This window comes from Chenopodium album, chromosome 19, assembly GCF_948465745.1.
Source record: "Chenopodium album chromosome 19, dcCheAlbu1.1, whole genome shotgun sequence".
NCBI lineage: Eukaryota > Viridiplantae > Streptophyta > Magnoliopsida > Caryophyllales > Amaranthaceae > Chenopodium > Chenopodium album.
The window spans coordinates 20677341-20807722 of record NC_137852.1 but is presented as its reverse complement, the minus strand read 5'-3'; the positions used below and the strand labels follow the sequence as shown (position 1 = coordinate 20807722).

General features: G+C 36.5%; 5 protein-coding genes and 2 pseudogenes across 9 annotated transcripts; 5 read left to right on the top strand and 2 right to left on the bottom strand.

The window, feature by feature from the left end:
* Nucleotides 1-17303: 17303 nt before the first annotated feature.
* Nucleotides 17304-17402, bottom strand: LOC145596229 (small nucleolar RNA R71; annotated as a pseudogene).
* A 45558-nt stretch (nucleotides 17403-62960) lies between these two features.
* On the bottom strand, nucleotides 62961-78265 carry LOC145593527 (uncharacterized). Of its 3 annotated transcripts, none has more exons than XM_081649780.1 (11): nucleotides 78055-78265; nucleotides 76202-76295; nucleotides 73817-74521; nucleotides 73625-73722; nucleotides 72953-73144; nucleotides 71918-72854; nucleotides 69632-70120; nucleotides 69155-69462; nucleotides 66705-66803; nucleotides 66464-66631; nucleotides 62961-65032 (listed from the first exon to the last, which is right to left on the bottom strand). In XM_081649780.1, the coding sequence occupies exons 1-11, from the start codon at nucleotides 78184-78186 to the stop codon at nucleotides 63266-63268; spliced, it is 4989 nt and encodes a 1662-aa protein (XP_081505906.1). In that variant the 5' UTR covers nucleotides 78187-78265; the 3' UTR covers nucleotides 62961-63265. The 3 variants fall into 3 exon arrangements, with proteins under 3 accessions (XP_081505906.1, XP_081505907.1, XP_081505908.1); XM_081649781.1 differs by having other exon boundaries at nucleotides 66464-66616; XM_081649782.1 differs by having other exon boundaries at nucleotides 78094-78265.
* Nucleotides 78266-91707: 13442 nt separating this feature from the next.
* On the top strand, nucleotides 91708-106188 carry LOC145595013 (cyclin-D3-1-like). Of its 2 annotated transcripts, XM_081651364.1 has the most exons (10): nucleotides 91708-92030; nucleotides 94566-94631; nucleotides 96283-96429; nucleotides 96529-96609; nucleotides 96696-96791; nucleotides 96872-96934; nucleotides 101369-101501; nucleotides 101780-101889; nucleotides 101968-101983; nucleotides 105786-106188. In XM_081651364.1, the coding sequence occupies exons 3-10, from the start codon at nucleotides 96295-96297 to the stop codon at nucleotides 105815-105817; spliced, it is 666 nt and encodes a 221-aa protein (XP_081507490.1). In that variant the 5' UTR covers nucleotides 91708-92030; nucleotides 94566-94631; nucleotides 96283-96294; the 3' UTR covers nucleotides 105818-106188. The 2 variants fall into 2 exon arrangements, with proteins under 2 accessions (XP_081507490.1, XP_081507491.1); XM_081651365.1 differs by lacking the exon at nucleotides 105786-106188 and having other exon boundaries at nucleotides 91711-92030; nucleotides 101968-102082.
* Nucleotides 102286-104382, top strand: LOC145596026 (zinc finger BED domain-containing protein RICESLEEPER 2-like). Its single transcript, XM_081652459.1, has 4 exons — nucleotides 102286-102436; nucleotides 102935-103679; nucleotides 103810-104282; nucleotides 104375-104382. Exons 2-4 carry the CDS (start codon nucleotides 102940-102942, stop codon nucleotides 104380-104382), a joined length of 1221 nt encoding a protein of 406 aa, XP_081508585.1. The 5' UTR covers nucleotides 102286-102436; nucleotides 102935-102939.
* On the top strand, nucleotides 104323-105516 carry LOC145595012 (zinc finger BED domain-containing protein DAYSLEEPER-like). Its single transcript, XM_081651362.1, has 3 exons — nucleotides 104323-104996; nucleotides 105096-105196; nucleotides 105298-105516. The coding sequence occupies exons 1-3, from the start codon at nucleotides 104387-104389 to the stop codon at nucleotides 105322-105324; spliced, it is 738 nt and encodes a 245-aa protein (XP_081507488.1). The 5' UTR covers nucleotides 104323-104386; the 3' UTR covers nucleotides 105325-105516.
* Nucleotides 106189-110975: 4787 nt separating the features above from the next.
* Nucleotides 110976-116009, top strand: LOC145593525 (bifunctional phosphatase IMPL2, chloroplastic-like; annotated as a pseudogene). The gene is made up of 10 exons (XR_014102758.1): nucleotides 110976-111073; nucleotides 111510-111708; nucleotides 111794-111887; nucleotides 111980-112074; nucleotides 112158-112207; nucleotides 112355-112479; nucleotides 115042-115108; nucleotides 115376-115465; nucleotides 115569-115674; nucleotides 115780-116009. The product of XR_014102758.1 is annotated as a bifunctional phosphatase IMPL2, chloroplastic-like (transcript).
* A 124-nt stretch (nucleotides 116010-116133) lies between these two features.
* LOC145593526 (uncharacterized) lies at nucleotides 116134-122300 on the top strand. The gene is made up of 4 exons (XM_081649779.1): nucleotides 116134-116745; nucleotides 118091-118855; nucleotides 121036-121390; nucleotides 121480-122300. Exons 3-4 carry the CDS (start codon nucleotides 121037-121039, stop codon nucleotides 121648-121650), a joined length of 525 nt encoding a protein of 174 aa, XP_081505905.1. The 5' UTR covers nucleotides 116134-116745; nucleotides 118091-118855; nucleotide 121036; the 3' UTR covers nucleotides 121651-122300.
* The last annotated feature ends 8082 nt before the right edge of the window (nucleotides 122301-130382 follow it).

The window sequence follows — 130382 nt, the reverse complement described above, 5'->3', positions numbered from 1 at the left end:
TTTACTTGATTTTAATATTCTCTTTATAGTAAGCAGTTTGTAGCCGATTCGTTTATAAGCGATCCGGTTCATAAACGATTCGGTTAGCAAGCGGTTTGGTTTATAAACGGTTCGGTTTATATACGGTTTGGTGCAAACAGGTTGCGGGTTGTTAACGGTTCGGTATAAACGGTTTTTATCCCGCTTCAAACGGTTTCGGGTTAGAAACAGTTCGGTTCTTTTTTGGTTCGGTTTGATTTCAGTTCGGTTTAGAACTGGTTCGGTTCATTAACGGGTTTGGTTCTTATACGGTGTAACGTTATTCGGATCGATTCGATTTTAGGTTTATTCACATACGGTTTGGGTCGGTTTTCGGTTTCAAAAAACGGTTTTTAATCGGTTCGGTTCTCATTTGGGTTGGTTCGTTTCAGACAGTTAAACGGTTTTGGTTTGAAATTTGACAGCACTAGATATGCCAAATTAAAGCTCCACCGCTCCCTCAAGCCCACTCGACACTACTTCTAACTCGACATGTCTAAGTTGGGGATTGATGAGGATGTGAGGGAGTTGTTTACCAACCTTCGGATTGGTTCATTCATCAACCGTAGCTTCCACACATATGTTGAGCCAACTCTTGAGTTCTTTGCTACGGTTGAGCTAGTTCTCGTTGAGGGTCTCTATCGGGTTCGATTTCAAATTTTCAACAACTTCTTCGACTATTCTTTGGAGCAATTCAATGCGGCTCTAGACTTGATCCACATGGTGACATTTTGGATCTTGAGAACTATCTCTTTGATGAGTATGATGAGAGTTTTGATATCTCCGGTTGTGGTGAATTTATCACCAAGATGGCCAAGATTAGCTTCGTGTTCCAACCTTGTCTTTGAGTTATTCATCGACTATTGGGGTACTCGGTTTTCCCCAAACAAGAGTTAGGCAAGATGAGCAAGTTGGAGCTCAAAATCTTATGGTTGTCCACTCGAGGAGAGTATCGTGGAAGGTTGAACTTGGGGTATATCTTTGCCTCTCATTGTGTGGCATTGCAAGATCGGGACACCGGGGAGATTCCTTGTAGTGGGATGGTCACTGGGCTCTTGACCAACCTCAACCTTGATCATCATTTGCCCTTTTTTTACACCAAAAAAAAATCATTTGCCCTTTTGCACACCAGTGGGGGATTCCAACACCTTCTACCTTAATCTAAAGCAACTTGGGCAAATCCAATTCATCTCAAAGCACTATGAGGAGGGGGCATATGATTGGCTCTGAAATAATGAGCATTGGTGCTACCTTCCCAACCCATCCTTGACTTCTCTCCACTGGGTGGATACCCCCAATGTGTGGCATGTTTCTAAGAGCAACCGCCGCCCCTACTTCGACTCCAATGAAGAAAAAGAAGAGGAAGAAGAGCCACAACAACAATTTCAACAACATCAACAACAACAACATCGACAACAACAACAACAACATGGACAAGAGCAACACCGTCAATTTGCTAGCTCCGACTTGGAGGCCCTAAGCAACCAAATGAATGGGTTGTAAGTGCGCTTGGAGGGCATGTATGATCAAGACTTTGAGGCCCTCTACACACAAATGCGAGGTATTTCGAAGATGCAACAAGGTATGTTTCTCCAATAACAACAGCTTTATGATGCGGAAGTTAACCAAGGGAACATCACTCCTCCGGTTAACTATCCTTATTTTCCTCCCCAGCATGGTCCTATACCTTCTTATGGGCATCCTTATTGGCAAGGACCATCGGAGTCCGGTACCGAGCCGCGCTCATTCCCGGATGACCATGGTAACTACGATTACCGTGCTCCTGGAGGATGTGATTATAGGGGTGACCCTAATTACCCCTATGTGCACCTCGACCATCCACTACCGCTTGCTTTGCCCGAGCAATTCACACCTCTTGCCCCTTGGCAACAAGATAACTTTAGGGGGCATTATGGTTGGCCCGAGGGTTTCACCAGAGGTTGGGCTCCTTACTCACCCCCAACCTTCGATGACCATGTCGGCCACATTGATCCTAATGAGGCCGGGCCAAGTGGTGGTGGTGGTGATGAGTCTTAGTTCCCTCACTTTTGTGCTTTTTGCCTCCATCCCTTATGTTATGTGTGCTTTCTTTGTATTGATGGGATGTTGTGATGTATTCATGTTTAGCTTGGGGGAACTTCATTTTTCTAGGGGTTTAGCTCGGTCGCCAATATTTGTTGTTGAAGCTTACCTTGTTTCTTATTTGCCTCTTGCATGATGGTTCTCATTTCTTGATCTCTAGTCTTGATGATGTATATTGCTTGTCCTATGAGTTTCTTTTGCCGTTGTTGTTGTGATGTCTTTTCTATGATGATGTTGATTGATTCTTGCTCCCATTTATCCAAATCCCATATATCCAAAGCCCTTGAATCCAAATCCCCTTGAATCCAAATTTTGTAGTCTAGTGTCTTTTAGTTTGCTAGTTGTTTAACTTGGTTACTTAGTTTTTCTTTTCTTTCTTTTTACTCTTTCTTAGCTTAGTTTAGTGTTACTTTGTAGTTTCCTTTTCTTTTGTTTTGAAGTTACTAACCATTTTCTTTGTATAAAGCTTCTTTTTACTTTTCTTGTTCTCACATGGCTTTTTGATGATGCTTATGATTTTGGAGCGCAACAAAGGTGGTTCATTTCTATCGCCTTTCTTGATTAACTAAGCATGGATAGCCCGATGAGACCTATCTAATTTTTCTTTTTGATTCTTTAGATGCATAGATTAGGTTTAGTTTAGGGGAAGTTGAACGGTTTGAGGATGATTGCTTGTTAACACTTAATGTGTTTGGGATCGATGACGATGTTGTCATTCGATCACTTGTATGTCAATTGGGATTTGTGTGTTTAACTTGCTTTCCAGTTCCTTTCTCCCTTTTCCTATTCTTCCTTTGCCTATGGCTTTCCTTTTCTTTTCTTTTCCTTTTATTTTTCTTTTCTCTTATTTTTCCTTTGTGCTTGTCTTGGTATGTGGTATGCTTTTGAGGCTTTATTTTTCACCCTTTTTGCTTTTCTTATGAATTGGACTTAATGCATTGGACTTTATCTTTTGAATGAATTTCTTCCTAGGTAGTAAAGGTATGCACGGTTTGAGAGTATTCTTGGTTGACTCTAGGATAGGTTTAGCTAAGGTAGTTAGTTTGAACTAGGAGGATTACGAAGCCGGATTCTACTTGTTTGTGGCATGCTTGGTAGTTGCTCCCTATTGTTGATTTGACACCACTAGTGAGTTTTTGCTACATCCATGTGAGGTTCATTGTTTTTCAAGCCTTCAACCTATTTTGTATGAGCGGCGTGGATCCTTGACTATTGCGGACCTAATCTAGAAAGCTTGATTTATGATTCTTAAACCCGAGATCGAGCTATCTAGGGAGGACAAATGCATCTTTTCGGGGTGGTAATTTTTCATTTTTAAAATAGTTTGTTTCATCTTTATTTTTGGGCTTACATTTGCCTTCTTGCAACCGTTTGAGCCTTATACCTTCTTTTCCAACCACATCTTTAGATCTTTGGCCTTTTGTTTCATTTTCTTTCTTTTCTTGTTTTTGTGAAGCAATTGATCATTCTTGATGGAGTTTGTGGTGGAGAAGTTGGGATATTTGGTTCCTTTGAAGCAAGTTTGTGTTATGTTTTCTTTGTGAATAATGGCAAATGAGTTTGAGTAAAAGCCGTCCTAAGTTATAAAAGGCAAGGACAAATAAGTGCAAAATTGAAAAAGCCGTCCAAAGTTAAAAGAGGCGAGGACAAAGCACTATTATTCAAGAAAAAAACAAAAAAATTAAAAAAGAGAAAAATTCAAAAATATTTTGATGTGAATTCATCTCCCTTTCCAAGCATTGAGGATAATGCTTCATTTAAGCTTGGGGGAGAAGCGTTTACGCTTTATGTACATATTCTTGTGAGTATAGCTTTGAATAAGTTAGGGGGTGTTGTTGTTTTTGTTTGGTGATTTCTTGATCGTGATGTTGAGGATTGATCACCCTTTGGCTTCACTATTTAGGAAAACTGCCAAATTATAAATTTTAGCCTACTTTCACCCTTTACGCCTTACGTTACAACCTTTGGGAAAGCCCTTTTGACCTAGAAGTTGAGTCACTATTCGGGGGAGGAAATCATGGGTCATTGCCTAAGGAAAGGGGATACATAGTCAAGATGTCGAGTAGCCTAAAATAATTTCTTTTCCGGTTCCTTCGCGGAACTTTTGAGATGCTCACTAAGGGGAGATTTGAGACTACTAGGGAGAACGCGGTAAGATTGATTGGGATGAAAGTGGATTGTGATGTCTAGTTCCAATGCTTAGCATACCCTATGTTTCAATCAACCTTGGATATCTTGGAACGTGCATACCTTGATTGCTTGAGAAGGATGTTCATTCACCTGTAATGTAGTCTCTTTTTAAGTCCAATTCGCATGGCTTTGTTTTTCCTTTTCCCTTTTCTTTTCTTTAATTTTATGGTTTTGCCTCTCGGATGTTGGGGGAGAGTTATGGGTAAACTCTTAGGATACCCTTACGAGAGCATCACTCGTCCTCTAGGGCGATCTATGGGTTTAAATGGCTTGTTGTAGCTAAAAACAATCGTGCTTCCTACGACAGTGAGTCTTAGTGTATATTCCCATCTTGTGTCTTTCTTTTTCTTTTTGAATAAGTCTTTCATCCTTATTCTTTCTTGCTTTGTTTTGCTCGAGGACGAGCAAAAGTTTAGCTTGGGGGAATTTGATGAGTGTCATTTATGGCACTAATTGGCTTCTTTTAGGATGAATTTCATGCTATTTTATAGCTCTTTTCTTTAGTTTTCCTTAGTTTTGTTCTTTATTTCTTTAGTTTGTGCTTTTCTTAGTTAGTTTTCCTTCTTTGTGCTTTTCTTAGTTTATTTGGTCTTTTTCCCTTTTATTTACTTGTTTTTGTGTATTTTCAGGTTATGATCGTGTCCCGAGGATTCCCGAGCCTTCCTCTCATATTTCTCATCATTTTGGATGCCTCTTGCTTGCCATTTGGAGCTCAAGTTTGAAGGAATGCAAGGAGCAAGTTCATGAGTTGGTGCATGCATGCGGTGGGGGCATCATTTTTGGTGTTGAACCCACCATGGAAGCCATTTCAAGACTGCCTACCTTAGTGTTCATCATCATCACCAAGTGGAGCGCACGAGGATGAGCTAGATCGAAGAAGAGAGAAAGTCCCCTGTTACCAGGTGCGGGCGCGCACGATGTTGGTGCAGGCGCGCACGATGTTGGTGCGGACGCGCACCATGGTGGCGCAGGCGCGCCTGCTTGGGTCTCTGTTCCGTACCCATTTTCTTGCGGCCGCGCCTTTCTTGATGCGACCGCACTTTCCCGGGTTTCTCATGGACGATCTAACTAACTCTTCATTTGTAATATATATAGTTTTTCTTTCTATTTTTAGAGAGAGAATGGTTTTTAGAAGATTATTAGAGATTAATTAGAGAGATTTTTAGAGAGAGAAACTCAAGGTTTTTAGTGAGTTAATTTCATGGTGGATTGTTGATGATTGAAGATTTCTACATTTCCTTTGATTTTTGATCAAGTTTGTAAGGATTCCTTTGCTTTAATTCAATCTTTAGTTTGATTTCATTTGTTTTGTTGATTGTTCTAATTTGATCGAAGTTTGATTGATTTTAGCTTGTTTAATATGATCATGATGAATTTGTTGCTTAGTTTTGCTTTGATCTTGTTTTCAATGGCTAGTGAGTAGTTTACTTGCTAGGGTAATGGTGAAGCATGTATGAGTAATTGGTTAATGCTAATTAGGGAAAATTGATGGAGTTGCTGATGTGATTAAATTGGTTTATGATCATGTGCATGTGTGTGATTAATTAAAGAGTAGCTAACTTTGATTGTTGCACTAGATTGCATTGTAAGCTCACATTGATACAGACAATTGATTTGTGGCTTGCATTTGTCGATTGAGGTGTCTTGTGTCGTTCCTAGCTAGAGTTTCTCGTAGTTGACGCTAGTTAGACCTCTAGGAAAATAGCTTTATATGCTCTTTTGATTGCATGATTGGTTTTCCCTCGCATCATTCGACTTAGTCACTTTGACCTCCCAATTAGTTGAATCCGTTACGATTATATGTGGATCCTAGCCCTAGTGTTTTATATACTTGATTTCAACTTGTTTGCTTTAGTTGTCCTTGTCCTAGCATACACACCTTACCTTACTATTTCGGAATAGCTTGACTTAGACAATTGATAATCGCCCTCCATTCCTTAGTGGTTCGACCCTCAACTTACTATTATACTTGTGTAAGGGTGTGTTGAGAGACTATAAATTTTGTTTGACCTAGGGTAGAGTTAGTTTCAATGACCTAGTTCCGCCCCTTGGCGCACTTCTTTCATAAGATTACTCTGCTACTTGTTTTTGAAACGTTTCGAGCTTGAATTCTTGATTTGTTGGGTAATGTGAATCCTCCATTGTTGAATGAACTTGACCTTGATCACGTCTTATACTCAAAATCGAACGGCCGAAATTAGCAACGGACTTCCAGAACCTTGGTAATTTGTTGCGGGCATTTCTCAGAGAAAATACCCACTATTTTTTTTTTGATTTGGGCATCAATTAAATTCAATCAATAACGATTTTTTTTTATTTGGGTGTCAGAAAAATTCATCAAAAATCTAATCTTTGCTGACATTTCACAAATTTTTTGATTTGGGTGTTGGAAAAATTGCAAAAAGATGACTAAAAATGGTGAAATTTGTGAAAATTGGAGAAATTAAGAAATACCCAGAAAAGAAAAAATGAAGAAAATTGAAAAGAGAGGTTCAAAAATGAAAAAAAGATTGAAGATTGCAGAAAATTTAGGAGAGAGAAATGGGGGTGGGGTGGAAGGTGGCTGGAACCGTGGAAGGTGGCTGAATGGTGGAGTGAACCCCACTATTGGAAATAGTAACAGAATAAGGTATGTGGTAGTTATTTTTAACAAACTTTGATTTAGGTGGTAGTAAAGTAAAAAAAAAAATTTAATCAGGTAGTAAATGTGAAACATAGTGTTTTAAGTGGTAGTAAATGTCAAAATTTCCTATTTTTTAATATTTTTATTTTTTTAAAAAAACAACGGATAATAATTTAGTATTTAAATTATTCAAAAAATTAAAAAAAAAATTCACACTAAAGATTTTATCCTAATATGTAACCGATAAAATATCATATTTACAAAAAAAAAAAAAAAAAAAAAAAATTCCGAAAAATATCATATTTACAATTTATTCATATTTTTAAATTCAGTTGTCATATAATTAACAACCATAAATAAAATACAAAACAACAATAAATAAAGTCGCATTATGAATTACATTAAAAAAAATATACTTTTGTAACAGGCAATAACACTTTATTTAAAATATAATGTTTTTTTTGTCTGAAATTATTAAATAGTAAATAAATAAATCAAATAATTTAAAAAAAACTTAGAATCTATACGGAAATATATTTTCTTGAGATTTATATATGAAAAAACAATTATATTAAAGTTTGACACCTACCATTATTATAAGATAAATTTTGATAGTATTTATGATAGGAAATAAAAATTATCCGTTAATTATAATTAAATCAAAATTTGTGATACCTACCATTATAAATTGACACATCATACGACACAAACAAAATTTCGTATTAGTACTGACAGGCTAAAGTCGTATTACCTAATAATAAATAATTCTTAAGTCCACTAACTATGCAGATAGGGAAGAAGGTAGGGGTGTCCGTTCATTTTCGGTTTGGATTTAGTCCAAATCCGATCCAATCCGAAATATAATTCGGTTTTCAATTTTTCAATCCGATCCGATCCGAATTTCTCTCTTGATCCAATCCGATCCAATCTGAATTAAAATTCAGTTATTTGGATCCGATCCGAAAATCTGAATTATAATACAATTTTTTTAAGCTCCTAATACAATTATAAAAATAAAGCTTTAATACAAATAAAAGTCTTTAAAATAATGCGTAAAATAAATAGTTCAACGTCAAGTCATTAATTAATTAATACTAAATCTCCCTAATTTATTTTTTGTAGTAGTAAGTATTTGACCTAAACTTCAAAAAATAAAGAAATCCATATTTATACAAGCTTAATTTTACAATTCGGTTTTCGGTTTGGATTGGATCCAATTAGGGTAAATCCGATCCAATCCAAAAATCCGAATTTCCAAAAAATCTCAATTCGATCCAATCCGATTTAAAGTTCGGATCCGATACGAATTGATAATTCAATTTGGATTGGATTGGATTTCGGTTTTTATCCGAATTATGGACACCCCTAGAAGAAGGGTCGAACCATAGGGAAACAAGTCAATTTATTCCTAATTAATTAAAGTTATCTAAATTATTAGGTAACCAAAATTGTTGTTAATTAAAGGAACTATACTACTATGAATAAAAGTAGGGAGAAATAAAAGTAGGAGGAAATCCATGAAAAAAAGGTCTAGTGTAATCCTTTCCTTTAAAAATACTTATTTTACTCTTTAAAATACGATTTAGGAATATCTAAGACATTACCGCCACCGTGAGAACGGTTAAGGCAATTATCAAAGACACACAGTGGAAGACTTAATTCAAAATCATTCAAAACGAGTCAACTCAAAAGTCAACCAAACGAAAGTAAGTTAAAACCAAAGTCAAACGAAGTAAAAAAAAAATCAACCTACAACTTGGAACCATTATAGGCCCTTATTAAAAACCAAACCAAATCCAAATCTTTGCATTAGTCTACATATAAATAATACCATAAATAATCAAAGAATAAAAACACATCATAAACTAATGGAAACTAGCATGATTCGCTCTTCACTCATGCCCCATCATGAATATGCTTCAATACCTCAAAAACTTATCTCTACTTGTTTCCACTAGTCTCCATTAAAAATGGGTCATCATAGGGCCAAGGTAAAGACAAGGCCAATAAACACACAAAAACATAATCAACAAAGCTAAGTACATAAGCGTAATTAACATACTAACATGCTTTCACCTAACAACACAAACTTACCTCAATGCACCTGTTTACAAGCACACAACATACAACAAAATTTCATTCTCAACTAGATAACTAAATACTTTATTTAGCATTGATTACGCATCGAACGAGTTTTCTAGTACTCTACCTCCCCCAAATAATTGAGGTTACTGACACGGAAGCTAACCGTGCCAGCATCAAAACCACACATACGTGGCGGAATTCCTATGTATAATAATAAATAAAAGGAATGTACAACGTCCTATACTCCAGTAGAAGTTAAATTATGATCAAATATAAAGTCACATAAATCCCCCCATATGTTCATACTCAAGGTATATACGTTCCAAGAGTTTTGGTGCGTAATCTCTCTTACTTTACGTTATTTACAGATTATTAGACTTGGTGATTGTTTAGGGTAAAAATAACCCATACACGTGGTCCAATCCCGTAGAGACACGTGGCCCAGTAATAAGGTGACACGTGTCCCTATGGGAAGGTGACACGCTTCTACTGCTCAAAAGAGCACTTGAAATCAACATAAAAGGCATTGTTACATCATGGCCCAAATCCCGAGAAGTGTTCTTGAACGCCGCAAAACGGCGCCCCATGTGACACGTGGCATTCCCTGATTACGCAGCCAATCAGGTTACGGAATTTTAGGGCACAATCCCTAAAGGGCACAAACTCCCACCCCTATAAATACCCCAATCATTTATGATGGAAGGGGTGGATTGTGACATTACAAGAAAAAGAGCATTAAAAAGCTCCAACTTCTCTCTATTTTCTCTCTTTAGCCTTTCCGTTTCAGATCTCTAACTTGATCGTCGGAGGCGAATATTCTGATAACGAAATATTCGTTATTTTGCAGGTGTTCGAGTCTCATTACCAGAAGAGCGTGACCAGTTTCCGAGGAAATCCAAAAATACCCCGAAACATTTGGCACCGTCTATGGGGATACTCGTCCGTTATGGGAATAGATGGTCAGACACCTAATGCCGACCCTCGTCCAAGCGAGGACGGCTATGTAGAGGACATAGTCACTACAATACACTCCAGTGTTCCTCTGACCGCCTCATTTCACGAGGCCGAGGACCCTCTAGTTACTGCAGCTACTTTACTGGCCGAATTTAACAAACTTCGCAAGGAGTTTGAGACCAACCGCACCTTTATCTCTAAGCGCCGCCCAGGAAAGAGGGAGAGGGTGCTCCAAAGAAAACACAGAACAAAACCAACGCAACAGATGCTGGGAACACCCCATTCCGCCGGCCGCATGGAAGGTCTCTTAGGGTGCCACGAACAAACTTGTCCAATCTGTTGGCGAAAACCCAGTCGGTTGGGGGGAGGGGAAGTCAACTTCAAAGAGAAGAGCCTGATTCGTCTCGACGCTGGAGGGACGCAAGGGATTACATTCGGCACAAACAACGGAAGCGTGTTGCTTACTCAGCCACGACCTCTACCCCAACCATGTCGGATGAGTTCTCTAACCACTCTCTCTTCCAGCATACCAACGCGGCCATCTCCAGCAGGAGTATAGCTGTTCGCACTCCTACCCACATTCCAATTCAACCGCTTCAATATCAGCCCCCTCAAGTTCTCAATGGCATTGTGTAGCCGAGTCCCCAGGTCTTCGGACAATATGCGCCATACGGCCAGGTGTTCAATGAGGCTCCCTATCTGGCTGGACCGTCCGCGCAACCCCAGCCAATTGATTAGCAGATGAGCTTGCTGACTCTTGGAGATAAGCCGCCTCCGTTTTTGCAAGATATTTTAAGCTCTCCTCAACCAGCAAAAGTAAAGAGCGTACTCGTGGGTGCTTATGATGGCACGGGCAACCCCGAGGAGCATATTACTTCGTACAAGAATTTGATGTACTTGCAAATCGTAGATGACGCTACTTGGTGCAAATACTTCCCAGCCACTTTAAAAGGTGTGGCGCACGATTGGTTCAATAGCCTTCCGGCCGGGTGCATTAAGTGCTTTACTACACTTAGTTTGTTGTTCGTAGGAAATTTCTCTTACAACATTCCGCCTTGAAAAACAAGTCTCAACCTGGCAACAATTGCGCAAGGAAAAAATGAAGGACTACGCTCGTACGTCCAAAGGTTTAACCAAGAAAAGCCCAAATTCATAATCTCCTGGACGAAATGGCTTAATCTGAATTTCTCCGAGGATTAAGGCATAATGGTTTTAAGTTTGATTTGATGAGGAAAAAGATTTGGACGTACGCAGGTATTCTGCAGGAAGCCGAAGACTACATTGAGGCCGCAGACTTTTGTTCGCTTACAAAATCAAAAGCGCCGGCCAAGGGGGCTGAGAAGAAAAAAACCTCTCAGCAAGACTCGACCGGTCGAAAGGCGAGCAGGCTAAGTCAAAGAAAGTGAAGACGTACGAGCCCCAGTATGAGTTCAACAAAGATTGCTATTCTATTCTGATGGAGATCAAGGATAAATTTGAGTTTGAAAAGCCTCAACCTTTGAGGGGTTCGGCCCAGTACAAGAACAAGTACAAGTATTGTCACTACCATAAAGATGTGGGTCATGACACGAACGATTGCATCAACCTGAAGAGGCTGTTGGACAAGCTGGTCAAGAAGGGCTTGTTGAACTCTTATGTGATAAAGTCCAAGTACACATACACACGGACAAACAATACGTCCGAGAAAAAAAAGAAGAACGACAAGGAAGATGATGGGAATAGCACTGATTCGGGATTTGTGGCCATGATATGAGGGGGTTTCGCTTCAGGCGGCCCCACCATGAAAGGAATCAAGCAGGACGCCTAGAACTTGGGAAAGGTTATGCAAACGGATGTAGTAAAAGCCGAACCCTTTCCCGAAGTAACCGTCAGCGAGGCCGACCGAGGGGAGGTCAAAGCCCTGCACAACGACCCTATGGTATTCATCATGAAGATAGCCAACTTGAAAGTTGGACGAATATTGATTGAAACAGGCAGCTCGGCCAATATCATCAGCTTGGCCGCCTTGAAGAATTTAAGCTTTCCAGAGGATGCTCTAAAAGACATCAATCACCCCTTGGTAGGATTTAGGGGAAATGTCATCCATCCTGTTGGGAGGATAGATCTGCCCGTCAGCTTTGGGCAAAAAGGGGAAGGAAGGGACTTGGTTATCCGCTTCTTGGTGGTCAAAGAACTGACTGGCTATATTGTCATACTCGGCCGCCCTACACTTAATGCACCTAAGGCAATCATTGTCCCTCTTCTAATGCTGTTGAAGTTTGAAAGGACGGACGGAAAAATTGGGTCAATCCAAGGGAGTCAAAAAATGGCTAAGGAATGTAACCAGTTGGCTGTCAAGCCAACCGCACGCGGACCAAAATTGTCTGAGCCAAAAGAGGAAGGAACCTCACTCCCAGCATACCAGGTCGGCCAAAAGCGTAAGGCGGCCATAATAGAGTAAGCATATCAGTTAATGACTGTCGGCCGGCAATCACTAAGATATAGTGCTTGATCCCGATCAACCAGGTCGGACGGTCAGTGTAGGAACTATAGCCTTGGATATGTTCGGGGATGAGTTAGTCCAGCTGTTGAAGGAATTCAAAGATGTGTTTGCATTTGAAATAGTGAGATGCCAAGAATAAGTCCTGACCTGGTTGTGCATAAGCTGGCCATAAACCCAATGATAAAGCCTGTCCGCCAGAAGAAAAGGAATCATGGAGAGGAGAGGAATCAGGCGGCTGCGGCCGAGGTGAAAAAGCTACTGGACGCCAATTTCATTCGGCAATGTTATTACCTTGACTAGGTGGCTAACGTAGTTCTTGTGAAGAAGCCGAATGGAACTTGGAGGATGTGTGTGGACTGCACAGATTTGAACAAGGCATGCCCTAAGGATAGTTTCCCCTTGCCCAAAATCGACCGCCTGGTTAATTCGACGGCCGGGCATGCCCTAATGAGCTTCATGGACGCATACTCCGGATTCCATCATATTCCCCTATGGGAAGAAGATCAAGAGAAAACAGCGCTCGTGACTGAGCGGGGTTGTACTGTTACAAGGTTATGCCATTCGGCCTCAAGAATGCCCCTACTACTTTTCAGTGACTAGTTAATACAGTCTTTAGAGATCAGCTCGGCCGGAATATGGAGGCGTACATTGATGACATGATTGTAAAGTCAACATAGCCGGCCGACCATTTGAAGGATCTACAAGAAACTTTCACCGAACTTAGGCGGCATAAGATGATGTTAAACACGAAAGGCGACATTTTGAGAGTTTGGCCCGTCCATATAGGCGGCTTAAAATGCTAATTTTGTAACACCCCAATAATTCTCTCTTAAAAACCTGTGAGAAACCTGTATATAACCTGAACAAATTCAAGAGAATTACTGGTGTGCTACCGCCACGTGTTCAAACGTTAAGGCTATCTCAGAAATTAGCAGCGAAAAACCAAAACAGTTTTAAATAAACCTCAAAACAAAGTATTTAAATCAAAATAAGTATTACAAGTTGGAACCATTAAGGCCCTTATTCAAAACCCAAAAGAAATACTAAGTGATTAAATTCAGTGTTTAAACAAACTTAAACCAAGAGAAATAGTGTCAAATAAAATCGAGTTAAGATAAAATCAAACTTGCAAAAGAAAATGAAATGTAAGCAACCAACTCTCTACTCAAGATCCCACAACCCTGATGAATGCTGCATGTGAGAGAACCTGCGGTTATTCTGCTCCCCAATATTACAAGTGTAAAAATTGGATCGTCACAGGGTCATTGAAAGGCGAAGGCCATGACCAAAGAAGGACACACACACAAAAGCACGCAATCAGCAAAGCTGAGTACATACAAGCTGCAAAGTAAAATAAGGAAATACTTAACATGCTACTAATAATCAATCATACGCATCATTAAATAACAAACTCAACACACGACTCGATTATCCAATTTATTAAGACTCCACTAATTAATAGTAGCTAACTCATTTCAATTTATTCATTGGATTTAGCAATAGACAAGGTTGTCCAACCCATGTCCCATTTGGAACATCAATAAAGAAAAACCCCATACCTCCTTTCGGAAACATCAATAAACATCCAACAACCACGGGCACGACTCCGTGACCGTAGTTAGTATGAGATCTCACCTAACTCCTAGTTTTGAAAAATATTTGAAATAAGAGACTCGTAGATCAGACGGCCTCGAGAAAAGTACACGGCTTATCATTACTCTAGAAGTGCACCAATCCAGAGTTTTATTGCTCATCCATCTTGCACTTTACGTGATTTACAAGTTTAGACTTGGTGATGACTCATATGCATAACAATTCAATCAATCCAATATCAATTCAATCAAGTAAAACAACTTTTCAATTTCAATTCTTGATTTATTAGTGGCAAGCAACATTTATTATTTATTCCTTTACTACCTCGGTGTATAAACACCTTGAGTGCATAAGGCACCCCAAACTCTTAACCTTGTCTTATAAGACATGAACCATTCATTTACTCATCCTATTTCATTAAATCATGAATGAGTATTAATTAAGTCATTTCACCAATCACATACCTTTGCCTCTAAGCGCACCTTGCATAATTAGTACATAACCAATAATTGCAATAAGGAATAGTGCACATCAAATGAAATTCACAATGTATAACCAAACAATTTAACCCAGTCATCCCTAGACATGATACTAAGTTCTCGATCCATCCTTAAACATGCACCTAAAAGCAAGGTTTTGTAACTTGTACGTACCTTGAATAAACAATTCGATTGGCCACTTTAGAAACTAGAAATCACCTTCTACAAAGTCCTCTCCTAAATCAAATAATAAGGAATAAATCAATACCAAAGCAATTAAAATTACAGCAATACTAAAGCATTTAAAAACCTCTCAAACCATTAAAATAAAGCCCTTAAATTAATCCCATTAGCCAAAACTAGTAGTACAACATCCCAACTACAAGTTTATGTGTTAAAATCATGAAAATATAGTGTTTTATACCAAATTACAGCAACTTTAAAGTGGCTAAATAAATCTGAAACTTTGGTTTAAGCATATAAAATAATCCCATAAGCATAATTATTTGAAATAGTCATTATATAGCAATTGATGAGTGACATTTTTGGCACTCATTTGGTTCCTTTTTGGATGATTTTTATTTCATTTTATCTCTCTTTTCTTTAGTTTTCCTTAGTTTTATTCTTGTTTTCTTCATTTTATGCTTTTTGTAGTTAGTTTCTCTTTTTCGTGCTTTTTCTTGTTTACTTGCTATTTTTTCCCTTTTACTTGCTTTTTATCCTTTGATTGTAGGTTGTGATTGATTTTCCAAGGATTCCCGGGCTTCCTTTCTATAGTTTTCCATTGATTTTCATGCCTAAAGCTTGTGCAAGAAGTTTCAAGTCAATGAGAGGTTCAAGGAGCATGCTTCAAAGTCTTGTTTATGTCTTCCTCATGGCTCATTTTCTTCAAGAAATTCAAGGAAGTTGCTGCCCACCTTGTCCTCCATCATCATCATCTAGGATGCGTGCACCTCGTGAGCAAGGGCAAAGAAGAAAGGAGGAAGCTGCAGCTATGTGCGGGCGCACTTGAGGAGTGTGCGGGCGCACATTCCTGGGTACACTCCTTCGAGCGCCCGCACTTACGAGGGTCTATTTTTGGGCGTCATTACCGACCTCCTCCTTGTATATATAGTTATTTCTACCTATTTTTGGGGAGAGTTTTAGAAGAAGTTTTTAGTTTAGATTGAATTTTGATAGTTAGTTTTTGGGAGAATTTTAGAGAGAGAAACTCAAGAACTAGAGAGAGAAACTCATGATTTTTGGTGATTGCTCAAGGATTCCTCATTGTATTTGATCTTTGGATCAAAGTTTTGTAAGGATTTTCTTCTTGATTTCAATACAAGTTTGATTTTAGTTGATTTCATTAGTTTTTCATATTGTTGATGATTGATTTGGTTATTGATTGAATTTTGATTGATTTTGATTGATTGTTGGTTTAATCTTTGATTTCAAGTATGTTGATGATGAATTTGATGAATGTTGTAGTTTTGATCTTAATTCCTATGGCTAGTGAGTAGTTTCCTAGCTAGGGAGATGGTGAAGCATGTATGAATGATGGAATAGTGTAATTTGGGGATAATTGATGGAGTTGATGATATGATTAAATTTGGTTGATGTTTCATGTGCATGTGTGTGATTAATTGAGGTTTGGCCATCTTTGATTAATACACTAGATTGCATTGTAAGCTTGCTATGATACGGACCATTGATTAGTGAACTTGCAATTTCACGATTGAGGTGCTTTGTGACGTTTCCTAGCTAGTGTTTAGCGTAGTTGACGCTAGTTAGACCTCTAGGTGAACCACCTTAGTATGCTCTTCTGGATACATGATGATTTTCCTTCATATCACTTGACTTAGTCGGTTTGACCTCCCAAATTACCGATTCCATTATGATTGCATGTGGATCCATTGCCCTAGTGTCTTAGATTGATTTTATACAAGTTTGCATTACCTAGTTTAGCCTTAGTTCTACCTCAAACCCCTTCTTGATTCCGAAATAGCTTGATTTAGACATCGTGCACTTGATATCCATTCCCTTGGGTTCGACCTTGACTTGCCACTACGCTAAATAGGGGTTAGTTAAGTTACAAATTTTGTTTGATAGGGTGGGGTGGTAGCCCAACGACCTACCGTTCTCATCCCCATCAAAATGGCACCGTTGCCGGGGAATGGTGCTTGAGTGTATGTTGTTTTTGAGTCTATTTCATTTTGATAAAATACAAAAAGATTTTGTTTCTCTAGGCTACATTTGTAGCCGTGCTACTAACATTTTTGTGTGAGTTTTGCATGCATAGAACCCGTGATCGTCCCCTTGTTCCCCTTGATCCGGAAATTGAGAGAACTCTTTTAAGAAGAAGAGTGGATAATAGATCCTTGGCTTATAGCTCTTCAAGTGAAGAAGAAGTTCGAGAAGAACAAGGAATGGGTGAAAATCCTAGAATAGCCTTGAAGGAGCTTGGAGTGCCCGGGGCATATAGGTTTGAGAGTGGAATAGCTCCACCTACTACCCCGGCAAATGACTTCGAAATCCGGCCGGCAATGATCACCTTGATTGAGAGAAGGCAATATAGTGGGGCTAAGAATGAGAGCCTATTAAACCATTTGAAAGAATTTGAAAAATATTGCAACACTATCAAAGTCAATGGGGTCTCTCAAGAATTCATCCGCCTCAAGTTGTTCCCTTTCTCTCTAATAGGAAGATCTTTGGAGTGGCTAGACAAGGAAGTGAAGCCCAACTCCTTGAGAACTTGGGACGATGTTACAAAGGCTTTCTTGTCCCGTTTCTATCCCCAAAAGAAGACGGCGGAGGCAAGAGCCTTGATTCAAGGGTTCAAGCAAAGGCCGAGTGAAAGCCTTTATGAAGCATGGGAGAGATTCAAAGAGTATCAAAGGGAGTGCCCTCACCACGGAATCCCCACATACCAAGTGATCCAAATCTTCTATGGCGGTTTAAGTCCCCAAGGCAAGTCATGTCTTGATGGAGGGGCCGGGGGCCCTATCATGAACAAAACCGAAGAAGAAGTTGAGGACATCATTGAGGACGTGGTGACATATTATAGGGATTGGCAAGATGGGGAGAGAGACTCTTCAAGCAAGCAATCTTCATTGTATTCGGGGACCATCTCAATGCAATCAACAACCTTTCCTCCCAAATGACAAACTTAGGAAAGGAGGTCACCGCAATCAAAGCTAAGTTGGAGAGCACTTCTTCCTCTTCTCAAGCTTCTAATCTTCCCTCCCAATTTAAGGGGAGAGGTACTCCTTCTAACTCTCAACCCCCTCCCTCTTCACATAATATGCCTTTAGGTTGCTTGTTTTGTGATGCATGTGGATCGTATGATCATGACTCTAGTGTTTGTCCTAATGAATGTGTTGATGAATTTGACAACAATGAGTGTGAACATGTTAATTTTGTGTCAAACAACAATGTTCAAAGGTTTGATAATCAAAAAGGCCAATGGAATAGGAATTACCAAAACCAAGGCAATTTTGACAACTATAATCATAATGGTGGTTATAGGAACCAAGGGAACCAAGGTTCTCGTGGTAACCATAACCAAGGTTATAGTAGCCAAAATCAAAGCCAAAACTATGGTAATCAAAATCATAATTATGGTAATCAAAACCAAGGTTATGTAAATCATAACCAAGGTAATGGAAACCATAATCATGGTGGTGGTAACCATAATCAAGGTTATGGTTCAAATCAAAATAGGAGTAATTGGAACAATCAAGGAAAGGGAAATTTTCAAAACAATGCTCAAAGAGGTCCCCCACCCGTTTTGTTCCAAAGACTCAAAATGAAAATTCCTATTCACAACCTTCATCTCCTAAGACAACCTTGGAAGAGTTGATTGATAATCAAACCAAGATCATTAACACCTATATGGCGGTTAGTGATAAGAAATTCAATGAGATGATGACCCACAATAAGATGCTTGAGACTCAAATTACTCAATTAGCAAGCACTATTAAGGATTTTGCTAGTCCTTCATCTTTGCCTTCCCAAGGTGTTGAACCAAAGAAACCTGTGTACTCTATTGCCACAAGTGGTGGAAATGATTTTGATGAGGGAGTTTCTTGTTCAAAAGAGGGAAGAGATGAGAGTGGTGCTAAGGAGAATGAAGTGGAAAGGGTTGAGTCTAAGGAAATCTATTGTGAGGTTGACAAAAGAGAAGAGTATGTTGGTGAAAAGATGAGTGAGATAGAGAAATTTCCCGATCTACCATATCCCCAAAAATATTTGAGATTCAAAATGGATGAGCAATTTGGGAAGTTCCTTGAAGCTTTTAAGGATGTTCATGATTCTACACCCTCTACCGAACCAATTCCCGACATGCCTAAGTACTCCAAGTTTGTTAAGGAGATCTTAAAAGAGAGAGAGGATTTTGATGAGGGTAGTTCGGTAGAAGGAGGGAAGTGCTTTAGTGCTCTTATCCATGGTGAACTCCCAAGGAAGATGGAGGATCCGGGGAATTTTTCAATCCCTCGTCAAATTAAGGAAATGGTTTTAGAAAATGCTTTGTGTGACCTTGGTGCTAGTGTTAGCATTATGCCTTTCTCGGTTTTCAAGCGGCTTGATCTTGGTGAGCTTCAACCATCCAAGATAACACTTCAATTGGCCGACCGTTCTATTAAGTTTCCTAAGGGAAGAATTGATGATGTCCCCTTAAGGATTGGAGAGTTTGTTTTTCCGGTGGATTTTGTTGTTCTAGAGATTGAGGAGGATGAACATATTCCAATCATCTTAGGGAGGCCTTTCTTAGCTACCTCGGGAGCTTTAATAGATGTCAAAGGAGGTCAAATTACTTTGAGGTGTGGGAAATTAGAAGAGAGTTTTAAGTTAAAACCAATGCATGAGTCTTTATCTTGTGTCCAAGATATTGCATGTGCTAGTCTTTCTCGTTCCATTGATGGTATGTGCATGATTGATTCTTCTACTAACAATGTTTTTGAGATTGTTGATGATGTTTGTGCAAGTATTAATGATGTTAGTGAAGAAGAATTTGTGATTCAAAAGCCAAAGGATGAGAAAGACATTGGTTTTCCAAATTGGTTCAAGCTTAATTCTCATGAGGAAGAGAAAGCTTCCATGACTAAGGATATTGAAGTCAAGCCGAAGAAAAAGGCCCGTGACTCAAAGAAGGCAAGAAAAAGGAAGAAGTTGAGAAGTGAAAAAGAAGAATTTGAAAAGAATTTTGTGAGAGTTTCATCAAGCAACAATGAGAAGTTGCCAAAGGTTGAAGAAGAATTTGCTCTATCAACCACCTTGAAGAAGGTGGTGTTCTTTGATCCTCCATGATTAGGAGGAAGGGTCGAGCTTAGGACCTTAAGCAAGCGCTTCCCGGGAGGCAACCCGGAGTTTCTAACTTTTCTCTTTGATTTTTGAATTTTCTCATTTTTGTTTCTTTTATTACTTTGTCTTTTCTTTTACTTTTCCCCTTATTTGGATCTTTAGGATGTCCATTCGCGGGATTGGAATTCAACAAATATGCATGATGGATGGAAGGTGTTCATGGCGCAAATCATATTTTGTTCGATTCTAGTCGAAATTTGAGGTAAAAGGGTAAGAATTTTTAGAGAGGTGAGATAAGAAATTCATATTTTGAATAATGGAGGAAATTGATACTTAGTGAATTTTTGTGGTGTGTACATGAATTTTCAACTTTGAGGACTTTGAAAATGATTTTAGCTACTGCCTATGTTGTTCCTCATCACCATCATGATTCATGTGCGCACCCAAATAGGCAGTAAGTATCAAAATTTTGAGAAAAAAAAGAAGGAAGGAGCACGCACAGGTATGTGCGGCCGCACACGAGGCATGTGCGGGCGCACAGCCTGCGTGTGCGGGCGCACATCACCTCTGTGCGGCCGCACATGAGCTGAACGTGCCATTTAACCTTCTTCTTCCTCCTTTTTCCCTTCACTCCTTCATTCATCATCTCCTAACTCACGAGCATCACCCTTCAAACCCTCTTCTTGTGTGCACTCCTCCACCCTCATTCATCATCCAAAATCACTCAAATTCTCACCAAAATCACTCCATTCTCACTCAAAATCACTCACAAAACTTTCTACACTACAAATTCCTCACAATTTGACCCAAATTTCACTCACTCTCTCTCCTACTCTTGGTGGCCGAAAATTGGGGGTTTTGTGTGGAGTTGGAATTGCTTGCTCAAAATTGGTTTATCTTGCTTCTTTTATGGTATAATCACTAATCCTTGCTTTAATTTTGCCAATTATATCATAAATTTGCATGAATTACAAATTTGTATGAGCATGAATAGTGTAGTATTGATTTTGTGATTTTTGATGCTTGTTCTTGATTTTGGTTGTGATTTGGTGATATTTGTTGATTGATTTTGCATGACATTGTGTTGTTTGTTGATTTTGTAGCGATTTTCATCAATTTTGGTTGAATTCTTGTGAGTTGAAATTTTGGAAAGTTGGTAGTATGTGGTGATTTCGGTATTGGCTTTGTGTTTGCTCTTGGATTGATTGAAAAGGAATTTTTCTTGGTGCATTGATATTGTTGATTGGTTTGGAATTGGTTTGATTGAAGGGAATTGTGAAATTGGAGTTTGGTGATATTGGTAGTAAGTGGTGAATTTGGGTGTGGTGCTCTTGGTTCTTTGGTTTGTTACTTGATTGGTTGTTGGTGATCTTCTATACCTCTCACAATGTCTAAATACCTCAAGAAACTCACCAAAAAGCGAAAAACCGATGTTAGCATCGAGGAACCTCCCTGCCCAAGTACCTCCACTAGGCCTAGTACATCTTCTAGGCCTAGTACTTCCAACCCATCTTCCTCTCAAACACGACCTCCAACCTCTCTTCCAAAAAAGAAAAATTTCACCGATAAACAAAAAGCCTTTTACCAAAATCTGAAAGATGAAAGAACCCTCAAACAAACCCGCCATTACTTTCAATCCGATATGCTGAAGTTGGGGATTGATAATGATGTGCAGTCATTGCTTTTGAATTTGAGATTGGGGACTTTCATCGCCGATGCCTACCGCACCTACAAGGAGCCTACCTTGGAGTTCTTGGCTACCTTGGAGCTTGTACCCATTGGAGGGGTATATAGGGTGCGGTTCCAATTGTTCAACAACATCTTTGACCAATCTTTAGAAGAGTTCAACGCCGCTTTGGATTTTGATCCCCATGGGGATATTATTAACGTTGAACACTTCATCTTCCCGGATTATGATCAAGATTCTTGGTGGGAAGACATCTCCGGTGGTAGTGAGTTCATCGCTAACAAGGCCAAGATCTCGGACGTGTACCAACCTTGTCTTAGGGTTGTACACCGTCTATTGGGCTATGTCTTGTTCCCCAAGCAAGAGATGGGGAAATTGAGTAAATTGGAGCTCAAAGTCCTTTGGCTATCTACTCGCCCGGAGTTTGTGGGCCGGTTGAACTTGGGCTACATCTTTGCCCAATATTGCTTGGACCTTCGCAAAAGGAGGACGGGAGAGATCCCATGTGGGGGTATGGTAACTAGGCTTTTGACTCACCTTCGCCTCGATGATTATCTCCCATTTTGTAAGGAGATCGGGGATGCAGATTCCATCTACCTTGATATGCAACAATTGGGTCAAATCCAATTTATCTCCAAGGGTTTTAGTGAAGGGAGATATGAGTGGCTAAGGGGCAACGAGCATTGGTGCTTCTTGCCTAACCCTAGCTTGACTTCTTTGGCTAGGATTGCCAACAATGTATGGCATGTTCCAAGGTCCTTCCGGCATCCCAACTTTGATTCCGAGGAGGATGAAGATGAAGAAGATGAGGAAGAACAACAAAATCAACAACAACAACAACATCAACAACAACAACATTTTTCTCCACAACAACAAGCTCCTCATGAGCAAGAACAAGAGCAAGGGCAACATGCTTTTGCCAATGAAGATTTGAGGGCTCTTAGTGAGTAAATGAGTGGATTGAAAGTCCACGTAAACGGCATGTACGATCAAGACTTTGGGGCCCTCTATGACCAAATAAGAGGTATTCAAGAGATGCAACAAGGTATGTTTATACAACAACAACAACTTTATGATGCGGAAGTTCACCGTGGGAACATTACTCCCCCGGTTAACTATCCGTATTTCCCACCCCAACAAGGTCCTCTACCTTCGTTTGGGCATCCTTATTGGTCGGGGCCTTCTAACCCCGACACCGAGCGTCACTATTACCCGGACGAGCATGGTAACTATGATTACAAGGCTCCGGGTGGTAGTGACTATAGGGGGGATCCTAACTACCCCCATGTCCATCCCAACCACCCCTTTGAACTCACTTTGCCCGATAGCTTCACCCCTCTTGCTCCTTGGCAACACGATCTTTTCAAGGGGCATTATGGGTGGCCCGAGGGGTACACCGGAGGATGGGAGCCTTACCCTCATCCCTTCGATGACCCCGAGCGCAACAGAGACCCCGATGGGGCCGGGCCAAGTGGGAGTGGTGGTGGTGATGGTAGTAGTTATTAGTTCCCTTTTAGCTTCTCATGCTTTTTACCTCCATCCCTTATATTTTTTATACTTGCTTTGTTTTGATTTGGGATGTTGAGATGTATTTTCTATCTAGCTTGGGGGAACTAGTAACTTGCTCGGTGACCTTGTTGTTGTTGTGTACATATCTTAGTTGCTTGCATGTTTATTTTCTTTCCTCTTTTTGGTTTCCTCATTTTCTTGATCTCTAGGCTACTTTCCTTGTAGCTAGCTTGTTTGCCCTATTTGCTTGGATGTTTGTTGTTTGTGGAGTTGTTTTGTTTGGCATGTTGTTGTTGATGATCCCTTATATCCAAATCCCTCAATCCAAATCCCTTAAATCCAAATCTTGTAGTTTAGAGTAGTTCTTTAGTTAGTCTAGATTTTATTTCTTTTATTCTTTATTTTCTTTGGTAGTTTAGCTTTTCTTTCCTTTAGTTGTATATACTTCTTGCTTTGTTTATTTTCTTTTATTTATTGTTTTCTTTTATTTGTTTTGAAGTTACTAACCATTTTCTTTGTTCATAGTTTCTTTTATTTCTTTTTCTAACTTGGTTCCTTGAAGAGCATATGGATATACGAGGTGGTTTCTTATTGCTTCGTTTATTTTTGCTATGCTTGGAATCCCGGTGAGACCTTTCTTATTTTTCTCTTTATTTTCCTTGGTTGCATAGGATAGGATTAGTTTAGGAGAAGTTGAATGGTTCGAGGATGGATGCTTGTTAACACGTAATGTGTTTGGGATCGGTGACTTTGTTGTCTATCGATCACTTGTTTGTCGATTGGGATTTTTATGTGTTTAACATGCTTTCTAGACCTTTGCATGCTTTTCTCCTATGTTTTCCTTTCCTATGTCTCCATCTCTTTTCTTTTCCTCTCTTTTATTTTACCTTTTTCTCTTACTTTCTTTTATCTTTCTTTTTATTTTTGATGTGATTTTGAGGCTTTGTTTTTCATTTCTTTTCTTTTGAGATGAACCTTGTACATTGGACTTGTCTTTTGCATGACTTTCTTCCTAGGTTGTAAAGGTATGCACGGTTTGAGATTATGTTCGGTTGACTCTAGGATAGTGTATGCTAGGGTAGTTGGTTTGAACTAGGAGGATCATGAAGCCGGATTCTACTTGTTTGTAGTATGTTGGAAGTTGCTTCCTATAGTTGATTTGACACCATTGGTGAGTTTTTGCCACAACCTTGTGAGGTTACTTGTTTTTCTAGCCTTCAACATTCCTTGTATGAGCGGCGTGGATCCTTCCCTATGCAAACCTAATCTAATAAAGCTTGATGTATGATTCTCAAACACGAGATCGAACTATCTAGGAAGGACAAAGGCGCATTTTTCGGGGTGGTATTTTTCTTTTTTACTATATTTTGTTATTTTCTTTTGTTTTGGGTTTACATTTGCCTTCTTGCAACCATTTGAGCCTTATCCCTTCTTTTCAAGCCACATCTTTAGTTATTTGACCTTTTGTTTCATTTTCTACCTTTCTTGATTTTTGTGAAGCAATATGATCATTTGAGATGAAGTTTGTGGTGGTTAAGTTTGAATTTTGGGTTTTTATGAAAGCGAGATTGTGTTATGATTTCTTTGTGAATAATGGCAAATGAGTATGAGTCGTCCTTTATTATAAAAGGCATGGACAAATAAGTGCAAAAGTTGTAAAAGCCGTCCAAAGTTAAAAAAGGCAAGGACTTTGCAATTACAATATAAAAACAAAAAAAAAAAAAAAATGAAAAGTGAAAAATTCAAAAATATTTTGATGTATTCTTTTCTCCTACTAAGCATTGAGGACAATGCTACATTTTAGCTTGGGGGAGAAGCGTGTACGCTTTTTGTATATATTTTTGTGAGTATAGCTTCAAGTAAGCTTGGGGGTGTTGTTTTTGTTTGGTAATTTCTTGATTGTGGTGTTAAGGATTGATCACCCTTTTGCTTCACTTTTTAGGAAAATCACCAAATTTTAAAATTTTTGCCTACCTTCACCCTTTATGCCTTACGTTACAACCTTGGGGAAAGACCTTTCGACCTAGATAGTTGAGTCACTATTCGGGGGAGGGCATCATGGGTCATTGCCTAAGGAAAGGGGATGCATAGTCAAGATTGTCGAGTAGCCTTAAAAAATTTCTTTTCCGGTTCCTTCGAGGAATCATTGGGACACCCACTAAGGGGAGATTTGAGACTAGTGGGAAGAACGCGGTAAGATTGTTTGGGATGAAAGTGAATTGTGATAACTAGTTCCTATGCCTAGCATATCCTATGTTTCAATCAACCTTGGATATCTTGAAACGTGCATACCTTAACTACTTGAGAAAGATTGTCATTCATTTGCTTTATAGTCCTTATGATGATTCATTTCGTAAAGGTTTGTTTTTCTTTCTTTTTCTTCTATGGTTTGCCTCATTGATGTTTGGTGGAGAGTTATGGGTCAAACTCTTAGGATACCCTTACGAGACCTCACTCGTCCTCATAGGCGACTTTGGGGTTTAAAGGGCTTGTTGTAGCTAAAAACAACCGTGATTCCTACGACAATGAGTTTTAGTGTATATTCTTATCTTGAGTCTTTCTTTTTCGTTTTCAATAAAATTTTCATCCTCTCTTTTTCTTGCTTTGTTTTGCTCGAGGACGAGCAAAAGTTTAGCTTGGGGGAATTTGATGAGTGACATTTTTGGCACTCATTTGGTTCCTTTTTGGATGATTTTTATTTCATTTTATCTCTCTTTTCTTTAGTTTTCCTTAGTTTTATTCTTGTTTTCTTCATTTTATGCTTTTTGTAGTTAGTTTCTCTTTTTCGTGCTTTTTCTTGTTTACTTGCTATTTTTTCCCTTTTACTTGCTTTTTATCCTTTGATTGTAGGTTGTGATTGATTGTCCAAGGATTCCCGGGCTTCCTTTCTATAGTTTTCCATTGATTTTCATGCCTAAAGCTTGTGCAAGAAGTTTCAAGTCAATGAGAGGTTCAAGGAGCATGCTTCAAAGTCTTGTTTATGCCTTCCTCATGGCTCATTTTCTTCAAGAAATTCAAGGAAGTTGCTGCCCACCTTGTCCTCCATCATCATCATCTAGGATGCGTGCACCTCGTGAGCAAGGGCAAAGAAGAAAGGAGGAAGCTGCAGCTATGTGCGGGCGCACTTGAGGAGTGTGCGGCCGCACATCTGTCGTGTGCGGCCGCACATCAGGAGTGTGCGGGCGCACATTCCTGGGTACACTCCTTCGAGCGCCCGCACTTACGAGGGTCTATTTTTGGGCGTCATTACCGACCTCCTCCTTGTATATATAGTTATTTCTACCTATTTTTGGGGAGAGTTTTAGAAGAAGTTTTTAGTTTAGATTGAATTTTGATAGTTAGTTTTTGGGAGAATTTTAGAGAGAGAAACTCAAGAACTAGAGAGAGAAACTCATGATTTTTGGTGATTGCTCAAGGATTCCTCATTGTATTTGATCTTTGGATCAAAGTTTTGTAAGGATTTTCTTCTTGATTTCAATACAAGTTTGATTTTAGTTGATTTCATTAGTTTTTCATATTGTTGATGATTGATTTGGTTATTGATTGAATTTTGATTGATTTTGATTGATTGTTGGTTTAATCTTTGATTTCAAGTATGTTGATGATGAATTTGATGAATGTTGTAGTTTTGATCTTAATTCCTATGGCTAGTGAGTAGTTTCCTAGCTAGGGAGATGGTGAAGCATGTATGAATGATGGAATAGTGTAATTTGGGGATAATTGATGGAGTTGATGATATGATTAAATTTGGTTGATGTTTCATGTGCATGTGTGTGATTAATTGAGGTTTGGCCATATTTGATTAATACACTAGATTGCATTGTAAGCTTGCTATGATACGGACCATTGATTAGTGAACTTGCAATTTCACGATTGAGGTGCTTTGTGACGTTTCCTAGCTAGTGTTTAGCGTAGTTGACGCTAGTTAGACCTCTAGGTGAACCACCTTAGTATGCTCTTCTGGATACATGATGATTTTCCTTCATATCACTTGACTTAGTCGGTTTGACCTCCCAAATTACCGATTCCATTATGATTGCATGTGGATCCATTGCCCTAGTGTCTTAGATTGATTTTATACAAGTTTGCATTACCTAGTTTAGCCTTAGTTCTACCTCAAACCCCTTCTTGATTCCGAAATAGCTTGATTTAGACATCGTGCACTTGATATCCATTCCCTTGGGTTCGACCTTGACTTGCCACTACGCTAAATAGGGGTTAGTTAAGTTACAAATTTTGTTTGATAGGGTGGGGTGGTAGCCCAACGACCTACCGTTCTCATCCCCATCAGCAATTTAGTGTGTTAAAAACCCAAAAATACATCAATTCAATGCAATTAGAGGCTTCAAAATAAAAGATATAAAATCTGAAAATTTTTATTAAGATTAGAATATAAGGTTCAAAGCTTTTTCAATCACAAAATACCCACAATAAATATTTTATAGGTTTAGAAGCATAAAAATATGAAATTAACACTACTAATCCATAAAAATTGAAACTTTATTAAATCTGAAAATTTATATACAATCAAAATAATCATATTTTGATATACTTTGAACATAGAATAATTGAGTAACTAGTTTAGTACATATTTAAGCCTTTAAACATGAAAAATCAACACTTTAATACCCTAAATTCATACATAATCAAATCTAAAAATTAATATACTAATTTAAACATACAAAACCCATAAATTTATAAGCTTTGTAATTTATACATACTATTAAAGCCTAATATCAATAATTTCATGATTGAAAACCAATAAAAAATTGAAGCTTTAATTAAAAAAATAACAAGAATAAGAGAAGGAGAAATAAGGGGAAAGAGAAGGGAGGAAGCGAACTGGTGGCAGCAGGGCAGCGCGGCGGCAGAGGGCGGTGGTCCGGCGGCAGGGACGGTGGCTGCTGGGCGGCAGCAACTGTAGCAGCAGGTTTTTTTTTTCTTCTCTTCGTGAAAGCAGTAGGAGAGGAAAAGAGTGAAAGCTTTTCTTTTTTTTTTTACGTGAGAGGGAGGAGGAAAGTGAGGGTTTTTGAGGGTTTAATTGGGCTTTGGGTTTCCTAATTAGATTAGGAGTAGTATTCCTAATTAGATTAGAATTATTTGTAAATTAATAAAAATACACTAGTTTATTTTAAATCCTTTCATAAAAATAATTTATAAATAATTTATTTAATGAAATTACCATAAATATAATTGTAAGAATAATATATAAATAAATTATAATTAAATTAAAATATGGAGGATTACAATCTACCCCTCTTAAAAGAAGTTTCGCCCTCGAAACTTAACCCAAAAACCATAATTTTCCAAAATCATTCAAACATTTTGTGTTTTGTATTGCTGTAAATTGCTTGCTTCTCAACAAACATACTTAACAAATCGGACTTTGTACTCAATGAACTCATATTTGGCTTAAGTTTACATACTTTTATTGTATGTAAACGCAATAATAACGCATAATGATAACCAAAAACATGCAAAAACGTGCAAAATCAAGCAATAAAGCGCGAAATTACATCGCATTCTTCCCCCCTCAAAAGAAAAGAGTTACGCCCTCGTAACTCACCTCGTCAAATAACTCGGGATACTTGTTCCTCATCTCTTCCTCGGCCTCCCAAGTAGCTTCTTCGTATTACTGATTAGACCAAAGGACCTTCACTATCTTCACATCCTTGTTTCTAGTACTACGCACTTTGTGATCTAGTATCTTTACTGGTCTTTCTTCATAGGTAGAGACTCATCTAATTGAATAGTCTCCGGTTGCAAAACATGGGTTTCACTCGGCACATACTTCTTTAGCTGGGAAATGTGGAACACATCATGCATTTTCTCAAACTCCATTGGCAAAGCCAATCTGTAAGCCACCTTTCCCACATGTTGGAGGATTTCATATGGCCCCACATACTTAGCACTAAGTTTCCCTTTCTTGCCAAATCGCATCACACCTTTTGTTGGAGAAACTTTTAGAAAGACCTTGTCCCCAACATTAAACTCATCATCTCTCCTCTTCAAGTCAGCATAACCACTAGTACAAAACTAACCTTAAGTAACACCCAAAAAATGTTACATAATGTGGTAAAAGTGTTATTATAGACAATAGGTAAAACTTTAGTGGGTGATACTTCCGCCCATGTTCCCTAAGGTCTTATGTAACACTTTGGGTAACGTATGGTAACACTTTTAAAAGTGTTACTTTAAACCCTCTTATGTAACACTTTTTTATATTATTAGTATCATTTTTAAAGTGTTACCTTTTATTTCTCAAGTAACACTTTCTCATCTTCAGTAACATTTTTCGATCATATAGGAACACTTTATCCAACATTACGTATCATTTTTTCGAACAAACGTATCACCTAATTGATTATTAGGTAACATTTTTCAATCATATTGTGACATATTATAGCACTTTATTCGACATTATGTATCACTTTTTGCAAACTACTGTAACACCTTAATAACTAATAGGTAACATTTATTATTATTATTATTATTATTATTATTATTATTATTATTATTATTATTATTATTATTATTATTATTATTATTACCAACATCAACGATATTGAAATTAACATATACGATAAACAATTATTTGAATTTATATAATTTCATAGTTTCTTCACAAAAATCTATAAACACCAATTTTTTGTTTGGCTAAGTAATGTATTAAAAAAAATTAATAAGTCAGCTTCGCCCTTGAAATTAGACCACCAAATTCTACCCACTTTTTTGTTTCCAAAAAAAAAAAAAAAAAAAAAAAAACAGCAATAGTAACATCAGCAGGAGCACAGCAGCAGATATCATAAGCAGCAGCACCATCAATTACAGCAGCACCAAAGCTGCAAAAGCGGTAGCAATAGACAGCGATAGTAGTAGTAGACAACGGGCAGAAAACAACAGTATGCATCAGCAACAACGGGCAGAAAACAGCAGCATGCATCAGCAACAACGGGCAGAAAACAGCAGCATGCATCAGCAACAACGAGCAGCAGAAAGCAGTAACAGCTAGCAAAAAATAGGCATCTTGACAGCATAAAGTGGTAACAGGCAGCGAGCAAAAATGGCAGAGAGCGGAAACATTTATGCAATCAGCAGCATGCATCTTGACTTGCTAGTCTAAGCCTTCATCTTCAACCATTTCATCCTATGTATTTGTAAAAGCAACATATATCACATAACCAGAACAAAAAATAATAATCACATTTAATGCTTTCTAAAAGTGAATATATTAACTGTTACCTCATTTTGTTGTCGTTCAGAGTCTAAATTTGGAACTTGATCTCTATGCTCTAGATTGGATGACACATTTTCAAGTGTTCGAGTCAAAGTATCCACCACTTTAGGATCAATTTGCTTGAGCGTCTTCATTAATTCTGCTACTGTTTCTTTCACAATTTCGTCTTTATAGGGCTTTAGGAACTCATCAGGAATTATTGGTTTGTTGCTCTTTGCCATTAGTGAACATATCCCTGGTTGCTTTTTTTCTAGGCCAAAGTTATTTGGCTTATTCATTACTTCAAAGTATGCAACATCTCCATCAATTTCACTTTGCATTTGGACTTCCTCCATATTGTCCTATAATTGGAAATATAACAATTAAATAACTAGCTAATTTCACACAAATAATCATATTCCAAAAAAAAAGTGGAGACAAGGAGACTTACAATGTTACTTTGGGTGGGCTCGTAAGAAGTTTTGTATTGTTTGTCTGCTTTCCTTTTACGACTTTCTTTGTACACGTGTGCTAAGGATGGTGGCTTCTTTTCAACATCTAGTTGTTGCTAGAATAAAAAATACATCAAAATAAGAATTCAATAAAGATTGTTAAATGATCATAGTGAGAACGATAAGAAAGAAATAACTGAATACAAATATACCAATTTATGTTGTTTCCTCGCGAAAGTCATAGGACCCATAGTGTGCCTATCTATTTGATCTTTACTTATTTCACTTTTCTTTTTGCTGTCTTCCTACATGCATGCATAGCACACAGTTCATAGCTTAAAATCTTTTATTGTTAGAGGGTAGTAAGCAATTGTAATATATATAACGGAAATAAACAATAAATTTTACCTGAACTTGTTCCAAATTCCAAAATTCTAGCAACTCTTTGAAATGCGCTTCTGGAATTGTAATAGGTGGATCCGCCAACCTATCACCATCATTGTCATATGGAGTAAAGTGTCTTGCCTTTACACTACATTTATATTTACGCCAGAGCCTTCCCACGGATGACAATACACTGCCCTTACCTTCTTCAGGGATAATGAATTTCTTCTGCATTATGCAAAATATTAGACAAGAAAATTAGGAAGTGCCAAAAGAAGCGCATCTTAACCAAGAACACTACATTATGCTTTTTATCATAATCTATTTCGAATTGTACTTGTATCAGAATGTATCAGAATTGTGTGGTTAAATATTTTTATATCAGAAATTTTTTGCTATGCATGGTGCTGGATGTGTGATAAAAAATTACAAGGGGGATCTAGTTAAGATAGCTACTTGGCAGAGGCCTACTTGTTTGTTTTTGTGAAGGTCAGGTCTTTTAATTTGCAAGTAGGTTAAATATGTGGCAGCTAGATAAAGTCAAGTGTATGTTGTATCTTCTCACAATAAAAAACATTAAGCACTTTGAAAATTACAGTAGCTATGTAACTCATACTCTTTATTAAAGACACAAAATACTAGCATTTGAATACATAATAAAAGGTACATACCTTCACATAATTCCAAATTTCATCCTTGTCTTTAACATGATCCCAATTAATCTTGTTCAACGGTGCTAGAGAAGCATTACGAGCTAATGTCCCTAAGAATCTTGTAAATGTATCTACGGTCTTATCGTCAGGACCAATAGGCTTTCCCATTTCATTAAGGACAATAAGCTTACGATCTTCTAATGTCCATTCATGAACATCCTTACACATAGTAGGTCCTCTGGTACGCTTCTTTTTTGGAAGTACTACATCAAAATTAACTGAACAAAGTCATTAAAATTAAAATCATGTATTGCTCTTAACATATCTATCTTAATATATTTAGAGCGGAATGATAGTGATCATTACCTATTTGTTCACTTTCGTGCTCATGATTCATTAATGGTTCAGCTTGCATTCCTAGCTCCTCGGGGGTAAGTGTACTAAAATCCTCACTATACTCATCTTCTTCATGTGAGTGTTGTTCCAAATTGTGTTCATTTGAACCCATATGATTCACGTAATCTTCCTGTAAGTCAGGTACAATTCTTTGTGGTTGTGAAAAACTGTGTGCTTGCGAACCCCTTAAAAGCACCTGTGAACTAGCCCTGTTAACAGGCTGCAGTTGTTGTAATAAATCAGTTTGTTTTGCTCTTTTCTCTTTTTCTATCGATTGTGTTTTCATTTGCCTGAAAGCACTGAGTGAACCAGGAGCAACCATTGCCTTACTCTGCGCTATCTTAGCTTGGACACCCTTACTAAGCTCAACCTCTTTCTCTAGCTGACTATGGGAAGATAGATTTTTCTGTGCATTAGACTTGCCTAATTGGATTTTTCTTTGCGTTGAATCTGTCCCTTGCAACCCTTGCCCTACTTGTTGTTTTTTGGTGTTTTGATCACGCATCTTAACAAGATTAGCCATTGGTACTAAAGAGACACTTGTCGTGTCTTTAATGTTTGTGGGAATCTTCCCTCTCAATGCCACAACCTGCGATAAAGTTTTCGAGAAAAACATTAAAAGTATTACATGACTTTTTATCAATTTTGATTCACATAATGAAGTTGTCAGGAAAAAAGAACAGAAACACCTTTTTCGAACGAGACCTCAAGTTTACACTGTTTTTCCTTATCTGATTTTCATCCTCTTCACTTGAGTGGTTCAATTCACCCTCTTCATCTGGTGTGTACTCGTCAGTATCTTTAGTCACCTTGCTTTTTTTCGTTTGTTTCGATCCCTTCACAGATTGTTTCAGCTGATAAGCCATGGACATAACCCCCAAATCCTTCATTCTGCTTTTATTTTGTTCTATCCTTGCTTGTCTAGCTTTCTCATAATCTGCCATCGCTTCCTACAGAAAAACTCATTCCAAAAACATCAGATTAGTCTTGCAGTGATTAGTCCTGGAAACATAAAGACGAGGGAATGGAAGAGTGTACTTGCAGTGATAAGTGATGGAAATATGTATGTATTGCTGGCATTCGGTTTGATACAAATAGCATTCAAAACTCTGCCATTCCAGATTAGTTTTATAGTTTCTCTATTCATTTCAATATTGACAATACTGAATTCAGATATGGATTCAGGCTTTTATGACACTAAGCCACTATGACATCCCTCGAGAACTCGACATTATTAGCTCTGAATTTTACACACGCACACAAAGACACAAGCATTCTGAATTTGAGCTCTGACTTCATATCTGATTTTTAGTTCTGAGCTTCTAATCTGAAATTCTGATCTGAATTCAGGTCTGAATTAAGTTCTGAAATTCAGGTCTGATTTCAGTTTTGAAATTTAGGTCTGATTTCAGTTTCTGAAATTCAGGTCTGATTTCAGTTTTGAATTTGTCAAAAGCGAGAGTGGGGAGGGAACAGGTTGCTTCTAGGGAATAATTATTATATAAGTTAGAGTTACTCCGGAGTAGTAAATAATGCAGTGGTGATTTAACTTTAACATTTAGGTGATTTAACTTTAACATTTAGGTGATTTAACTTTAACATTTAGGTGATTTAACTTGGCTGACCACTTGAAAGGGAATCCAAGATGGGAAATATATATATATCCAATCATAGAAAGGGGTTCATATTCACGAGGGAAAAAAAAATTGAAAAACTGGAAAGAGGTTCATAGTCAGAAATAAAGGCCACGCAAAACTGATTGATTATCAAGGAGATGGTTATACAACTTGCAAAGGTAATCTGCTTGTCCATTACAAATTTACAATGATATCAGTTTGACAGTTTATACTTCCAAAAAAATTGTCACAAACCATAATCTATTACTAGTATTAAACTACTAAATTTATGATAGTAACTGTAAATCATATTACAGAACTGTATAACACATTGAACAGGATACAATATTAAGCAATTAAAGTTTTCTTCTCTTCTAGTAAATTTTTTTTTTAAAAAAAAAAAAAAAGAATTATGGAAAAGAAGACTATAAATTGCACCAAAAGTCACACAATAATGACATCAATGCATATGAAATTCCAGTTTCATTTTTCACTTTTGAAATTAAAGATTATTTTAGCAAAATAGTTTAATATCACCAGGTCATTAAGGTTGATACAATTCTAAACAAAAGCTTTCACCAGCTTCTTGTTTTCTCAGGTTATTAAGGCTAAATAGTTTAATATAAACTTGTTATCAAGGTTAATAGTTTAGTACGTAGCATTGTTTAGTCAAGCAAAGTTTAATATCTGTATCTGTTTATTTAACCACGGGGTACATCATAATCTAAATCCTTCAGTTTGTGTCCTCTGTTGGTTTAGTCTTTTTTCTCATTATAATAACAAATGGCACCAATAGTGGCTCAACCTAAACAAAAACTTAAGGGCACTGCAAATACATTCCAGATTTCATTTTCATACTTCTCATCAAAAGAAATTGATTTTCAAACTTAATGGCAAGGAAGTCTGCACAACATACTGATTGATTTCATGCTTTCTATACAAAAGAAATTGCACACACAAGAAATAGGATTCAAAAGAAGGACACACAAGCCAACCACCCTAATAATCTAAGGCTCTAGTTTATTTTCCACACTGATTTCAATATAAGCCAAAAAAGAAAAAATAAGAGAAACAGGAACAAAGAAAGAGCACCTGAATGGAAGTTTGAGTACCTCAGCAAAGAATGAGCACCTCAGCACACCTAACTACACATAAAACAAAGTCTAGATTAATTTACATATTCTAAGTAGAAAGAATATTTCAACAGTTGGCTAAATGTAATTTGAGTCCTGGTGAAAATAAGAATGACCCTTTGAATATTCAACTGCCACTATAAAATCAAACCTCGAATCAAATCAACTAGCAACATAGAGGTGCTCTGTTGCACAACACTTTATTTAACCACTGACTTAAAAACAAAAAAATAACCTGGGAAGTTAAGATAGAAAAATAAAACACTACAATGATAGTTTGTGAAATCCACAAAATAGGTTTAAATCTATTATAATAATAATTCTAATTAAATTCTCCAGACATGTCACTTTGATGGTTCCATCCAATCCCAGTCTGTGTCATCTATATCGGAACTTTCTTCTCGATTATCATCCATAATTTCATTGTTCACAGGAACCTCAACTCTGTCATAAGCAGCTTCTCTGCACCAATTATGATGTTCAACATGACCTGTAGCAGAAATTACATCCTCCGCGGGTTCACAAACTTCACTCATAAAAGTTTGTTCAGATTGCCCCTCGACATAAAAAAAGTCTCTTGGCAAATTTCGGTTCACATAGTACCAATCTTCTTCAAGGCCGTCTTGAGTATAGAACACTTGATGCACTTGTGATGCCAAGACAAAAGGATCATCTTTAGAGCACAGTTTCTTGAAGTTAACACGAGTGAGTCCATAATCGTCTACTTCCATATGGAACCAATCACACTTGAATAACACAACACTGAAAGCACTCCAATAATCTATCTCTATTATAGACCTTATAATCCCATAGTATGTGACATCACCAAGAACGGGATTGTGATCCTTGCTACTCGCGAAGCTTGGAGTCAAAGCTGTCAAAGAGTCTCCACTATTTTGCGTTTTACACTTTTCATCATGTTCTCTCGTGTAGAACTTATATCCATTACAAAAATATCCGGTGTAGCTCCGTGCAACACTAGAAGGACCTTTAGATAGCCAATTGATATGATCTGGGACATTATTCACCTCGACCTTTCCTCTAAACCAAACCATGAATTCATTGCTATGCTCTTGTGCCTCTTTCCACCTTCTTTTTTGTCTATCTCTAGACTTCTTCTTTACAAACTCTTCATGTTCCCTTCATAGTATTAAACAACCATATAAGTAAGATAATAAAACAAAAGAAATTCAAACACAACGGAAAAAGATAATCGAAAAATTACTCACTTGATATAATTCTCAACTAGGTCATCTTCACAATTAAACAACACATAACGATGTGTTAAGAGTCATTGTGTTTGAATCAAGAGTGTATGACTTCCCTTTCTTCTTCCCTTTCTTTTTCCTCCCAAGAGGATAACCTGCCTTAGGGAACAAAGGTGATTCTTCATCAATTTCATTACTTTTCTCTTGACTTTTGTTAAACCACTTAGATCGCTTCTTTACACTTGCATTTAAATACCTAGAGCAGAATATCAAGCACTCTTCAGCCAAATAACCTTCATCTATAGAAGCCTCCGGGCGACATCGATTTTTAACATATGATTTTAACTTTCCAAGGTACCTTTCTATAGGGTACATCCACCAATCACAAACTGGTCCACCACGCTTTATTTCATCAATTAAATGAATCGGTAAGTGGACCATTATGTCAAAAAAAGATGGTGGAAATATTCTTTCTAGTTCACCTAGAGTCTCAACAATTTGTGCTTGAAGGCGATCCAAATCTTTTGGATTGATGACTCTCTTGCATATTTCTCTAAAAAAGCCACTCAATCTCATAAGAGGTAAAGCAACATGCTTTGGTAAAGTTTTTCTAATAGCTGACGGAAGCAAGTGTTGCATTATTATATGAGCATCATGACTCTTGTACCCCGATATTTTCCCCTCCTTCACTTGCACACACCTTGCAATATTTGATGCACAACCTTGGGGCAGCTTTACCTTCTTCAAAACACTACAAAATATGCTTTTCTCTTCCTTTGTCATTGAGAATGATGCTTTGGGCAGCAAAACATACCGCCCATCACCTGCATCTATAGGGTGTAGTTGTTCCCTTATACCCATTTCTTGTAGATCTAATCGAGCCTTATGATGATCTTTTGATTTTCCAGGTATGTCTAACAAAGTTTCTAGTACATTATCACATACGTTTTTTTCGATGTGCATGACATCCAAATGATGACGACACCCACAATCTTTCCAATAAGGCAAAGTGTGGAAGACGGAGGACTTTCTCCATGGACAATCTACATATTTCTTCTTTGGTTGTAACTTTCCAAACTTGTTTTCCCAATTTTCTAACAAGCTTAAAATTTGATCCCTGTTAAAGGATCTGGAGATGTCCTCTCTTCCTTTTCCCCGTTAAAAGACTCCATATCATACCACCAAGGATGATTTTCATCTAACCATCGACGATGAGCCCAATAGCAGGATTTGTTGCTATTATTCAAGTGAAGATGATCAGTCTCGTAGTGACAATAGGGGCATGCAAACTTCCCTTTGGTGCTCCAACCAGATAGCATAGCATAACCTGGAAAGTCGCTGGTCGTTGATTGTAAAGCTGCACGCATCTTAAATGTTTGACGCTTCTGCGCATCATATGTGTCCAACCCATACTCCCATAAATCTTTAAGTTCTTGAACCAATGGTTGAAGGTAGATATCAATGTCATTTCCAGGAGAGGTGGGCCCAGGAATAAGGAGAGATAACATTAAGAATTCTGGTTTCATACACAGCCATGGTGGTAAGTTGTAATTAATTATAACAACAGGCCATGTACTATGTTGTGTGCTCATAGTTCGAAATGGATTAAATCCGTCACTTGCAAGCCCCAAATGAACATTACGTGTTTCATTAGCAAAATCTGGGTACTTTTGGTCAAATTCTTTCCACGCCTCACCGTCAGCAGGATGCCTCAATAACTCATCTTTCTTTCTTTCTTCATCATGCCACCTCATTAGCCTTGCTGTTTCTGAACACATGTACAACCTTTGAAGCCTTGGTTTAAGAGGAAAATACCAAAGAACTTTTGCAGGGATTTGATGCACTTTCTTAGATGGCTGATTAGTAATATCTTCTTGGTTTTCAGTCTGTGTTTCTTTCCACCTTGGAGCATGACAAACATGACAAGACGTGGCAGCTTCGTGCTCCTTCCAATATAGCATACAATCATTACGATATGCATCAATCTTGTCATAATGAAGACCTAGATCTTTTATCAATTTCCTTGCCTCATTAAAAGAGTTAGGCAAATTGGATGCATCCGGTAACACTTCTCGAAAAAGCTCCAAAAAATCTGAAATTGCTATATTAGTTAACCCATGAGTACACTTCAAAAGGTAAAAACGAATAAGAAATGATAGCTTTGAAAACTTTTTGCACCCAAGATATAGCTCTTGTTTTCCATCTTCAACTAACTTATAAAACTTCTTAGCCTCATCATTTGGCTCATCTTCAACCCCTTCACACCTTTCTGCCACATCTCTATGAACATCATATATCAGACGTTCAATATCATCATGCATGTCTTCAACATCCCTTTCATTATTTGATGTTGATGACAAGCCCTTTTCATAACAATGCCATCCTTCAGTGCCAGGCACGATCCCGTTTGCAATCAAATGATTGAAAATTGTCTCTCTATGATGCCAAAAGCGATGATAGCACACCTTACACGGGCAAGAAATTTGATCTCGAATTGCTTGTGTTGAAAACGCTTTATCTAAATAATCCTCTACACCTTTCTCATACTCGTGACTAGATTGTAAGAAGTTGGTCCAACTACTCATTTTGTCTCCTTTATAAAAATTTATACATAATTAAATTTAAAGATTTAAAATATTGGCATATAATTTAACATGTTCAAAAGGAATGACATTATCCATAGAAACAAACGCCCATATATACAACCTCATATAATAATAATAGAAATGAAACAAGTAAAAAAAATATGCTTAAATTCCCAAGGTAAGTGGCTCAGGCTTTACAGAAAGTCTCCCTTGTTAAGTTGTGCAGCTATGGCACGTGGAATAACTCAGATGTTATGAGAGGAAATCTATCAGTGAAAGCATAACATTTTACCAATAATAAGGGTACATAACATCTTGGGCAAAGAACGAGAAAGTTGCAAAATAAACTAGGAATTTGTTAGCAACCACAGACCAACTAAATTAATACAGTAATAATTAGAAGGACATTGGGTTAGGGCCAAACAATTTGGACTTAGTACACATACACAGGCTATGCATGACTGCCTTAACCAGTATCTGAAATCCCCAATAACTAAGATAACAAATTCAAAATTTAAATCCCTAGAGCCAAACAAATACAAAGTATTAGACATTTTACCTATTTTTCCCCACACATGTATGAAGCTAATAAAAATCCAGTAATTGCACCAGCATTAATCTTGTTCCTTCAACATCAAAGGGCTCTGAAAATAGCCCGTCTATATAATAATCTATACTTCAGTACAGAAAGCACATAAGAATCCAACAGTCACTCAAATCGTTAATTTACTATCCAAATTTAGTGGCTGATTGTAAGCTCCGATGAATGCACTAAATACACAAATAGATCCAGGGAGATTGGTTGAGAGAAGTTTAAGGCCAAAAGAAAGGTTCCAGAAAGGTTTGACAAGTCCAATCCTCAAAAAGGATATTGGTTAAAAAAAGATTGGAAGAGAGATTTGAGTCCCAAAGGCTAATATGAAAAGAGATTAGGGAGACTTATTGGAAGAAAGAGTTGAACATGTAGGCTATATAGTCAATCCTTAAGTTACTCAAATTAATCTTTTGCCGAAAGTTCTCAACACCTGGCAAAAAATTATGCCAATATCTTTATTAGTAATTTTACATAGTCTAGTAGCTATCAACTAACTGCAATTTACCCATCCTATAATCCATCATGAAATTCTGATATTAATATTTCACATCAGCTCAGAGAGTAGCAAAGCAAGATATCTTCAACAACAATTAGTGACTAAATCGCCTTTAAAAAATAATTTTCAAAAAAATAAATAAATAAATAAAAAGTAACTTTTTTTAATTCAAACCAGCTAAGGGTACATATTGTATCATTGTAACTATGTTCTAATCCTCGTTTTCTTATTGGATACTTAAGCAAATCATCAAAAAATAATTTAAACAAATCATCTGAATTGAAGATTAATTGTTAGAGGAAAAAATAAAAGGATTATCCAAGCCTCTAAAATTGCAATGGAATTCACAAATACCTCAATAAGTAGAACCCAAACACAGAATAACACTCAAATAATCACATCTTCAGATTCAGTATATCAGTTCAAAGTGTCTTCAATCAAATACACTATTTAATAAGCTCTGCACAATTTGCATGTAATCTCTCTGAACCTATGTTAATGAATAAATGCTTAATTCCTACAATTATACTAATACAGAGTAAACGCTTAATTGATTCCTACCCGATTAAATTATTTCAGAGTTCAATTTTTTTAAAAAAAATAAACGCTTGATTTCTTAGATTCTTGAAATTAATGAATAAGCATTTTATAGATTCTTGAAATATGATGAATAAATAAACAAAAAAAAAATTAAAAACCACTTTCGTAAATCAAATAATACCTTAAATTGGAGCACGATTTTGATGATACCCACAGCTTCAAGGAAACGAATGATTTCCCTGATGAAATAGCGCTACACGATCAAGGATTCAATTGATTTATCTGATGAAAATGCGCTAATCAACAAAGGTTAGAGAATTTCGTTCCTCCTGTGAAGAGGATGAAATACAGCTTTTGATTTTGTTTGGCGGTTTCATAATCAATTTTTCCCCAATTTTTTTTTTTAATTTCCTTTGGCGCTAATAGTATTAACCTAGCTTTTTTTTTTAATTTGGAAAGATAGTATTAACCTAGCTAGATGAATGAAATTGTTTCCCTCAAAAATAAAAAAAAAATAAATAAAAAAAAAGATGAATGAAATTGTTAAACTTAGGAATTAACACTACCTTTTTTAATTGAAATTTTAATCTAAATTATTTTTTTCCCAAAAACACAAGGTAACACCTGTTAATGTTCACAAACTTTAAAAAAAAAATCGGGTGTACAATAATTATTGTACATCCACTATAAAGATAGACTAAATTGATCAAAAGTTACCCCTGGAATAAATAAAAGTTACCCTAATATGCATAAAAGTAATCCAATACAAATAAAAATTATTAGAAAATAAAGAATCACATTTTAATTAGCGAGAACAGGCCAGGGTAGGTAGTGGTGGAGGCCGAGAAAAGGAGGTGCAGTGGAAGCAAAGGAAAGGATAAATACGAGGGAGAAAGGGAGGAAGAAAGTTAGGTTAGTATTAGTCTTATGGAGGGTCAATTGAAAGAGGGTCGATTTTATTTTTGAAGCAGATAAACGGTTTTGATAAGAAAAAAGAAATAAAAAAAAAATCAAAGTGTTACAACCAAGTGATACATAATATCAAAGTGTTACAAGAAAGTGCTACGTAATTTTAAAGTGTTACAAAAAATGTTACCTAATACCACAATGTTATAAAAGTGTTACATAATAATCAAACAATCATGAATTTGTTAAAGTGTTACCAAAGGGTGTTACTTAAGGTTAGTTTTGTACTAGTGAACTTTTCTGTCTATCTTGTGCTGCCTTGATACGCGGATGGATTAGTCTCACCTTGCCCACCATATCCTCAATGAAATCTGTACCCAAAGTAACCCGTTCACTGTAATCATTCCAGCAAACTGGACTTCTGCACTTCCTTCCATACAATGCTTCAAAAAGTTCCATCTTGATGCTTGCATGGTAACTGTTATTGTAGGAGAATTCGATCAAAGGTAGGTGATCCTCCCAATTTCCTTGGAAATCTAAAGCACAAGCTCGCAACATATCCTCCATGGTTTGGTTTGTTCTCTCAGTCTGGCCATCTGTTGCAGGGTAAAAAGCAATACTCATCTTCAATGTTGTCCCAAGATTCTCTTGCACTTTTTGCCAAAACTTTGATAGAAACCTCGAGTCTCTATCTGACACTATGTCCTTTGGAACTCCATGCAACCGGACTACATTCTTCACATAGACACTTGCTAGCTGCTTCTTTTTCCAGGTCTCTTTGATAGGAATGAACATCGTTGACTTAGTAAGTCTGTCCACAATCACCCAAATCGTGTCATTCCCAGAACGAGTCTTGGGTAGGCCTGTCACAAAGTCCATGGATATAGAATCCCACTTCCATTCTGGTATCTCCAAGGGTTGTACTTTTCCCATGGGTCTCTTGTGATCTATCTTCACCTTCTGGCACGTCAGACACTTGGATACAAACTCAGCTACCTCTCTCTTCATATTGGGCCACCAATAGAACTCTTTCAAGTCCTTATACAACTTATCTCCCCCAGGGTGAACTGAATAAGGTGTATTATGGCACTCTTCCATGATTTTTATTTTAACATCCTCACACTTTTGTGGTATACACCATCTCTCTTTATATCTCAAGCTCCCATCTTCATGAATCTTGAATTCAGTCTCCGCACCACTAATCACACGATCCCTAATCTTCTGAAACGACTCATCCTCTAGTTGCCTTTCTCTAATCTCCTCAAATATTGTAGGTTGGATGGTTAAAGCACTCAGTAATCCCTCTAACTCTCCTTGATTGATAACCTCAAGGTTCAATCTCCTCATATCTTCACACAACTCATTAGCCACAATTAAAGCATTGACATTATGACTCGACTTTCTGCTAAGGGCATCAGCAACTACATTTTCCTTTCCCTCATGATACTGAATGTGGACATGGTAGTCTGTGAGGTACTCTAGCCATCTACATTGCCGCATATTCAAGTGATCTTGGGTGAAGATGTACTTTAGGCTCTTATGGTTTGTGAAGATCTTACAAGAAACACCGTAAAGGTAGTGCCTCCAAATCTTCAAAGCAAACACAACAGCTCGCTCTTTGAGGGTTTGAAAAGCTGACTCATAACTCTCATTCCACTCAAACTTGCTCTGCTTCTTCATAAGGGTGGTCATGGGTCTAGCTATCTTCGAAAAATCCTTAACAAACCTTCTATAATACCCAGCTAATCCCAAGAAACTACGAACATCAGTCACATTCTTAGGTGTGGGCCACTCACTTACTGCCTTAATCTTTGCAGGATCCACAGATACACCCTCCTTCGAAATTTAATGCCCCAAAAATGCAACTTTCTCCAACCAAAAATCACACTTAGAAAACTTAGCATACAACTTGTTCTTTCTAAGGGCTTCAAGGGTAGTTCTCAAGTGCTCAGCATGCTCTTCCTCATTCTTCGAATACACCAAAATGTCATCAATGAATACAACTACAAACTTATCCAAATACTCGTGAAACACTCGGTTCATCAAGTCCATAAATATGGCTGGTGCATTGGTTAACCCAAAAGGCATGACAGTAAACTCGTAATGCCCATATCGAGTTCTAAAGGCTGTTTTTGGAATGTCTTTATCTGCAACCTTCAACTGATGATACCCCGACCTCAAATCAATCTTCGAAAACACACTTGCCCCCTTTAGCTGGTCAAACAAGTCATCTATCCTAGGTAAAGGGTACTTATTCTTCACAGTCACATTATTCAGCTCTCTGTAATCAATACATAGCCTCAAACTTCCATCCTTCTTTTTCACAAATAACACAGGTGCTCCCCAAGGTGATGCACTAGGCCTAATGAACCCCTTGTCTAACAACTCCTGTAATTGAGCCTTTAGCTCACTCATCTCAGCTGGTGCCATTCTATAAGGTGCTTTTGAGATAGGTGCAGCTCCTGGGACTAAGTCAATGGTAAACTCAAGTTCCCTCTTAGGTGGCATTCTCGAAATCTCTTCTGGAAAAACATCTAAAAACTCATTCACAATGGGTACATCCTCCATTCGCCTACTCTCACTCATACTCAAATCTTGGACACAGCAAAAGTACAATGGACATCACTTACTCACTAGCTTCTTGACCTTCAAAGCAGAAATAATCCCAAAACCCTTAGGTTTCCCTAAACGTCTATATGACACCGTCTTACCCAAAGGATCTCTTAATTGCACCCTCTGCATCTCACAGTCTATCTTGGCCTTGTATGAACTCAGCCAATCCATCCCCAGAATTACATCCAAATCCCCTAGATTAAACTCAATAAGATTCGAAGGAAAGATAGCTTCTCCTATTTTCAAAGGCAAGCCTTTGAATATTCTATTACAATGGACAAGTTTGCCTGTAGGCAGACTGACCGACACATCAACATGACTGGATTCAGTTAAGTTTAATTTGCGCACAACAGAAGTAGAAATGAAAGAGTAAGCTGCTCCAGAGTCAAACAAAGTGTTGACAGAGACAGAATGAATAGAAAAAGTACCAGTAACTACATCTGAGGACCTCTCAGCTTCTCCCTTGCTCATCACAGTCAAGCGTCCAGGAGTGTTGTTTCTTTCCTGGTAACCATTGTTGTTGTTGTTGCTACCATTTCCAAACTTCCCATTCTGACCATTTCCAAACTTCCCATTCTGACCATTTCCCCTGTTCCCCTAGTTGTTGAAATTGTTAGGCCTCTGTTGGGTGTTCCCGCCATTCCCACCATTTCCCTGTTGTTTCTGTTTGGTGTAACACTCATATTCCCTGTGCCCCTTCTTATTACAGAACCGACAAGTCACTAAATTCCCATCACAGTCTCTCCTAGGGTGGTTTCTCCTACACCTCTTACAATGGTAGGTTCTCTATCCATTGTTAACATTAGAAGAGTTGCTAGCAGTTTGGTCACCTCTATCAAACGAGTTCCCATTCCTAGGCCTCTTATAGCTACTTTGGTGCTCCGGTCTCCCAAAGTCCTTTCTCTTCTCCCCGGCCTTGGCAGTCTCTCCTACACTCTTAGAATTTAGGTGGTACATGTGGGCAGCTCTCTCATATACCTTGTCTAGAGTTTTAAATACCTTCCCCGCTAGGTCTTTTAACAGTTGGTTAGTTAACCCTTGCTCAAATCTCTGAGCCTTCAGTTCCTCAGTGGGTACTACTTCAGGGGCAAACCTAGCAAGGGCCATAAACTTATTATAATACTCGGAGATTGTCATCTGCCCCATTTCCAGGTTTATGAACTCCTGAGCTTTTTGTTTCTTTAGGAAAGGAGGGTAGAATTTGTCTCTTAAAGCGGTTTTGAATACCTCCCACCCAAAGTTAGGCTTGGCTTTCACTAGCTCACAGTTATCTCTCCACCAAATGTCAGCTTCGTCCTTAAGATACATGGCTACCTGATCCACCTTCAGATTATCAGGGCAGTTCAGTGCCACGAACAATTTGTCAAACTCGCGTATCCAGTTCTCTAAGAAGGTGGGGTCAGCACCTCCTTTGAACACTGGGGGTCTTACTTGTGCTAGCTTCTTGAACATTTCTGCCTGGGGGTCAAGCTGATCCCCTCGGTTTTGGTTCAGATTTTCTGCCAACATTCGGATGGCCTCAGCAAGGGCGGCGTTATTGGCTATGGTAGTTTTACGCCTGAAAATATAGGGACATCATACTCCAGTTCAAATACCATACGCATATACTCACAGAATCATCATAATAAATATCACATATATTGGTTAAAAAGGGCACCTTGCTTTGCACCCCTTTGTCCCAAGTAGAATCATACAAATATAATCACAATTCACACCCAAATTCAAGTAAAGTTAAGAAAAATAATCCCCATACCACGTCACTCTTACTAGCTTAATCATAACCAAAGGAAATATCTTAAAATCTTTATTTCACAAACTTTAACTTTCCTTGGCTCACAAATGTTAGTAAAATGAAACTTCTAATATAAAATAATGACTTTATTATAACTTAAATAAAAGTATGAATCCCAAAGAATAATAACTCTATAGCTCTAGCTACTTATTTAAATCAATCATCTAAAGCATACTATAATAAAGTTCTAATAATCATCATTAATGGCAAATTGCCTTATTCATGCTAACTCTACCCTAAAAAAAAAAAAAAATCTCAAGGTATCACATTGTTGTTCCTATCTTTCTTTTCATCATAGTTATTAACATCAAAATCGGGATCCTTCTCATCATCTAAGTCTTCAATAGTTATATACTTGTGAAGCGGATTAGGATTCCTAGTATCTCTCTTTCCCGCATTTGGATCTTCCAGTGGTGGTTGTAGCCATTCAAGGTTATCCTCATCTGGAAATTCAATAAGGGTATAGTCATGGAACATTCTTGTATAAGTTTTAATCTTATGCTTCTTATTCTTTGCAGTCTTAAACTCGTGTATATACTGGTAGTCTTCTTCATCAGGATTATCTGGCGTTATAGTCTTTTCAAACCTCTCTAAGGTATCTTCACTTCGCGCATCATTCTCATCCTCAGGCACAACAACGAGGTTGTTCCTAATACCATTATTCGTGCTTCCAGACGTGCTTATCGAGTCACTCATCTCCTTTCTACGTCATCCCAACGCAACGAACATACAAAAGCATAACACAAGCACATCACAAACACATCAATTAAGACATTAATTACTACATGTTTAATAAATAAGAAAAATGACACTTCAAGTGACAATAAAATGTAAAGATATGTATGAAATATGCATGCATTCCCTTCTTAAGTCTACCCAAAGCTCACCAAGTAGACAAAATAAACTTCAAAATCATTTTAGATAAAACGTTTCAAACATACTAAGTATCGAAAAATCACTTTAGCCTTTGAACTTAAATCCTCAATGTTAGTTAGTTAGGCGCCTAAGACATATTAAGCTAATTGGCTTTAGTGGTAATTAAATCTAACCTAAGCTCCCAGATACCACTTTGTAACACCCCAATAATTCTCTCTTAAAAACCTGTGAGAAACCTGTATATAACCTAAACAAATTCAAGAGAATTACTGGTGTGCTACCGCCACGTGTTCAAACGTTAAGGCTATCTCAGAAATTAGCAGCGGAAAACCAAAACAGTTTTAAATAAACCTCAAAACAAAGTATTTAAATCAAAATAAGTATTACAAGTTGGAACCATTAAGGCCCTTATTCAAAACCCAAAAGAAATACTAAGTGATTAAATTCAGTGTTTAAACAAACTTAAACCAAGAGAAATAGTGTCAAATAAAATCGAGTTAAGATAAAATCAAACTTGCAAAAGAAAATGAAATGTAAGCAACCAACTCTCTACTCAAGATCCCACAACCCTGATGAATGTTGCATGTGAGAGAACCTGCGGTTATTCTGCTCCCCAATATTACAAGTGTAAAAATTGGATCGTCACAGGGTCATTGAAAGGCAAAGGCCATGACCAAAGAAGGACACTGACAGGCTAAAGTCGTATCACCTAATCAAAAGTATTACCTAAATCCTCTAACTAAAGTAGATAGGGAAGTAGGGTCGAATCCACAGGGAAACTGGTCTTTCTACTCCTAATTAATTAATATAATCTAAATTATTAAAGTAACCAATTTGTTGTTTGTAATGTGAAATTAAACTACGGAGATCAAGTTCAGGGAGAAAAACAATAATAAGAAGGCCTAGGGTCACAGGTTCACCAATAATTAATATTCCGGGATAAAACATAACAATCAATAATCAACATTGCACAAATAACATGATTAACAGGCTCTCGCAATTTATTAATCAACATAAATCTAACAGGCTCTCGCAATTTACTAGATCTAAGTTCCTATTGAAAATAGCCTTTAATATTAAATTAACATCTGCTCAATTCATCAATTCAATATTGCTAAACATTCACAATCAAATTACATCTGCTCGATTCATAATCTAATTGCAAAGAATTAAAACAATTCAATAAGAAATTATCATGCAATATCAATGATCAATAATAACAAATTATCCCTTCATATTAATTATGGATCCCCATAAACCCTAGAATTAAACTACTCACACATAATTAAATCTAAACTAAACGAAGCAATAAAAGTAGTCATGATAGAGTAAAGAAATAAAATAAATAACTGAGATTAAAAGAGAAGAAATCGTTACCAAAGTTAAAAGGAACAAGAGTTGTAGAGAGAGAAAATAATACTAAGAGTTTAAGAGAAGAGAGAAAGAAAAAAGTTAGAGAGAGAAAAGAGAGAGTAAGGGAAGGAAGAAAAGAATTCCCCCTAAATTCGCTTAACAAAAGCGTATTTATACTAAGCTAGAAAATCCTAAGTTAAAACAAATTAAACGACGCTTAAAACGTCCTCCAGAAACACGCGCCCGATCGGGCGAGGCACCGCCCGATCGGGCGCGCCTTTTTGATCGGACGAAGGGCTGCTGCGATATAAGTCTTCTTTGCCCGATCGGGCGCGCTATCGGGCGGATCATCAGGCGGACCATCGGGCGGATCATCGGGCGGACCATCGGGCGGACACCTTTGGGCCGCTTGGACTCCTCGTTTGGGCTCGTAACTTGGCCCAAACCAAATATCCTCTTTGGGGCTTAAATCATTCGGTCCAAATGTCTCGTCTTCACACAAGTCGAGCCCTTATTCACCGGCTTGATTACTCTAACCGATCTTGGGCTATGAAAGATGGTCGTGCTCCTCCAATGCTCGTAGTTGCTCCATAAAATCCCGGGAAAATGCTCCAAAGGTGTAATTCCCTACAAAACTCAACCAAAACTACGAAAACACTAGAAAACACATATTAGTAATAAAAGTGGCTCTAAAGAGCCAAAAACACTACTAATTATGACCAAGGGACGGGGGTAAAATACTATATAAAATAGACATATCAAACTCCCCCAAGCCAAACCTTTGCTTGTCCCTAAGCAAAGAGCTCATCAATGAACATATAAAACATGCCTCACCCCAATAATCAAATCAAGCACAAACGATTCAAGGAAAATCTAATGAACATGCTTCAATATCAATCAATCTCATTCATCCAATTACTCTTCCTCCCCAACAATTGTCAAGTAGAGCAAACCAAATGAGCATATAGAATTCAAGACTAGTGCTCACACACTCAACTCTCATTTATGTGGCGAGTAAAAGATGTACTCGATCGCTCTCCATCCCAACCCCTTTATGTGAACAATGCCCTCCCAAACTCACAACACTCGTGTGTTTAAAAAGACATACACTCAACCTAATAGTCGACTCGGAATATGTCAAGTCATAACTTGCATTGATAAACAACACTTTCACATTTACACAACTCTATGCACAAGGTCGGAAGGTCTTTAAAGTTTGTAATGTAAGGCTAGGGTAAAGGGTAGGATAAATTTGGGGATATGTGAGAGAAAAAGCTATGCATTAAGGGAGCCAAAACCTAATAAACCCATGATCAAAAATAATGATCATACACATCTCCAACATAACCAACTCCAATAACAATCCACCAAATATACTCCAAACAATATAAACAATCCCAACTCTTACAATATTTTCACTCATAAAAATATGATAATAATGAACTAGAGTGAAAAACAAACTTTGAACTCATAACTTGAAATATTTCATTGAAACTTATCTTTTTTTTTATTTCTTTTGACCAACCTTCACTTAGAACATTTGAACATTAAACATTTTTTTTCTTTTTTTGCTCTTTTTTTTTATTTTTTTCATTAGAAGTTCACTTTCTTTTTTTTTCAACAAAATTTCTCACTTTTTTTTTCCTTGAACTTCTCCCTTTTTTTTTCATCACACTTTTATTTTTTTCCAAGAATATACAACTTTTGAACTCATCAAAACAAAAATATGAACAAGAACAATTAACTTCTTAAAACCACCCAAATTGTGCAAATAATGTGCACACTACAAACTCCATCACCTCACTCACTAATAGCTCCCCCAAGCCAAGCTTGGGACTAGTAACCAATGGGGAAAATAAGGCTTGTAATATGGCTAATAAACAATAAAAAGTCAAGGCAACAACGTGGGTAGCAAGAAGGGAACAAATGTATCTAAAATCATCTGAAGGCTACCTAAAGAACAAATGCCTTCGTCCTCCACATGTGCATAATAATGAGTCATGAAACACTACTCATAGTTGCAAACCAATACTCAAATTCATTGACATACCAGGAACTAACACACATTCCTAACCAAATCAACTAGTCAAGCACTATATTCACAAGTAGTTGGACAAAATTGACGCATGTTTAGGAATCAAAGTAATTAAACTTCAAATCATGATCAACAAATCCACAATATTAATCATCAAATACCAAGAATTAAAACAAATTCGAAATATTTTAATCAAGGGGCACAGGGAAGCATGATTCATAATTCATTGGAATGAAACTAACTTAAGAAAACAATAAAATCTATACTAAGCACGTCAAAAGAAAAATAAATAAATAAAAAGAGAGAGGGTGAAAGATATACCATGCGTACACGAGAACCTCCCCCCAAGCTAAATTAGACAATGTCCTCATTGTCTTAAAGGGAAGCTAGTAGTCAAGGTGACTACTCATCATCATCACCACATCAATGTCACCAAAGCCTCGAAGATTTCAATGCATCTCTTTAGAACAAAATTGGGCAAGAATGAAACAAAGTGTTAGTGGGAAAAAGTCTAAATTTGAGTCAGTTGCACTATTCTGATCATAACTTTTGATCTATAAATCATAATGCAGTGGTTCCAATTTCATTGGAAAGTAGACTTGAAGAGCTTTCCAACGATAGGTCACACGCCAAAATCGAATAAGAAACGCAAAAGTTATGGCCTGTCGAATTTGACAAAGTTTGCTGACGCGTACGCGCGCCCGATCGGGCGAGCTCTGCCCGATCGGGCCCGTGCTGCTGATTTGACGGGGCAGCTTGCTGCTGCTAATTGCCCAAATATCTTTTGTACTAGTTTGCCGTCGTCTTTTTCGCTCTCTTGATCAAAACCTGCACAAAAAGGTACTCCCACAAGCATAAGATACACTCTCCTTACCTCTCTATAACAAAACAAAAAGAAAAAACACAAAAATAAAAGACTAAAAAAAAAACTAAATAAAAAGCAACAAAATATGGGTTGCCTCCCGCAAAGCGCTAGTTTATCAAGGTCCCGCTCAACCATACTCTTTCTCTCAATCGGAAGAATTCAACGCCTTGAGTAACTTATCAAACGCCCCTGCAAACATTTCATTAAGCACTACATAGGGCTTAATAGCAAGCACATTAATCCCTACAAAGAAAAGGTTAGGAGCACATAAAGAGAACTCAAGATAAAAAGAAAAATCAAAAGAGAGAGATGAAAATACACCACAACCTTCTACTTCCTCCTGTAAAAATTTAGAATTAGGAGAACGAACATGGAGGTAGTCATTGTCTTTATCATCCAATAATGATTTGAATATTTTACCCTCATGAATAACCTCATCATCAACAAAGGAATTTTCAACCACCATTTCTACAACTAATGATTTTTCAATCACTGATTCGTCTCCCAATGATTTTTCAACCACACATTCTATAACCAATGGTTCTTCAACCTCAATAACATTCGTATTATTATAGTGTCCATAGACTTTTTCATCAAGAGCCTTCCAATAACTGTCATTAGCAACTAATCGTTTCCGAATATGATCATATGTATATGGAAAGACTCTAAAATCATCAGGAGCACGCACGAAAAACTCACTATAAGGGCATTCAGGATTTTCATGACAAAGACGATATTGACAACAACAGTATTCAGGTGCTGCATAAAAATCATATAATTCTTGTAGTGACGTAAGCATGGGTATTTTCAACTCAAAAAAAAAATAAAAATAAAATAAAAGATAAAAAAAATAATCTAGACTTTAATAACAACTAGAAATAAAAATAAAACCGTTTCCCCGGCAACGGCGCCAAATTTTGACAGGCTAATGTCGTATCACCTAATCAAAAGTATTACCTAAATCCTCTAACTAAAGTAGATAGGGAAGTAGGGTCGAATCCACAGGGAAACTGGTCTTTCTACTCCTAATTAATTAATATAATCTAAATTATTAAAGTAACCAATTTGTTGTTTGTAATGTGAAATTAAACTACGGAGATCAAGTTCAGGGAGAAAAACAATAATAAGAAGGCCTAGGGTCACAGGTTCACCAATAATTAATATTCCGGGATAAAACATAACAATCAATAATCAACATTGCACAAATAACATGATTAACAGGCTCTCGCAATTTATTAATCAACATAAATCTAACAGGCTCTCGCAATTTACTAGATCTAAGTTCCTATTGAAAATAGCCTTTAATATTAAATTAACATCTGCTCGATTCATCAATTCAATATTGCTAAACATTCACAATCAAATTACATCTGCTCGATTCATAATCTAATTGCAAAGAATTAAAACAATTCAATAAGAAATTATCATGCAATATCAATGATCAATAATAACAAATTATCCCTTCATATTAATTATGGATCCCCATAAACCCTAGAATTAAACTACTCACACATAATTAAATCTAAACTAAACGAAGCAATAAAAGTAGTCATGATAGAGTAAAGAAATAAAATAAATAACTGAGATTAAAAGAGAAGAAATCGTTACCAAAGTTAAAAGGAACAAGAGTTGTAGAGAGAGAAAATAATACTAAGAGTTTAAGAGAAGAGAGAAAGAAAAAAGTTAGAGAGAGAAAAGAGAGAGTAAGGGAAGGAAGAAAAGAATTCCCCCTAAATTCGCTTAACAAAAGCGTATTTATACTAAGCTAGAAAATCCTAAGTTAAAACAAATTAAACGACGCTTAAAACGTCCTCCAGAAACACGCGCCCGATCGGGCGAGGCACCGCCCGATCGGGCGCGCCTTTTTGATCGGACGAAGGGCTGCTGCGATATAAGTCTTCTTTGCCCAATCGGGCGCGCTATCGGGCGGATCATCGGGCGGACCATCGGGCGGATCATCGGGCGAACCATCGAGCAGACACCTTTGGGCCGCTTGGACTCCTCGTTTGGGCTCGTAACTTGGCCCAAACCAAATATCCTCTTTGGGGCTTAAATCATTCGGTCCAAATGTCTCGTCTTCACACAAGTCGAGCCCTTATTCACTGGCTTAATTCGCTTAACAAAAGCGTATTTGTACTAATCTAGAAAATCCTAAGTTAAAACAAATTAAACGACGCTTAAAACGTCCTCCAGAAACACGCGCCCGATCGGGCGAGGCACAGCCCGATCGGGCGCGCCTTTTTGATCGGACGAAGGGCTGCTGCGATATAAGTCTTCTTTGCCCGATCGGGCGCGCTATCGAGCGGATCATCGGGCGGACCATCGGGCGGACACCTTTGGGCCGCTTGGACTCCTCGTTTGGGCTCGTAACTTGGCCCAAACCAAATATCCTCTTTGGGGCTTAAATCATTCGGTCCAAATGTCTCGTCTTCACACAAGTCGAGCCCTTATTCACCGGCTTGATTACACTAACCGATCTTGGGCTATGAAATATGGTCGTGCTCCTCCAATGCTCGTAGTTGCTCCATAAAATCCCGGGAAAATGCTCCAAAGGTGCAATTCCCTACAAATCTCAACCAAAACTACGAAAACACTAGAAAACACATATTAGTAATAAAAGTGGCTCTAAAGAGCCAAAAACGCTACTAATTATGACCAAGGGACGGGGTAAAATACTATATAAAATAGACATATCAGACACACACACAAAAGCACGCAATCAGCAGAGCTGAGTACATACAAGCTGCAAAGTAAAATAAGGAAATACTTAACATGCTACTAATAATCAATCATACGCATCATTAAATAACAAACTCAACACACGACTCGATTATCCAATTTATTAAGACTCCACTAGTTAATAGTAGCTAACTCATTTCAATTTATTCATTGGATTTAGCAATAGACAAGGTTGTCCAACCCATGTCCCATTTGGAACATCAATAAAGAAAAACCCCATGCCTCCTTTCGGAAACATCAATAAACATCCAACGACCACGGGCGCGACTCCGTGACCGTTGTTAGTATGAGATCTCACCTAATTCCTAGTTTTGAAAAATATTTGAAATAAGAGACTTGTAGATCAGACGGCCTCGAGAAAAGTACACGGCTAATACCCCATGTACCCCAACCCCTGATTGTCATTACTCCAGAAGTGCACCAATCCAGAGTTTTATTGCTCATCCATCTTGCACTTTACGTGATTTACAGGTTTAGACTTGGTGATGACTCATATGCATAACAATTCAATCAATCCAATATCAATTCAATAAAGTAAAACAACTTTTCAATTTCAATTCTTGATTTATTAGTGGCAAGCAACATTTATTATTTATTCCTTTACTACCTCAGTGTATAAACACCTTGAGTGCATAAGGCACCCCAAACTCTTAACCTTGTCTTATAAGACATGAACCATTCCTTTACTCATCCTATTTCATTAAATCATGAATGAGTATTAATTAAGTCATTTCACCAATCACATACCTTTGCCTCTAAGCGCACCTTGCATAATTAGTACATAACCAATAATTGCAATAAGGAATAGTGCACATCAAATGAAATTCACAATGTATAACCAAACAATTTAACCCAGTCATCCCTAGACATGATACTAAGTTCTCGATCCATCCTTAAACATGAACCTAAAAGCAAGGTTTTGTAACTTGTACGTACCTTGAGTAAACAATTCGATTGGCCACTTTAGAAACTAGAAATCACCTTCTACAAAGTCCTCTCCTAAACCAAATAATAAGGAATAAATCAATACCAAAGCAATTAAAATTACAGCAATACTAAAGCATTTAAAAACCTCTCAAACCATTAAAATAAAGCCCTTAAATTAATCCCATTAGCCAAAACTAGTAGTACAACATCCCAACTACAAGTTTATGTGTTAAAATCATGAAAATATAGTGTTTTATACCAAATTACAGCAACTTTAAAGTGGTTAAATAAATCTAAAAATTTGGTTTAAGCATATAAAATAATCCCATAAACATAATTATTTGAAATAGTCATTATATAGCAATTTAGTGTGTTAAAAACCCAAAAATACATCAATTCAATGCAATTAGAAGCTTCAAAATAAAAGATATAAAATCTGAAAATTTTTATTAAGATTAGAATATAAGGTTCAAAGCTTTTTCAATCACAAAATACCCACAATAAATATTTTGTAGGTTTAGAAGCATAAAAATATGAAATTAACACTACTAATCCATAAAAATTGAAACTTTATTAAATCTGAAAATTTATATACAATCAAAATAATCATATTTTGACATACTTTGAACATAGAATAATTGAGTAACTAGTTTAGTACATATTTAAGCCTTTAAACATGAAAAATCAACACTTTAATACCCTAAATTCATACATAATCAAATCTGAAAATTAATATACTAATTTAAACATACAAAACCCATAAATTTATAATCTTTGTAATTTATACATACTATTAAAGCCTAATATCAATAATTTCATGATTGAAAACCAATAAAAAAATTGAAGCTTTAATTAAAAAAATAACAAGAATAAGAGAAGGAGAAATAAGGGGAAAAAGAAGGGAAGAAGCGAACTGGTGGCAGCAGGGCAGCGCGGCGGCAGAGGGCGGTGGTCCGGCGGCAGGGACGGTGGCTGCTGGGCGGCAGCAACTGTAGCAGCAGGTTTTTTTTTTCTTCTCTTCGTGAAACCAGTAGGAGAGGAAAAGAGTGAAAGCTTTTCCTTTTTTTTTTACGTGAGAGGGAGGAGGAAAGTGAGGGTTTTTGAGGGTTTAATTGGGCTTTGGGTTTCCTAATTAGATTAGGAGTAGTATTCCTAATTAGATTAGAATTATTTGTAAATTAATAAAAAATACACTAGTTTATTTTAAATCCTTTCATAAAAATAATTTATAAATAATTTATTTAATGAAATTACCATAAATATAATTATAAGAATAATATATAAATAAATTATAATTAAATTAAAATATGGGGGATTACAAATTTTGCCCTCCATAAAGGTGGCTAATTTTCTTAAAGAGGCCAATTAATCGCCTTGGTGACCTTTACTAGTAGCGGTGGTAGCGGTATCTTTTTCATCTCTTCCTCTCTTATTAGTATCTGGAGGAGGGGGTTGGGTTTTGGTTCGTGGTACTGGGGGATTATAATTGAGGTTAGGGACAACTTGTGTAATTTCGACGGCTTCTGCAGCATTAGTGTTTCGGGCTTGATTTGTACTTCCTCGGGCTAGTTGTATTTGTTGGGGTTTGGTGAGTCCGACTCACCGTGGAAACAACCCCAAGCCAAGGATCCACTCGCAATTAATAAAACCATAAAGCATAACAAATAATCACAAAAGGGTAAAATCGGAATATACCTTTGAAGCGTACTTCGAACTCCCAAACGGGCTCTTACTTGAAAGCTCTAGCTCCGAAAATACGCGAACCTCCCACGGTAATCCACCCGCAAAAACTACTAGCGACTTTTAGGTCCGTTACCTCGAGGTTAGCGAGGTCCGACCAAAACCCGAGTATTATATGAGTTTAAGAGTTTTTGCTAATGCAATACTCTATTGAACTCCTACTCAAACACTCTTCTCTAAATCCCAAGGTGGGTATTTATAGAGAAGAGTGAGAGTGGGATTTTCTATCCCATCAATGTGGGATCATGAAATTCCACAATTTATTTTAAAGCTAAAAGAAATTAAATAAGCAAGCAAGTAATAAATCAACAAGTGTCATCGTTGTATGTAAAAGGGAAGTGAGGACCACTTGGAGAAGAGGGGACCATACTTGCTCCCCACTCTTTCCTCTCCTTGTGCCACTTGTCCCTTACACTTGAAGCCTCCCTCACATGCATCCCCATGGCCACGGCCCTAACTACCCGGCCCAGCCAAGCCCCGCACTTGCGGGTTGCTTGCTTCCAGCCTCTTCGGCTAGCACGCCCACGCACACTTGTGCGGGCTGCTGCTGCCGAAGGCTACTGCTAGCAAGCCTCGCACATGTGCGGGCTGCTAGATGCAGCGCGCCAGCAAGCCATGCATTATGTGCGGGCTGCTGGTCGTAGCTTGCTAGCAAGCCTCGCACATGGTGCGGGTTGCTAGCTTGCCTAATCCCCTAGCACTCGGGGTTCCGATGCTAGGGGTATTTTGGTCATTGTTGATTTATTACTAATTTTGCCGTCTCGTCTTTACTATTTTTGACTCGACTTCCGACGCTCGGTTTCGATGCTCTAAGCTCGAATTTCTGACGTCTAAATATTTAATACTCGGGCAACGAATTAATTTCTTCCGAATTAATTCGTTGAATCGGTTCGTTTACTGCTAAGGGTGTGACCCGAAGGGTTCTGTCAAGATTAAGCTGTAATATTAATTATGCATTAATATTACTAATCGGAAGCGGCCTCCACCTAGGCATTCTGATCACTTGACGTTACTGAATATATTAGCTTTCTAATAATTCTGAACCCACTATCAGAATAATACACTTGTGCGAAGGACACCATTCCTTTCAGTATTGTACCACAAGGTATGACATTACGCTCTACTACGAAATATATATGTAAATGTGATATATTATTCAAAAATGTATTGACGCCATTATATTGGGGTTCCATTTTGGTATAATGAATAATTTGATAGTTGGATTTAAATTTAAAATTTGAAAAAGCAAAAGTAGCTTTTGATTAATTTGAGAAAATTGGTTTCGATAACGTGTATTACAACCAAGGATTTCAAAGAGATCAAAAGAAATCTTTTAGATACTCCGATAATTGTTGTGTATATTTCCTTCAGATTACGCGGGGATATATATATAGTACCCTTGCATGAACAATGTTTACTCGATATATTAAACGTGCAGTGAAATGTCTAATCGAGCATGAGGTTTTGAGCGACAATATTTACTCTTACATGGGAAGCTAAACGGTGATGTTTGGCGGTATCCTTAATCTGTTCATATTACACATACGATGTGTATTACAACAATTACTTGTTAATTGAATTTTACTTGCATTTCAAGTGACAAACCCAAATTTTGGCTATTGTTTTCTTTTTTCTCGGCTTTCAAAGAATTATGAGAATCATTTAAATGGGAATCAATAAAGATCTTTATCAATTAATATGAAAATGAACATATAATTTATTAAAAATGAATATTATTGAAATCATATTATGGATTTACCTAAATAATAATGAATATTCATTTAAAGAATTTTCCACTCTAAGTAGATATCAAGATGAAAATTAATATGTGAATGACTGTATACTAATATTTATACTTATATTTATTAATCATCTATTAACATTAGCCTAACTTGGTACTAACATGTATATGAACATTTATCAAAATGAAAATGAACATTCATAAAAAATCTAATTTTCTAGCACGAACTAATTTACATATCTAGATTAATACGAAATATATCAATTTTTTCAAGAAAATTGTAACAATTAAACTTTGTTTTCAATTTTTTGTGTCCAACAATTTTATAATTGTTCTTTTTAACAAAAACTAGTAAAACTATATTACAATACTTAATTACATTAATACATTAAGTACTCTATGAAATTATTATATAAATGCTTAGAAGTTAGAATAACAAAATTATCTATGAAATTGAGGCTTGCAACATAGAGATTTACAATTATACGGATGCTTGGAACAATAAATTTAATTTTATTATTTCCTTTCGTAAAAAGCAAGTAAAAAGTAGGGTTTACACCTTTTTTTTCACTCCAAAATATGAACCGAATCACTTATAATTTCGGAGATCTTTTTGTGATTTTTCCAACAATTGAGCAATTTCGTCTATAATATCGGACATTGTTGTTGATTTTGAAGTTTTAAAGCTTTAGATGAGAGAGAAATTGGAGTAGAGAGAAAATGGAGAGAGTTTGAAGATATTTAGATGAAAATAATTATTTGATTTTTTTTTAAAATAATAATAATAATTAGAGAGTAGAGAGTTTGATTTTTTAGTAGAGAGTTTGATTTTTTTTTATTTTTTTTAGTAGAGAGTTTGATTTTTTTTTATTTTTTTAATTTTTATTTTTTTATTTTTTTTATTTTTTTAGTTTGATTTTTTAGTAGAGAGTTTGATTTTTTTATATATATATCCTATAATAATTATTTTTTTAGTAGAGAGTTTGAATTTTTTTTTTATTATTATATATATATATAATTATTTGATTTTTTTTGTATGTATATATAAATGTATACATATGTATGTACATATATATGTGTTTATACATATATATGTGTGTATACATATATATGTGTCTATAATATATATATATATATAGGGGCAGGGGAAGTTACAGGTCGGGAGTGGAGTGCAGTGGGTTATTGAAACGTTGTGTTTCATGGGGGTATATAATAAACACTCGACATAGCATGTGCCAATAACTTTACGGGATATATTCTAAATTTTGATTTGTATTGCTCTTTCGATGAAATGCAATCCTAATAATTTGATCCTAATTTTCTAGAAAAAGCACAGGAAAACCATCGCTAACACTATAATCGAGTTGAAGCTACAGTCCCCTGAAAATGGTTTAACATTTGTGGAGCATCAAGAGCCCTACTACTATGGACGAGTTGTTCCTATTGCTTTTGCAATAAAAAAAAATGTGCTCTTTCTTCACTAAGAAACCCATCCTGAAAATTTACCTCCTCTCAGTTCCAAAGTATACATGGACGAATAATAGAAATGATTCTGATCCCTTTTTCAAACGCTTAGATCGTGCTTATGGTTCCACCACTTGGTTGCAAACTACCCAGATACTCATCTTCTCCATCAGCCTATTTTTTTTCGGATCATGCGGCTATTATTTTGTCAGATATGGTTGATCCGGACCATATTAAACGCCCTTATCCAATAGAAAATTAGTCTCTATCCACTCTGGAGGTACATGGTATAATTGCTTCCGTTTTCTCCTTGTTATTTCCAGGATCTCCTATGTTTTCCTTGTCTCGTAAACTTTCCATTTCTCGAGATCGTCTTCTTGCCAGGTGTATTTCTCATAAAAGGCTTGGGGGATTAATTGGAAGCAATTAGTTTACGGAGTTTCTTAGGCTTCACAATCTCTTAACTCTGAGGTAGATCGTTGTTTGTTTATTTCTACTAAGAATGAAACGGTTGCTGCAGCTCAAGCAGCTTACTCGTTTTGGCAACAGAGAGCAAAGCTTAAATGGGATGCTCTGGGGGATTCCCATTCCCGTCTTTTCTTTTCCTCTGTTCAATCCCGGAAACGGAAAAATAGGATTTTAGGACTTTGGGATTCTTCAGGAGTTTGGCCCCGGGAGCCAGATCAGAATGCTTCAATGACTTTGGAATTTTACAAGGATCTGTATTCAGTCTCAGATCAGGCTTCTACTTATAATTCAGAGTGGTGGGACAGTCTCCAATTACCATCTCTGCCTTCTGATCAACAGCATTTTTTCATGAAGCCTTTTTCGTCGGAAGAAATCAGGATAGCTATCGGTTTCCATCACCTTTTTTAAGACTTTATGGAATACGGTGGGGCCCTCAGTGGTTTTGGATGTGCAACATTTTTTTTGCTCTTGGTTATCTATTGAAAGACTGGAATCGTACGTTCTTGGCTTTACTTCCGAAAGTGGATAGTCCGGAAGTTATTTCTCAATTTCATCCGATAGGTTTGTGTAATGTGATTTACAAGTGTATTGCAAAGTGTCTTACGGGTCGTCTTCGACAAGTGTTACCTAGTTTGGTAGCGGACATTCAAAATTCATTTGTTCCAAGCCGTCTTCTTTCGGATAATGCGTTGATTGCACATGAGGTTCTTACCTATGTGAACAAAACAAGAGCAAAGAAAAGGTTCTTCACGGCTATTATATTGGACATGAACAAAGCCTATGACAGAGTTAATTGGGACTTCAGTTAATTGGGACTTCCTGTTCCGATTGCTTCAGGCGTATGGGTTTCCCCCTTATTGGATCCATATTATTCGCTAATGCATCTCCACTGTCTCTTATCAGGTTCTGGTTAACGCTAATCCTCTTAGGGCTTTTCAGCCGCAGTGTGGTCTTCGTCAATGTGATCCTTTATCCTCTTATTTATTTATTCTATGTATGAAAGTCCTGTTCACTGTGCTTCGTAGGGCGGAGCGTTCTTCGCTTTTTAAAGGAATCAGTATTTCACAAGGAGCTCCCTCGATTTCTCACCTGTTCTTCGCTAATGACTCATTATTATTTTTGGAATCCTGAGGCCTGTGACAATATTATGGATTTGTTATCAGAATTCTGTTCTCTGTGTGGTCAGGTGATTAATCTTCAAAAATCCTTTGTGAAGTTCAGTCCCTATACCCCTTCAGATTATCGGGATTTCCTTGCTCGATGTTTAAAACTTCAGTTTAAACCTACTTTGGGTTCTTATTTAGGCTTGCTTGTGGAGTTAGGTCGAAGTAAAGTTTTAGATTTTGGCTTCCTTATTGATAAGGTAATTCGTTGATTGACTAGTTTTGCCTCACTGGGCCTTTCATCCGCTGCGAAGTTGGTTATCATTAACTCGATTCTGGCTGCCTCGTTCAACCATATTCTCTCGGTGTTTAAGATCCCTTCTTCGATCTGTACTAAGGTGGATAATCTGTTGGCCCATTTCTAATGGAAATCGGACTCTTAGTCTCGCGGGCTAGCTTTACGCTCCAAAACTCTTCTACATCTCCCCAAAGGAGTGGGAGGTCTTGGCATTCGTCATTTGGATTCCTTCAAATCTGTCCTTCTGGCTCGGCAATGTTGGTGAATTCATCAGAACCCTCATCTTCTTGTTTCCAGGCTTTTTTTTCTCAAAGTATCCTTCTCTTAGCTCTTTTCAGACTAGATTGATTCCTGGGCCATCTTGGGGATGTCGCGGGCTATTGTAGGGATTGTCAGTTCTGTCTTAGGGTATAGCTTGGAAGGTAGGTTCTGGTTCTCATGTTCGTATTCTTGAGGATTCTTGGGTTCCAGGGGACCCTATCTCTTTTCGTGACAATAGTGAGATGCCTCTTCCATCTCATGTTTCTTCTATCATTAATTCGCGTTCTTACGCGTGGGACACGACTCTTGTTCATCGACTTTTTGATTCCTCTGCTTCAAGTCGCATTTTGGCTTTGGAACGTCCGAGTAGACCGATGGATGATTTTGTGTACTGGAAATTTTTTCAAGGGATGGTAATTTTACTACTAAGTCTGCCTATGCTTTGCTGCTTCGCAGACTTATTCACTCCAATGGGGTGTCTTCTTTCCCTCCTACATGGTGGAAGGTGTTTTGGAATCTGCCCGTGTTACCAAAGTTACAGTGTTTCTGTTGGAAACTCCTTGTGTCCTCTGTCATGGAAATCAGGAGACGATTGACCATTTGTTTCGTGACTGCTCATTCATCTCCGGTCTTTGGTCTGCAACTCCAATGATTCAGTCCCTTACTATACGTCGCGATCAGCCTTTCACTAATTGGTTTGTTGACCAGGTGTCGTCTTTACGAAAATCTAGATCCTGGGAAAGTATAATGAGTTTGGTTTCCTTTTTATGGGCTATCTGGATAGCGTAAAATCATAAGATTTTCCGACAAGCTGTAATGCAGGATTGGGTTTCTCATGGTTTAGCAGTTAAAGATTTTAAGGATTCTTTTTCTGCTTCTAGTACTGGTTCTTGTTCTCGACATCGGCCTTCTTGCTCTTCTTGTTGCATTCAAGGCACCTGGGTTTCTACATTTGATGTTTGTCTCATTTTTTATGGGGCTTATACTGCTCATGATAGCTCTGCAGGAGCAGGTTGGGTTTTCCGAGATCCAAGTTCAGATTTAGCAATCGGTGGAGGCTCCAGAGCGTTCCTTTCTTCCTCTGCTCTTCACTCGAAGTTATAAGCTTTTCTGATCGACGTGGTTTTAGGCGCTTGTTGATTTACACGGATTGCTCAACTTTATTATCTTTTTTCCAGGATAGAGGAGGTAGGGATATTTCTTGCCTCTGGCTGATTTAGGATATTAAGGATGCCATTCAAAGATTTTCAGCTTGTGAACTTCAGAAAGTCCCTAGTCAGTGGGTAGCTCCAACTCATTGGTTGGCTATTCAGGGTCATCGTCGACATTTTTTGTTTTGGTCCGTTTAAGTTGTATTTGGATTCTATGTTTTCCTTTATTTTTAGCCCGTCTTGTCAAACAAAAGCAAAAACAAAAAAAAATAAAAAATAAAAAATAAAAAATAAATTAATAAATATATATATATATATATATATATATATATATATATATATATAAATTCGATGATGAAACTGACAAAGTAATTCCAATACTTAAAATTTTTTTAAAAAAGTACGCAGTATTATTTACAATGATCTGTTCTAAGCTAAGCCAAAATATCCTCAGTTACTGAAGAGGACTTACACTTTTCCTGTTCCTGTGTATAACTGTAACTTTCTCTGCCTGTTGACATCTCTACACTGCCAAAATCATTTACAACGTTCTATTCCTTCTATACATGTTTCAACATGCCTAAATTACCCAGCAAAAAAATATGTAGCTTAAGAAGAAGTTCAAAAGTTTCAATCGTTGGGTCAATGCGCTGCTTCCTATACGATGTGAAGTGATACTAAACTTCTAACCCCTTCTCTCTAGCTGCTTCAACAATAGACTTCTTTTTGGCCCCGGCTGACTGATTAGAAAACGACTTCCACAATTTGATAGAAAATGGAAAAACTAATAAGGCTCTCTGATGGAAGCTATCTAAGATTTCACGCACACTTGTTAGCTTACCCAGCAAAGCTGCAGCTTCCACCCACACATGCTCTGGTGGGAATGGGATGGAATGATATATGGTGTTGACCAGTAATGAGCTTGCCCAGAACAATATACTGGCAGATTTAGAATCGCTAGAATCAAAATCTCTGCAGACCATCTTACAAACAGAGATCACAAGCTGACAATTGGCAGGTGAAACTTCAACAATTGCTTCAACAAAGTCCACCATATCTTTTAGCTGGTCAAATTTTGGAGGCAATAGAGATGAACCAAACCAAATCTCAAGAACTGAATTGACCAAGAAAGAATCAGATGAAATGGGACTCAGCATGTTATGAACAAGTTGCCTTGTTCTAGGTTTTCGGATATCTTGAATGAATTTTCTGGTCAATGGTTCCAAGACAGGAATAGCCCGGGCATGAATGATATAACCCTTCAGAATGTCTATCAATCCACGATTAGATACATCCTTCGTCAACTGAGATCCATAATGGAACAAAAATGCTGCATGCTCCTTGACGCAGTGCCTTAAAACTTCACCATTAGCAGCCTTCAGAGCTTTGTCAACTGCCCCGTGAGCTTCAAGTACATCATTCTGGAATAATTTATAAAGAGACAGATTAAGAAGCCCAAATACAATATCCATATTGTTATAATTGGACATAGTACTCAAATTGGATTCCAATTGAGGATCTGCCGATACACTCTTACTGTCATCATTCTCACCATCAACTGATCGATTATGAAGCAGCAGAGGCACCCCAGCTGACTGAAACCATTGGTCCATGATTACTTTTGCCCTATCAGGTCTGCCTTTCTCAAGTGCATACTCAACATATTGATTCCAGACACACTGACTTCCAGAAACATTTTTAGGCCAACTGCTTACAGTTTTCTCAAATTCTTCAAGTTTTGCACTTTCGTCACCAAAATCATGAGCTCTTGCCGAAATTAAATTGAATTCTAAGCATGAAAAATTAAGGTTTTTGTACTTTCCTATAATTGCTTTACAACTTTCCACACCATCTATAGCTTCCATAAGCTTAATATGGTTAATTGCCAATAGATGAGCTGATTTAAGAGTGTTGCTCTCAAGAGATTCGCTGTCTATATTCAGTCCTACTGAATCAATAGCCACCTCCATTAGCCTAGACACAAGCTGCTTTTCTCCAACCGTTAAATGGACAGATGGCCACTCTACCAAAGATATATCTTTCTCAAATTCAAACTGCTGCACCAGTGAATCAGGCAGTTTCCTGTAGATCACTAAGTACACACAACAAACCCAGAAGATACATTTGTCAGATATTGTTAAGCATTGAAGAATATCAGAAAGCAAAAGAGAATGAGACTCATCAGAATCTCCATCAGTGTGAACAAGTCTTTCGATCCTCCAAACTGCCTTTGCCAAATTCCCAGATACACAAAAACAGTATAACATCTGCAAAAACAGGTCTAGGATGGTAGCACTTCTATGCTTCCACTGATCATTACTGATGGCTGAATAGTGGCACAGCCTGTTGAGTGCTTTTTCATAAGCAGAAAATCGCTCAACTAGTTGTCCACGACTGTTGATATACAAGAGCCACAACTCATATGATGCCTCACAGTGCTTGACCTGCAGATCCCACATGAGAGAGAAAACAGGATTATAGCTAAAAAGTAGCTCCCAATTAGATTGCAGAATTAACAGATCATAAAATCCTATAACTGAAAAACACCAATTGATGAACGGGTGCGATTACAGGAAATCGTATGGAGTATGGACCTGAGTTAATCACACTTTAAAACCATCTAGTGCAGCACTCTGCAGAATAACAGAGAAAGTGCTGCAAACATTACAGATTCACAATCCCCATTTTATCATTTATAAAAAAATATTTGACATTCAGGGTATATATACATAATAATTTGGAATTTCGACAAGGTATTGGAAAATATGCACAATTTGCAACGTATCTCCAAATACCCTCCCTTTTCCAGTTGCTTTCTTGAGGGTATTCTTGACAAATTGATGCTAGATAAGTTCATATGTGCATATCAATCAATCAATTAATCAATCAAAGCCTTAATCCCATAAGTAGGGTCGGCTACATGAACCAATTTTTAGAGTTCAAATGTGCATAATTGCAACTAAATTCCACACACAAACACACCCCTTCCCAGTTGTCTTTCTTGATGGTACTCTATAAAATTTTAATCTAGTTAAGTTTCACATAAGGAAAAACCAATGGATGATAAGTTTAAATCACTTTAGAAAAGTAATTCTATTTAGATAACCTCAAATGCCTCAAGTAGCTGTTTTTCTCTACTATATTCTGTCTCTTGTGCAAGGATGTGCAAGTTTGAAAAAATGGACAAAAGAGACTCTAAAAGAAACAGTCTAACTCTCTTGTGTAGTTGTATACATACAGAGCCACAAATATATATTTCAGGAAAGAAGAGGGAACCCCCTCCCCATGATATTGTACATCTGATTGTACCTTATATCAATGTTACCTTTTTCCCTATCCATATATGTTTACAAGGATTACGATGACTCCCATAATGCCGCAGAATCAGCTATATACCATTCATCACATAATCGCGTATATAATGTTTTTAACAACCACTATAGAGGTTAAATATGTCTACAACTTATTAAAACAGAAGGATCATCATTAGTAGACTTTACGGAGCAACATGCAGGTCAAAAGTCAATACTAGCACATTTCAATTTAGTGCATGTTTGAATTAATCTAGGAAAAGGATATAAGGGGAAGGTTAATCTTAACCTTATTAGTTGTTTTGTAAACTTAAGGAAAGGAACTACTTCTAACAAATTGAGGGTTGAGGAGGGAAACATTTATGTTACCATAGGGTTGGGAAGGGTAACATACAAATGGTAATGGTTACCCTTAGGAAATGGAGTGTATTGCTCTATCTCTTATACCAAACAATTGGTAATGGAAACTGTAAATAGATTCCAATTCCACCACTTAAAAACACTAAACAAACATGCTCTTAATTTTACATGATGAAGAGGCACCCATTCATAAAAAGGACTTACAGCATGAGAGAAAAGGTCATCTTCTGGAACTGAACTCTTCTTGCTGAACACCCCAACGGAGTACTTTGTAGAGTAAAACAGGAGCAGATAAATGATCCAGATAGGCAAAAATGAAGGATCAGCTTCAAGAGCTCGAGAAAGCACAGAAAGAGCCTGCATATAAGAACACTGCAGATATGCTAATCATGAAAAGAAAGAATTATCAACTAGCTCATTATATTGTAAAGGCTGTGGAAAATACCTTCTTCATACCCTCATTTTTGTTCACCTCCTGACTCAATACAATAAGAGCCATTTCAAGAGATTGGTCATTAACAGCTAAACCATTTCGCAGTGGATTCTAATCAGCATCGAAGTAGAAGTGTGAGGAATACAACCAATAAAGTATTGTTTAGGGGTTATAATTAGTGAAGCAGTAATATAAACATAAATAAATAAAAACCAAAAGTATGATGCTCAAGGTACTTCAAAAGATTTATGAATATTAGTACTTGGCAAACAAGTAATCTAGCCACAACCCAACTTGCAAAAAGCCAACCAAGTAAACATAATTATATGTATACAAAATGCTTTAACTAATGCAAATATTTATTCACTGAACTGAAGGAAGCCAGAATTATCACTGCAGCAAGCAGCTACCAGAAAAGGCAGCAATTCTCGAAAAAGCAGATTTAGAGACAAAACACTGAATCATAAGTTCGTAGCCCTATATATTTACTCGCTAAACAAGTTTCAGATCATGCATATTGATATCTGGTACATGGTAAAAGTCGTATTCCTCAGGGTTAGATTAACAAAATTAATACCTCCTCTGTTTCAATAAAATTGCAACACTTTTACAATGGACTAAATTGCCATTTTGCCACTAATGAGCTTATAGCCGATGATGGAACCAAAAACAGTGTGTATTCCGTTTCTATGAAGGAAGGATAAAAGGAGTAGAAAAGAATATTTTAGTAAATTGTTATTTATTGATTATAGCATTATACTCCCAAGTCCCAACATATTCCAATCAATATACCAAACAAAGCATTAGCAATTTATTTTTGGTTCCCAACCAACAATTTCCAATACAATTCCCACCCTTATGTGCTCCAATTCCAATTCCCACATAATACTATGTTACCCAAAATGTCATTTCACCTCAAGTACCCGTGTTGGATCCTTGACACTCAGACATGGGTAGGACACTTCAACACTTCATTCTACGCCAAAATTATACTCCCTCTATTTCTATTTAATGGACACACTTCCCATTTCATGATTATCAAGAGTTTTATTTAGAGGAAAAAAAAAAAAATTAAATATGAAGATGACGTATAAAAAAATATTATTTGAAAAAGTAAAAGTAGCTGGTCCCTAAAAATAGTAAGTTACAAGTTAGTAAACTAAAAAGAAACAGAGGGAGGAACTTTTACAAAACAGCCGACATACCAATTTCTCTGAAAATGATGACTGAATTTTATTCCTCTTTTAAAGGGTGATACATGAATTTAAGCAAATTGTATTACTGGCTAAATATATGGATGGCTTTGTAGTACAATCCCAAAAGAGTTGGAAGGATACAAGCAAGAGCTCTACTAGCGTTGATTGTTGGAAATTCAAACAGTCGACTTTTAGCAGTTCCACATAATGCAATCACTAAAAATACTTCTTCCGTTTTTTTTTAAGTGACTTTGACCGGCACATAGTTTTAGGTAAAGTAATTGACTTGAATATAAAAAGATATAACTAGGGTAGTTGGGGTATTAGAATATTATAAGAAGATAGTGGGGATAATACTTATTGAAAAATAAGGAATTTAGTGGGTTTGAGTGGGAACCAAGATAGAAGAGACATTAAAATGGTGTAGTTTGCCAAAAATGAAAATGAAACACTTTAAAAAAAAACAACGGCTGCATTTGGTAAGTATAACACTTAATTGTGTCAAAAAAAAAAAAGTATAACACTTAATTAAACGGCGGGAGTAAGAAGGAAAATTAGCAAAATAAAAAAAACGAAAAACTGCAATTTTGCTATGGGGAGCACAATTCCAAATTTAGGGAACAGCATACCATGGTATAACTATCAAGACTTGTGCTGAAGTATAGAGTGCTGCTAGTGACAAAATATTCAGAGACCATTCCACCAAGCAATATATTTAAAGATTTGGATAAATATTTCAAAATAAATCATCAAAAAAACATCTTCATTTTTTTGTTTTTTATTTATTTATTTTGGAATATTAATTCTTGATTTAATACCCTATGTGCTTTTCCCAAATTCTACAATAGAATATTCCCAAATATCGCACCACAAGATAAACTGTATCTTAATGTCAATATGCTGAAATCAATCAATAGTTGAATTCTGACGTGCAATCACCTAGTATGTATTATGCTAAACATCAGATCAATACTTAGGAATACTTGACCAAACTGCAGTTAATAAATATAAAAGGGCAAGCCGAGAAGGAAAAAAAAATAAAGGAAAAGAAAAGAATTCAAAATACTAAAAGGTCGTTCCTCAATCAGCCAAAATTTAAGTTACGCCTAAGTTAAAAATAAAAAAATAAAAAAATAAAAAAAAAATAAGAGAGGGTTGACTGTAAAATTTACTATGTAGACACATAATAACATAGACAAATTGGTTATGCTACGCAAAGATAGAAGTGATAATTAAAGATAAATGAAAAGGATGAAGTGAACAAACCCCAGAGCCATTTCTACTTTGAAAATACAACGAATGCCCACTGCCACCATAAGAATCAACACAACCATCATTGCCATGCAAGCAAGGTTCATCCGAAGGAAGGTGTTTTGTGAGGGAGCTTGAAACAGCCAAAGATTGGCTGAAACTATATTTCCCAGATGACCCAAAATCACGATTTTTATGAGAAGCATGGGAGTCATCCTTCAAATTATCCAAGCATACTAGATATTTTGGAGGGGTCAAGACACAAGAAAATTCTGTCTGGTCCACAGGGTTCTGACTATTTGATGCCCGGGCAGACTGATGATCTACAAAAGAGGCGAAAATCATAACCTTCTCAAAATCAAGGTTTAATGTGCAAATTTTATCAACTTTATGTCAAAAAAAATAATTAAATAAAATAAGGCATACATACATACATACACACAAACTGACAAACACACACACACACACACACACACACATATGCATACATACCATCACTATCAGAATAATCTTTTGCATGCTGCCAAGGGCATTCATCATTGTTGCATCTTCCTCGAAGTTCATACATACACAAAGGCCAAAAAGGATCAATCACCGACTTGCTGGTATAAGAGTCAATCTTACCAAAGCCCACACATTTTACAAGCTGCTCAGCAGAGCTTGTCATCTCCAAGCATAACTTATCTTGATTTTGTCTGAAGAGGAAGTTATGTTTAGTGAGTGTATCAAGGTTTCCATAGTAACGTTCTTTACTCTGCATACTACCCAAAATTGCTGGACAGGCAGCCTTCATTGTACTCCTGAATGTAAAGGATGACGGAATCATAGATGTTGATGCAATATCCACAGAAAGAAAACTACATTCCTCAGGATTAAAACTACGAGCAGGAGAGTCACTTAAGCAATGCTCTTCAACAACTTGCTGGTTTTGAGTGTTTGGCAAAGTCTTAGGTATGCTGTCTTTGGGCTGCTGGGGACTATCTGCATCATTAACAACCAGCAACCTACTTTCAGTATAGCTTTGAATACAGTTTCCATTAGATTTTTGCAACAAATTGTACAACTATAATTCTGCTCATTACAGTTGCAATGCTGATTTCTTTTACTAGAAAAAAACAAAACTCATATAACCAACCACAAAAACCAGCCTGGCTGGACCACACCTAGGAACCCACTACTAAACATAACAAGTAAGAGGCACATTTCCAAGAACTCAGACAGTGGCACCATAAAGTGACATCGATCAGATTATTAATATTACGATAAAAACCACTACCATAAAGCCAATAGATCAAAGCAGAAGGCTCATTCAATCACATTTAAAGCAAACATAAACATTTTATTTATTTATTTTTTTTTTTAAAAAAAGGCATTACCCTCTCATTAGCATTTGTATTGCCCAACATTAAATCCCCACTTGTGAATCTTAACCACAAACACCAAAGAAGTACAAGGACGCATTCTATTAAGGAACTTCTCAGTTCCCCTAACCTCCAATGTGGATCTTACCTTTAAAGGAGTTTGAGAAATTTAAGATAACACCGCTTTATCCTTGACCAGTGTCACCTAATTCTCCCCAACCCCCCGCAAAGAGAGATCCAAAAAAGGAGAATTACAATAGCAATTTGGTAATCTTGGCTCAATCTAACATACTAGGTAGCAAATTGTTCCCATACCGAATGTCATACTAGCAAATTAGGCAAACAGTCCTTGACCCATATATAAATCTAAAGTCACAAAAATGAAAATGTTTTCAAAAATAGAAACAGTTAAATGGAACTTCAGTTGGTCAAAAATATTGAAATAAATCTCTTAAGGTACTTATCAAAATACAAAGAACTACGTTTAATCTAACTAAAAATGCTTTGGGTATTGTAAAATGGCATAAAATATTGCAGTAATAATACTATAAATGATCTGCAATTCTAAATTAATAATATAGAATGCCAAGTATTTAACGTCATTAATATTCTAGGATGACTTATATGTTGGATCTAAAATTTATGGGTAAAACAATCAACATTTTAAATTGGAGGGAGCAAGTACAAATTTACTATTAATATACACTTGCAAGATAGCAATTTTTAACACAATTCTCTAATATAACAGGCAATATGAATATGATGTTAAGTACGAGAAATCAGTGGATGAAAGAGGGTTCCGAAGGTGCCAGTCTGTAGTAAAATTTGAAAAACATCTGTCCACATAAATAACAGCAGAAAGGCAGAAATTCGTGTGAATCCAAATTCCAAACTACAGGTGGGCTTTGGAGGGTTCATGAGATAGCCATAGCAAGCAAAAAGATCTTCTTCAAAAAGATATTCAAGAAACATAAAAATAAACACAAATATAAAACAGATTAACAGCCCACTCAGATAATAGAAACACAGCCCACTCGGATGAGAGAAATAAATGGCTTTTTCACAGCAACACTAAGAAGAGAATGGTAGTTGAAACAGTTATATGATTTCTTATCTAAGACTAACTAAACCAGTCTCCAGCAGCATGTACAAATTTACAGCAGGTACTGTGCTAAAGTGCTGGGCAATGTAAACACTCGATAATAATTCTTATGAGGTTGAGATAGAGAGAGAAGAACACTTTGTCACTAACTAGCAACATAAAAACAGACATGGAAATAAATAAATTCAGAACATCAAGGAAAACAATACACCTGAGACTTATTAATACGGCATTAGCAATTAAGCATCACTTTTTCAATGCAAGTAAAGATGAGAGTAAGTCTAAAGCTTCTAACTAAACAGTCAGTAGCAGTACCATTAGGATCAGAAACTGAAACACTCTGCACTATAATCTGAGTCTTGACACCAACGCCTTCCTCTGCAGCCCTATCCACCACTGATTCACTGTTATCACCAATGCTGTTACGCTTTAAAGAACTCACCCCAAGCCGTGAAATCAATTTGGATCTCAGATATTCTTCAAGAAATAATGGATCCTGAGAACCATCTGTTGAGAAGCCAGCAGTGGAGTCCACATCTGTATCCTTCTCATTTTCTTTAGAATCTTCCTTTGATCTTAGAATTGTTGCATTGGTATGGAGAGATCTATTGTCCAGAGGAAAGGTCTCACAATCATCATCTGGGGACATGTTGAGATCAACCGATGGTGAGCGAATACCATTGGAATCAATATTATTTCCACGAACAAGATCAGATGTGCTAGCATCAGGTTCACTGCATGCTTCAGATCCTATGTTGTGTCCATCCTCATTTGCAGAATATCTATTGTGTGCATCACCATCTGCACTTTGGACTGTTGAATTATAACCTAATCTGTTAGCAGCTTCAAACTCATCTAGCTGATGGCTTGATGGAATTAAATCCAAATTAACTTCAGATATATTATTTGCCAAATTCCATTTTTCTTCAGCTTCATTACGTTGCCTCGAAGAGTATAATAAACTTGAATCTTCCATCAGACAAGAACGAAGCTGGGCAGAATATAGTTCCCTTTTGCGATAAAGATAAGTGCAATGGGCATTAGCTTCAAGTAATGCTCTCTGGGCTCTACGATAAGCATTAAGAGCATTTCTTTCTTCAACTTCACATTTCCACCTGTGCTCTTGTGCTTCTTCCAGCTCCTTATCATGTAATTCCTCCAGTTCGAACATAGACTGTAGATCCAAATCACCACTTCTGAAGGCTTGAGACCTCCCCAGACGGAGTGAGAGATTAGAGTTGTCAATAGGCACCTTTCAAAAAGACAGTTAAAGTATGATCAGACAGAAGCAAACAAGAAAAAATATACAAGAATAAGTCCCAAAAATACTGTTTTTTCACAGGCTCATACGTCAGGGGTCTCAAACTTGCTATTTGATACTTGTAGAGAGAGCGCCTGCAAGCTACCATCAGAAGTAGACTTCACTTTCTTGAGAGCAGATGTAGCATCACAATTATCATTGACCTTGTTCTTATTGCTTTCTTGTATATCTTGGTTTGGGGCAGATCTTGACGGCTGATTCTTACTTGTACCACCTGGATGCTTTGACATCTCAAATACAACATTAGAACATTTAATGAGAGGAACAGAGAGCATTCTGAGAAAGAAAAAAAAAGACATATGACGTGTGCGCGTGTATACAAATATATCTCCATCCTATTTTTCTCGACAATGTAAACGGTGGCTGTCTCAACTTTTCAGCCACTAAAAAAAGATAGTGAAAAGGAGGAGGTTTTTGGTTAAATATTATAGGTGATTGGCCACGACCGCCATCTTGTGCATGGTTTTCTCATTTTAGACAATCCCTATTTACTAATTATGGATTTTTAGATCAGAGCAGCAGGCTCATCAGCATGTACTTGAGAAAATCTTGCAAAACTAATCAAGCAATATTATGTACTGACTACTTTAGCTAAACATCTAACTGTAAGAACAAGCCATACTTCTCAGTTCTCACAAAGACATCATAGATAGGTCTACGAAGATAATGACATTCATATTATTAAATCATGTCCAACTTACTGGTCTTTCTAGAGGGTCAGTTGCATTCATCAACGATGTATTTTGCTTTGGCAAAGAAATCCAGTCTGACAAGCTACAACTAACAGTCACACCCGGAGCTGCAAAGAGATCACCACATAGTATTAAAAAAATATATAATATATATAAACCATAAGCAAAAGCAAATTTTAAAAGATATATTGGGGGGCTAACCATCTGTTTTTAAGCGTTTTCTATCAGGTTGTGTCGGTAAATTGTCAGGTACTGATTTGCATTTCCTTGAGGCTTTTCTTTGGCTCGAGGTATTGGTCTCTCTATAAGACTCAGAGACATTTTCCTTATTCTGTTGCACCGATTTAAGCTTTAGTTCATTTTCACGTACTGCAATCTGATGGCGTAGGTCTTCAAGCTTGCTATTGCTCATGTCCAAGTTTTTGCTGCATCCAGAATCCTGGCTTGCTAAGCTTTTTCCTGTAGCATTGGAATTCTTCAGCCAAGATTTCTGCTCAGCTAATGCAGATGAACCACTTTTCACGTTGGATTCATTAATTTTGGTCATCGATGAAATATAAGGGCGACTTGAAGGCGCCTTTCGAAGAATTGCCTTCCCTTCATTTTTTGCAGTCTTGCTGACAGTTTTCATTGTTACATGTGGCAAAGTAGGTGGTCTTCTGTTGCTGTTTAGCACAAGTGGAGGTCTACTACATGATGATGCCTTTCCGCTTCTTTTTTCTTCAACATCACTACCACTATCATCATCATCTGAGAAACTAATCACTAGATTATTATTTGAACCTCGTGCAAGCCATCCAGAATTACTCGGCTTTAATTGAACTTGGTTCTTACTAAATCCTTTACGATAAGGTGTCTGGGCCTGACTGTAAGTGGATCCTCCAGGAGTTCCAGAGGTCAACTTGCCTACCAAAATTCATTTTTGTAAGATTTATCAGACATCAGATGACTTTACAAAAACAAACTAATCAAAAATTCAACTCTAGGAGATAATATCTTAAGTAGGATGAACAAATTGAGCTCTATTGCCACCAACTAATATAAGTACAGATATAACGAGGACATTTAGGTCACAATGAAATTTTACACATCAAAGCCATGATTCACATACATTGCTTTACCCCAACCCCCCTCTCTCTCCCAAGAAAAATCTGCCACATATAGCTGAGCAGCACAGATTTTTAGGGACAATGGTATAACATTGAAAAGGAAACTTCCAGCATTTAACACTTGTAATATTTATACAATTAAGCAGCCAAACATACTAATTCAGTATATTTTTCATTACAATATCTACGTAAATCTTCTGGTTATGAAGCAGCAGAGCCAGTGCCCTTTCTAACCAAGGTTCCAGCAGAAATAGCCTATCTGGTATTCTAGAAACCCCCTAAGTGGAATTTTTGTGATAGTTTGGCAGTGAGTCCAATTTTATAGAAAAAGATATAACATGCAATAAGAACATAATGATCCTCCAAGAGATGCAATTGAACTTAAGCACTTTGGACTCAGGCATGCTTAAGCATCAAATATTGGCATGAGCAACCCAGCATCAACATATACATAAAAGGCAAGGCGGCAAGCACTACCGCACCCAAATATTAATAAAGGCGTGTACTTATCTGCCACAAAACAAGGAAATAAAATAGGTACTTGACATAAAACTCCTAAAGTAATCAAAGCCAACAGACAAGCTTTAAGGCATGATGCGCTGAACAAAATCTTAACAAGCAATTCCTAACAAGAAGAGAAGTATATTCTGATGCCACTAACTTGCTGAAGATAAAAGAAAAAAATAATGCAACACTTAAGGCAAAAGTATCAAACTATTAGAATCGACATTTCAACCAACTGTATCTTCAAAGGACACTTAACAGGAAACTTTAAAAGAGATTACCAACAAACCAAAGACTTTGAAGATTATTTCCAACTACAAAAGCTTCTCTAGGGGATAAAAATAATTTAAAAGTGAATTTGTCTTTGATCAGCTAATCCATGCATTTTCTATTGCAAAACAAAATAATTAACTCAAACAACTGCATATATTCTAAAAGACAAAATGGTTCAAAAAAGAATATGAACAATCACTATCATGCATCCCAAAATGAAACATAAAGTGACACATGAAAATACAAAGCAATTTCAGCAATTTTACGAAAAAAAGTACAACAATTCAGCGCCATGGGTGAGGACAAAATCACATTAGCCAGAGGCTACCAACTTCAAGATCCAATCTTGACCTAGCACGACTGTAACTTGCACATCTCAATGAACTTTGAAATTGCAACTCCTCTAACAATCCAATTAATTTGAACCATTGAGCACTTTGCAGTGTATACTGTTATCTTGGCTTCGTCTTCAAATTCAGTAAATTCATTAAAATGAGCCAATCAACAGTGAACCTCACTCACAATCCCCTTTACAAGTATTATAGAAAGGGTTCAAAAAAAACATGAAGTAGTCTAACCAAGGGCAATACCTCTTCCATTACTGCAACATTTTTTAAATCCCTCTTTTAACCCCAGTATTGTTTCAAGATATTAGGACCCAGTGAAGTTCAAAATTTGTAGCACAACAGGCAAAGCCTACCTGAGTTAACACCCTGCAAAGTTGTTCTCATTGATGATGGTGCATTTGGAGCAGACCCGGATGGAGGCGGTATGACAGAGCCAGTCACAGGACCCTGAAAGACCATACGTAGTAAATCAATTTTTATTGCAGTATAGCCTATATAAAAACTGACACCAGAAAACAAAATCCAAGATCACAAAATTAAACCAATCCAGCCTTGCTAATAGCACAAATTAATCTGGTACACAGAACGGAACAGGGATAGCTCATTCGCATGGAACAGGGAATTCTCGCTTTCAGCAAATTGATTCAGAGAACCCGAGTCTTTTCATCAATAGGTCATGAATCAAAATTAATTAAGTTTTAATAAATTATTACGAAATTACTGACCCAGTTTCCAGTCTCCCTATGAAGTTAATAGGTTAGTCAATAAACTAATTAAATTTCTAAGCTCACTATATCCAAATTTGGAGCGGAGGCATTCATATTAAAATGATGGATCCAATCATTCTTTGAAGTCAATATATCAGTATACAAAAGCATGCCACTAAATACCACAAATATCTGAATACAGCTTTAAATGCATTTAATGACTTTCTAACAGAAAACTGTTATCACACATTATGCCATTATCCGCCACGTGTGACAAAGTTTTCCTTTCCCTATAAATGAAACCTTTCACTTTTAACAGAAAACTGTTTATACAAAATCTCTAGCTCCTTTTAATCATCACTTGCATTTAAGGAACACATGATATATAAGGCGTTAACACTCTACAGTGGGAGCACTAATCCGACACTGAATTAAGTTGTTCAATCATACAATGCTCTCAAAAACAACTAATTTTTGGCCTGCTTATTAGAACCGCTAATCAGACACCAGACCCTCCTCAGAAGGATTCCTCAACATATCAGTAATTTTAGTATAACTACTAATTGATTCATTAAGTTCACTTCATCAAAATTTGGAGTGGAGGCGTTCAAATTTTAGACTGATGGATCCAATTCTTTTAAGTCAATATATCAGTATACAAAAACATGCACCTCAATACCACAAGTATCTGAAAACAGCTTTTAACGCATTTAATGATTTTCTAACAGAAAACTGTTATCACATGCGATGCCATTATCCGCCACGTGTGATTAAAGTTTCCCTTTCCCTATAAATAAAACCTTTCACTTTTAACAGAAAACTGGTTATACAAAAATACAAAATCTTAAGCTCCTTTTTATCATCATTTGCATTTAAGAAACACATGATATATAAGGCGTTAACACTCTATAGTGGGAGCACTAATCCGACCCTAAATTAATTTGTCCAATCATACAATGCTCCCAAAAACCACTAATGTTGCCATGCTTATTAAAACCGCTAGTCAGACACAAGCCCCTCCTCAGAAGCATTCCTCAACATTTCAGTAATTTTAGTATAACCACTCATAGATTAATTAAAGTCCAAGTAAGGTATCGAATTTACGCGTAACATTAGTCGAAAAAAAACTTTCGATGACACTCGATCAAAATACTCCAACTCACTAGACCCTGGCGCCATATCCAAACCCTAGACCACTTCCTCCAAAATACAAAAATATGCACATACCAACATTTTACGAATGAAAAAGCAAGACAAAATAGCGGAAATCAAAAGTTCAACAAATTTAATTACAAAAATCACAATTATAAACGAAAATTCCAGCAACAACAACCGCAAAAGCAAGTGAAGCAGCAAATCGAAGTACAGAAAAAGCACAAAAATCAGCGAAAATCAAAATTGAACAACAAAATGAAATAAATAGAACTAAAATCGAGCAAAAAAATTGAGAATAAGAATAAAGGAAGAAGGAAGTGAAATTTTTCGAGGAGAGAGAATACATCGTCGTCAGATGAAGTGAGCTCTCCTTCTTCTCTGACCTTTGATGGAGGGTGGGTTTGAGGAAGAGCAGACGTTGTTGAAGCAGACGCCATTGATTTAGCTCGGAGTTCATCTTTGCAATTGGCTTGCATTTCTTTGACTCCTCAAATTCTCACTTTCTCTCTCTACAAAAATTCTGTGAATGTGGGTGGGAATTTGGGATATGGCGGTAGATGGGCTGCGATGTCTTAAAACTCAAAAATAGGGAAATGCCAATGTGTGAAATATACTATACTCGTATTCTAATCTTGACGTATGAGTTACTTGTTCTCCGTATGAGTATAGAGTAACTACTAGGTTAGACTCGTGCATCACAATTTGAATATTAAACATTCTACTCGTATATAATTATTTAGAACTAAGGATTAATGAGAGGAGAACAAACATCAAATACTCCTCTCATAGAATGTCACATTTAGGGCTGTACACAATTTAGTCTGGATCGTAACCAAACCAGACCAAATCGTATTTTAGCAGTTTGGTTTGGTTTACGGTTTATAAAATTACGGTTTGGTCTCGATTTTTTTGTAAATAAGGTTTGGTGTGATTTTGCAAAAATTATAAACCAAACCAAACCGTAAACCAATTAACCGTATTTTAATATTTATATAACTTTTAAATAAAAAAAATTATTTATTATATATTAAAAATATTAAAGAATAAATAAAAAAAACCATGAAAAATAGATAAAAAAAAAACTATGCGGTCAATACTATATAATTAATGACGGTTTGGTTTGATTTGGTTTCAATACTAATATGGTTTGGTTTGGTTTGAAAAATTTACTAAACCGTATTTTGCAGTTTGGTTTGGTTTGGTTTGGACTCAAACCGCACCAAATCAAACCATGTTCACCCCCAGTCACATTAATAGCTACATGATATCTTATTAAACACAAAATTATAGTTATTACACTTTTGATAACAATACATATCAATCAAGCATGAAAAAAGAAGAAATTTCTTCTTGGCCCTGTTTGGCAATTGGCTGTTGGAGGTTGGCGGTTGGCTGTTGGCTGTTTTAGTTGGCTGGTTTGACTGGCTGTTTGACTGGAGTTGTAGTGTTTGGTAAATTGGTTGTTGGGTGCTAGTTGTTGTTATAATATCAACACTAATGAACTAATATAGTACTTTAATATTAATTAAAATAATAAATTATTGGTAATAATAATTGTAAATTAATTACTAATTATTTACAATAAGTTTACAATAATTTTATAATAATTAGTTATAATTCAAATTGATTATTGGTTATTAATTAACAATAATTGTATATAAGTTATAAATTGATAATTATCAATAGTAATATACTATAAATTACTAATATTACTCCATTTTAATACTAATTATTAAAAACTAATTATTGAATAATAATAATAATTAATTATTAATTATTAAATACTAATTATTAAATACTAATTATTAATTATTAAATACTAATTATTAATTATTAATTGTTAAGTATTAATTATTAATTATTGATTGTTAATTATTAATTGTTAATTCTTAATTGTTAATTCTTAATTGTTAATTATTAATTGTTAATTATTAATTATTAATTGTAAATTGTAAACTATTAAGTATTAATTGTAAATTATTAATTATTAATTGTAAATTATTAATTATTTAATTGTAAGTTATTAAGTATTAATTGTAAATTATCAATTATTAATTATTAATTATTAATTATTAATTATTAATTATTAGTTATTAGTTATTAGTTATTAGTTATTAGTTATTAGTTATTAGTTATTAATTATTAATTATCAAATAGTAATTAGGAATTATTAATTATTTATTATCAAATAGTAATTAGGAATTATTAATAATTAAATTAATTGTTAATTGTTAATTATTAATTATTAACTATTAACTATTAACTATTAATTACTAATCATCATATATTATGACTAATTATTATTAATCAAAAGTTAATTATGTCAACAAGCCAAAAGCTGCTCCAACTAGCTTTTGGCTTAAAAGCCAGCTTTTCAGCCAGTTAAAAAAGCCACTAACCAAACATGTTTTTTGGCTGTTTGACCAACTTGAAGAAGCCAAAAGCCAGCTGAAAAGCTGGTTTCCAAACACCCCCCCTTGTATATAATTGTATTAAGCAACAAGATATTTTCAAAAGTTTCAATAGGAATAATAAGGAAAATTTGAATATTGTTTCCTTTTGCAAATTAATATGTTCGTGCATTGGCGCTGATGCATTTTAGTTTCTTATTTATTTGCGAGAGAAGGAAATTTTCTCATCGATTGTGAGAGAAATAAATGGCAAAAGTAAATTGGATACAAATGGTTAGCAAAAGAGATATTAAAGAGTGTGGGTTAATGGAGAGAAGACAATCCATCAATAATAATACTAAAAGACATACTACCAATGATACGTGTCATCTCCTCATGTATCCTTAGGTTTTGTTAAAAAAAAAAATTAAGGAAACAAATCATTTAGAAAAATATCCTCCGCTCCAATAATATTGCAACAATGAACTTTTAGCACTATTCATCACTCTTGTTTAACCACACAATATGATTTATGCGTTAAACAAAATATAGTCATGTGGGATCTGTTAGATTCATCTCATAAAATAGTTTCATAATATCAACTTTTTATAATTTCTACTCTTATACAATTATAGATAGCTAACATATAATGCGTAATTTCACCTTTGTTGTATTAATATAACAGAGGAAGTGTATTTTAAGATATTAGAACTCTTGACATGGGTTTGCTCTAATATCAATGTAACAGTACACAAGATGTGGACTGGAATCTCACTCTAAATTCACTAAGAAACAAACAAATTCAATGGAGAAATTGAAGGAATTGTGTCTTCAATAAGTGCAATAACTAGATATATCAAGGATCACTATTATGGAGATAATAAGTTCATTCTCTTGGGTCGTCATCATCTGTTGCTAGACTATGAGCGATGATCTTTGGACTAGTAAAAAAAAAGTCCAAAGCCCGCTAGAATGGATTCTAACAAGGGTATTGGGTTAAGCTCATTAATGGGCCTCATGAGCAATTAACTAATCATGAAAAGGATTGGGCTAATGTAGTTTGATGAGAATTAGGATTTGGGCATTGTCATGGACTCTTATTTAGAGATGAGATCTATAAATTAGAGTCATGCCTAGGGTTGATTAATTAAGTCACAATTAACTTACAGTGAATTGTGAATCAAGGCAACCTAATCCCAAAAGCCCTAATTCCCCCTCAAACTCACGGCACTCTCTTCTTCCCCCCCCCCCCCCCCGACTCACGGCCGGCCACCCCTGGTGGCGCGTGTGGTGATTCGTGGTTGGTTCGTTGTTCATTCTTCTCCGTAGAAGGTCAATTGAAGGGTTCAATTGCAACTAACTAGCATTAGTGGAGGTCTTAATCCGTGCCCGTGGACCAAGTAGAAGAATCATGCTTGGGGTTCTTTGTCTCCCTTGTTCTTGCTCAATCACTTGTGGAATCACGCTTCAAAGGTATAAATTCTTGCTCTTTATGTGTTATGCATGAGATCCTTGGTTTGGTGCTTTATGATTGTGATTCATGTTTATTCCGCAATAGTACCTATAATCTCCTACAGTGGTATCAGTTAGCCTCTTGCATGTACATGTATTGAGTATCAATTCTTTGATAATCCACAATTTAAATTTAATTAGGAGGGAGAATAATTTAATTATGGGTCAATTATTATATTAAATATGATTTAACAATATAGAATCATTAAAAGTTGTTTAATTTGCTCCGAATTAGCCATAAAAAGATCCGAAATTTGCCCTAATATGCTCCAAAATTTCGACCCCCCAAACCTTAATTTCGAAAAATTTCGAAACCCTAACCCTAAATTATGAATTTTGTGTTTTGGTTTTGATTTAATTCATTTACTATGTAATTAATGATTTTCATTTATTGTTTTCATGATAAATTGTGAATTTTTCATGATCAAATTATTAAATTTAAGAGTTAAATTGAATTGGGGATTAAAATTCATGAAGAACCCTAATTTTGAGATTAAATATGATTTTAATTTAAAATTAAAAGGACCACATTAAGTTAATTAAATATTAACAAAAGTGTTTTGTTTTAATTAAAATCAATAAAAAAAAGGGTTTTTGGGTATGGCAGCCGCGGCTGGGTGGCGCTGCCACGGCGACTGCCACACCAAGTGGTCCAGGAGGGAGGGCGGGGCTGGGCAGGGAACTCGAACAGCGTGATAGCAGTGCTGCAAAAGTGTTGCGTGTGCTGCTGCTACTGCCCTTGCACTTACCGCAAGGTGTACGGCCACCGTGGCTGGCTTTGGCTGGCCACACCACGGTGGCTGGAGCAAGTATTTCAAAAAAAAAATTATTTTATTTATTTTTGGATAAAATCAGGATTTCAAAATTTTAAATTAGTTTTGATTTTGAAAAGATAATTACCAAGATTAAAGTTGTTAAATTTATTAAGTTTGGATTATTAAGGAGCAAAAGATTCTATTTGGATAATAATTGATTAAATAATGTGATTATCCCATAATTATTTTAGGATATTAATTGATTTAAAATATTTGGTTTGCTAGTAATTAGGATAGAATCTCCTAAATTAGTTTGGATAATCGTGAAAAATAAATATGATTTATCTTCCATAATTAAAATAAGATTTGATTCTATCTCATACCTAAATTACAATATATGATATTTTATGGTTGGTGTAGGGAATATTTCAAGCATTAATCCCAAGCTTGAACCCCCTGCGATCATACACTAAAGTATGGTGGCGTCCAAAGGGAAAGAAAGGAGAGCAAACGAGTCGCCAACAAGTTTTAGGAACTTGTAAACCGTTTACGAGGTGAAGGTTACACCCCTTAACGATCCATGAGATCGTCAACTCCAAAAGGTCTTGAACCAAATAGGGTTCGGGAATGAGAGTACAAATCCAATCTACAAAAGAAAGGACTCGCCCTATAAAATGTGCCTCTATTTTATTTTACTCGTATTCTAAGCATGCTTTCTACATTAGAATAAAATAGGGAATTAGGTAATTACTTACTTCGAAGCCTCGTACCTCTTTCGAATAACAAAATACACGTGTTAGTAAACTTCAATGAAAATAATAAAATAAAATAATTAAATTAAATAATTGAAAGAAAGAGTTAAAAAGTTTAGACTGGATTTGGGACCAAACCGTCTGAAGGCGTAAACCTTTCATGTCTAGGGCGAAGGCAACTTCGAACTTGGCTAGGTGTTTCTAGATCTTATGAGTGCGGTATGGTGTTTGTAAAAGCTAGCTAGAAAGAGAGAGAGAAAGAAAGCTATATTGCTCAAGAGAGAAGAGCGAGAATTAGGTGATTGTGAATTGTAGATCGTAGATGATTGAAAATGGAGGTCTAAGGACCCTATTTATAGGAAAATAGTCTGGAAATCAATTGAAAAATAATCAGAATTGAAAAGGAATAAAACTCCACGTTGTCGCCAGGAATTCAACCTGTTGCCAGACGACAAGACTGTCGCCTGGCGACAAGGCTTGTCGTTTTGCGACAGCTTAGATTTTTCACACGTTTTCAACACGGAGTCCACTTTTCAATAAAATTGAATCGTAAAGTCCGTACGAAGGATAAAATCATAATTTTATATAAAACATTACTTTATTCCAAATAAAACTCGTATACATAATTATCAATCCTAATTCCACTAGGATATGAAAAGAACTTTCTAGAAGCTCTAGAAGACTATAATCCATCCTAATAGCTTTAGGAATAATAATAGTAGGCCCTACTCTAGATCATTGGGCCATATGTAAAGATAAAACCGGGCCCAGATTAGTATTTTGGCCATAACTTCCTCATCATTCATACAAATTTTTACCTAGACTCTACGGCAGGGAAAACTGCCTGCACCCACCATCCCTCCGCGCGTGCCCCGCCCCCACCCCTTTTCATTTATGAATTTTCTGTAAATTTTTATAATATATTCATTTCTATATTGGTAAATGTTCATTCATAAATCATTAGATGTTCATTTTTATAATAAGGAGTTTTTGTTCAAACTAATACGAAGTACATTTTATGAGTTGCATTTTAAGAATTTTTTTATCAATAAAAATGAGAGCAAATTTATTTATTTATATGGATTGCTGCGTTTAAATCATTTTTATTATTAGAAGTATTGCATCATCCAATGTACATTTTTGTTTATTCGTTTTTCAACATATGTTCATTTTTGTATCATTAAATGTTCATTTCAAGAGCTATGTGTAAGTTTTATAGTAAGATGTATAAAAATACATACGTCTTAGAATTGTATTTATATAAATAAAGAGTTGTTAAATATAAATTTCCAATATAAAATAAATTCAATTTAATTACAATAATAATGCATTTCCATACAGCTATACTATTACATGTAATTGTTTTATAAACATGAAAGTGAACATTTTCATCATCCAATGTTCATTTATGTTTAATATTTGTTTTTAGTAGTTAACTATAGGTTTATTGTAGTTGTATTTGAATATAAATGTTGTACACGTGAATTTCAATGATTTTTATTCTTTTAAAGACGCTCATACATATTTTAACTAGTGAACATTTTTTAAAATTTGTTATTTTGTCTATTTATAATAATATTCATTTATATATATATATATATATATATATATATATATATATATATATATATATATATATATATATATATATATTTGTGTTTATGGGATTATAAGTTGTACATGTGACTTTTATTGATTGTCAATGTTTTGTAGTTTCATAAATAATGTTCAGTTATGTAACTATAGATGATCATATATATTTTTACATATGGTAATTTAACTGTAATTGATCAAATGCATTATTATGACTGACCATTATTGCTATTATATGTGTTCATTTGTTACATGTTTAATTATCTATTAACATGTGAATGATTGTATACTAATATACAAATGAACATCTATCAAAATATAAAAGAAAATTTATTAAATAAAAAACCCACTACGAACTAGTTTAATTAATGCTTACTTTTCTCAAGATTTTTTATGTTCTTCTCTAAAACTATTTCCTTCGTACTGCAATAAAAATGAACATTCATCAAACACCTTTGATGTTCTAATAATCGTATGTTAATATGTGAAATTTTGAATGATCATGTATTATTATGTGATTGAACATTTACCAAAATAAAAACGAACATTCATCAAAATAATTCTCCACTTCAAACTATGAAAAAATGAACATTATTACACGAATGACTATAAATTATTAAATACATATGAATTGAACGAGCATTTGTATTAATTAAATGAGAGTTTTTCGAAAAAAAAACATGTAAATGATAGTATACTAATGTATAAATGAGCATTTATCAAAATGGAAATGAACATTCATCAAAAGAAAAATTTCACTACGAATTAATTTTATTAAAACTTACATTCTTCCAGAATCTTTGTTTTCCTTTTCTGGAACTGTTTTCTTTGTTGTACAAAAAAAAAAAAAATGAAGAATGTAATGATTTGATTTACTAGTTTTTGAACAAAAATTACTAAAACTATAATTACAAAAATTATAGTAAATACTTACATGATGCATTTAATAATTAGTAAAACTATAGTAAATACTTACAAAAATTACTAAAACTATAGTAAATATTCAAATCATCATTTCATTCCATGTTTCAATAATTGTTTTGAAATACAATCACAACAAAAAAAAATTTAGTAAAACCTAGGTTTCATACTCTTTTTTGAACCAAATATGAACAAAACCACTTATTCTTTCGAATTTCAATCTTGTTTTGTTGAATTTTGTAGTGATTGAACAATTTTAATTGATAATTTGTCTCAAATTCGTAGAAATTTTGGGTTTGAAAAAGTAGATCAATGGGTATAGAGAGAGAAAATGGGTATAGAGAGAGAAAATGGGTAAGGAGAGAGAAAATGAAATGAAATGATGATTTGAATATTTTTTTTTTTAATCTATAGGTGGGTAAAAAGTGTGTACAGAAAATGGGGTTGTTGGGTTTGTTTATGTATTGTTTAGGGATGGGGGTGTAGGGATAGATAGCTACACTAGAGTCTAGAAGTATATAATTAAGGAAGTTATGGCCAAAATACTAAAATGGGCCTAAACCGGATTTTACCTACGACCCAATGATCATGAGAAGGGTCCAAGGGTTTAATCATATTCTTAAACTAATTAGGATTGATTAGAATCTTCTATAAGATTCTAACAAATCTTAATTATCCTTTTTTGAAAAGATAAGATTAAGAATTTGATTTAAATAGAACTTTCCCTTTTTTTAAAACTTTCCTTTTTTAAAGTCCTAATTCTATTCAGATTTAAACATGTTCAAAGACAGTCAGATATTATTTTCTTGCCTCATATTTTTTATCCAAATTTTATATGATTGGATAGATCTTGAAAATATCTTTCCAATGATATATTATAATATTAATTCCGAGCTATAACGAAAAAGATATGAAAGAAATACGAAACTTTATCCAAAACTGACACCGTCCTACTATTTTGGCCATATCTTTTTATCTACAAAATATTTTAATCTCTAATTGCATTAGAAAGTAGACTTCAAGAGCTTTCCAACTACATATTATATGACTTATTTGGACTTCTGGATCAAAAGATATGATAAAAACAAAATTCGCAAAAACTGCTGTCTACGAGTTTTATTTCGATTCGAATTTGGATTCTTTTCTTAATTCTTCTACCCTCTTTTTTCCTATAAATAGAGGTCATATTTCCCCTTTTCAAAACAACTCTCATCAACAATAAATTCACAATCACCCAATTCTCTCTATTCTCTCTTGAGCAATATAGCTTATTCTTTCCCTCTTGTTTTTCTAAACTAGCTTTTATCAAATACAATTCCGCATACACAAGATCTTGAAACACCTAGCCAAGTTCGAAGTTGCCTTCACCCTAAACGTGAAAGGTTTATACTTTTCTGAGGGTTTGGTCCCAAATCCAGTCTAAACTTTTTAACTCTTTCTTTCAATCATCTAATTTAATTCTTTAATTTTATTATTTTCATTGAAGTTTACTAACACGTGTATTTTGTTATTAGAAAGAGGTACGAGGCATCAAAGTATGTAATCTTATTGCTCTATTCTTGTAGAAAGCATATTTATATCGTTTTAATTCCTAGTATCATGTTAGGATGTCTTTAATGCTTTCTAGTATCATGTTTAGGGTGCCTTTTATTCTTTCTAATATCATGTTAGCATGTTAGTACCATGTTAGGTTTAAAGCTTTGATCTTTAATGCTTAGTGACATGCTATGATTTGTTATTAATCTTGTTAGTATCATGACTAGGATCTTGCTATTATTATTAAGCTTTATTATTAACATGATTTTTATTATTATTATTTATGATTATTTATTATGCTTATTATTATGTTGCTTGATATTTATTATTTATTGTTATTGCTTGATCACGCCTTTTATGCTTGTTTAAAGGGAATTTGTACTTGTACGCTTAATAAGATAATTAATAATTTGGTTTAGGCTAATGTGATTTTAATTTAAGTGATCGCCAATAATAGTTTTATTTGTGCATTACTATTCAACCAACATAGATAAACAGGTTAAGGGTTTAATTTAATGTTTGCATGTTAGTCAAAAAGCGCACATGAATACGAGTAGAATAAAGTAGAGACCTATTTTATAGGGCGAGTCCTTTCTTTTGTAGATTGGATTCGTACCCTCATCCCCGAACCCTATTTGGTTCAAGACCTTATGGAGTTGACGATCTCCTAGATCGTTAAGGGGTGTAACCTTCACCTCGTGATTGGTTTACAAGTTCCTAAAACTTGTTGGCGACTCTTTTTGCTCTCTTTTCCTTCCCTTTGGACACCACTATACTTTAGTGTATGATCACAGTGGGGTTATGGTGCTGGAAATATTCCCTACAGGTATGTTCTGATTGATTGAGCTAAGCTGAACTAAACTGAACTGAACTAAATATTTTATGAGAGGAGAATATTAGGAACGGAACTGAACTGAACTGAAAATAATCTAAAGAGAACATGCCCTTACATTCCTAAGGTTTTTGAATTTTGAATTTTATTTTTTTCTAATAAATATCACCTAAAAAGTTTAGGGAAATTAGCTTAGGAAAATGAAATTAGTTTAGGAAAAAGGTTTACAATACGCGAGACAAAAAAGGAGACCATATAATAAATACTATCATTTAAGAAAATTATGGCAATTAATTAATTTATCTAAAGAAAGAAAAAGAGAGGGTGGTCCCTTAAGAAAAATAACTTATGAAAATAGGGTCAATTGGCTTTGGAGAGATGAAAGACCAATTAAGAACGATCAAATTAGAAAATCAAGACAATTAGCATAGAATAGAAATTAAAAAGAGAAACCACTTCAGAAAGATCACTTAAGAAAAATAAGGCAATTAGCTTAGGAATAAACTTACTAATGAAATGATGGACCACTTTAACTAATTACAATTTCTTAAACTGATTTCTTAAGAAAACTCACGAGAGAGAGAGGGAGAGAGAGAGCATTTAAGAAAAAAAAAATTGAGAGAGACCACTTTAGAAAGATCACTTAACAAAAAGAGGGAAATCACTTGAAAGATTACTTATGAAAATAAGAAAATTAACTTAGGAAAAAAAGTTACTAAAATGCTTAAAAAGAAAGAGAGACCACTTAAGAAATTTTACTTAAAAAGAAAAATTACTCAAGAAGAAAGATCACTAAAAAAAAAGAAAGATAGCTTAAAGCTCAGGGTAAATAGTTTAGGTAAGAATCTTAGGGCAATTAGCTTAGGAGATTAAAAGAAAGAAACCATTAGTGAGAGAGACCGCTTAAGAAAGAAAAATCACTCAAGATAAAGAAAGATCACTTATGAAAAAAGAAAAAGATCACTAAAGAAAGATATATAACTTAAGAAACTAAGGCAATTATACACAATTAGTTTAGGAGTAAAACTTAGGGCAATTAGGGTCTGTTCTGATTGACTGAAATGAGCTAAATTGAACTGAACTGAACTGAAATGAACTGAACTTATTGGAGCTAAACTAAACTCAACTGAACTGAATACTTTATGAGAGAGGAAAATTAAGATGTTAAAATGGTCCAAGCAGCTTTCATTTTACCAATCCTCCAATCATCTTGTTCGCATCACCCAGTTTGCCAATCCTCCAATCGCCTTGATCACACCACCCACTTTGCCAATCTTCCAATCACCATCATCGCACCACCCAGTTTGTCAATCTTCCAATCGCCCCCTCAAACCAGTGTGATTTTTTTATTTTCATTGATTTTAATGTATTAATTATGATAATGAATTATTTATTAAATGTTCGTTTGATACACTTTTCCTCAAGTACGAGTGAATTAGGTTTGAGAAGTGAGTTTTGGTTTTGAAGGATTTTTTTTTCTCTTCTTATAAGATCCGAGACTTCTATTAAAGCGTTGAGCTTTCTCTCCTCCATTGAAGTTTATTTTCCAGTCAATGAATTTCAATTTTAATTTGGAAAATAAGGTATTGCCAATCTTCCAATCGCCCAAATCACTAGAACCAGCTTGCAATCCTCCAATCGCCTTGATCGCACTACCAAGTTTGTCAAATCCTCTAATCGCCTTGATCACAACACCAATTTGCAATCCTTCTATTGTCTTCATCGCATCACTCAGCTTGCCAATTCTCTAATCGACCCCCTTACATCAGTATAATTTCCTACTTTTCATTGGTTTTAATTTATAATATTGATTGGGTCTTGTTCAATTTATTAATCATTTTAATTAGTTATGATATTGGATTGTTTATTAAATGTTTCGTTTTGTGTAGTTTCCTCATGTACTATTGAAGCAGGTTTGATAAATGAGTTTTGGTTTTCCTCTTATAAGATCCGAGACTTCCATTAAAGTGACAAGCTTTCTATATCCTCCATAGAAGTTTATATTTCAACATGAATTTCAACTTCAATTTGGCAAATTGGATGTTTCCAATCTTCCAATCTCCCTTATCGCAACACCCATTTGCAATCCTCCAATTGCCCTAATCACACTACTCAGTTTGCTAATCCTTCAATCGCCTTGACCACACCACCCATATATTTTGTTAATCCTCAAATTGCCTTGACCGCACCACCCATATATTTTGTTAATCCTCTAATTGCCTTGATCGCACCACTTAGTTTGTCAATCCTACAACCACCATGATCGCAACACCCCGTTTTGATAATCCTTAAATTGCCCTAATTGCACCATCCAGTTTGACAATCCTCCAATCGCCTTGATCGCACCACCCAGTTTGTCAATCCTCCAATCACCGTGATTGCACCACCAGTTTGCCAATCCTCCAATCGCCCTGATCTCACCATCCAATTTACCAATCCTCCAATCGCCTTGATCGTACCACCAGTTGCTTAATTCTCACACCCCCTTTATCATAAGTAAACTGATAAAATAATGATTAACATAAAACATAAGCTAATTAAATGATAATGACCAATCAGAGATCGCCAAATTGGGGGACTGCGCGCTATTATTTATGACGATGCAAATTTGTTAACAAAGACATGTTGTATGCATATAGCTTTTTCATTTGAGTTAAAAATATCCTTTCGACATTTGATGCCCCAAGTGATTAATTTTAATTTGTTTAAAGCAAAGCTTTTAAAATTGATTCTAATTCATAACAACTATTTTTGGCACCAAAACATTTAACATCCCATTAAATTTCGAATAAAGAATTTTACAATGACTTCTACTACTTTTGAAACTGTGAGTAATTTATTGAAATTATTTTGCTAATCAACGCACACATATATTACATTAATCATTAGCAAAACAATCCATTCCATCAAATTTATCTTTGTTCAACGCTAATAAATAAACCCGACTCTGTTACCAATACAATATTAGAAATAATCTACACATACAACAACGACTAATTACATATTAATCACCAAGCAAAGATCACCACATTGGGCGCGCGGGCCAACAACTAGTAAGGAATAAAAAGAAAAACTTTTTAATGGTCTTCTTCATCGCTCCTCCGATCCAAGGTTCAACCCGTTATCGCGAATCCCGCTTTTCTCTCAATTTCCCCGTGGTATGTTCTGTATTCTATCTTTTGAATCGCCGATTTATATTTGAGTTGTGATTAACAAGATACGTAGTCAGATTCTAGGTTTTATGTGCTCAAATTGAATTTATCATGTAACATTTGACTTATTGTGTTCAGTTGAAGCTGGATTTTCCCCCTTCCTTTCTTTGCCCTTTTTAGTTTCACATTTGGGAAATTTAATAAGTGATCACTGCAAGATGGGATGCTCATTTGTGCTATTTGATTCTCACTATTGGACTTGTCTTTTTTTTTTTTTTTTTTTCTGAAAAACACTATTGGACTTGTCTTAAATTGATTATTGTTATGAAATGTTGTTAGAATAACTTTGATTTATGCTAGTTAGATTGAATTCGTTTATTAATATGGAAAATTGTTGAAATTTGATTATATTACCTCCGTTATAAGTAATGGAGTAAATCCAAGTTGATATCTGATATCAACGAGTTTTGTTAATATCAGGGTACCACTATCAATTCACATTGTTTAGTAAGGGGCAAAATCGTAAAGAAAGATACTGATGCTGTTTTGTAAATGTTTCCCGTTTTTTTATCCCCGTTTTGAAATGGAAGCGACGTTAACATCTGCTTACCTCGTTTTGTCACTTTGATGTCTACCTTCTCATTCTTCTTAAACCCAAACATCGAGAACGAATTCAGGGTTGAATCGAATCCGACGAGTGTAGCTGAAAGTTTGATAACCCCATTACACTGTCGGTTGGATAACCCGATTCTCGATTGTCGGTAGCCCAGTTGGTGGGATTGGAGTTGTTGAATTGCCCGGGTAATCGGCTAATCGCAAAGTTGAAGACCCTGCAATCGTAGAAGGGTATTTGTTGGGAGTTCATCCCTATATTAAGGTAATTGAAATGCTAAATTGTTGTTTTAAATGTCGATTGATATAAAGGTTATTTGCTGGGAGTTGTTGAATTGCGAATCGATTTTTGTTTGATATAATTCTAGCTTGACGATTGATTATGCAAAAAAAAGGATTAATGGTTTCTTCTAGTTAGTTACTCCGTATTTAGAAGGCAATTGTAATGTAATACTTGAAAGATGATTTTAATTTGGACAACAGGATTATAATTTGTTATTCGGAAGGTAATTGTAATGGTGAAATGTTCTTCAATATAAGTGCTTTAATATTTACTTGATATTAGTGTTTGATTTTTATAATTGAAGGATTAGTTGTCTAGATCAGGAATTCAGGAGTATAATATTTTGTTGTGTACAGGCATTAGAGGCTAGAAGATATGACTTGATTGTTTGTGAGATGGTGGAAGCGGATTACCCACCGTCCACCATCTTCGTTACCTCGACTTGCTCAAGATCTTTGTTTTTCTCTCCTACTTACATTTACCCAGATTTGATTAAAGGAAGGAGATGGTGTCAAATTTTCCGTCTATTTAAGTTCCGTTACACTTTGGAAGTAAAATAGTGTAGCAACGGAGTCCTAGTCAGCATTCCACTAACTTACCAACACTTTTCAAAAAAAGTTCGAAATATTTACAATAATGCCATGATATCAACATGGCTTGTTGATATCTGATATTAATGGGGACTAGCTCTAAGTAATGTGCAACGATTTGACATAGAGCAGAGAGGGAAAATGTCTAATCGTTGCACATAACATGTAACGGAGGTAGTAATATTTTGGTACAGTTTTTGGAAATGGGCTTATGAATGTTTGGCGTTTATTTTAAGTTTTAGATAGTAAATTCCTCTGGTATAACTCTATAAGCTGGTAAGCTTTGTTTCGGTTAAATTAGAATGTCTCTTAGGATGTTTGACCCTTAAAATTATTCCATATAATCTATATTTAGTATCATAGATGAGACTTGGTGTCTTATAGCTATATGATTTGAGAATTGAGAGGGCTAGTCGTTCCATGCTAGATGTGCAAATTTAGATTCAGTATTCTGCCTTTTTCTTTTTGGGTTTTTGGAACATTTATTCTCATCATCCTGTGTGTGTAAGCAGACCTTTCCTTTGTGGATTTTGTTTTGTGAAGTTTGAGTAATGTTGAGAATTAATCATTGGTGGCTAACAAGGAGTAGGTTCAAGTGGCTGACAGGGAGGGAGAGGGAGAGGGAGAGGGAGAGGGAAATTGTTTGCTACTGCTATAATACTAATAGTAATTAGTCATTGGTGCTCTTTATTTGCTATATTTTTTAATTTATTTGAGAAAGTAGTCACATAAACCACAAACTAAAAGTGATCGAGCCTTCATTAGACAATTGGTTAAGCAACAGGGTTCCTTATAATTACCCGAAAGCATATATTCAAAGAAAAGGGGAACAAAATTAAAAAGAGCGTCTAGAAAGTCCTACCCCAAAATGAGGTTGCCCTTCCAATCTCATGTGTATTTAAGGCTAGAGAATTAGTGATGCACTATTTATGTGGTGGGTTAGAGAAATTTTTGAGAAAAATAATGAAGTTTCTTCTAATAGTGTTTTAGGATCGGATTAAATAACGTAAGATGGTTATAACCTTATTCTGGATGACATACACATGATTAACAGATTCATGAAGAAAAAAAGTATGTAATTGACAAACCAAAATGTATTGCTCAATGAAGTGATGACTAATGATTAGATACAAAGTATATTTTTAGCTAACGAGTAAAGACTAACACCTGGCAAAATTATTATTAAACATATTAGCATTTCAAGTGCTCATAAGTCTGAGGTGACTTCGAGTTAGTTAGCATTGATTGTAACTAAAAGTGAAAGTATTGTAACGCAAGTGCACCTTAGCTTGTTTCTATCTTTAGGGAGGGGGCATTTGGTATGAAATTGGGTATGGATTGGAAAAGAAACAAATAAGATGGAGGATTGAAATCATTTAACTCTTACTTTTTCATTTGTTTGGCTTAACCATGGAATGGATTCACGTATCCTAACTCCCCTTATGTTTGTTTGACGAGAGTAAGCGTATTTGTTGCCTAAAGTTTTAAAGAGGTAACAAATAGGTGGAAACCATTATCCCTAGGTAATGGTAATTGTTCCCTAAACATTCTAACCAAAACTTGGTAACGGTAATAGTTAAATTGAATCCGTTTCCAACCTGAAAAAAAAACTCTTACCAAATATGCTCTTAATATGTGTATTGACCATCCTTGATGGCTTCATTAGCTAGGCTAGCTTCAAGTATAAAAATCATAGTGGATACAATCTAACTTAAAGCTAAAAAAAAATATTGTTTTCTATATGCAAGACACACATTAAGTACAATTGGTAATTTATTAAGCTCCAAGTTAGTATTCACAAAAAAGGAACTTTTGGCTTTCATTGCTTTTTAATTGGTAATTTGCTTTTTGATTGATTGTATGTACTATGTAATTGGTGGAATCTCCGTTGTTTTGTGAATAATGATAAATATGTTTGTAATCGCAGGTTATAGTAGTTATCCATTGAAGTGGCTTCTAAGTTTTCTTTCCTCCTTTGAAAACAGCTCTTGAGGTAACATGTTTTTTCGTGGTAGTTTAATTTATGTTAATTTATTATCTTTTAAGGTCCATGGAAGTGGCTCAGGATCTTAATTTAGGCAGGTATGAGTTGAATTCAGGAGATTATAAAATGTTTTGAAAGTTTTTGATAATATTACTGGTATTTTGAGTGACATTTTGGTTGCAATGGCTTGAAATTTTTGATTTAAACTATAGTGGTCCTGAGCCATTCATTCTAGCTAAGTGAGCTAAATAGATCTTTTGTGTTGTGGATAATGTTAATCATGAGTGGAGGGGTTGTTCAAGGACAAAGGAAAAATAATGGGATAGATGATGTTAATGATGAAGAAGAATACTATCAATTTGATGAACTTGGTCAGAAACTGATAGGTTGCATTTTTCAGGCGGTTTGACAAATACATTTGTTGATAGATCAACACTTGGGCAGCATATCATAGGCACATAATAACCATAACAATCAAACATAAATGCATTACTCAGTTTTGAAAATCAGCCCTAATTTCAGCTCTGAAATTCAGTTTTGTTTTCAGCTCTTAAATTTAGTGTTGAAAATCAATTCTGATTTCATATTTGAAATTCAGAACTGATTTTAGTATTGAAAATCAGTTCTTAATATCAGTCATATTAATTATCTCAAGCTAAAGAATGAACTCAGGCTAGAATCAGTTCTGAGATCCTTGTGCTTATCCTTACTCACTTCTTACAAAAGTAGCAAAGTCTCTTTAATATTATAGATATTAATTGAATAAAACTCAATATTTGCTTCAGCTTTGTCTATACCCTTATTAGTGCCATAATTAGTTTCATTCAAGGTTCAAAACAACCTCTTGGGAACTTATAGATAAAGGAGAGGAAGCTTTGACAATAAATTCGTTTTAGCTTGCATTAGCTGCATTTAGTTCTTCACGGGCCATAATGGTGCAAAAATCATGTAGAAAAAAGGGTCAATGAATTAAATGAACTTAGTTAGAAACTGATAAGTCCACTTACTTTCAGGCAGTTTGATGAATACATTAGTGCTGATAGATCAACACTTGGGCAGCATATCATAAGCACATAATAATTTTAACAATCAAACATAAATGCTTTACTCAGTTCTACAAATCAGTTCTAATTTCAGTTCTGAAACTCAATTTTCAAAATTTGGTTTTGATTTTTGTTTACAAAAAAAATAGAAAAAAAAATGGTTTTGTTTTCATTCTAAAATACAGTTTTGAGAATCCGTTCTCCCTCAAATGTTGGTGAGATTTGGGCGCAAAATGAAAGGAAATGGATCTATATCCCCCTTCCCTCACCTACTTTTCTCTTCCTTCCTGTTCCTTCCCCTCCACTATTGTTATCCAAAAATAATGTAAATTTTTTGAAAAATTTATGAAAGATGTAGAATTTAAATTGTATTTGGGGTGTCAAATAGTTTAGTGTCTTGAATTCATTATCGTGTTGCTCCTTATTATAATGAGTGATAAGTGAAATGATAGATTATTTTTCTATTTGCTGAGGACATTATAAGGTGGCAAAGTCTCTGTAATATGATAGATTTCAATTGAATATAATTTCCTTGGACATTACGTAAGGCATTTAATTATGTTAAGATCTTCTCTGTTATATAAGTTGTTAATATAGTATACGTGAATTTGTTGAAGGATAGAAAGAAAATGCTGCTTTATGAAGATTTAATTTCCGGAGAAAAGCTCTTTTCCATAGAGGAAGATTATATGTCGGCCTCTGATTATGCCATCAACACTGATATTGCGGAGTACCGTCAAGAACTGATCAAAATTATCATGGAGGTAGATTGAGAATTAATAGGGTTTGACAAAAGATAATTTAGAATGTTTCATTCAATATATAATTGACAATTGTCCTCTTTGATATTGATATTATCCTAGGTTTCTGCTTCAATTACTTTCAAGATACGATGTGCAACAGTTTCTTATTTCGATAGATATGCATCGAGATATGAGACTTCGGTAAATTAGCTGAACATGTTGGATTTAAAATTAAAACAATTTCTTCTGGTCACTTACGGTTATCTCTTGTAACATTCAATCTATAGGTGGTTCTTGGAAAAGACTGTGAAGTACTTGCTTATACGTGTTTGATTACTGCGGCTAAAGTGGAGAGGAATGATATATTCATCTATGACTTTGTTGTATGGTTATTTCATTAACTTTTTTTGTTTGCTTATGGTGACAACATTGAGACTCAGGCTGTCTTGTGTGTTATGAATAGGGTGGAAAGCTGCTGGACTTTCTCCAAGTACACATACATTCAGCTCAGGTTGATTTACTCAAGGTACATTTTCATTTTGTGTAAAGTTTGATACGATTCAATCGTGTTTCTCTCACATTTCAATTATATTCATGCATTATAATTTTTAAGCTTGAAAAATCATTTCACCAACCATATGTTGTCTCTTAAGTTTCTCCTTGTTCCTTAAGGCATCTTTGTACTTCTAGTAGTATTCAAAATGTCTTATTACACTAGTAGCTGTAGAGGGATCAACAAAAGGAATCCAGATGGGCATAGAATAAGAGAATGAACATTGTAAATATACTGGAGAACTACTTGATGCTTTGGATGCGATAATAAAGAGAATGAACATTATTTTCTGTTTATCGACAACAAAGTGGATGCATTAAGAGTTCTGGAGGCACTGAACTTCAGTATAGGTTGCAATGGTAAAGATTAACGAAGAATATACTTAATGCCTATTATAATTAAGAATTTCAGTGGAAGATGTGGCAAGTATTAATGTATTATATATTAAGATGGTTTGGGCAAAGTTAACAACGTCATTACTGCATGTCGTAGTGAAGTAGGGTTAGGGAAAGTAATGAACATATTGGTAGCTATGGCTTTGCCAAATCTGTCCAATATTCCTGGAACATATAGAATAAATTGCTTAAGTAATGGTAAGAAAATGTCTTATTTTGTTTTGTTTTATTTTTTGGATAGATGTGAAAAAGAGAGTATCCCCTCTCTTGGGTTTTCTGAGCTACATTAAACTATTCCCTTGCCGCTGCTACCAATTTTCCTGATACAAACAAGTGAGAAGGTTTTACAGAATTAATGATACGCTGAACTTCATTGTCGCAATCGCTATTTACCTTGATTTGGCGTGTTAGCCATCCTATGATTTCATTACTTGTAGACTTGTAGTAAGAATGTTGATGTGTCTGTATTCATGCTTCCTTGCTTTAAAATCGGCAATGTTGAAAGTTTTTATGCTTGCTTGCTGATTGTTGATGCAACTGATGGCTCTGTGCCCCCCCTCCTCCTCCTCCTCTAAGATCAACACTCGTTCTTGCTTTTCCATGGTAATGGCTCTACTTTTTCCTTTTCTCAAGCACCATGCTAACTAGGTTCTAATCCTACTACAGATTTCACCCCTTCCAATAAGATGATGCCTCTCTGTTCTTTCTTTCTCAAAACCTGGTGGTTCCTCGGGCTCTATTCTTTCCCTTTCCACATCGCTGCTCACTGTGTCGTTCCACCCTGTTTTTTCTCCTGTCATATCTTCTGTGACACTAATAGATCTTGACTATCGAAGATTGCTTTATTTCTTGTCAGCCAAATTCCCTGCAAGGTATATGTGATATAGTCTAGCAGGTCCATATCGTTGTTATCTTTTTTTTGTCCAAATAGTGTCTCCAGTTGCCAAACCATTCTTTAAAAGGGACATGCCCTTGGCTCTTCGTAGTAATGCCTAATCTCCCTCCTTTCCAAATATGCATTGCGAAACTACAGTCCTTGAATAGATGTTCTAGTATCTAAACATTATCAGCAGCAGCTGTAGTGCAGCATAGCGCGCAGGAAATGTTAATTTCCAATCCTCTTGTAATGGACTGACTTTCTGGGATCATAATCTGATTTAATAATGAAAGTAAATAAAGATTAAAGCTCGGATTTTGATTGATAATGGTTGAAAGGTTACAAAAGATAGGATAATAGCTTAAGGCTATCAATCTTCAAAAGTGAGTTTAGCTCACAACTCTCCAAGGAGTGACTTGAGGTCACAACTCTCAACAAGTTTCATCCAATTTTTGCCTACCCTCTTCCTTCTTTCTTCTTTCTATTTATACTAAGGCTACAACTACTAACCTAATAATTCTAGAATTCCCATATTGTCCAGACTACATTTGATACTACTTACATACTAAACTGCCCATAATACCCTCCCCTAAGTTAGTTCATTACACCTCTCCTTTAGAACTCCTGCACCACTGGGAGTGCATCATTGAGGGCCTTTCATAGGCATTTCTGTCTTTAACAGAAGCCCTCTCTATTCTACTATCTTCTTAAAAATGTGGCTATTCTCCTCACTGTTATTTATCATCCCCCCTTTTTTGGATCAAATCATATCCACTTTTTAAAATAAAACTACCCCTTCCTATCCCTATTCCAGATTAGGTGGTCCTCAGCTCCTACTTCCAAAGGTGTAATTGTACCCTGTGTAAAAGGCCCTTTGCACTTGTCAATATCCCAAGTAAGGTTATCATTGATATGCTCTTTCACCACCTGATTATCCTTGGCTAAATCTTTATCTAACCTCCTCAGTTCGTGGCCGTTGACCAGGGATAGTGAATATTTGCTTTACACCTGTCCCTAATATACCCCATCCAACACTCCTCCATCCCCACGATCCTGTATTATTCCTTTCCTACCCTCCAACATTGCTTTTCTTATATTTAGCATTTAAAACCTCTTATTAAGAAATTAGTATCCGGAATGATTTTCCAACCTTGATTCGCCAAAAGTGCTTGATTAAAAGTTTTAGCATCTTTCATTCCAAGCCTCTTTTGGGTTTGGTGATCAGATTCCAAGTTCTCCAGTAGATCCCTCCCCTCTCTTTTTTCCCCATCCCCCAAAATATAGCTATTTGAGAGTTTATCTTTTTCAGAATAGCCATTGAGCATTTATAAACCAAGAAAACATACGCTCCGAAAGAGGATAGGATAGAATTAATTAAGGTTAATTTATCTGCTGGAGGCAAAATACAGAATTTCAGGCATTTTATCTCTCACTTATCTTAGATAAACTGATCCAATTATTTATGTTTTCGTCACTTGGTTCTTCCTAGATAAACACCAAAATTGTTTGATCTTCTAAAGTTTAGGATGCCACATAGATTGTCTACCTGTGTCTACAGTTTGGACCTACTAGCATGACTGATTCGTCCTGGTGAATCACTTGACTTAAACACCTTGCAGTAAGTATTAGAAACTTCAGAGTGAGAGTGACCAGTACTGCTCCTCACCCTACATAAAGAATGCCGAATCATCAGCAAAATGTAAATGCGTAATTTCCGGAGCTTGTCGTGCAACTTTGATCCCTGCTATGTATCCTCTTTCAGTTGCCCTCTGAATGAGCCCAGATAACCCCCTCCATACATAGGAAGAAGAATTAGGGAGAGAGCGGGTCTCCTTGCCATAACCTGCAATTCGGCTTGAAATATTTTTCAGTTCTCCTTTTAGAACCCCCGAGTGGGAGATCATAGTAACACAATTTATGATTACTGTTATCATTCTTCCTGGGAAACCGATTTTTAGTAAAACTTGTTTGAAAAAATCCCATTTAATTCTATCACATGCAACTTTGACCCCTGCTATCTCTCCTCTTTCAGTTTCCCTCTGAATGATACCAGACAACCCCTCCATACATAGAATGAAGAGGTAAGGAGAGTGTGGTCCCCTTGCCGTAACCTGCAATTTGGCTTGAAATACTTTTGATGCTCTCCATTGAATCCTATCATATGCTTTACTCATTCGTGCCTGAATAGAAAGAGCTGGGTAGTTAAAATCATACAGTTTCAATAATTGGTGGCGCAAACCTAACATTACCTGACCGCTTCTCAGGATGTTGCAGTTAAGCTGTTTTGCAAGCTTGAGTGGAATGATGGAATGGGATTCAGCAAACCTTATTAGCGCATATGATTCTATGGTATTTGGGCGCTTTAAGAGCACTGAACTGATTAAAAGATCTAACTACCGTTATGTAACCAGGTTTTGGGTTTGGGTTGGGTGAGTACTGCACATTTTTCGCAGTATACAAAGGTCATAGGTGGGTACTGAAAATACTCTTCTCTTACAGTAGATTATGCTAAAGTTGGACGTGCATTTATGGATCATAATCACACATTATGAATTTGCTTTAGCATATGTAATACTGTGTGACATACATCTTGGCGATCTTGCTATCGACTTTAGTGTCATTGATAGGACTGCTCCACATGCAGATATCTTGGGTTTTTATCTTCTATTTTGTATCACTTGTTTCCTTCCAAGACTATTCCGAGTATTTAACTTATCATACCAACATAAAAACCTTGATAGTTTCTCAATTGTTGAACTGATTTTCGTTCTTGTGAAATGATGCCTTAAATTGTTAAATATTGGATGGCCATAGTCCATGTGAATTTTTTTTTTGCAGGACTGATTTGTATATCTGGAATTTCACTAATGTTGGTGATTTTGGATTATGCTAGGGGGCTTCATAAATACATTCTGCTTATGCTGTGTAGTACGTTTTTTGATGTACATAGACAAGGATTACCCGACAACTTTTGAAAGTTGGCATATACTTGATAATTTAGTATGATAATTGAATGTATAAGCAAAACCTAGTCACATTAAAATCTTTCACTGAAAGAGTATGAAAGCATGATATATTTTCTTTTGATCACATCTTATCAATCTTACATTCACTATAATTCATACAATTTTCCAGGTATTGGGTTGGAGGTTACGACTACTTACACCTTTGTGCTTCATTGACTATCTGGGATCAATTTTGTATGAGCAACCTGTCAAGTGCCGCCTGTCTGGCGAGATTGAGCAGTTCCTTTTTGAGACCCTGAGTGGTTAGTGATTTTTTGTTTCCCTGTAATACAGGTGCAGAGTCCTTTCAATGTCTTGAGTACCCCTTCCTTTACCCCTCACTCATGTGATGATGAGTCTTCTACTTCACAATTTCAAATTATCAAGCATTAGAGGATTGTTTTTCTCTTTTCAGCCTAATAAATCGGTAGCTTTTAGTTGCATTTCTGAAAATTCTGTCCATAGTTCTGCATGTTTAAGTGAAGAACATGGGGAATTTCAATGGTCCTAAATAATGAGCAGAGGTTGGCTTAATGTGCAGACATTGCATATACGATGTACAGACCTTCTGTTCTCGCGGCTGCAACATTGCTTCTAATCCAGCCACTTGAAAACTATGAGCAGAGGTTGGCTCAATGTCCTTTGGATATGGTAAGACAACTTTGTGCGAGTGTTGGTTATGTGACATGCAGGCTATATTATTCACTAACATTTGATTGTACTTGGCAGGTTTCACTCCATGAGTAGAGCTGGCAATTTCACCCGAACCCACGGATAACCGATCCAATCGACCCGAAAATATGGATAAAAACCCGATCAAAGGCGGATTATAAATGGATGACGGATGGATCGGGTGACGGATCGGGTCGGATTCGGGTGGACCTTCATCCAACCCATCACCCGATCCACCCATCCATCCATATATATATATATATATATATATATATATATATATATATATATATATATATATATATATATATATATATATATATATATATATAATATTATTTACTACATCTTAACATCTAGAAGTTACTAATAGAATCATAGAATAGAAAATCATTTCTATGAGTTTGTTTCTCTCTCATCTAAAGTTCAAACCCTAGATCTAATTTCCGACTAGCCGCATCTTCAGAGCTACACCATTTCGACGAGTTTCGCTGTCATCAACCGCTCTAATTTCATCGGCAAACTGGTTAGAACACTTTATTATTACTCTTCTCTTTATTTTTCATTATTTTTGTTCATTAGTTAAATAATTCTCATGAATTTTCAGTAAATTAATTTTCGTTTCTTAGTTAAATCAGAAGGAACAAACATTATGTAATTTATAAAACAAGAAATTAAATCAAGAAAAACTTGCAGATCAAAGATGATAAAGTCATACTAATTAATTTCATGTTTTGCAAGTGGTTTAGGTAGTATACTTGTACGAAAAATCTGGAAATTAGATAAGAAAATATCTAGCTTTTGAGTTTTGACTTTAATTATAATTAGAATTTGGGATTGTAATGTATATAAGTTAGGTTTTTTAGAATAATTTGGACATTTGCGTGTGGCAATTTGCCAATTTCATATTCTTATAGTTAGATCTTGTTATAGTTGCATGTAAACTTTAATAATATATGGTTGTGGAAGCCTTGAGAGGTTTGTTTTGTTAATTAATACTGATCTTTCACTTATATAACAACAGATTTCATGGACATGGAAGAAAGTAGTGTTGCGTCAAAGTCATCAGCTCCTCCTGAGATGGAGATGCCACCGCTATTAGCCTCTACTAAACAAGCGACTATGCCTACTAATGATCAGTCCACACAACAGGATTTTAGTTCACAACATAATTCCATGGATTTACCTCCACGTCAACCTAAAAGGCTCAAATCAGAAGTCTGGAATCATTTTGAGAAGTTGACAATCAATGGTGTAGCAAAAGCAAGATGTCTACATTGTAATAACCTCTTCTCAGGTAATAGTAAAAATGGGACCTCCCATTTAAAAGACCATATTGAGAATAGGTGTGTTAAAAAGCATGTAGTGAAGATCGATGTGCGACAACAATTATTGTCTATTAATCGTAGACATGATTCAACAAGAATAGAAAACCATGTATTTAGTCATGAAGTATCAAGGAAAGAGTTAGCTAATATGGTTATTCTCCATGAGTATCCCTTGTCTATTGTTGAGCATATTGGCTTTAGAAAATTTGTTCATAGTTTGAATCCAACATTCAAGATAATCAGTCGTAATACTCTCAAAAGTGATATTTTGAAGATGTTCACAAGTGAGAAAGCAAACCTGAAAAAATTATTTGATGATCATGTGGGAAAAGTTGCAATTACGACTGATATGTGGACTGCATCAAACCAAAGACAAGGATATATGGCTGTTACATCACACTTCATAGATGACCAATGGAATTTGCGAAACAGAACCTTAAGGTATCCATAATATTACACTCTTTATTATATAATCTATTGCATTTTTTCATATTAGTTGTCTGTTTGTTTATATTTGTGTATTGATTTGTTTTGTTTCATATTGATTGTGCTTAATTATTTTTATGTCTAGGTTTGTTTATGTTCCTTGCCCACATACTGCCAACATGCTTGCTCAGGTTTTGGTGGATACTCTGAATATGTATAACATAGCTGAAAAAAATTCATCTGTGGTTCTTGATAATTGCACAACAAATGATGCCATGATTGATGTCCAGGATGGGTTAGATGTGATTGGTTATGGTATTGAAAGAATCCGTAATTGTGTTGTTTTTTGGACTTCTACTCCAAGTAGAATCCAAAAATTTGAAGATAAGGCTAGAGCTTCAAAAATTGATTGTTCTAAAAAGTTAGTTCTTGATTGCAAAACAAGATGGAACTCTACTTACTTAATGCTTCAAAGTGCTTTCCCATATAAGAATGTATTTTCAAATCTGAAAACTCAAAATCCCAAGTTCAAGTTTGTAATTCCTACTCAACGTGATTGGGAGTTGGCTGAAAAAATTTGTGATAAGCTGAGGAAGTTTCATAAAGTGACTGTCTCTGGTAGGAAATACCCTACTGCAAACTTATTTTTTCGTCAAGTATGTGAGATTAAGTTGTGCTTGACAAAATGGAAAAATGATGATGATGAACAGGTTATTAGGGACATGGCTGAAAAAATGATTGAAAAGTTTGACAAGTATTGGTCAAACATCAATGGAATCTTGGCTATTGCGGCAATTTTGGACCCTAGAAATAAGCTTGAATGTGTGGAGTTTTACTTTAATGAAATATATGGTGATGGAGCATTTGGTGAAGTTCAAAGGATTAGGGGATTGTTGTATGATTTGTTACAAGAATACCAAGATAAGATGGTGGGGGGAGATTATATGTCTTCTAGTCATGATACCATTTTTGGGAAACGACATGTTGGTGATCCTTTGAATAATAATGGTGATGAAGTTGATGAATGGACTAGGATTAAGAGGTCTAAGAAAAGAAAGGCTAATGTGAGGTGTGAGCTTGATTATCTTGAGGATGATGCATTGCCGGAGAGTAATGATTTTGATGTCCTTCATTATTGGAGAATTGATTTGAAGTATCCAACCTTAAGAAAAATTTCCAAGGACATACTAGCCATTCCAGCATCAACCGTGGCTTCAGAGAGTGCTTTTAGCATGGGGGGTAGGGTTGTGAGTCCTCATCGTTCGTGTCTTCATGCTACAACCGTGGAGGCACTTATGTGTTTACAAAACTGGATTCTTAATGAGTACTCTGGTAATTCTTACTCTTTTACATACTACATCCACTTAAAATAATTTATTTATTTTAAAATGTTTGATATCATAATTGATAATTTTGTTTATATTAATTTAGATTCTTCATTTGACAATGCACATGCATGTGCTACTATCTTGGATGATGTTGATGTGGGAGCCGAAGGAAGTACATCAAGTGAAGTCATTGATATTAACTCGGTAATTTGATCAAACTCGTCTATTTCTTTATTCTTTAACCCCAATTTCTTTTGATTATATCTTATTTATAAATACTTGGTATTATTAATTATGGTATGTAGGACGGAGAGGAAGGACTTTTGATATGAAGATCAATAATTTGTGAAAGCTTGAAGAGTTGAAAAGAAAGACGTGTATTTGGAGCAAGTGTTCAGTACTTGAGATGTACTGTCTTTTTTTTTCATGTACTGTCTTTTTTTTTATGAGGCTTTAGACAAATGTTGTAATTTGTGTGAGACTTTTTAAATTGTATTATGTGGTATTACTATCATTTTCTTTCACTGATGGTGTATTAGACTATTGAAGTATTGATGTTAGTGGACTACTTTTCTAAATCTGATTTTTTTAAAAAAAATTAGAATGCAAATAGAACTTCACCCATTTATCACCCGATCCACCCGATTCATCCGTGGATGATGGATGGATCGGATATGGATGGAGTCTGGAACGGGTGACGGATGGTTCGGGTGATGGATGGGCATAGGCGGATGGATGCGGATGGAGCATAATCCGACCCGTATCCGATCCATTGCCAGCCCTATCCATGAGTGCATTAAGCAAATGAAGACCACGCGTATCTGATATTTGAGAAGTCATGCATTTTTCGTGTCTATGGCAGGATCAATTTGGTTACTATGTGTATTATCAGTTCATGACTGAAGCCTTGGGGATTGATTGCAATACTTTCGTGAAGATGCTTTTGCAGACCTCTTTTGCAGGTTGTCCCTAGATTTTAGTTCACTTGTGCAACTGAATCTCTATATACGGAGTACTTTTTATCCTCAGATCCCTGGCTTGTCCTTTCAAAAAAAAAAAAAAAAAAAGATAGATCCCTGGCTTGTGGATCAACGTTAAAAAGCTTCTTATGAACAACATGTGATGCTGGCAACTGAGTAATTGAATTTAGTTAATGTATATGCACTTGAGGCTGTATGGATTTGGGGAAAAAAAAACCGTGTGTCCGTTTGGTATCAATTGGTAAGCAGCTTGATGTTGCTTAAGGGAGGTATCAACTTTGAGCCTCACCGAATGTAGAAAACTCTAGTTGTGAGACGCACCCACCATAAGCCAGGTGTGCAATCCGGGTCGGATCTCGGATGTAGGGTGAACGTGGGGCAAACTCAAATAAAAAAAAAATTTAAGTAACAAAAACTTTAGGGGTTTTTTTTTTGGAAAAATTACTCCCATTAATCTGAACTTTGCCTCGTCCGCCCAAATTAATCCGAACTTTCGATTATTATCTATCACTCCCAACTTTAAGGGGTATTAAAATCTTTTGCACCCAACAGGTCATCCAACCTGATGTAGCAGGTTACCTAGACACGTGTCAACACGTGATAGGTCTAAAAAAATTTAAAAAAAAAAAGCAAAAATTAAAAAAAAAAAAAACTTCCAAACCCAGCCACCACCCCCCATTCCCGGAAAACACTCCATCACCACCCCCACCCCGCCGGAAATTCGCGCCCACCCCCGAAAACCCCTCCCTCGCTGCCGGAAATCGCTGCCCATCCACCCCTTCCCTTCCTCCACCCTCGAAAACCCCTCCCCAGCCCAGCCACCCTCGAAAACCCCTCCCTAGCAGCCAGAATCGGCCACGAACGGTCGAAATCGGCGACGTTCAGCCACGAAATCGGTGACATTTAGCCACGAAATCGGCCATACATGGTCGGATTAGGGTATTCAGCCTTACCATCGGCCGTTTTCGGCCATTTATGGCCAACATCGACCATTTCGGCCTTCGTTGGTGGTGCTGTGGTGTGCGTCGATGGTGTTCGTGTGGTGGTGGATGTGGTGTTCGTGTGATTGGGCAGCTGCTGGTTGGTTTTAAGTTTTTTTTTTTTTTTTTAATTTTCTCTATTTTTCTCAACCAATTACATATGACACGTGTGCAAAAAAAAAAATTCACAAATGTTTACCTGAATTACCGGTTGCAAGTTATTTGGGTGCAATAAAAATTAATACCCCTAAAGTTGGGAGTGATAGATAATACTCGAAAGTTCGAATTAATTTGGGCGGACGAGGCAAAGTTCATATTAATGGGTGCAATTTTTTTATTATTATTATTTTATTTTATTTTTTTATTTATTTTACAAAATTAATTAAAAAAATGAACTTTTATAATCCTAATAATGGTGTAGTTCATCCACGAAACAAAAACTGGCATGTCCCATCTCCATTCTAGTACCTTTCTTGTTTCTTTAAAATTTCCATCATTCCCTTCTAAAATTCCTTCATCCATCTTCAAACTATCTGTCAAACTACTTTTCCTTTATATCTATCTGAAAGTTCACATTTTTTTTACTACCACACCTATAATTCATATGTTTACTTTTTGATATTTAATTAATTTTGTAAAACATCGTTTTAAATTTATGAGTAATATAAAATGCTTAATTGCTTATAGATGATAATTTATTTCTTTCTTTTTTTTTTTTTGAAGAATTATAGATGATAACTATTGTAGAACCTGTGTAATTGCATGGCTTTAAAAGTTTAAATATTAAAGCTCACAAAATTTAAGTTATAGTGTTTAATGCACAATAGCGAAAGACATAATTACTTAATGTGTACTATTTACCCTAATACCCTCACTACCAAATTTACAAATCAATGTTTAAAAGAAATTTATAGGAACAAAGATATGAATAAGGTTTATGCTCTTTAGTGATAAATTTACCTTTTAGATCAAAATGATTTATGCCTATTAACATATCATATGCAATATTTTTCGTGTGTATTTTTGTATGAACTAGCTTAATAAAAACATATTCTCTCAATCCCATAATGTTGTCCTAGAACGTAAAAATTGAGTTTACAACTATTTATATTGTATATCTTTAAAGGGGTGAAAGTTCGGTATTCGGTTTGAATTTTAAACTTAGAGCAAGATTAGCGCAGTCTTGTTTTTAAGACTTTCATCCATCGCCACATCAGTTATTAGGTTATTTTCTTAAGTTATAATTATGTTAAGACGCCTTAAGACTCGATCAGATTTATATCTTCATTTGTAAGACTCATTTTTTTAATATTTAATCAAGTGATTAATGTTTTTTAAATTAAAAAAATTAATTGAGTGTTGTATGGAGTCTTAAGTTGAGTCTTGAATATTCAAGACACCACTTAAAATTTTGTTTAGACCAAGCCACATAAATGCGTAAAATAACTAAAGTCTTGTCTTAAGACCGCAAAATTAAATTTTGATGATGTCACCTAGATTCTTAAGACTGGCTAATCTTGCTCTAATCCAGACTGAAGTATTTCGTGCTATCTTCCTTCAAAAAAAATGTATTGAAAATCTGTACATCGCACGAGCTTGGTATAAAGATGAGATTGTTGTGGAATAATGAAGAGGTTGGATTATATTTAAAAAAATTGGAAAAATATTTGAATTATCTAAATCAAATTTTCCAAAAAAAATAAGGTACTTTTCTTTGACGGATTAAAATTAAACTACCCCTTTCCTACAAAAAAAAAAAGAAAAAAAAAGAAAAAAAAAAGAGGAAGCCCAGGTTTATCAATTGGAAAAATTGATAAAAATAATCCATACTTTCATCCATTCGCTCAAAATAATCCCAACTTTGGATTATTTTTAAATAATCCCAACTTTGGGGGTCATTCACTCAAAATGATCCCAACCGGTTATTTAACCTGTTACAACAGGTTAAAGTGACACGTGTTACTATTTAATTGGCTGAAAAAAAAAGAAAAACTTTTTTTTTAAAAAAAACCCAACTGTCGGAACCTCATCCACGACCACCCTCTCCGCCACCCAGCCACAACCCCTCCCAGAACCCACCATGTTCGATGGAGTCTAGACGTTCCTCCCCCACCCTAGCGTTGGCGATGCCCCTCCCCTAAACCACCAAACTGCCCACACGACAACCCGATCGAAACCCTGAAAAAACCCTCCGCCACCACATTAAACCCCCCAAATCGGCCCTCCCAACGGAACCTGGTAGGGAAGGGCCAATTTGGGGGTTAAATGTGGTGGGGGAGGGTTTTTCAAAATTTTGGGTGGTTTGGTGGAGGGCTTTTTTAAAGGGAATTCGGGTTGCCGTTTAGGGTAGTTTAAGGGAGGGGTGTCGCCGACGCTAGGGGGAGAATGTCGCCGGCAAGGTTGGGGGCGGTCAGATCTTGACTGGGACTGCCGGGATGGTGGTTGCCGGCCGTTAAGGTTGAGTGGCTGTAGGTTTTGGATTTTTTTTTGTTTTTAAATAAAATAATTTTTTTCAACTTATAATGTGTTGACATATGTCACTTAAAACTAAAAAAAACCTCTTTTATAGGTTACCGATCACTTGAGACCGATATAAGCGAACGACCCTTAAAGTTCGGATTATATAAAAATTATCCAAAGTTGGGATTATTTTGAGCAAACGAATGAAAATTTAGATTATTTTTGTCAATTTTTCCTTGTAATTTGATAAACAATTATCAAATGGCAAAATGGTAATATAACAACGTAAGTCATGGTATTTTTGTAAATATATTAATAACAGTAAACCCATATTCAATAAAAAGTTGTTTATTTACATAATTTTACCATTTGATAAACTTGAATTTGCTAAAAAAAAAAAAAAAAAACCTACGTACCATAGGAATCCATACATATGTCGATTATACTCCCTCCGTTACTTTTTACTCGCAACTTTGAGGGTAGGAACGGACTCCTAGGCAAAATATTGAAACCATGATTAATGAAAAATAAGGGCATACATTTAAGTATGTTAATCCTACTTTAAAAATTAAAAAAAAAAAAAAAAAATCAAAGTTGAAATCCCAGAAACTGGAATTCATGAAACACCACCACCACCTGTCCACCTATCAGCACCACCAGCAAAGACCGAATCCACTTCAACCCACCACCACCCATCAGCGATTTTGACCCACCACCGGCGCACCGCCTCCGATTTCGACCTAGCACCACCCCCTTCGACCCACAACCCCGATTTCGCACCACAACCCACCACGAATTTCCTCCACCACCCCCGATTTCGACCCACCACCCCCGATTTCGACCTAGCACCACCCACCTATTTGACCCACAACCCCCAATTTCGACCCACCACCCACCTTTTCGCCCACAACCCCCGATTACGACCCACCACCCCCGATTTCGACCTAGCACCACCCACCTATTTGACCCACAACCCCCAATTTCGACCCACCACCCACCTTTTCGCCCACAACCCCCGATTTCGACCCACAACCCCGATTTCGACCCACCACCGATTTTGACCCACAAAACCCACAAAGCCCACAACGAGGACGGCGGCGACAAGGAAAAAAAGAAAAGAAAACGGAAGAAAAGAAGGGAAGGCGGCGACAACGAGAGGAGATCGGTGAAGAAAAAGAGAGAAAATCTGGGTATGGTAGTGGTGGTGGTGGTGCTAGTGGTGGTGAAGGTAGTGGTGGTGGTTGGCAATTGAAAGTGATGATGAATTTAATTGGGAGGGAATGATTTTGGTGGAAATGGTTAAGTTAATTAATGTAAAGTTTAAGTTAATGGAGATAAAATTAGTAGTTTAATTAGGGTGTTTAAAAAAAAAAGTAAGGGTAATTTTGTAAAATCATACAAAAAAACCTACCATAAAAGGAAAGAAAAAAAATTGTTGCAAGTAATGTGTAACGGCTAAATATGGTAAAAGTTGCGAGTAAAAAGTAACGGAGGGAGTATTACTTTTATATATACATATGAGGTTTGAGGTTTATTAGGAAATACTTTCTCTTTTTCAAAAAAAAAAAAAAAAAAAAGGAAATACTCTCTCAATTTTTGTATTGAAGCGCACGCGTCGTTCTCCATTGAAATTTCAAATTTCCATTGAAATAGCGTCTGAGGTAAGAAATTGTGTTTTTTTTTTCGTAATTGTCGAATATCAATTTCTGTTTGGTTTTTTGTTAATTTAATTCTCATCATAGACAATTTTAGGGTTCTTTGGTAATTTTAATTCTCATGATGCTCAATTTAGGGTTCTTTAAACTCGATTATTTTCAATGTTTAGGGTTTTTTGTTAATTTAATTCTCATTATGCTCAATTTAGGGTTCTTTAAACTCGATTATTGAACTTTTGTTCTAATTACTAAACTCGATTTTTTTAGCTGGAGAAGAAAATTATGTGCTTATTTTGTTATTTAAATTAAAATTTCCTTTAATCATAATTTTGATAAATGATCTGTGTTCCCATAATAATCCCATCTTTATTTTCCCTATCAGTTTCGATGAAGGATTAGTATTAATGTTTGACAATTTGTCCTTGTATCAATTTGGATGAAGGATTAGTATTAATCTCTGATAATTTGTAGAAGATGTGTTGCTTTTACAAGACTTCGGGCGAATCTGATGACATTACCCCTGAAATTCTCGATGAATTGCTTCGTGTTGCCAATGAAAGCCGCCGATGCCGCAGGTGCTGTGGTGAAAAAGTTTTTTGGGAAACCGTGGTTGATTCAAAACACTAATAAGTACGACCAAGGTAAGTTTCGTTTTGGTTTTGTTTTGTTCCTTGTTTTTTACTTGAATTTTCCTGTTTTGGTTGACCAATTTGATTTTGTCGTTAGATGGCGGTATTGTTGAACAAGCCACAAATGCAGACCTAGCTGCCGAGGATGCTATGATATCTTTGATTTTACAGAATTTCCCTCATCATGTAGTGTAAGTGATCTATTTTCAACTTTACTTATTGACCTTACTCATTGAGTTAGTTTGCTTGATCTAATGTTTTTAAATTTGATTTAAAACTTTAGTTTTGGCGAGGAAAGGGGTTGGCTTCCGGAAGGAAGGGTTGCTGATTTTGTTTGGGTGCTAGACCCAATTGACGGGACTACTAGCTTCAAAAACGGTAAGAAAATCTTTTTTCTCTTCATAATACTCTTTCTTTATGAGTTTGGTCGTATGTTCTAATCATCTCTTACAATGCTATAGGTATTCCTTTGTTTGGCACTCTCATTGCTCTCTTATATAAGAGTAAGCCGGTATGACTCCTTTGCACTTTAATTATGGCTAGTACTCGTGTTTTTGCATGCATTGGATTTTGAGTAGAGAATATTAGATGCACCATAGTTATGTTTTAGATGTCTGGACCTGTTTTCTCATTCCACTGGATGGTTATATCTTTACAGATCTTGGGAATCATTGACCAGCCAATACTGTCCAAAAGATGGGTCGGAGTGCAGGGAAGACAAACTACTATGGATGGTCTGCCTGTACAAACCCGTCCTTGTCAGCGGCTTTCACAAGCAACACTGTGAGTATATATATCTGCACAATCACTACTACTACTTATTCTCTCTTTGTTCATCTTTTATTATTTATATATTTATGTTTTTTTTTTTTTTTTTTTTGTTTTTGTTTTTGGTCACCCAACACTGTGAATGAAGAACTGTTTCCTAAGAGTGTGGTCACCCAACACCGGCTATTGGTAATGACTATTCGTCTGAAAGAGAAGGCGAAGAAAAAAGTTAGACAAGAAGAACCAAGGATAAGATGGTGGACCCTAAGGCATGCAAAAGCTAAGGTTTTTACAGAAAAGGTAATTGAAGAAGCGGATTGGGATGGAGAGGTGGATCCGGACATGACCTGGTTACGAATGAAGAACTGTTTCCTAAGAGTGGCCAAAGAGGTCTTAGGGGAAGTAAGGGGAAGAACTTCGGTACAGAGAGATACTTCGTGGTGGAATGAAGAGGTGAAAGCAGTAATTAAGCAAAAAAGGGAATGCTATCAAGCCTTAGGAAAATGTAGGAGTGATGAAACCTTTGCAGCGTATAAGGAGGCTAAGAGTAAGGCAAAGGCAGCTGTTCGCCAAGCAAAAGAAAAGGCATATCAGGAGGTTTATGAAAAGCTTGATTCCAAGGAGGGAGAAAGGATCATTTATAAGATGGCAAAGAGAAGACAAGAGGCAAGGAAGGATATTGGCATGGTGAAGTGTGTCAAAGATAAGAACCAAATGGTCCTAGTGCAAGAGGAGGGCATCAAGGACAGGTGGAAGGGGTACTTCGATGAATTATTTAATGGAAGTAATGGAGTTGTGATAGGAGATACCTCTATGAGTGATGAAGAAATCAACATGGAGTATGTGCGAAGGATTAGGAGAGTAGAGGTGGAGATTGCACTGAGGAAGATGAAACCTAAGAAGGCGGTTGGCCCTGATGGGGTACCGATAGAGGTGTGGAGGTGTTTGGGTAAGATTGGTATTGATTGGTTAACAAACCTTTTCAACAAGATATGGACGGCTACAAGGATCCCACAAGATTGGAGGAAGAGCACCTTGGTCCCGGTTTATAAAAACAAAGGAGACGCTCAAGATTGTTCTAACTATCGAGGAATTAAGCTTATGAGCCATACTATGAAGTTGTGGGAAAGGGTGATTGAACAAAGGTTGAGGGCATGCACAAGCATTTCAGATAACCAATTTGGTTTTATGCCTGGGAGATCTACTATGGAGGCAATCCATTTGATAAGACAAATGATGGAGTTTTATAGGGTAAAGAAGAAAGATCTTCATATGGTCTTTATTGATTTAGAGAAGGCATATGACAAGGTGCCAAGAGAGATACTTTGGTGGGCAATGTTGAAGAAAGGTATCCCACGAAGGTATGTAGACCTAGTTAAGGATATGTATCGGGATGTGTCAACAAATGTGAGGACATGCGGAGGGTTGACAAAAGATTTCCCTATTACAATCGGATTGCATCAAGGGTCTGCATTAAGCCCTTTTCTTTTTGCAACGGTTCTAGACGAATTAACTAGACCAATTCAAGATGAGGTTCCATGGTGTATGCTGTTCGCAGATGATATCGTTTTGGTGGATGAGACTAAGGATGGGGTTAATGTCAAGTTGGAGCAATGGAGGCAAAGGTTGGAATCTAGAGGGTTTAAGCTAAGTCGGAGTAAGACTGAATATTTGGTATGTCGTTTTGGCACTCAGAGGGGGACAAGCAATGAAGTGGTGAGTTTGGATGGAAAGGATTTGACCATGAGTGAATGTTTTAAGTACCTAGGGTCGATCATCCAGAAGAATGGTGACATTGATCAAGACGTGACCCACAGGATTAAGTCAGGGTGGCTTAAATGGAGAGCGGCCACGGGAGTGCTATGCGACCGCAGCATTCCCTTAAAGTTGAAGGGAAAATTCTACAGGACTGCCATAAGACCAGTGTTGCTCTATGGTACAGAATGTTGGGCTTCTAAGAAAGAGCATATTAAAAAGATGGAGGTTACGGAAATGCGCATGTTAAGGTGGATGTGTGGAAACACTTTAAGAGATAGAATCAGAAATGAGGTTATTCGCAAGAAAGTAGGTGTGGCGGGCATTGTAGATAAATTAAGGGAAAATCGTCTGCGTTGGTTTGGACATGTAAGACGGAGACCCGAGGGTGCACCGGTGCGAAGAGTGGAAGAGTGGGACCATGGAGGGATTAAACGAGGAAGAGGGAGACCAAAGATGACTTGGTTGGAAGGAGTGAGGAAGGATATGAAGTGCATGGATTTACGTGAGGATGAAGTTTTGGATCGTAAGGGATGGAGGAGAAAGATTTATGTTGATGACTACACGGAATAATCAAATTTGGTTCATGTTAGCCGACCCCACTTTTGGGATTAAGGCTTTGATTGATTGATTGATTGATTGATTGTTTTTGTTTTTGTTTTTGTTTTTGAGAAGAGCAATAGTTTGTACTCTTGTGGAAAAACTTAATAGTTTTGAGATGAGTTTTCTCCCACGAGTATGTACGAGTTGCTTATTCCTCTTTTGCTTTGTTAGTTTTTTGTTTTTTAATTTACCTCACGTTTTTGAATTTGTTACTTTCAGATATGCGTCCAGCCCATTGCATTTTAGCGATGAAGAGCGAGAGGACTTTTATCGTGTCACAGAAAAGGTGTGTAGTTAGTATCCCTTGATATATTCGTTAGATATTAGTAACAGTTCATTCTATTAAAAATTGGTCTACTAGAATCTTTAAGTTATCCTGCCACAGTTGCTTTGTTAAGCTTTTAAACTAACCAAACTCTCCTGAACACAAAACCAATTTTGCCATTTTGTTTTTACTGATTGATGTAAGTGTGATCAATTGATCTGGCAAATACTTATAGCTGCCATGAAATTGTCAATTTTTTCTAATCATATGGGTTCTTCTATTCTTCAGGTTCAAGAACCAATATATGGAGCTGAGTGCTTTACCTATGGACTCTTAGCTTCTGGGTTTGTTGATTTGATTATCCAGTCCTTTCTTGGTGTGAGTGATATTTTCTTGTCTCTTTATATTATACTCCAAACACAAATTTTTATTTGGCTAATTGTTTACTTTTTTGCTAAACTATTCAATGATTTTTCTGCAGCCTTACGATTTTCTCGCTTTTATACCAATCATAGAAGGTGCTGGAGGTATTATAACTGATTGGGCTGGTCAGAAGCTTGAGTGGAAAGCTTCTCCACTGTCCATAGGTAACCAACTGATTCGTATAAAAAAAATCGTTATAAAATGGCTGTATACTCAACTTAACTAGTGTTGTAGATTTTCTGAACATCATAATTATATTGGTGTTGCAGGTCCAGCTTATTATCGCATAATTGCAGCCGGAGACGAGCAGGTCCATCAGGATGCATTGGAATATCTTACAAATGTATGATTTAGAGCTAGAGTTTATAAGATATACACGAGTCATGTTTAAGATTTACTTGTTAACCTCCTATTTGCTTATACTACATCCACCGTTCTTAAATAATCATTACAATTTTCTTGTATGGAAGTTTATTAATTACATATTCATTTTTAGTAACTTCACACATGGTGAAAAGGATAACTTGTTTCCCATATCTAAAGCAAAAGGTTCGATCTATGCTCGAAATTATGAAAAAAATAAAATTGGAGTCAATTTGGTTGGGATTCCAAGACTGTATCCTACGTCTGATCGAATTTCTAAAGTTTAACTAGTAGGAAAAATTGCCGGAAATGTCTTAGCCTCTAGCAACTACAGCCATTAATATCTCTAGCAGAGGGACCAAACTATAAATAAAAATAGATGTAAAAGAAAATGGAATTATAAAAACAAAAAAAACCACGTGACTCCAAAAGAAATTAAAGAAATAAGAAACTTTTGCTTTTTGCCACCCACTTTTGCAGTACAATGTTACATAGTCACCCACTTTTGTAGTACAATGCCTAAAAAATAGTGAAATCTGGTACTATTTCGTCAGTCTTTTATGTAATACCAGCAAATCTTTCGTTTGGTTGCAAAAACGGGAACGGCATATGTTTTTGGGGGGAAATTTTGCGCCAAAATACTGCTGATTGATGCTGAGGTCACTGCTGGAAGAGAGAGAAAGCTCAGTCTTTCCCAAAATTGATAGAAAAGGAAGAGAGAGAAAGCTTCAATCTTCAACTTTTCAACCAAAAATACAAAGAACGATGAATCTAAGTTTTCAAGCTGCAACACTTACGACTATGGCAATTCCCTTTTCGCAAATTTGTTCCCACTTCTTCTCGTGTTCTCATGATTGGTTGCGAAAATGCTGGTAAGTTTTTGATTTTTATTTTATCAATTTTTTTATTTAATTTGTGATTTGTTGATTTAAGCTAGATAACTTATTAAGGAATTCTGGGGTTTTTGTTTTGGTTGTTTCGATAAGATTTTGGGTTTTTAATGTTGGAATCGAGTGTTTTGAGCTGTTTGATTTTGCTTTGTATTAGTGATGATCGACTGATTGTCATCAATGCATCAAGAAATGCTTTAAACTGAAAAAAAAAAATTACAGCTTTATTAGAAGTCTGAAATTGCTGAAGTTTTTAGATGAATTCAACTTTGTTGATGAATTCTTCTACACCTTGCCCAGATGCTCTTGAAAGCCTTTATACTGCTATTTCTTGACCATTTTCTAGTTTACCCTGTAAACAAACATCATATTATCTCCTGCTACGTTTTGTTGCATTTTAGACTACGTAAGATCATGTTTGAATTGAACTCATTCTTACCTTGGCCAAAACCACCCTTAGGGGTGTCCGTTCGGTTTTCGGTTTGGATTTAGTCCAAATCCGATCCAATCCGAAATATAATTCGGTTTTCAATTTTCCAATCCGATCCGATCCGAATTTTTCTCTTGATCCAATCCGAATTAAAATTCGGTTATTTGGATCCGATCCGAAAATCCGAATTATAATACATTATTTTTTAGCGTCTAATACGATCATAAAAATAAAGCTTTAATATAAATAAAAGTCTTCAAAATCATGATTAAAATAAATCAAGCCATTAATTAATTAATTCAAAGTCTCCCTAATTTATTTTATGTAAAAGTAACTATTTGTCCTAAACTTCAAAAAACATATTTACACAAGCTTAATTTTACAATTCGGTTTTCGGTTTAGATTGGATCCAATTAGGGTCAATCCGATCCAATCCGAAAATCCGAATTTTCAAAAAATCTCAATCCGATCCGATCCGATTTAAAGTTTGGATCCGATCCGAATTGATAATTCGGTTTGGATTGGATTGGATTTCGGTTTTTATCCGAATTATGGACACCCCTAACCACCCTTCCCGAGCAAGTTACTCTCACTAAAGCCGTCTGTTGCTATTATCAGATCTTCAAGTTTTGAGACTTTTAGGTCTTCAATCATAACTTGGGTTTTGTCTCTGAATAGATATGAATCTGTTGCTTTCCCAGCTTTCTTCTCTGGTATTAATTTAGATTTTCTATTTCTATCCGATGTGTGTTTACCCTTTTTCCGAGCTCTCCATTTGAACAGGAAGTATGTGATAGTGGCAATCACTGCTGTACCTAAAGTCATATCTCTTACTAGTACCTGCAAAGCAGAGGAAATTATTTTACATATGCATACTAACATGATCTTTTTTACTAGGTGGGAAGATGAGAATTCAGAAGCCTATCATATCTCCTAAAGTGTCTAGCATTCAAAATTTCAAAGAGGTATGATTAACTTACTTAGCTCTGATTGTTCAAGCCGAATGAATAGGTCCACCCCTCCAGGCGAAAGGTCCTCTATGTCAATCAAGTTCTCGCTCCATCATGACATCCAGTTCCAGTATCATGTGTATAAGCCAAACAAGAGCAGTTTGCCAGGCAGGTTGTTCTGCACTGATCAGGATTCAGACCCACAAACCATTCAGCAATATCAGCATTAACTGGCACTTTCATCATCTTTAACCTCAAAAACCCATCTTGTTTTGCCCCTTGAACCCCACATTACAGGCTTGCAGCTTCTTTCTTCTCACACACCCACTTGTCCAGTTTCCTCTCCTCCATTCCTCCGTGTTCTTTGGCACAAACCCTTTTAAGCAGCTGTATATAGGTTTAGTCTGCGGGTAGTTTGGTTCGCGAAATATAGGTATAAGGTATGGGTTTAGAAGTACTAAAACCCATACCTTATGTTTGGTTGTGAAAAGTATGAGTTTCAAACCCATACCTCAAACCCATGAGGTATGGGGTTTAGAAACCTTGGGGGGGAGGTGGGTTTGGCCCATTCCATTCCCCTAGGTATCAAATATAAGGAGGGAAGAATGAGGGAAACAGGGAAATTACCGCCAAAGTCCATCTCCTACTTCTGCTGCCATATTCATCCTTCATCCTTAAGCTGTTGAGCAGCAATAATTCAGCCTTCATCCAGGTAATTCTTCTTTTTTTTTTTTTTTTTTTTTTTTTTTTTTTTTTTAATTTAATTAAATCTTGTTCTTATTTTATGATATTTCCCCAATTTTTTATTCACTTTTTCCCCAAATTTGTTGTATAATTATTCTGGTTAGCTATATATTGTGATCAAAGTAGTCATCTTTCGTGTGAAATTTATTGAATTTTATCATAGTAATTGTATATATTTAGTAGATTTTTTACTATCTCAAAAAATATATTACTGACATATAATTGTGAAATAGTTCTGATGTATGAAATGGAGTGTTCATTATTGCTGGTCCACTATTGTGAACTATCATTGATTTCATTAGCATACATATTACTTGTTGACTTTTCTTTTTCAATTCTTTTGTGGATTGCCTATTGCATGCCTTTCTTTGGCTTTTGCTCTTGTATTTTTCTTTTTGCTGCCACCAAAGGATGTATATATATATATATATATATATATATATATATATATATATATAATGTTAGGCAAAAAGGCACTTAGACAATAAAATAAGAATATGATAGGAAAACATATGAGTAAATACTAATAATCAATTTATAGGGTAATCCTTTTTGTGTTGTGTTTTTACAGAAATGGAGTCATGTGGACTATCCTTGTTAAGGAGGAAGAGAAAGCGACAAACAGAACTACTTGTAACTTTATTAGTTATAATAAATTTCATGATTCTCATGTATTTCGTGCTACATAAAATACACCGAATTAGAGATAAGAAACGTAATAGATTAATTAATTTGAACTCGTTGATTAGAGATAGTGATGTTGCTTGTAGGAGTGAATTGAGTATGAACAGACATACTTTTGGTGTACTTTGTGAGATGATAAGCGATATTGGTGGATTGAGAGGGACTAGAAATATGAGCTTACAGGAGATTGTAGCTATGTTTTTGTATACATCATCTCATCATAAAAAGAATAGGTCGAGAGGGCACTACTTTTATAGGAGTGGAGAAAGTGTTAGTAGACAATTTAACCTTTGCCTCCTTGTGGTTCTAAAGCTACATCATCACTTGCTCAAAAAACCTACACCTATTACAGAAGATTGCGAGGATAGTAGATGGAAATGCTTCCAGGTATATTTAACATTTTAAAATATGATAAAAAGAATGCTCATTCTACAATTGATTAAAAGCAATGTTCTACATACATCCTATGTAAATAATCTAGTGTATTTTCTTTATAATTGTAGAATTGCTTAGGAGCTCTAGATGGTACATTTATTAAAGTTTATGTTCCAAATGAGGATAGAGGAAGGTACCGAACAAGGAAAGGAAACCTTGCAATGAATGTTTTAGGTGTTTGTACACCTAACATGGAATTTGTTTTTGTGATGGTCGTGTTTTACGAGATGCAATTTCGAGGCCTAATGGTTTAAAGGTGCCTCAAGGTAAACCATGTGATAAAAATAACCATATGATAATATAACAATTTTGATTATTACAATTAATAAAGACTTCAATCTATTCTATGATTTTCAAGGTTGTTACTTTTTGGTAGACGCTGGCTACACTAATTGTGAGGGGTTTCTTGCACCATATAGAGGGCATCATTATCACTTGAAAGAATGGGGGATCGAGTACCAGCAAGTGCTGAAACTTGAAACATTCTAAAGCTAGGAATGTAATTGAGAGAACTTTTGGTTTGTTGAAGGGAAGGTGGGCAATTCTTAGAAGCCCTTCTTTTTTTTCAACTCGTACACAAGGTCGCATTGTTACAGCGTGTGCTATATTACACAATCTAATTCGAAAGCACATGCCCACAAATTTTGAGGTTGATGAGTCATCAGATGAGAGTGAGGATGAGAATGAGGATATTGGTGATGATGTTTAATACATTACTCAAGTTCAACCATCAAATGCTTGGACCGGCTTTAGGAATAATTTAGCGCAAACTTTATTTAATGCTTGGAGAGCTAGGCAAAATAACGAAACATGATTTTTTTTTTAATGAATAATGACTCTTTTTAGTCTTGTCCTTGTGTTTTGTGAAACGATCTTTGTATTTTATGATTTTTTGTTTCTCGTCTGTGTTTGATGTTAATCAAGGGACATGATATTTTTATTTAACTTTTAATTGCTTTCATTATGTGATACCCTATATATCACAAATAAAATATTTGGTTATGTATTCTTACTTAATTGATTAATTAGGATGGCCGCAAATGGTCAAAGTTCTCAAAGTGGAAGAGGTAAGAATAAGCGCTTTTGGAAGAAAGAGGAGGAAGAAGCTTTGATTGATTGTTTGTTGGAGTTAAGTTGTGACCAACAATGGAAAGGAGAAGGAGGGTTTAGGAATGGATACTTGAATCAGTTGGAGCTTATGCTGAACAATAAGTTTCCTAGATGTGGTTTAAAAGCCATTCCTCACATTGAATCAAAGTTCAAATGGTTCAAAGATAAGTATGCAATAGTTGCTGAAATGGTGAACAAGACATCCGGGTTTCAGTGGGATGAAGAAACTAGTAAAATACAATGTGAGAGACAAGCTTATGATGATTTTTGCAAGGTAACTGATTTCTTTTTTTTTTTCTTTATATATTTTTTAAAATCTTGCATTTTACTTAATCTAATATAATATATAACTAATGTTTTTAGACTCATCCTAAAGCTGGAGGATTATGGAAGACTCCTTTTCCTTACCTTAGCAAGCTAGATGATGGTGTTGATAGAGCTAATGGTCTTGCGGCTGAGTTGCCTGAGGACTCTATCCATAACCTTGAAAAGGACGTTGTTCACCTTGATAATGATAGTGACGATGAAGAGTAATCTGTTACTTGTTCACCTGGTTTAGCTACAGATTACACTCAACCCCAACCTCCTCCTGCTAAGAGAATGAAAAAGGAAAAGACTCCAAAGACTAATTAGAAAAAGACAGCTACTCGATTTGAAAATTTATCATCTGTTGACAATATGGCAGTTGGTTTTATGAAAGATATGAATAATCATCTTGTTACTATTGCGTCTGCCATGAGTACAACACAAGAGATTGTTGAACAAAAGAGAAGGCTATTATCTGAGATTGGAAGTTTGCCTGGAATTACCCAAGTTGAAGTTATAAGAGCTACTAGTTTGTTTTCATCAAATCCTAGCCAAATGGAGATTTTCTTTTCAAGTCCTAATGATGAATGGAAAAAGGAGGTGGTGTCTGACCTTTTGAGTCGTAATGCGAAATAATTTGTCTATTTATGACAAATTGCCAAATGTGATGGATTATGAATTTGTTTTCTTTGAATAAATGTTCACTTGGAATTTTTAAACAGGGTGTGAGTATTAGTTTTGATATTAAATAATTATTTCAAATATTGTGACAATTTTGAATGTGTTTGTTTAAAATTTAACTATTGCGTTGTAGTTATTGTTCTTAGAGAATTGATTTTGCTAGTTGATTAAAATAAAGATTATTGAAATAAAGATTATTGAAAAAAATGGAGTTGATTCCTCATTTCAATAAATTTCTAACCAAACAACATGTAAGGGAATGAGATCCCATTCCAGAATTGAACCAAACACATGGTATTAAGTATCAAGTTCCAACCCCATACCACCTTAACCTCATTCCTGATTCCAAATCCATTCCACTCTGTGAACTAAACGCCCCCTTAAGCAGCTGCACATAGGTTTAGTCTGCTGGTTGCAGTTTCCAAATTCTCCACACATACCATAGGTGTCACATATATTTTCCGGGGCATGCCACAGTTCGATCTTCTTGCTATCATCCCACCACCTTTCAGCTAATATCCCTTGATCAGTTATTACATAACGAGGCAACAAAGTCTCATTCGCACCTGTAAAAACCAGAGAAAGCATCCCTCTTATTTTTATTTCTTATTGCTAGTATCATGATTAGGGTTATTAGTATTTGATTTGACTAACGCTATTATTGTTGAATTGCTTCCCATAGTAATGTTTATTCTATTATTATTTATGATCACGATATTGCATGTTAAAGGGAATATGTAATTGAATAACACGACTAATAAGATAATTTGGACAACCGGTTTAAGTTCCTTTTTAATCTTGTTTAATCAAGTGATCACAGTATTTTAGAATAATGTGTGCATTAATATTCAACCAATTTAGCTTAATAATAGTTTGGAGCAAATTGAATACTTTGTTTGTATGCCTTTGAAATCACAGGAATACTTTTCACAATAGGAATTGAGTAGAGGCCAATACGGGCGAATGTGACTCCATGACTCACTTCGTACCATCATCCCCGATCCTCCTTTCGTGGTTTCGAACCATATGGAGTTAGTAATCTCATGGATTATGAATGGGGTGTAACCTTCACGGGTCAATCGTTGTTGCCTTTCGTTGTCCCTTTTCATGGTTGCCTTTTATGATCCGTGAACGGTTTACAAGTTCCTTAAAAACTTGTTGGCGGCTCCCTACTTTGCTTTGTCCCTAATCGTTGTCCTTAATCGTATATGTCAATTCCCATTTCCTATGAGTGCCAAGCATATTCACAACAAGATTTTAACGTAGGCGCACTTCGAACGACGCCTACACTCCTAAATCACACAAACATGAATTGTAAAAATATATTTGACCAGGAAAAATTACTAATGCCTTGTTCTTATGAAAAATTAATTTTTCTTTACATGAGTATTCTAAATTTACGCATAATATGAAATACAGAACAAATTGATTAAAGAGATTATTTTTATTTGTAAATCTATTTATCTATCTATCTATGTATAAATAATATTACTAAAGTAACAACCGCTTATATTACTACTTTTTTTCAAATTGTACACGTGTCAGCTTTTCATTCATTTTTTTCCCGCCTCAACTTCTTTATTTTTCTAAGTGTTGATTGCAAAGTAGTTTAATACAGTACATTAGACTTTTTAGTTTTCAATACTTTTTCTTTTACAAACCTTTAAAAAATCTTAAGGAAAACAAATATCAACCTTTTATAAATGTGATTACTCCATCTAATTACTAGAGATGTTGTATTAGTATTGATAATAAATTAATGTAAAGTCTTTCACTATTATGCATTATAGTTGAAGGCTTGGCACTTAATGTGTAAAACATAGTGTATTTAGCTATATATCTAGTATGATAATGAATGTACTAAAAACAAGATGAAGGGTACCAAATTCACGACCGAGGGTACCTAATAAAAAAGTGAATGATCAATGATAATTTAATGGCACATATCTTGACTTATAGTCATTTTCAACTCAATTGCTAATATATATGTGACATGAAGATTAGATTATTAGTATATTAGATCAAATAACAAAGAACTATATACTATTCGCGGGGAATTCAATAAGGTATTAATGTTGTTTTGACTATAAGCATTGATACTGTCACTCTAATGTTTCTTAATCCCTCTAGTAATATATGAATTGTATATTGTAGATCATACTATATACAATAATTGCGTGTAAATAATTGAACGCACATGACTAACAAAGAATCTAACCACAAATGTCTTATGGTACGCGTATCAACAAATGATTAACGAATGTCTCAATTTGCTTAATTTATTAAAATCGGGATTTCAATTTGAATTGGAAGGGGCTATAAGAAACAAATCTGAAAATCGAATCATAGAATCGAAATATTCGACAGACATGCATAATCAAGACATCATATCCAAATTTAAATCGAATCATAGAATTGTAAATCAAATTGCATGACATTCTTAAATCATAAAATTGTAAGATTCTAAGATATAATCGGGATTTTAATCACATTATTCACATGAATAGTCAAATGCATTTAAATAAAGGTAAATGATTTTATATAATTTACTTAGTTTGAATTTGGCTCAACTTAGGGCATGTTCTCTTAAGTTGAAATTCAGTTCAGTTCAGTTCAGCTCAGCTCAGCTCAGTTCAGTTCTGATTTGGGTAAAAATACCCTAGGCCAGTTGGCCCAATCAGAGTCCGCCACGTGTCACTGAAAGGGGTGCCACCTTGGACCTCTCAGGGAACGACATGTGGCAGACGGATAAAAGGACCTGGGATTGGCGGCTTTCAGGCCCAAATCCCGAGGTCTGCAAAAGCTGCGTAAATATTCCCTAGGGCACGAAATCCTAGGGAGTGCACGTTTTTCGAGAAGCCTTTAAATAGGAGATGACCTCCTCATTTATGGCGGGGTAAGACATCTTGACATTCAATACGTGATACGTACACAAAGAACCCTTTACACTCCTTCCGAGGAATATTCAGTGATTACTAATCATTGTCAGAACTGTCACTCTCAAGAGAACAGTACACCCGAGCTCGGAATCCGAGCAGATAACCTTTACATTCCGCACCTTATTCTTCGGACTTAGACTAACTTAAGCTTCGGAGGCGGACCACCGACCATTCGGTGCTCCGTTGTTTTGCAGGTACAGGCATCCAAGTGAGCATCCAGTCTTAGTGTTGTAACTCTCCCAAGGGACTCAAAAAACCCCGAAACATTTGGCGCCGTCTGTGGGGAGAGTACCTCTAAGATGGCCTCTTTGGAAACTGTACCAATTTCTGTAACCAATCGGCCTCCGGAAACCAATCGGCCACCGGAGACCAGACAGCCACCAGAGACCAATTGGTCCCTGGACGAAGTATTGGTCCAATCGGACCATGATTCAGGTGACGACGGTGACGTTGAAACCTATATTGCCAGAGATGGGTCCCTCATCTCCAGGCGCATCCGCAGCAAGGAAAAGCGGGAGCGCCCTTACTCTCAGAATGCTCCGAGCAAACCAGCCGGACATTCAAAGAAGCCGTCTGATTCTACCCATGCGGAAGGGTCAGACCCAGTAACCAGAGACGAGCTCATGAAGCTTGTGAGCACTCTCCGTGGAGAGATAAAACAACTCACCAACAAGAAGTCGGCTACTCCTGCCAAGGAGCAGTCGGCCAAGAAGTCAGCCTAGACGGGCAAGCACAAATCGGTCAGGGACCGTCAGCCGACTCCTCATCCTAAGGAAAAGGCCCGGCCTCAGTTTGACCTCTCAAGACTCCGTTTCCCAGAAACGGTTGCAAGGAAAGCCATTCGGCATGTTCAGCCGGATGGTAACAAGAAAACATTCTCTGATGCTCGACATTACATCGAACAGAAGAGGAATGAGCTTTCAGAGTCGTCCTCAACGTCGACTTACCACGACAGCTCCCAGCATACCTCGTTGAGGTATTCACAATCTGTGCATGAGACTCCAATAAACAGCCCCCGGGTTCAAGTTGGACCTCATGTAATCTAGCCGGCTCAGTACATGGCTCAGCCATTGTACCAAACGCCTGCTCAACCTTACACCCAGCCTGCCTTCTTTGGAAGACAGGCGGCATGCGACTATCAGCCCATGGACTGGCAGCTTAGGCTGCAGCACCTTGGAGACCAACCCTCTGCTTTCTCTAAGGAAATAACCAACGCCGAACAGCCGGCCAAGGTTAAAAATGTGTTGGTAGGAGCCTATGATGGGACCACCAACCCCGAAGACCACCTGCTAGCATACACCCACCTCATGTATTTACAAGGGCTGGATGATACCGCATGGTGTCGCTGCTTTCCAGCCACTCTGAAGGGCATAGCCCAGCAGTGGTTCGGCAACTTACCAGCTGGTTGCATCAATAGCTTCAAGACGCTTGCGTTCTTGTTTGCTTCCAACTTCTCTATGAACATCCCTGCCAAGAAGACAAGCCTTGATCTTGGCAATGTACAACAGGGAGATAGAGAAGGCTTGCGTTCCTACGTCAGGCGGTTCAATCTGGTACGAATCCAGATCCATGGGCTATCGGACGAGGTCACCTTCACAGACTTTTTCAAGGGTCTGAAGGACGGTTCTACTTTCAAGTATGAACTCGTCCGAAAACAAATCTTCACTCTGCAGGGAGCGCTGCGAGAGGCGGAAGCCTATATACAGGCGACCGAGCTCTGCTCCTCCAACAGGTAGTCGGACTCTAAGAGGTCCGACCGACAGAAGGAGAGTCGGCCTGCTCAGTCGGCTACCAAGTCAGAAGAGAGCAAAAAGAAAAAGCAAGTCTGGGTCGTTGATAACTCTGATCAGTCGGCCCAGAAGAAGAAGAAAGAGTGGAAACCGTACGTCCCAAGGTACGAATTCCACAAGGACTGCTGCTCCATCTTGCTGGAAATAAAGGACCGGCTGACTCTTGAGAAGCCGACTCCAATGAGAGGTTCCGTTGAAAATCGGAACAAAAATAAACATTGCCATTTCCATGAAGACATCGGCCATGACACCAACGACTGTTTCAGCCTCAAACGAGAGCTTGACCGTCTGGCCGACAAAGGACAGCTGAAGTCCTATGTGAAGTCCAAAGTGACTTCAAAGGCGAATCAGGGGCAGTCCAAAAAGAAGGCACCCCAGTCGACTGTTAGTACCGACACCGATGAAGATCCGGTATATACCATAGCAGGCGGATTCGCCGGGGGTGGCCCGACCATTCGGGGCACCAAGGATCATCTGAAAAAGATGATCCATTCTATTGAAGAGGGAGAGGAGGCAGGCACATCCGCCTTCCCCGAGGTCATCATCACTGAAAAGGACAGAGGCAAAGTCCGTCGGCCGCATGATGACCCTGTGGTCATTGAATGTAAAGTGGCCAACCAACTAGTTGGTCGAATCTTGATCGACACAGGCAGCTCCTCTGACCTCATCAGCCTCAAATGCTTGTCCAATCTCAAGTACAAGCCAGACAGCATGATGGAGGTTTCTCACACCCTTGTAGGGTTTGGGGGAGGACTCGTGCACCCAGTCGGACGGATAGACTTGCCCATCAGGCTGGGGCAAAAGGGAAACGGTCGGCATATGACCATCCGTTTCCTCGTGGTTGAAGAGCTTACTGCCTACAACCTCATCTTTGGTCGACCCAGTCTTAATGAGTGCAAGGCCGTCATCATTCCTGCCCTCATGCTTGTTAAGTATGAGAAGGATGATGGCACAGTCGGTTCCCTTAACGGGGACCAAAAGACAGCTTGGGAGTGCTATCTCACGGATGTCAAGCCCGCGGTCGCAGCAACCTTCCGGGGTAAACAAACAGTCGACCTTGATGATAACGAGGAAGACCAAGCGGCCCCACCAGCTGAGAAAAAGAGAAAAGTTAGTCAACTGGTGGCGGTCAAAAAAGAGAAGCAATAACAATCACTGACCGGGGAACGGTCGGATGATCTCCGTCCCCAGCCGACTGGTGAACACATTGATATCCCTCTGGACGACGCTCGGCCAGAGCGGACTGTTAAGGTGGGGACGGTTGCTTTTGCTAAGCTAGGTGACAGTTTGCACCAGCTTCTGAAAGAATTCAAAGACATCTTTGCCTATGACGTGGAAGAGATGCCTGGCATAAGCCCGGATCTCGCTGTCCACAAACTTGCCGTGGATCCCAAAAAGAAGCCCATTCGGCAAAAGAAAAGAAATCACGGCGAAGAAAGAAGTCAGGCGGCAGCAGCTGAAGTTAAAAAGCTGCTGGACGCCAAGTTCATTCGGCCATGCAACTTCCCTGATTGGGTAGCTAACGTTGTGTTAGTAAAAAAGCCGAATGGTACTTGGCGGATGTGTGTTGACTACACCGACCTGAACAAGGCATGTCTGAAGGACAGTTATCCATTGCCAAAGATCGACAGCCTGGTTGATTCAATAGCCAGGCATGCCCTGATGAGTTTCATGGACGCCTATTCAGGCTTTCATCAGATTCCCCTGTGGAAAAAAGATCAAGAAAAGACGGAATTCGTCACTGATCAGGGGCTGTTCTGCTATACTGTGATGCCGTTTGGTTTGAAAAATGCGCCTGCTACTTTCCAAAGAATGATTAACACGGTCTTCATTAATCAGATTGGGAGGAATGTAGAAGCATACATTGATGACATGATAGTCAAATCCAAACTACAAGCGGATCACCTTGCTGATCTCCGAGAAACATTCGCCACACTCAGGCGGCACAAGGTCATGCTAAATCCAAAAAAGTGTGTCTTTGGTGTTGAGTATGGGAAGTTTCTCGGATCCCTGATTGATCAAAGGGGAATAGAGGCCAATCCTGAGAAAATACAGGCGGTCATCGACATGCAGTCGCCCCGTACTGTGAAGGAGGTTCAAAAACTTACAGGTTATCTGGCGGCCTTGGGGAGATTCCTCAGTCGGTCAGGCGATAAGTGTCTCTACTTTTTCCAGGCAATCAGGAAGAAGACCAATTTTGAATGGGGTGATGATGCAGAGGCGGCCTTTCAAAAGTTAAAAACTCATTTGCACTCTTTGCCGAGGCTTGTTAGCCCTTTGCCCAAAGAGACGCTCTTCATGTATCTGGCCGTCTCCGATCATGCCCTCAGCGCTGTTCTCTTAGCTGAAAGAGACGGCACTCAGCTCCCAGTCTATTTCATCAGCCATGTTCTCAGGAACGCTGAGCTTCGGTACCCCATGGTTTAAAAGTTTGGTCTCGCTCTCTACATGGCCATCAAGAAATTGAAACCTTACTTCTTGGCACATGCGGTAGTGGTCTATACTGACCAGCCGATCAAGCGGCCTCTGACAACCTTGGAGTCTTCTGGACGAATGCTCAAATGGGCGATTGAAATGCAAGGATTGGAAATCACTTATGAACCCAGGAAAGCAATAAAGGGGCAAGCATTCGCCGATTTTATTGTGGAAATGACAAGGCCGGTTGCTCCGGATGATACTAGTCAGGTTTGGAAAGTGTATGTGGACGGGAGCTCCACTGCGAACGGCTGTGGTGCAGGGATTATCTGTCAGTCTCCTGAGGGGGACAAATTTGAATATGCATTACGGTTCAAGTTCCAAGTCTCTAATAATGAGGCCGAATATAAAGCCCTGCTTGCTGGCATTCGGTACTGTAAGGCAGCAGGGGCAAAGAAAATTGACGCCTGCTCCGACTCTCAATTGGTCGTACTCCAAGTCACTGGAACGTACGAGGCCACTCATCCGGCCATGATAAAATATTTGCAGGCGGTCAAAGCTGAAGTTGGGACACTTGAAGAATTTACCCTAAGTCAAGTGCCCAGGTCTTCCAACAATCAGGTGGATGCCTTGTCCAAGCTGGCATCATCCGCCTCTTGTGAAACGCTCGGTCAGTCTTCTGGGAGGTCATGGAAAAAAGGAGTATTTCTGAGGAAGATCCCATTGGAGTTCTTGATCGAAGCTCAACCTGGATGGACAACATTCGGGCTTACCTTACAAACGACACGCTCCCTGACTTACCACAGGAGGCGGCTGTTTTGAAAAAACGAGCGGCTAACTTCGAGTTGCGACAAGGAGAACTCTTAAGGGCTGGTTTTCTGAAGCCTCTGTTGAAGTGTGTTACCCCTGAGAAGGGTAAGGAAGTCCTCGAAGAATTGCATGCGGGATTTCGCGCCTCCCATATAGGGGGCAGATCCCTTGCTGCCAAAGCCAGGCGGCTCTACTTCTGGCCTACACTGGAGTCGGATGCAATGGAATTGGTGAAAAAATGTGACAAATGTCAAAAATTTGGCAAGCTCATTCATCGTCCGGCTAAGACCTGACGGCCATCCACAGTCCAATACCCTTCGCCAAA

What these genes read in the sequence shown, in the direction of transcription:
- LOC145593527 (XM_081649780.1), bottom strand. Translation starts at nt 78,186, where the DNA reads ATGCAAGCCAATTGCAAAGATGAACTCCGAGCTAAATCAATGGCGTCT. An exon ending in TTTGCAGGGTGTTAACTCAG is followed by an intron (nt 74,522 to 76,201) that starts GTAGGCTTTGCC and finishes GAATTTTGGTAG; the next exon opens with GCAAGTTGACCTCTGGAACT. An exon ending in AGATTATTCTGATAGTGATG is followed by an intron (nt 69,463 to 69,631) that starts GTATGTATGCAT and finishes CCTCTTTTGTAG; the next exon opens with ATCATCAGTCTGCCCGGGCA.
- LOC145595013 (XM_081651364.1), top strand. Translation starts at nt 96,295, where the DNA reads ATGCTGCTTTATGAAGATTTAATTTCCGGAGAAAAGCTCTTTTCCATA. An exon ending in CATCGAGATATGAGACTTCG is followed by an intron (nt 96,610 to 96,695) that starts GTAAATTAGCTG and finishes TTCAATCTATAG; the next exon opens with GTGGTTCTTGGAAAAGACTG. An exon ending in CCTTTTTGAGACCCTGAGTG is followed by an intron (nt 101,502 to 101,779) that starts GTTAGTGATTTT and finishes CTTAATGTGCAG; the next exon opens with ACATTGCATATACGATGTAC.
- LOC145596026 (XM_081652459.1), top strand. Translation starts at nt 102,940, where the DNA reads ATGGACATGGAAGAAAGTAGTGTTGCGTCAAAGTCATCAGCTCCTCCT. An exon ending in TTGCGAAACAGAACCTTAAG is followed by an intron (nt 103,680 to 103,809) that starts GTATCCATAATA and finishes TTTTATGTCTAG; the next exon opens with GTTTGTTTATGTTCCTTGCC.
- LOC145595012 (XM_081651362.1), top strand. Translation starts at nt 104,387, where the DNA reads ATGGCTGAAAAAATGATTGAAAAGTTTGACAAGTATTGGTCAAACATC. An exon ending in GATTCTTAATGAGTACTCTG is followed by an intron (nt 104,997 to 105,095) that starts GTAATTCTTACT and finishes ATATTAATTTAG; the next exon opens with ATTCTTCATTTGACAATGCA. An exon ending in AAGTCATTGATATTAACTCG is followed by an intron (nt 105,197 to 105,297) that starts GTAATTTGATCA and finishes TATGGTATGTAG; the next exon opens with GACGGAGAGGAAGGACTTTT.
- LOC145593526 (XM_081649779.1), top strand. Translation starts at nt 121,037, where the DNA reads ATGGCCGCAAATGGTCAAAGTTCTCAAAGTGGAAGAGGTAAGAATAAG. An exon ending in CTTATGATGATTTTTGCAAG is followed by an intron (nt 121,391 to 121,479) that starts GTAACTGATTTC and finishes TAATGTTTTTAG; the next exon opens with ACTCATCCTAAAGCTGGAGG.